The sequence below is a fragment of the Oncorhynchus gorbuscha genome, linkage group LG07 (assembly GCF_021184085.1).
Source record: "Oncorhynchus gorbuscha isolate QuinsamMale2020 ecotype Even-year linkage group LG07, OgorEven_v1.0, whole genome shotgun sequence".
In the NCBI taxonomy this organism is placed as follows: Eukaryota; Metazoa; Chordata; class Actinopteri; order Salmoniformes; family Salmonidae; genus Oncorhynchus; species Oncorhynchus gorbuscha.
In genome coordinates, this window is record NC_060179.1 from 73995066 (window position 1) to 74128112 (window position 133047).

Consider the following 133047-nt stretch of genomic DNA (forward strand, 5'->3'; position numbering starts at 1 on the left):
GAAGTTTGACAAAATGCACCTAAAGACTCTCAGGCCATGAGAAACAAGATACTCTGATCTGATGAAACCAAGATTAAACTCTTTGGCCTGAATGCCAAAAGTCACATCTGGAGGAGACCTGGCACCATCCCCTACAGTGAAGCATGGTGGTGGCAGCATCATGCCTTGGTGATGTTTTTCAGTGGCAGAGACTGGGAGACTAGTCAGGATTGAGGCAAAGATTAACAGAGCAATGTACAGAGAGATCCTTGATTTGATGAAAACCTGCTCCAGAGCGCTCAGGACTTCAGTGTGGGGCGAGCAGGACAATGACCCTAAGCACACAGCCAAGACAATGCACGAATGGCTTCGGGACAAGTCTTTGGGAATGTCCTTGAGTGGCCCAGCCAGAGCCCGGACTTGAACATCTCTGAAGAGACCTGAAAATGGCTGTGCAGCAACGCTCCCCAACCAACCTGACAGAGCTTGAGAGAATCTGCAGAGAAGAATGGGAGAAAATCCCCAAATGCAGGTGTGCCAAGCTTGTAGCATCATACCCAAGAAGACTCAAGGCTATAATCGCTGCCTAAGATAATACAACAAAGTACTGAGTAATACTTACAGTATGTAAATGTGATATTTACTTACGTCATTTTTTTTACATTTGCAAAAATGTCAAAAATCTATTTCTGCTTTGTCATTATGGAGTGTTAAACAATGTAATCTGTTTTAGAAGAATGCTGAAACATAACAAATGTGGGAAAAGTCAAGCGGTCAGAATACTTTTTGAATGCACTATATACATATATTCAAAAGTATGTGGACACCACTTCAAATTAGTGCATTTGGCTATTTCAGCCACACAAGTTGCTGACAGGTGTATAAAATCGGAATAACTGAGTGCTGAAGCGTGTAGCGCATAAAAATAGTCTGCAATCCATTGCAACAATATTCCAAAATGCCTCTGGAAGCAACGTCAGCACAAGAACAGTTAGCCTGGAGCTTCATGAAATGGGTTTCCATGGCCGAGCAGCCGCCCACAAGCCTAAGATCACGATGAACAATTCCAAGCGTCAGGTGGAGTGGAGTAAAGCTCGCTGCTTTTGAATTCTGGAGCAGTGGAAACAAGTTCTCTGGAGTGATGAATCACACTTCACTATCTGGAAGTCCGATGAACTAATCTGGGTTTGGTGAATGCCTGGAGAACGGTACTTGCCCCAATGCATAGTGCCAACTGTAAAGTTTGGTGGATGAGGAATGATGGTCTGGGGATATTTTTCATGGCTTGGGCTAGGCGTTTGTGGCAACAGTTTGGGGAAGGCCCTTGCCTGTGTCAGCATGACAATTCCTGTGCACAAAGCTAGGTCCATATGCAGAAATGGTTTGACGAGATCGGTGTGGAAGAACTTGACTGGCCTTCACAGAGCACTGAAATAAACAACATCGAACACCTTAGGGATGAATTGGAACGCCGACTTCAAGCCAGGCCTAATCGCCCAACATCAGTGCCGACCTCACTAATGCTCTTGGGGCTGAATGGATGCAAGTCCCCCCAGCAATTTTAAAATATCTAGTGGAAAGCCTTCCCAGAGTGTGGAGGTTGTTATAGCAGCAAAGGGGGGACCAACTCTATATTAATGGCCATGATTTTGGAATGAGATTTTTTTCAACGAGCAGTTGTCACATACTTTTGGTCATGTAGTGTACAAGATAAATATATGCACTACAGTTCAAAAGTTTGGGGTCACTTAGAAATGTTCTTATTTTGAAAGAAAAGTACATTTTTTGTCCTTTAAAATAACGTCACAGGCAGCTTCATTAAATATTACCCGCAAAACACCATTCTCAATGTCAACAGCGAAGATTTGAAAAGAATATGCAGTATCTCAGACTGGCCAATAAAAATGAAAGATTAAGATGGGCAAAAGAACACAGACACTGAACAGAGGAACTCTGCCTAGAAGGCCAGCATCCCGGAGTCGCCTCTTCACTGTTGTTGTTGAGACTGGTGGTTTTTGTGGGTACTATTTAATGAAGTTGCCAGTTGAAGACTTGTTAGGCGTCTGTTTCTCAAACTAGACACGGTAATGTGTCCTCTTAATCAGTTGTGCACCGGGGCCTCCCACTTCTCTTTCTATTCTGGTTAGAGCCAGTTTGCACTGTTCTGTGAAGGGAGTAGTACACAGCGTTGTACGAGATCTTCAGTTTCTTAGAAATTTCTCGCATGGAATAGCCTCAATGTCTCAGAACAAGAATAAACTGATGAGTTTCAGAAGAAAGTTCTTTGTTATTTGGTTCACCATTTTGAGCCTGTAATCAAACCCACTAATACTGACATTCCAGATACTCAACTAGTCTAAAGAAGGCCAGTTTTATTGCTTCTTTATCAGAACAACAGTTTTCAGCTGTGCTAACATAATTGCAAAAGGGTTTTCTAAGGATCAATTAGCCTTTTAAAATGATTAACTTGGATTAGCTAACACGACGTGCCATTGAAACACAGGAGTGATGGTTGCGGATAATGGGCCTCTGTAGATATTCCATAAAAAATCTGCCGTTTCTAGCTACAATAGTCATTTACAACATTAACAATGTCTACACTGTCTTTCTGATCAATGTGATGTTATTTTAATGGACAAATATTTTGCTTTCTTTCAAAAACAAGGACATTTCTAAGTGACCCCAAACTTTTGAACGGTAGTGTATATTTTTAAGGAACTCAGTCCAGCTTTCAGTTAACTCTTGAAAGTTGTAATATTAGAATGCCCAAGGTGCAATTTCGAAATTGGGTAGTGCATCATTAGTTTTCCTTCGTCATTGCAAACCTTAGAGAGCTATTTAGAACTTGTCAGAAATGTCAGGTAACATTTTTTATTCAGGTTTTTTTAGCCCATATTTTGTTGTAGTGTTTGTGTTACTCACACTTTAGATATGGATAAATGTATAGAATTATAGATCTGGCATGGGTCCTGAGATCCTCAAAAGGTTCTACAGCTATAACATCGAGAGCATCCTGACCGGTTGCACCACTGCCTGGTACGGCAATTGCTCGGCCTCTGACCGCAAGGCACTTCAGAGGGTAGTGCGTACGGCCCAGTACATCACTGGGGCAAAGCTGCCTGCCATCCAGGACCTCTACACCAGGCGGTGTCAGAGGAAGGCCCTGAAAATTGTCAAAGACCCCAGCCACCCCAGTCATAGACTGTTCTCTCTACTACCGCATGGCAAGCGGTGCTGGAGTGCCAAGTCTAGGACAAAAAGGCTTCTCAACAGTTTTTACCCCCAAGCCATAAGACTCCTGAACAGGTAACCAAATGGCTACCCGGACTATTTGCATTGTGTGCACCTCCCCCAACCCCTCTTTTACACTGCTGCTATTCTCTGTTTATCTTATATGCAAAGTCACTTTAACTATACATTCATGTACATACTACATCAATTGGCCCGACCAACCAGTGCTCTCGCACATTGGGTAACCGAGCTATCTGCATTGTGTCCCACCACCCACCAACCCCTCTTTTACGCTACTGCTACTCTCTGTTCATCATATATGCATAGTCACTTTAACCATATCCACATGTACATACTACCTCAATAAGCCTGACTAACCGGTGTCTGTATATAGCCTTGCTACTTTTATTTTCACATGTCTTTTTACTGTTGTTTTATTTCTTAACTTACACACACACACACACACACACACACACACACACACACACACACACACACACACACACACACACACACACACACACACACACACACACACACACACACACACACACACACACACACACACACACACACACACACACATACTTTTTTCTCTGCACTATTGGTTAGAGCCTGTAAGTAAGCATTTCACTGTTGTATTCGGTGCATAACAAATAAACTTTGATTTGATTTGATTTGAATTGCAAGACAATTTGCTTCAAAACTGCTCAAATGTCTCTCTGCCAACAAGAGCGGTGTGAACAGTTTGTGCCATGAACAATGCTTTTTCCCATAGATATAGATGTGGTGCGCACGCAGGGTGGGAGGGTGGGGGGCTGAATGTTCCCCAATGCAATAAGGGGGCCCAGAGTGAAACAGTTTGGGAACCGCTGTGTTACAGCACTCTGGCAGACATGGTTCAATGGATCAGTGAATTAATGCTGCATTTTAAAGGTCCTATTTCAATGACTAGCTCAAATATGTAGAGGCACAATATTTTTGAATTAATGAATTAGCCTAATTAGCCTAATTGAATAGGCAAAAATGTATAGCAGTCGTTAATTATTTTAATGGTTTCAATGGTGTTCTAATTGACAAGCCTTACAATAGTACAGTTATTGCATGTTATTTCAAAAGGCAAAGGCTACTTATTATTCTGTAGTCCACAGCTAAATGAATCTTAGAAAGCAAAGTAAGGCTTTAGTGGTTAGAGCGTTGGGCCAGTAACCGGAAGGTTGCTGGATTGAATCCCCGAGCTGACAAGGTAAAAATCTGTCGTGCTGCCCCTGAGCAAGGCAGTTAACCCACTACACTCCGGGCCCCGAAGATGTGGTTGTCAATTATGGCAGCCCCCCACACCTTTCTGATTCAGAGGGGTTGGGTTAAATGTGGAAGACACATGTCAGTTGAATGCATTCAGTTGGAGAACAGACTAGGTATCCCAATTTTTCATTTATATTCAAGATAAAAAAATTATTAATGTTATTATCTGAGGCTTCCGTGCGGCGTAGCGATCTAAGGCACTACAGACCCTGGTTCGATTCCAGGCGGTATCACAACCGGGTTAGGGTTAGGGTTTGGCCAGGGTAGGCCATCATTGTAAATAGTAATTTTTAACTGACTTGCCTAGTTAAATAAAGGTTAAATATATATTTTTTTAAATAGATGTGAACTTGTACGGTGCGACAGCGCAAATGAGCTTTGACAGCAGTTTCGTGCGCACTCGGTAGAGCGCCTATTCTTCATTGCGTGCGCGCTCATCTTAATGTTAGCGCTTCCTCTCTGCCAACGCGCGCGTTCCCGAGAGTGCTCGGTAGAAAATGGCGAGTCTGTGCAAGAGGCAGCAATGTACGATCGAGAGGCGAGGCTTTCGGCAGGATCTTGATTCGTGGCGGCATAAACTCATTCATTGTGTAGGTAAGGATGTTCACAAATGCACGCCGAAGCGACAGGCGGGTTTTCAGGTACCAAGTTCTGTAATAGTTCATTTCTTCGCTATTTACGTTGCGCAAATTCGGGCTGTGACCATCAGGGGCAACACAGAGCGACTTTTTGTTTTGTCTTCAACTGTTCTATTTCCTCTCGACAGTCACTGTTGAGCGCAATGTAATATTGTTTACATCGGAATGTAATTACACGGCTCTCTGTATTATACGTTTACTATTTATTAATTCATTTGTATCTATCTGTTATCTGTGTATTTGTGGTTTTATCTGTAGTTTATAATTTGTTTAAAGGGCACTGTTAGTTGTAGAGGGAGTGTCAAACCGAGCAGGAATGAATCCTCGACCAATGAGCGCAGATTCCGTTTCATTGAGATGCGCGCTCCCGCGTTATTTTACTGTATTTTGGTTGGGGGAGGGCGATGCTCGGGGGTCAACGAGCTTTCTTCCAAATCAGCTTTCGGTAGCGCGCATTGCTACAATGAGGAAGTAAGGTTCGACCCTCTGATAGGTTGGAATTTGCTCCTTGGAAACAAAGCCAGTCAGGCAGCACTTTTTGGCTCTACTAAATTATCATTTCCTGCATTGTTTGTCAACATTATGTGCATTCTACTCCGCTAGTCTGAAACTGACTTGCAACACCTCTTGATCAGTGTGTTCATGCTCCAATAAGTGGGATTAGTTGTTTTGGCATTGAATCAACCTTACCTGTAATTACCTACTAATCTGGGGTGTATTCATTATGCGGATTCTATTGCAAAACGTTTCTTTAACATTAGCAAACGGAAGGAAACTGGGAGGGGCCTGCATTTGTCCAAAATAAACTTGTTTTACTTGTTTGGACTAATGATTATACCTCGGGTTACTATTAGAATTCCCTAAACTTTGTGTGTTCATTCTGTGGAAATAACCAGGCCCAATTTATCAGTGACACTCACCTACTTACAGAAGGAGTTAAACATACTGGCCAAGGAATTGCAACAATTTGTACCTCTACTTGGGAAGTGGGTCAAATGTTTGTTTTTGTTTTGTTTCACTCTGCTGTTCTTGTACAGTGCATTTAGCCAAGCTGGAGTTATGCACGAAACGGGCTAAAATATTTAGAACATAATAACATGTGTATCTTTTAGTATGTAATGCTTTGGGGGGGAAATGCAGGTAGGTTACCTCTTCTGTTTAAAACAACAACATTTATCCTTGTTTATACACATGCTTACTGAAGACCACCCAGATCTCCGTTGTCTACTTAAAGCTTCAATATATAACTTTTTGGGCGACCTTTCCAAATTCATATAGAAATATTAGTTATAGATCTGTCATTCTCATTCAAATGAAGTCTAAGAAGCGGTTGGTCTGTTTTTATGTTTACTAGTTCTATGCTTCCTGTTAAGTTTAGTTTGTGTTTTTCTGTACACAACCAAAAATGTTGTATTTTCAGCTGATGGAAAATGTATTTCACAGCAGTTTAGATGGTACAATGATTCTCTTCACTGTACTTGCTTGTTTTGTCACACAAACTGAAATTAGGTGACCTATTCTAATTTTAGCAACCATAAAATGGTGGACCGATTTCTGTGTAGTGCATCTTTAATGCAGTGAAAAGGAAAGAGGAGGAGGGGGTGAAAGAGAAACCTAAACAAAGGTAAATCTCTCTGTCCATTGCTCCAGGCCAAGTCAGCCCCTATGGTCAGCCTTCCATCCTTGACTCACAACGTTCCTGTTGTTCCCCTGCTGCTATGCTACAGTATGGAGGCCTGGGGAGCAGACATCATAACATCCCCTATTATTACCTGAAGTCAAGACAACACAATGTTTTTGGTGGAGGAACAAGAGTAGCACCACCGCCCTGCTCAAACTGAAATGTACATTTTGTTCCTTGTTGTGTGTTTTCATGTGAAAACTAAAGTAATGCAGAGGAGAGTGATTGTCCAATAGAACAGCAGAACTATTATGTCTCTGTGTCCACCAGCCTCCGTATGCAAAGTGTGTCTTCACTGTACATGAATCCTCTGTCTTGTTTTGGCAATGTTTTGTATTCCAAATGGTTTGGAATAGCCTGACAAGAACCATGAATGCCAGTGAAACATGGAAGTCCAAAACAGATTCTATGGTGGAGAAAAAGTCAATTGGAGGGGGGGGTCATACCAATTTCAGATGGGAACTGAACTGACTTATTTTACTGCTGGGAGCGGGGTAACACATTGCTGTGAATTAGGCTAGATGTGGCACTCACTTAGGCTAGATGAAATCACTCTTCACTGCACCGCCCCAACCCAGAGCTGTAGTGGTCGAGGCAGGTAGCCTAGCTCTAAAATCCCACCAGTATTGGGTTGTAGCCTAGTTCTCTATCTCTGTGTTAATTTTGAGGGTTCTGGGTTATAGTGCAGTGCTTATTTTGTCTCTCCTTGTCACAGACCGGGTCAAAAGTTTTCCTCAAAGCAACAGTCTCGAAGTACCAACATGTAGCTTTCAGCTGAAGCCATGGCTAGTCCTAATTCTTTAGGATTCCCTTTTTGAAGAGGAGTGTATTATGGCTAGGGGCTTCAGGGCTAGGTGGAGAACCCCACCCTCCCTAAATAATAGTAGGGGAAACACTGTTGTGGCGTCTCCAAACAAAGTCATGGCTGGCGGTTAGAAACCTTTAGTGGATGTGCTTCTCTGAGCCTGTTCTGAGAGGTAGAGTAGCGTAGCTCCTACATCCTAATGACATTGGTTATTTTCTACAGGATCCCTTGGTGTGGCCCGGGCCTGTTATTACACATGGATTTGCTTAGACAAACAGTGCACAGGCTCTACATATTTACATGAGTGAAAATGTGTTCCATTTGACAGTAGATTATAGTTGACAACAGGGTTGAAAACCGTATAGCCGTTGTGTTTATCTTTGTCTTTAATACACACTGCTTATATCAGTACTTCATCCATAGTTATGTAGCCAAGTGCAATTGGCAGAATTCTTTCAGAATTCCATTTCTGGAACAGACAAAGCCTTCAGCACACATCCCTGCTAAAGCATTTTCTTAATGGAAGGCAGAATCCCCCTTTACCCACCAATCATTCTTATTAGAACAATTCTATTTCAAAGGAAAGGGAATGATGCACTTTGCATCTCTTTACAGGTAGCCTACATTGTATGTTGGGCTGTTTTGTATCATTTAGCACCGGGGGATTCAACCGGGGGTCCTCTAGGGATCTGCAAAAATCTATTTCCCCCAAAAAGTTACTCACTGGAGTATCTGACAGAGGCTTTGAAAAAGCAAATGTGAATTAGCTATCAGTTTGGCAAGTGCCTCTGTCTGCTGGTAAGCTTTTCTTGACTTGAACATTTTAGTTTTTGCCAACACATGGCTGACCTTTTGTTTAACTGCTCTGTTCTTAGTGAAAATGTGTTTGCCGTTTTCTAGCTAATAGGCGATATTAGAGTTTACACTTCCTCTTCCAATTTATAATGTGGGGAGTTTCATTATTTTGACCAAATTATTATCTCCCAAATGGATTCACTGGAATATTATTCAAATACATTTCATGAAAATAAATACAATTTAAAAAGACTCAGTGTAGGTTGTATGCATATTGGATACAGCCTCATGTCAGCATTGGTTTGGACATGAGGGAGGCGGCAGAACATGTAGCCAAACTTTGAGGAGACTTAATTACATAAATATAGGCTAAATGCCAGTCATGTTTGACAAATTATAATGAAGGGTAATTAATTTCCAAAGGCTTGATTCTGTCGACATACTAATACATGGCTTGTTTAGGTTAAATGGTTACAAGAAGGACAGTGCCTGTTGTCCGCCGCACATCACCCACCTTGAATCTGAGCAGGGGCCCTCAAGATTTTTGAAATTATTTAACCATGAACTTAATTGTTTAAAACATGGACATTTTGTCATTTTTATGAAGCATGTCTTACCTAGCCAAAAGTAGCCTAGCCAAAATACAACTAAATGTTGAGGGAATTATTTTTAGAAACACATAATGTCATTGAAACCAGCATTTTTCTCATTCTATTGGCTTTCAAACTAATATTATTGCATTGTCCAGCAGCCAAAGGTGTAATCCTAGTCATAATTAGTAACCCATGCTATAGGTGATGCATCTTTTTCTTCATTTTTAATGAATATGCGGGGCACTTTTTGAGAACTGTCTTTTCATACTTTATTGCATTATGGAACATTTGCATTAACAGGCATTTGCGCATTGTTGAGCTTATAATATGAAGAAATCCAACGTTATCAGCACTTGAAGGTAAGCGGGACAGTCCCAGAACTGACCCAGTCTGTTTTGAACCGTAGACAAAATAAAAGTCATCTTCCCAGGGAAGAAGAGACAACGGAAAACGCTCATTTTGAGCCCTGGAGGGAATTACTTTAGTATTTGGTTGTAATTGTAATGTTGCACTATTTTATAGGCTAGGAAGGGTGGCCAACCATCCTCCAGGAGAGCCTTGAAGGGGCAGTGGTGTATTTTGAGACAGGCTTTTATTTTGTAAAGTGGTTCCTTGCATCAGCCAACAATGATGTACATATCTTTAAAAAACATTTTTTGTATATACACACAAGTGAGTTGAGCATTTGTCAAAGAATCTGACCTACTTGTCCAAAGGACAAGTGGCCCCAAAAAAGGAAGTCAAGCCTTGATGTGAAAGCTATTTTCTAATGTACGTTGTTGGTCGCCGGTCTTCCAGGGAGGGGTCCCTGGGCAAAAAATGGTTGAAGACCCCTTTTATTTAGCACATCTATGTTTGGGATTACATTAATTATTTTTTTTCCTAGCATAGATTAAACCATGTCTTCTAATTGGTAGACTAATAATCTTGATTTGGTGCATAGCCTCATTGTAACGACCGTAGGCTATGCCATAGGTCAGGTAGTCTTTACAGAGCGATGCACCAAAATACCAACATACTTTATCACATGGCCTTTTAATTGGTTTTACATAGAGACGTACATATGCGCATAGGCTTTAGTCTCTGTAGGTTATTTTAAGAGCAGCATTACACTATTGGACTGTTAGGTCACATTAGGTTTAGGATGGATTAGTTGAGCGTGTATTTGTTTCCCCTCCCAGAATGCTGTAACCCTTGCCATTTTCAATACTAAGATATGTTGAATGTCCTGTAGAATTTGGCTGACCCCATTTAGTCGACTGGTCAATGGTTTGGTCGACTGGGATTTCTTTAGTCGAGCAATCACACATTTATTTTTCTTTGGCGCACAAGACACCTGTCTGATTGGCGTCTGTTTTAGCGGTGTAATCCATTGTAGAGGCCATGGGGATGGAACAGTCCACTGTAGGACGTGATACTTAAATTGTATATGATTATATTATGTAAAAATAATGCTGCAACAGTAATAAATCGTTATTTTATAACATGCGCTTTCTCCCACTTTGGATTCTGTTCGCTGTCCGCGGTTCTGAAATAGTATTCAGTACGCTGTAGAATTGACGACTTTCCATATGTTGCTATGTGCATAATAGCAAAGTTAAGCAGCATATTGGGATTGAGAACAATGCGGCGGAGACAGCAGAAACAGCCCTTGCCTTGCCTTAGCCTAATTGTCTAACAAAATTGACGAGAGCGGAAACCCCAACTTAATTGGGTCTAATCTGCAGAAATAAGACATCCTGCTTCTGTTGCCTGTTTGTTTTAATAGCCTACTGATTTTGTGTAATCTAACAGCACCTGTTTGTCACAAATAAAATGCACACAACTCTCGCTCCTATATCCTTTTTCTTGATCTCATTTTGATGAAATTATGATCATCACTATAAGAATAAGTAATGTCATTAGTAGGCTTAGTATAGAAGCCTTGTGTAACCACCGTCGAGCTGTAGGACTAAGAGAACATCCTGTTTAGTCTTAATACCCTAATTTAGGCCTATATTTCTATATTGAGATATATCTACATTGATTTCATTCATTCATGCTGTCACATAGCATACAAGACATTCACGATTTGAAATGCAATCAAGCATTTTAGTTTTAAAATTAAATAACCAAGGGAACTTTTAATATTTAGCCTAAACAGTAAATGAACCAGATTTCACAAATGCATGTGACTGTTTTTAATCTAATTTTTATTCTCATTGGAGCAGAGTACACTTATTTATTGAGAGTTCTTTACTGTTCCAAATGGTCAGAAAAAATAATATTGTAATCTTATAGTAACTGTTTGGCCCACATAATACTCATACAATGCTTGCTCCGATAAACCACCTTTTTCTTGATCTCTAGTAGTTTCTACAACTAAGTCAAATTTCTTCCACAGATCTATCTTTCCCTTTCCCTCCTGAGCAACCAGTAAACATTTGCCTGTTTTCAAGTTTTTTTTTCATGTCCTCTGCATCCATTTTGCTGTCGACATTGCTGTGATCGTAGTTTGTTATAACCAATTTGTTGATGTGATAGGCCGTATTGATCATATGCATGCAATGCTTATGTTTCCCGTAAAGAGAGCAAGGTTTGAGGGGAATATTTGTCCTAAACACATTTGGGATTTCTGGTAACAGAACTTTTCAGTCAAACAAGAAATAAACTATATGACTGAAATTAAGTTGCAGCTTTAGCACAGACAGCGGAACAAATACTTGCTTCACTATGGTGCTTTTTTGCTGCAGTAGGGTGGAGAGCGAGACAACGTGCGCTTGTCACACAGGAACTCCCAATCATTTATTTTGTGACCATCGGGCTCATTGACTATGTCTTAATTAGGGTTGCACATTTTGGGGAATATTCAGAGGTGGAAACTTTACGTGGGAATATATCCGAATTAACGGAAATATATGCAAATTAATATGAATGCAATTTAAATGTAGATATTTACTATATCAAATGGAGACAAAACATTAAACCTTTTTAACGTATCATAAGTAGACATAATTGCAAATTGATTAAATCCTTCCAATCGAAAAAAACAAACAATTCACTTACGAATTGAACTTTAATTGAGTTGGCTCGTCACATGGGATGATTTCATTGAACATCAAAAGAAAGGGAATATTGAATGATCCATCACATCTCCCAAAAACATTTTCAACATAGTTTCTAGACTATCATTTTACAGATGTACGGCTGTGGTTGTCTTCCTCTCAGGCTTCCATGTCTTCTCCCTGGACCTCAATGTCCACCTCTTAAACATCAGACTCTGAGGCCTCATCTTCACTGTCACTTTCCAACCATGATGAGGATGGCTCATTGTCAGGCTCAAAAAGCCTCAAATTTGCCCAGATGGCCACACATTTTTCAACCCTTGTATTGGTCAGCCTGTGTGCTTTGGTGTGTGTTCCCAAACATGGACCAGTTGCGCTCTGAGGTGGCTGATGTTGGTGGGGTTTGGAGGATGATGGAGGCAACAGGGGAAAGACTCTCAGATCCACAAAGTCTCTTCCACCAGGTGGCTGATGAGATATCTTGGCATGACTGCCATAATGCGTCGACATCCCAAATTCCTTGCTTGGAAGTGTACTTCGCCAGACTGCCAAGAACCTTGCCCTCATCCAGGCCAAGGTGCGAGACACGATAGTGATAACACCATAGGCCTTGTTGATCTCTGCACCAGACAGGATGCTCTTGCCAGCATACTTGGGGTCCAACATGTTCGCTGCGGCATGTTTGGGCTTCAGGCACAAGTCTTCATGCTTTTTATTTATTTCAGAACTGCAGTCTCCACTGCTTGGAGCGACAGTGAAGTGTGCAGGGCAGTATGGATTTCTTCTCTTACATCTGCAAGCAGTCTGAACATCAGACAGGATGGCATTGTCTCCATCAATCTGTGCAATGGCTACTGCTATAGGTTTCAGGCTGCTTACCACTCTCTCCCAAAATGCATCATCCAGGAGGATCCCCTTGACGGGGCTGTCCATATCGGCAGACTGTGATATGGCAATTTCTTGGAGAGACTCCTTCCCCTCCAGAAGACTGTCAAACATGATGACAACCACCCCAAGGGTTGTTGCTGGGCAGCTTCAATGTGGTGCTCTTTTTCTTTTCACTTTTCCTGATGAGGTAAATTGTTGCTGTAACTTGATCACCCTTCACATACCTTACCATTTCCTTGGCTCTCTTGTAGAGTGTATCCATTGTTTTCAGTGCCATGATGTCCTTGAGGAGCAGATTCAATGCATGAGCATCACAGCCAATGGGTGTGAGAGTAGGACACCTCCACTTTACTCTAAGCAGCCTTCATGTTCGCAGCATTGTCTGTCACCAGTGCAAATACCTTCTGTGGTCCAAGGTCATTGATGACTGCCTTCAGCCCATCTGCAATGTAGAGTCCGGTGTGTCTGTTGTCCCTTGTCTGTGTTCTTGCAGAATAATGGTTGAGGGGTGGAGATGATGTAGTTAGTTCCTTGCATACGAACAATTGACCACCATCAGAGATGATTGCAATACAGTCTGCTTTCTCTATGATTTGCTTGACCTTCACTTGAACTCTGAACTCTGCATCCAGAAAATTAGTAGACAAAGCATGTCTGGTTGGAGGGGTGTATGCTGGGTGAAGAACATTCAGAAATCTCTTCCAATACACATTTCCTGTGAGCATCAGAGGTGAACCAGTTGCATACACCGCTCGAGCAAGACATTCATCAGCATTTCTCTGACTACGTTCCTCCATTGAGTCAAAACAACTTCTGATTCCAGGAGGACCATGAGCTGTTGCTATTGATAAAGTGTCTGATTCATCTTTTTCACCTCGAATAGAAGTAGAGTGACCTTTGTCAGAGGTTGCTTGTTGGGAACGCTGAGGGAACTTTATGCACATGGCCAGAGGATTCTGCATCTTTGTTGCATTTTTCACATGATTTGGCTCAATATTTGCAAATATAGACATCTTTTCCTTCTCCATTAGCTGCAGTGAAACGTCTCTACACATCAGATAGTGCCCGTGCCATATTCCTGTAAATATTAGACAAGAATACAGCCCAAATACAATTCCATATACAGAAAAATAGTTAAGCAGTTAGATTGAACAACTCCTTTGTAAGAAGTGTTTTTGAAATGTATTTAATGTATGGAAATGAGTGAATTAGCACTCCTCAGTTAGCAGGCTCAAGCAAGCTGAAACTCATATGGTAGCAAAAACGAACTAGCAGAAATTATTTTCACACACTTAGGCTGCTATTTACTAGTTAATCATGAATGTCATATATTCACCCCACCCAGTATTGTAATCAAAACTTACCATAAAGCATGTAGTCCTTGGCTCAGACAGTGTAATGGTGTGGGCTCAATAGCATCTCATTAGTGTGCAAGATCTTGAGAATCAGCTGTACATGTGATGGAATAATGCACTCTACATGCAGAGGGTTGCAATTCCATTGAATTGGGGAAAGTTTAACCAAAATATGCCACAAGACCTAGAATTGCCTTACGTGTATCCCAGAAAAAAATTAACTGTTATAAGCTAACTTTTTTTGATGACTTTAAGCAATATTCCTGGGCTTAACTTCCCATGGAAAAGTTCCTGAAAAAAATCAGGACATTTACAGAAACGTTTCCGACCCTTTGCAACCCTAGTCTTTATTATTTTATCAAATAGTGTGCTTAAAGCATCAGACAAGCTCAGTGCATGTGCAGTGGATTTTATTCAAACACATAGGGTGTGTTTGTCTGTATATAGAAAAATACTGTCAACCAATTTTGTCTGACATCCCTAATAAATATGAATGTTTAGGCTAATACATGTGTATTAGCTACATGATTAGGCTGTTTTCGGGTCAGAGAAATATATCATAGGCTAGCCCTGTGTACTTGGCTATAGTCTGCTCTGATTCTGATGCATTTACCCTTGCTCTAGCATTTCCTTTGACTGTGCAGTGGAGGCTCCTCAGAGGAAGGTGAGGGCCATCCTCCTCAGTGAATTTCTTAATTAAAATAGTAAAACATTTAAAAAAGGGATCCTATTTAGATAAAAAAAACTATACTAAATATAATCACGTCACCAAATTACTGATTAAAACACACTTTTGCACAGAATCTCTACAGTAGCCTCAACAGCACTCTGTAGGGTAGCACCATGGTGTCGTCAGAGGACAGCTAGCATCCGTCGTCCTCTGGGGTACATTGACTTCAAAACAAAACATAAAAGGCTCATGTTTCTCACCCCCTTCCATAGACTTGCACAGTAATTATGACAACTTCCAGAGGACGTCCTCCAGCCTCTTGCCGCATGGACTGACATGTTGTCACCCAATTAAAGGATCAGGTAATCTAGTACTGAAAGCATAAACTACAGCTAGCTAACTAGCTAGCACTGCAGTGCACAACATGGTGAGTAGTTGCCTCAAAGAGAGAGAGAGAAACAATAATTTTGAACAAATTAATTTCTTCCAAAATGAAGAAGAAAGAGAATTTGTATTTCTTTCAGTTTCATTTACTTAGCTAGAAAATGCAGCTAGCTAGTTTGTCCTATTTAAACACTCTGCTCAAACACAGATTGCAATGTTAGTTTGCTGGCCATGACTTTCCAACACGGCACTGTAACTCTTCCAAGTCAGAGTAAGCTTTTGTTACTACTAATTTATTGCCACCAGGCCCGTCGGTGTAACTTCTTACTGACTGTACACTAACGTTACTGCATGATTGTAGCGGGTTTACTTAAGCAATAAGGCCCGATGAGATGAAATGTATGTCCAATATACAACAGCTGATGTTATGCGCGACGCCACGCCGAGTGCCTGGATACGGGACCTTGGCCGTGGTATATTCGCCATATACCACAAACCCCAAAGGTGACTTATTGATGTTATAAACTGGTTACCAATGTAATTAGAGCAGTAAAACTAAATGTTTTGTCATACCTGTGGTATACCGTCTGATATACCATGACTTTCAGCCAATCAGAATTCAGGGCTCAAACCACCCAGGTTATAATAATGCATTAGTTCTATTAGCTATGTTCACTATGACGTTACTTTAGCTGATATGGTGACACCGATGTAGGCTGTGTGTAGCAGTGATATGGTTTAGCTTGGAAAGTTTTTTTCAGCTTGTCACATACAGCTGATGTATTGTGTCTTGAAGTACACAATCGAAGGGAAGAGAAGGAATACAATGTGGCTGTTATTGAATGTCAATGTCTGTCACCTCATCATTTGATTTTCGACCTGTGTGCACCTACGCTGTAAAACTTTCATTCATAGGCTAGGTCGTAGCAACCTCATGAAAGTTTGAGTATCGTAGTAGCTTAAACCTATTGACGTTACAATGAACTGGGTGAATGGAATATGAATGACTGTCTTCCAACATGCTGTAATAGAAATAAGACAATGCTCATGAAGGGAAGCGACACTGACCACTGGTGGTGTGTGTGTGTGTGTGTGTGTGTGTGTGTGTGTGTGTGTGTGTGTGTGTGTGTGTGTGTGTGTGTGTGTGTGTGTGTGTGTGTGTGTGTGTGTGTGCAAGATCAGCCTCACTGCTACATGTGATCATATGATGACGCTTACATCATATTATAAACATGCACTTCTGTTTAAGCCTTAAAATACCTTTAAACTGATTTATTGTTGTGATGACCGGCCTCAGACCCTAACTTGTGTTTTAGTTATGCTGATTCCTTTCTGTGGATCTAGGCTGAAGGAGAGACACTCCCCGATTAGGGGAGATCACCGCTGTGATGCTCCCTGTGAAGGCTGCTTAGAGGAGACTAAATGTCAGCCATAACCCTATACTGTCTGGAGTAGAGAACAGTGATTGGGAGAGAGGGAGCATGGCCCCTAACAGGGAGGAGAGGAAGTACCTTGATGATGAAATGTTTGCATACTATTAACATTTGGAGAGAGAGAGAGACGTAACAACGTCATGCACTGAGGCACATTTTTTTCCAGCTCAAACTGGGGTGTAAGAAGGTCTTAGAACCTTAATATCACTGCTTCGAAATTGAGTTTTGAAGTAGGCTAGGGAGCGTGCCCTCAAAGTCCCTTATTTGTCTTTAATGAATAGGATTTTGATTCACATAGGCTACTGAATCAATTGACTTAAAATAGAAGTGACTCTAGTCCTGCTATAGCTGCTATTGTGTCAGATATGTAGGCTGTTTTCTTTTGATGAGTCCGTCATCTCTATTCACTCTTCCCCCCCATCATAAACGTCAGAGCTGACCCGGTGCATGTGCTCACACTCACAGGAATATAACGGTCCAGTATCATCAGTCGGATTTGATTTTCCTGTCAACTCAGCAAGAAGCTCTCAAACGTCCTTATCTACATACATACATACATACATACATACATACATACATACATACATACATGCTCATCATGCAACATGCATGCCATGCATATCTACATACATACATACATACATACATACATACATACATACATACATACATACATACATACATACATACATACATACATACATACATACATACATACATACATACATACATACATACATACATACATACATACATACATACATACATACATACATACATACATACATACATACATACATACATACATACATACATACATACATACATACAGTTGAAGTCGGAATTTTACATACACTTAGTCATTAACTCGTTTTTCAATCACTCCACAAATTTCTTGTTGGCAAACTATAGTTTTGACAAGTCGGTTAGGACATCTATTTTGTGCATGACAAGTAATTTTTCCAACAATTGTTTACAGACAGATTATTTCACTTCTAATTCACTGTATCACAATTCCACTGGGTCAGAAGTGTACATACACTAAGTGGACTGTGCCTTTTACACAGCTTGGAAAATTCCAGAAAATGATGTCATGGCTTTAGAAGCTTCTGATAGGCTAATTGACATAATTTGAGTCATAATTTGAGTGAATCTGTAGACCGCCACAAGTCTGGTTTATCCTTGGGCGCAATTTCCAAATGCCTGAAGGTACCACGTTCATTGGTACAAACAATAGTACGCAAGTATAAACACCATGGGACCACGTAGCTGTCAGATCCCCGGGACCACCCATACGTAGAATGTATGCACACATGACTGTAAGTCGCTTTGGATAAAAGCGTCTGCTAAATGGCATATATTATTATTATTATTATACCGCTCAGGAAGGAGACGTGTTCTGTCTCCTAGAGATGAACGTACTTGGGTGGGAAAAGTGCACATCAATCTCAGAACAACAGCAAAGGACCTTGTGAAGATGCTTAAGGAAACCGGTATAAAAGTATCTATATCCACAGGAAAACGAGTCCTATATCGACAACCTGAAAGGGCTCGGTAAGGAAGAAGCCACTGCTCCAAAACCACCATTAAAAAAAAGTCAGACTACGGTTTGCAACTGCACATGGGGACAAATATCGTTCTTTTTGAAGAAATGTCCTCTGGTCTGATGAAACAAAAATAGAACTGTTTGGCCATAATGACCATTGTTATATTTGGAGGAAAAGCGGGAGGCTTGCAAGCTGAAGAACACCATCCCATCCACGAAGCACGAGGGTGGCAGCATCATGTTGTGGGGGTGTTTTGCTGCAGGAGGGACTGGTGCACTTGTTCTTATAGGCACTTTAGTTTTGTCAGTGTAACAGTATAGCTTCTGTCCCTCTCCTCGCTCCTCCCTGGGCTCGAACCAGAAACACAACAACGACAGCCACCCCCGAAGCAGCGTTACCCATGCAGAGCAAGGGAAACAACCACAGGCTCCGAGCGAGTGACTTTTGAAAAGTTATTAGCGCGCTCTAACTAGCCAGCCATTTCACTTCGGTTACACCAGCCTCATCTCGGGAGTTGATAGACTTGAAGTCATAAACAGCGCAATGCTCGACTCACAACGAAGAGCTGCTGGCAAAACGCACGAAAGTGCTGTTTGAATGAATGTTTCCGCGCCTGCTTCTGCCTACCACCGCTCAGTCAGATACTTGTATGCTCAGTCAGATTATATGCAACACAGGACACGCTAGATAATATGTAGTAATATCATCAACCATGTGTAGTTGACTAGTGATTATGATTGTTTTTTTATAAGATAAGTTTAATGCTGGCTAGCAACTTACCTTGGCTTACTGCATTCGCATAACAGGCAGTCTCCTAGTGGAGTGCAACAAGAGGCAGGTCGTTATTGCGTTGGACTAGTTAACTGTAAGGTTGCAAGATTGGATCCCCTGTGCTGACAAGGTGAAAATCTGTCGTTCTGCCTCTGAAAGAGGCAGTTAACCCACCGTTCCTAGGCCGTCATCGAAAATAAGAATGTGTTCTTAACTGACTTGCCTAGTTAAATAAAGGTGTAAAAAATAAAATTAAAAAACTGCAAAGTCGGCGTCCAGAAATACCGATTTCCGATTGTTATGAAAACTTGAAATCGACCCTAATTAATCGGCCATTCCGATTTAATCGGTCGACCTCTTCTTTCACTACTTATCTGATGAATATGTAACTGTAGGCATAATGTTCAGAACCCTAGTCTTATCAACACTGTATGTCTTTCATTAGGCTTCATGCCCAAAGTAGTTGATAGCATGCTATACCGTGACAGCCTGTATATCTTGTCCATTTTAAGATCACTTAACCAGTATTATACTTTCTGTATTAGTAGTTAGCTCACAGTAGTGGTCCAGTCATTTAGATTAGGATCAAGTTGCTCCCATGACACTCATCCAAGGTCAGATTCTAGGTTTCCCTTAAATAGTTAAGATTAAGATTTGGGGATGTTAAACTGATCCTAGAGCTGTACCTAAGGGGAATTACTACCCAGAGCTTTACTAAAATGGGATTTCAGGAGTTAAGTGCTTCTGGGAGGGGAGAGGGTGTTGCTCCAAATCTCTTCTTCATCCTCAGCCCTGATTGGTTGGAGATATAGGTAGGAGAATGGAGATTGAGTGGTGAACTCAGTGTAGCTGCATGGTAACAACAGACAGTTGTACTGCAGCTGGTTCCTCATAGTAGAAAGAAGCTTAACTGTTTTCATACAGTCCTACAGTATAGCTTATATGAGGAGCTCATATAACATTTAGTTCGACTACGTGGTCTTTTACACATAACCGCCTTTTGGGATGTAGGAGAGGTGGTCTCAGTTCAGATGCTCTTGAAGGAAAGCTCCACCCAAAAACTATTTTGCTCTTTGTTTCATCAGTCCATTGTTGATATAGTCGCAGCATGTTTTGCACGTCAACAATCCTGTTTTCAAGCTGTATGACTTTCTAGATACAGGCGGTATGATGTGATGTATTTTGCATCATATCGGCTGTGTTTTTGAAAGTTCTATATCTTGAAAACTTGAACACTGACATGCAAAACATGTTGTGACTATATCAACAATGGACTGATGAAACAGAGTAAAATAGTTTTGGGGTGTAAATGTGCTGTAGTTTGCACGATACTACATGTAGAGTCTGTTTGTGACAGCAGTCTGACATCCCCCAGCGGGGTGGTCCCCAAAACGCATTACCCCGAATGAATGGCAGATCACCATTTTTTGTGTGTGTGTGTGTGTGGTCCGTTACGAAACACGACACTGGAGACGGGGCACAAAGCCAATGGAAATGGAAGGTTCCAGTGTTTTTGTTTGTTTAAAAAAAAAATGTAATGGTAGGGCAACTTTCTTTGTTATACTCTGATACTAGCCTGAATCTTTTCACGATTGGCCTTAATAGATTTTTCTCTCTCATTAGTTTAGTAGTGTAGCCAAGCCTAATGGTTATTGAATCATTAAGTCTTTGTTCCACACTTCTTTACCTTGCACCTTGTTACTGCCATGGCTATAGGCTAGCGCCAGAAGCATATCTCTACTCTGTAGGCCTATTCTTCTCTACATTCTGTCGGCCTATATACAGTGGGGCAAAAAAGTATTCAGTCAGCCACCAATTGTGCAAGTTTTCCCACTTAAAAAGACGAGAGGCCTGTAATTTTCATCATACACTTCAACTATGACAGACAAAATGAGAGAAAAAAAAAATCACATTGTAGGATTTTTTTATTAATTTATTTGCAAATTATGGTGGAAAATAAGTATTTGGTCACCTACAAACAAGCAAGATTTCTGGCTCTCACAGACCTGTAAACTTCTTCTTTAAGAGGCTCCTCTGTCCTCCACTCGTTACCTGTATTAACGGCACCTGTTTTGAACTTGTTATCAGTATAAAAGACACCTGTCCACAACCTCAAACAGTCACACTCCAAACTCTACTATGGCCAAGACCAAAGAGCTGTCAAAGGACACCAGAAACAAAATTGTAGACCTGCACCAGGCTGGGAAGACTGAATCTGCAATAGGTAAGCAGCTTGGTTTGAAGAAATCAACTGTGGGAGCAATTATTAGGAAATGGATGACGTACAAGACCACTGATAATCTCCCTCGATCTGGGGCTCCACGCAAGATCTCACCCCGTGTGGTCAAAATGATCACAAGAACGGTGAGCAAAAATCCCAGAACCACACGGGGGGACCTAGTGAATGATCAGAGAGCTGGGACCAAAGTAACAAAGCCTACCATCAGTAACACACTACACTGCCAGGGACCAAAATCCTGCAGTGCTAGATGTGTCCCCTTGCTTAAGCCAGTACATGTCCAGGCCCATCTGAAGTTTGCTAGAGAGCATTTGGATGACCCAGAAGAAGATTGGGAGAATGTCATATGGTCAGATGAAACCAAAATATAACTTTTTGGTAAAAACTCAACTCGTCGTATTTGGAGGACAACGAATGCTGAGTTGCATCCAAAGAACACCATACTTACTGTGAAGCATGGGGGTGGAAACATCATGCTTTGGGGCTGTTTTCTGCAAAGGGACCAGGATGACTGATCCGTGTAAAGGAAATAATGAATGGGGCCGTGTATCGTGAGATTTTGAGTGAAAACCACCTTCCATCAGCAAGAGCATTGAAGATGAACGTGGCAGGGTCTTTCAGCATGACAATGATCCCAAACACACCGCCCGGGCAACGAAGGAGTGGCTTTGTAAGAAACATTTCAAGGTCCTGCAGTGGCCTAGCCAGTCTCCAGATCTCAACCCCATAGAACATTTTTGGAGGGAGTTGAAGTCTGTGTTGCCCAGCAACAGCCCCAAAACATCACTGCTCTAGAGGAGATCTGCATGGAGGAATGGGCCAAAATACCAGCAACAGTGTGTGAAAACCTTGTTAAGACTTACAGAAAACGTTTGACCTCTGTCATTGCCAAAAAAGGGTATATAACAAAGTATTGAGAAACTTTTGTCTGTCATAGTTGAAGTGTACCTATGATAAATTACAGGCCTCATCTTTTTAAGTGGGAGAACTTGCACAATTGGTGGCTGACTAAATACTTTTTTGCCCCACTGTATCTGCTTATCCACAGCAGCCTCATTCATTTCTTCAATCATTGAATGGGTTAGGCCTAGAGGTTTCAGGTGGTCAAAGTCCCAACTCACATGTCACTGGTTTACTGCTTCCTTCCTATATTGGCTAGCATGCTTTTTGATAGCTCACTGCTAGTGGTGTGTTTTGATGGTGAGATAGTAGGCAATTTTTTTTCTCCACGTGTTTTTGTTGCATTCAGCACCACCACACCCACACCCAATACTGAATGTTCAATGAGTTAGTCTATTTTTGTGTAGAGTAGGAGAGTCAATCATTTTTGCCCTGGGAGCCGCACGAGGTCCCGAGGGCCGCACTGAAAACGTGTTATTTGCTTGCTGTCAAAATGAGCAAAAACTAGTCCTCTATCATTTTATTTTTCTATGTTCGATGCTCCCTGACTGTCTAGCTTTCATTTGGGTGATTTATTAGCGCGCAGGACACAGTAAAGAAACTGTATGAATGCAGGTCTATTATCATTTATACACTTTCCATTTGGTCTTAGTAATTAACAAATATGTTGAAGTTTATTTTTTTACCTTTACTACCACCTCACGGGCCAGGCTGTATGTTTGATTATTTGGTGGGGGGGTTGCATTGTAATTTCCGAAAATTGCCATATGTGGTGGAACACGGCAGTGTGGTGATATTCACCTATTGATTTTTTTTCCCACCACTGGAACAGCGTTTTGTTGTCAAACTAATGACGCTGATTACTGGTTGAAGAAGAGAATTGGGTTGGTGACTTGGATCGTTGGTTTGTTCTGCTCGTAGATACTTTAAGTAGGAGTTTTTTAAAAGGGAGTAACAACATGTTTTGTTAGTTTGTGTCCTGACAGTATTTTCTGGGAAAGTAACTTGTGCAAAGTGTTTAGCCCAAGTAACACTTCCTATGTAAATAAGCAAATTGTAACAACATTTAGATTTTAGTAGAGTGGACTACTACTTAGTAGTACTACTTACAACATTACAACAGGCTATGTCAATGGAACTACTCTGTCCTTGATTTTGCCATTGTACCAAAACAACAACGGTATCCTGCGTTTTAGGGTTTTGAAACTGTGGTGAGGTTGTGTGGTTGAGGACAAACTACTGTCAAGTGGAGGGATGTTGCCTTTGACCTCTTTACCGGATCAATGGGATTAACCATGTAGTTTAGGATGTAATGGATTGACCTGTTCATGGCTGCTTGGATACTTATCATATTATGTTTTGTAGTGAATGGTGCTCAGCCCAGTGAGACGAGTGAACGACCTCCAGCTGTGGCTTTGGCAGTTGAGAAGAGGGTCTTGTGTTCAGTATATAGCCTAGCATGCTAACTGTGTGTCTGTCAGGGCTGGCACAATAATTGTGTAACCAACAATTATGGATAAGAACCTTGAGCAATATTTTTGTTGTTGTCATAATTGTTAATATATTAATTTTAGGGGGTAACATTTTTTGTTATCACAGTACATCTTTTTTAATTTTTACACAGAGGGTAGGCTAAGGGAACGGCACGATCAGGAGGAAAAGGAAAATTTTCTAAAATTCCAAGCTTTCAAAACCAGTACTTTTTGAGATCAAAGCTGTGTTGTATTCATTAGGCTAAGTATGACATTCATTCAAGCTTTTGGAAGCTTCGTTGCCAGCTCAAAAAAAATGTTCACCAAAAATGTCAGTTATGACAATCGTTTCCCAATATTACACACTTGTCACAGCCCGTGTGTGTGGCAGCTTCATTAAATAGTACCCGCAAAACACCAGTCTCAACGTCAACAGTGAAGAGGCAGTGTTTTAAGTGATGGCTAGGCTAAGTGTCTATTCTTTTGCCCATCTTAATCTTTTCTTTTTGTTGGCCAGTCTGAGATATGGCTTTTACTTTGCAACTCTTCCTAGAAATCCAGCATCCCGGAGTCGCCTCTTCACTGTTGACGTTGACTGGTGTTTTGCGGGTACTATTTAATGAAGCTGCCAGTTGAGGACTTGTGAGGTGTCTGTTTCTCAAACTAGACACTAATGTACTTGTCTTCTTGCTCAGTTGTGCACCGGGGCCTCTCACTTCTCTTTCTATTCTGGTTAGAGCCCGTTTGCACTATTCTGTGAAGGGAGTAGTACGCAGCGCTGTACGAGATCTTCGGTTTCTTGGCAGTTTCTCGCATGGAATAGCCTTAGTTTCTCAGAACAAGAATAGACTGGTGAGTTTCTGAAGAAAGTGCTTTGTTTCTGGCCATCATGAGCCCGTAATCAAACCCACACATGCTGATACTCCAGTTTTATTTCTTCTTTAATCAGAACAACAGTTTTCAGCTGTTCCAACATAATGGCAAAAGGGTTTTCTGATGTTCAATTAGCCTTTTAAAATGATAAACTTGGATTAGCTCACAAAACAGGCCATTGGAACACAGGAGTGATGGTTGCTGGTATGATGCTGGCCTCTGTACGCCAATGTAGATATTCCATTACAAACCTGCCGTTTCCAGCTACAATAGTAATTTACAACATTAACAATGTCTACACTGTATTTCTGATCAATTTGATGTTATTTAAATGGACCAAAAATGTAGCTGTTCAAAAACAAGGACGTTTGAACGGTAGGGTATGTGCATGTTTTTGTATTTTTTTTCTAGGAAATTTGATGAGGGGGGGCTTCAAGATAAAATTGGAAGTCTGTGGCGTTGTGGAGAAATAGGTTAGCTAGGCCTATATAGGAAGGATTGGTGTTTGATCACTGAGAATGTCAAAGATTCCCAGGAATTGCCATTTTGGAGAAAAGCTACATTTTTTTTAATGACCCTTCAAATCCGAAATAATACTTTTGTTACATTTTGTTAGCTCAGCTGGTTAGCTAGCGCTGTCTCGTTGACCTCGAAGCATTGCTAATGCTAGCTAGCCACTTAATTTGAGAAAACATTTTATATTAACCTGTTACTCCTACCCCCTACTTTTTTGAACATTCTGTTAAAAATCGCGCAACATTTCAGCGCCCTGCTACTCATGCCATAGTATATGCATATGATTAGTATGTGTGGATAGAAAACACTCAGACGTTTATAAAACTGGTTAAATCACGGCTGTGACTATAACAGATCGTGCGTTTCATCGAAAAGTGCAGGAAAATCTGGTCACTGAAAATGGAAAAATATATATCCCTGCGCGACTTTAACCCATTGATAAAGGTAATAGGGCTGAGGTTGCAATACCTACAGCTTCCACACGTTGTCTAGAGTCTTGTCATTTGCCTAGGCTTTGTTTCTTGGTCAAACAGATGCAAGGCAGCGCAGTTCTTCAGGTCTCGGACCGGATATTTTGGTTGAGATTCTACCCGGACATTTTTTCCAGACGGACAGCTATAGAATATACTTTGTCTTGTGATTAATTTGATCAAATCAAATCAAATTTATTTATATAGCCCTTCGTACATCAGCTGATATCTCAAAGTGCTGTACAGAAACCCAGCCTAAAACCCCAAACAGCAAACAATGCAGGTGTAAAAGCACGGTGGCTAGGAAAAACTCCCTAGAAAGGCCAAAACCTAGGAAGAAACCTAGAGAGGAACCGGGCTATGTGGGGTGGCCAGTCCTCTTCTGGCTGTGCCGGGTAGAGATTATAACAGAACATGACCAAGATGTTCAAATGTTCATAAATGACCAGCATGGTCAAATAATAATAAGGCAGAACAGTTGAAACTGGAGCAGCAGCACAGTCAGGTGGACTGGGGACAGCAAGGAGCCATCATGTCAGGTAGTCCTGGGGCACGGTCCTAGGGCTCAGGTCCTCCGAGAGAGAGAAAGAAAGAGAGAATTAGAGAGAGCATATGTGGGGTGGCCAGTCCTCTTCTGGCTGTGCCGGGTGGAGATTATAACAGAACGTGGCCAAGATGTTCAAATGTTCATAAATGACCAGCATGGTTGAATAATAGTAAGGCAGAACAGTTGAAACTGGAGCAGGAGCATGGCCAGGTGGACTGGGGACAGCAAGGAGTCCTCATGTCAGGTAGTCCTGGGACATGGTCCTAGGGCCCAGGCCAGTTGAAACTGGAGCAGCAGCATGGCCAGGTGGACTGGGGACAGCAAGGAGTCATCATGTCAGGTAGTCCTGGGGCATGGTCCTAGGGCTCAGGTCCTCCGAGAGAGAGAAAGAAAGAGAGAAGGAGAGAATTAGAGAACGCACACTTAGATTTACACAGGACACCGAATAGGACAGGAGAAGTACTCCAGATAAACAAACTGACCCTAGCCCCCCGACACATAAACTACTGCAGCATAAATACTGGAGGCTGAGACAGGAGGGGTCAGGAGACACTGTGGCCCCATCCGAGGACACCCCGGACAGGGCCAAACAGGAAGGATATAACCCCACCCACTTTGCCAAAGCACAGCCCCCACACCACTAGAGGGAAATCTTCAACCACCAACTTACCATCCTGAGACAAGGCCGAGTATAGCCCACAAAGATCTCCGACACGGTACAACCCAAGGGGGGACCCAGACAGGCCGACCACAACAGTGAATCAACCCACCCAGGTGACGCACCCCCAGGGACGGCACGAGAGAGCCCCAGCAAGCCAGTGACTCAGCCCCGTAACAGGGTTAGAGGCAGAGAATCCCAGTGGAAAAAGGGGAACCGGCCAGGCAGAGACAGCAAGGGCGGTTCGTTGCTCCAGAGCCTTTCCGTTCACCTTCCCACTCCTGGGCCAGACTACACTCAATCATATGACCCACTGAAGAGATGAGTCTTCAGTAAAGAATTAAAGGTTGAGACCGAGTTTGCGTCTCTGACATGGGTAGGCAGACCGTTCCATAAAAATGGAGCTCTATAGGAGAAAGCCCTGCCTCCAGCTGTTTGCTTAGAAATTCTAGGGACAATTAGGAGGCCTGCGTCTTGTGACCGTAGCGTACGTGTAGGTATGTACGGCAGGACCAAATCAGAGAGGTAGGTAGGAGCAAGCCCATGTAATGCTTATTAACATTAATGATCGCTTATTAACATTTACTAATACCTAAAGTTGCATTACAAATGTATTTCGAAGTGTTTTGTGAAAGTTTATCGTCAACTTTTTTAATTAAAAAAAATGACGTTACGTTATAAGACGCTATTTTTTCCCTGTTTATCACAGTCTTCATAGATCGATATCTAGGCTATATATGGACCGATTTAAATCGAAAAAAAGACCCAATAGTGATTATGGGACATCTAGGAGTGCCAACAAAGAAGATGGTCAAAGGTAATGAATGTTTTATATTTTATTGTGCGGTTTGTGTAGCGCCGACTATGCTAATTATTTTGTTTACGTCCCCTGCGGGTCTTTTGGGGTGTTACATGCTATCAGATAATAGCTTCTCATGCTTTCGCCGAAAAGCATTTTAAAAATCTGACTTGTTGCCTGGATTCACAACGAGTGTAGCTTTAATTCAATACCCTGCTTGTGTATTTTAATGAACGTTTGAGTTTTAACTAGTACTATTAGCATTTAGCGTAGTGCATTTGCATTTCCAGATCTCTAGATGGGGCGCCTGCGTGCCAGGTAGGAGCAAGAGGTTAATTAAGTTAACAAGTTTGAGTATGACTCCCATCTGCTGTCGACATCATCAGGATACGATTTGAGAGCACTCGTTAGCACCAAAACGTGGTTATATAGCTTTGACTGTATGCTGACAGGGAATTCGGAGCCATTCAGAGGCTAGCTACACCAGCTTCCTGTGAAGCAATTGTAATGACAGTCCACCACAACATGCCCAAGAGTGTCCTGTTTAGCAAGGGGTAGTCTGTTTTAATTTCATTGCGTATTAGAAACACAGTTTGGGATCATTGTGAAGGGAATTTGCCAGTGGTTGAGTGGTTGAATGGGGAATTGGGCTTCCCAGGAGAATATTGTCTGCGGTTGCAACAGTAACCAAGGGGGCGGGGCTTAGCAAAGGGTCAATTGTGTCATTTGGCAGAAGACTAGGGCCTATGTACGTACATTTCCAGTGAATGCAACGGGATGCATAGGCTTACATCTTCAGAGAAACTGTAGGCTACATGTTTTTGGGCCTCCAATGGATACAAATTCCACAACACTTCTGGAATGTTCTGTATATTCATGGAATGCGTTGTTCTGTTTCCACAGGCATTGAGAGCATTCTAGAAGGGTTGTTTGGGTCGAGGTTGGTGGAGGACCTAACGCTATTTAAAGGTGAGTCCGTATGTTGCACTGACACACCAACCAACATAATTTAGGTTTTAATTAGCGGAAGTTATGTCCCTCCCATTCATAACCACAAATCATTGATCCAGGACTCCTGAACTGAAGCCTGCGTTGATTTTGTTAACAAAATCAAACATATCAAGAGGTGCAGGGAAGTCTGAGTTTGGAGCCGATGTAAAAGCATGTACGGTTCTTTTAGGCATTATTTGGGGATTTGACAACTTCTTTTTGAGAGCTGTAAACAACTAAACGGGACTACGATACCATTTGTTTTGGTTTTAAGGAAAAGTACAATGGGATCCATACCAAGAAAATAATGGAAGTCAGTGGGGTTACAATATAAACATGTGAGTTCAGCTAAAACTAAAGCTAGAACCCTCAGGGCTCCATTCAATTTGTCATAATCACACCAGCAGACCAATTCAGATTTCCATTCCACTAATTGGTCTTCTGACCAGGCAGACCATCTACTTTTGGGAAAAATAGTACTAGTACTGCAAGAATGCTCAACAAACCATATAACTCAAACATGTTACCAATTTGAATTAAATTAAGGACCTATTCTTAATTTCTAGATTTTTTTTGTTTGTTTTTTGTTGTTAAATTTTACCCCTTTTCCTCCCCAATTTCGTGGTGTCCAATTGTTAGTAGCTACTATCTTGTCTCATCGCTACAACTCTCGTACGGCTCGGGAGAGACGAAGGTTGAAAGTCATGCATCCTCCGATACACAACCCAACCAAGCCGCAATGCTTCTTAACACAGCCCTTAATTTCTATACTTGATGAAGAGAGGAATTAATTTATTTAAAAAAGACCTGGAAAAAAAATATACTGGATTTTAAGTTAGTGTAACACATTACTTATAGAACATAGAATACAATATGAACTTAGTGTTTAACGATGAACTGGCCATGAAAGCCTATTCCATCAGACGTTCTTCATTTAGATTGTTTAATAGGCCCTGTAGACCTAGTTCAATAGTGAATCAATATGAACATGTCCAACACCTCTGACTAGGTATATTATTATGCTCTTTGCTGAAGGTTAGTAGGACTCAAAGCAAATGGATTTCCATGGCAACTGACAAACCAGGCACCAATTCGCGCTCACTGACACCATTTGGTAATTTTCTTTGTGTTGATGGTCTGAGATGAACTCCTTGTGTCTGTTCATGTTTATTTTTTCTAAATTCCCCCTCCCCATGACTCTTAAATGAATTTGCCTTGACACTGCACCACTGATTTCAAATGATCAAAGCTCAATGATTAGTTGATTATGTGAATCCTCTGTGTAGTGCCAGGGCACGCGAGGACCGAGTTAGGGAAACACTGCTCTAATCTCATTTTAGATATTCATGTAAGTAAAAAACAAAACAATCAGTTGTGAATGTAGTGCATAATACAACCTTAGAAACCACATTCACTGGAAAATACTTTAAAAAATAAATAATTACCAATCAATTGTCAATGTCTACTCATGTTTTGATTTGTACAATAAGTGGTTGACTCTGACATCTGTGATCCTTAAGTCTAGGGGACTGTGTCAGTGTAGCCAAGGTTTCTTAAGGGTTTCTTTTGTTACCGTGTTCTTCACCACCATCTTAGATGTATTTTGTCGTACTATACCCTGTCCTTTCTAAAATGTATCTTCTCGTGGATCCACAGGCAGTGAGCCCGAAGGCGGTACAGACTGGTCATTTGACGAGAACTGCACGTTCTGCTGCGTAAGACGAGACAAAGTCAAGGTAACTTATTTTCTTTTCACGTCTTTCTCTTGCTCTATTGTGTTCTGCTGTTCCACCCCTAGATGAGTGTACCTTCTGTATTACCACACTACAAAAGCAGCAACATTGTCCTTTAGAAGCACCTTGTTTCTGATTGAATAATTCAACAGTCTCTCTCTCGCGCAACTGTTGTACATGTACCTATCTGCTGTGAAGTGGTAATATTTTCAAAGACCATAGGATACAAAGAAAGCACATTCAGAACTGAATGTGGAACGGCTAGGTTGTATGAATAGGTGTTATTCTGAAAGAGACCTAGAGGAAGTAGCTATAGCCTAATTTATTCTGAAAGAGAAAGCTTCAGAGCTTGAGGAACTAGACTATGAATTGTTAGTATTCTGAAACATGGAACTGACCAAGGCCAGATGTGAATTTGAAGGCCATACAGACTGTATAGAATCTAATAGAGGCGTATTGGAGGGGAGTTTGCTCAAACTTCACCCACCCACCATTTGGGGCGGCAGGGTAGCCTAGTTGTTAGAGCGTTGGGCTAGTAAACGGAAGGTTGCAAGTTCAAAACCCCGAGCTGACAAGGTACAAATCTGTCGTTCTGCCCCTGAACAGGCAGTTAACCCACTGTTCCTAGCCCATCATTGAAAATAATAGTTTGTTCTTGCCTAGTTAATAAGGGGGAAAAAAAAGTTTTTAAAAAATCAACTGGACCTTAGCCTGTAGAGAAGCAGAGCTGTGCCCATGAAAGCAGATCTGCACTTGAAGAGAAATAAAAAGAACAAGCTGTTCATCCTCCCATTCCACCTGGCTACTGTACTGATCTAGGACCGTGGTTCCCAAACCTAGTCCAGCTTTCAGCTAACTCTTGAAAGTTGTAATAGTAAAATGCACAAGGTGCCATTTTTTGTAATTGAGTAGTGCATTATCAGTTTTCCTCAGTAATTGCAAACCTTCGAGCTAACTTGTCAGAAGTGTCTGGATCAACTAGCCCATTTCAGCTATCATTTTTTAGCTAGTTGTTTTTAGCTTATACATTTAGTTGTAATGTTTGAATCACTCAAATCACATGCATACACATTAGATGTGGCGTAATCTATAGAATTGCATGGAAATTTGCTTTAAAATGGATTAAAAAAAAATCTTTGCCCCACGACAAAATGTGTAGAATTGCAGGTAACTGCCAGCAAGAGGTGTGTGTGAAGCATTTGTCATGAACAGTGCTTCTGCCCATAGAAATAGATGTGACCCGCGGGATGTTCCCCAATGCTGGATCGGGGTCCCGAGTGAAAAGGTTTGGGACCCGCTGATCTAGGAAAACAACAAACATTGCCCCTACCAGATACAGTCCAGGGTCAAATATTGATATCTCCCTAATGGATAAAGCCCCAATGTAGTATTTTGTAATCACCACTGTCTAATAAATATGTTTTCATTTTACAGTGATTTATCATTTATTTCCCTGAGCCTCCTTTGGCCCTTGAAATGCTCAGTCTAATCGTGTGGGTGTTTGAAGATATTTACATGCACAGCCCTGATGCGGGATGGGCTCTAGACCATCCTTACCTAGATGAACAGTCTGGACTATACTAATCAGATAACATTGTGGTGTCATGATGTGGGCCATAAATTCCATTCCACCTGAACAGGCTGAAATTCTAGGTTTTTTTTTTCTTCTCCAAAAGCTCTTATGCACTTCGTGTGTATCATAATTTTCACAATTTCAGAGTTATATTTGTACAAAAAAACAAGGAAATCATGTGTTCAACGGCACTGCACCTTTACCCCCAACTAGGGTTGCACATTTTGGGGAATATTCAGAGGTGGAAACTTTCTGTGGGAATTAACGGGAATATATGGGTATTAACAGAAATGTATGCAAATTAATATTAATACCATTTAAATGTAGATGCTTTTTTGTATTGGATATATTTACCATATCATAAGGAGACCAACACAAATTTTACCTTATCATAAGTAGACATAATTGCAAATTGATTAAATCCTTCCAATCGATAAATAAATGTTACGAATTGAACTTTAATTAAATGACTTGACTCTTCACATGGCCCTCTTGAACTTGAACCTCTTGAACTTCAGACTCTGAGGCCTCATCTTCACTGTCACTTTCCAACCTTGTTGAGGATGGCTCGTTGTCAGGCTCAAAAAGCTTCAAATTTGCCCGGATGGCTACACATTTTTCAACCCTTGTACTGGTCAGCCTGCTGCGTGCTTTGGTGTGTGTGTGTGTTCCCAAACAAGGACCAGTTGCGCTCTGATGCAGCTGATGTTGGTGGGATTTGGAGGATGATTGAGGCAACAGGGGAAATTTCCTCAGATCTACAAAGTCCCTTCCAACCAGGTGGCTGATGAGATATGTTAGCATGACCGCCATAATGCATCACCATCCCAAAGCCCTTGCTTGGAAGTGTACTCCGCCAGACTGCCAAGAACCTTGCCCTCATCCAGGCCAAGGTGGCGAGACACAGTAGTGATAACACCATAGGCCTTGTTGATCTCTGCACCAGACAGGATGCTCTTGCCAGCAGACTTGGGGTCCAACATGTACGTTGCAGTGTGTTTGGGCTTCAGGCAGAAGTCTTCACGCTTTTTGATGCATTTCAGAACTGTAGTTCCCTCTGCTTGGCACAACAGTGAAGTGGGCAGGGTAGTATGGATTTATTATAGTACATCTGCAAGCTTGAGTCTGAACATCAGACAGGATGGCATTGTCTTCCCTCTGCTTACCATTCTCTCCCAAAATACATCATCCAGTAGGATCCTCGTGGTGGGGCTGTCCATATCGGCAGACTGTGATATTTCTGTGGCCATTTCTTGGAGAGACTCCTTCCTCTCCAGGAGACTGTCAAACATGATGACAACACCACCCCAACGGGTTGTTGCTGGGCAGCTTCAATGTGGTGCTCTTATTCTTCTCACTTTGCTTTGAGGTAGATTGCTGCTATAACTTGATGACCCTTCACATATCTAACCCATTTCCTTGACTCTCTTGTAGAGTGTTTTCAGTGCCATGATGTCCTTAAGGAGCAGATTCAATGCATGAGCATCATAGCCAATGGGTGTGATGTGAGGGTAGGACTCCTCCACTTTAGACCAACCAGCCTTCATGTTCGCAGCATTGTATATCACCAGTGCAAATACCTTCTGTGGTCCAAGGTCAATGATGACTGCCTTCAGCACATCTGAAATGTAGAGACCAGTGTGTCTGTCCCTTGTGTCTGTGCTCTTGTAGATTATTGGTTGAGGGGTGGAGATGATGTAGTTAATTATTCCTTGCCCAAGACCGTTCGACCACCCATCAGATGACATAGTCTGCTTTCTCTGGTTTGCTTGCCCATCACTTGAACTCTGTAACCCATAAATGAGTAGATAAAGCATGTCTTGTTTCGGGGGGGGGTGGTGTATGCTGGGTGAAGAACATTCAGAAATCTCTTCCAATACACATTGCCTGTGAGCATCAGAGGCGAATCCGTTGCAGACACTGCTCGAGCAAGACATTCATCAGCATTTCTCTGACTACGTTCCTTCATTGAGTCAAAAAAAACTTCTGATTCCAGGAGGATCATGAGTTGTTGCCAACAATAAGGTGTCTGATTCATCATTTTCACCTCGAATAGAAGTAGAGGGACTCTTGTCAGGTTGCTTGTTGTGTGCGCTGAGGGAACTTTATGCACTTGGCCAGAGGATTCTGCATTTTCGTTGCCTTCTTCACACATGATTTGGCACAGTATTTACAAATGTACACATCTATTCCTTCTACATTAGCTGCAGTGAAATGTCTCTGGAAATCTTGGCATTTTCCTGTTAAAAAAGTTAAAAAATAAAATAAAATAAAAACTCAATTTCATGTACAGATAAATAGTTAAGCAGTTAGATTGAACAACTCCTTTATGAAGTTTTGAAATTAAACATGTATGCAACAGGTGAATTAACACTCCTCAGTTAGCAGGCTCAAGCAAGTTAAAACCCACATGGTAGCAAAAACTAAGTTAGAAATGATTTAAACACAATTTGCTGTAGTCTACTCTTTACTAGTTAACAAAAAATAATTTATAATTCACCCCACCATGTATTTTAATCAAAACGTACCATAAAGCATGTAGTCCTTGTCTCAGACAGTGTAGTAGTGTGGGCTCAATAGCATCTCATTAGTGTGCAAGATCTTGAGAATCAGCTGCACATGTGATGGAAGAGGGCACTGCACATGTGCCTCAATGGTTTATAGAAGCAGGTATCCGCGTGCCATCTCATTGGTTATAACCACGTGGGTGATTGGAAGATGAACTGTTTTGCCAGTAGTTGTGGTAATACTATGAAAGTTTAGATGCCAATCACCATATAAGTTCAACGATGAAAAAGCCTGGAAGGAGGAGAGATGACTAGAAACGATTCGGTTGGCTGTTTTATGTGTGGATTAATTGGCGGAGTAGAGTACCTTGTGCATTTCAGGTAAAATAACAACTCAATGTTTCTATCCCAGGACAAATTAGCTAGCAACAGCAAGCTAGTTAAAAAGGACAAATTAGCCAGCAAGTGCAAGCGAACTAGCTAAATTGCAATACATGTTTAATTATTTTCTACCTGTCCCCAAATTAATGTAATTGGTTGAGTTTGTTTTGCTATTTTAACCTGCGTGTCGTGATCGCATTTGGTGTAGGGGGACAAAATACATTTATGCACGATAGCGCATGCACACAGCCGGTTTGGGTTCCATGTAAAGGGCTTATATCCAGACACACTGTTGTCGTGCATAAGAACACCCCTTAACAGTGGTATATTGCCCATATACCACACCCCCTTGTGCCTTATTGCTTAACCTCTCTGGGATATTCGGGATGGTAGCGTCCCACCCCACCAACGGCCAGTGAAAGTGCAGGGCGCCAAATTCAAAACAACAAAAATCTCCTTATTAATACAAGCATACAAGTATTTTACACCATTGTAAAGATACAATTCTCGTTAATCCAGCCACAGTGTCTGATTTCAAAAAACCCTTTATAGCGAAAGCACCACAAATGATTGTTTGGTCACCACCAAGTCACAGAAAAACACAGCCATTTTTCCAGCCAAAGAGAGGAGTCACAAAAAGCAGGAATATAGATAAAATGAATCACTAACCTTTGATCTTCATCAGATGACACTCATAGGACTTCATGTTACACAATACATGTATGTTTTGTTCGATAAAGTGCATATTTATATCCAAAAATGTCATTTTACTTTGGCGTGTTATGTTCAGAAGTTCCAAAACATGCGGTGATTTTGCAGAGAGCCCCATCAATTTACATAAATACTCATAATAAACATTGATGAAAGATACAACTATTATACATGGAACTTTAGATAAATGTCTCCTTAATGCTGTGTCAGATTTTTTTTTAAAGCACACCATGCAATAATCTCAGTACGGCGCTCAGAGACCAAAACAGCCAAAGAGATATACACTGCTCAAAAAAATAAAGGGAACACTAAAATAACACATTCTAAATCTGAATGAATGAAATATTCTTATTAAGTACTTTTTTCTTTACATAGTTGAATGTGCTGACAACAAAATCACACATTATCAATGGAAATCAAATTTATCAACCCATGGATGTCTGGATTTGAAGTCTCACTCAAAATGAAAGTGGAAAACCACACTACAGGCGGCTCCAACTTTGATGTAATGTCCTTAAAACAAGTCAAAATGAGGCATCCGCCAACTCCTGGACAGTATGTGGTGCAACGTGGCGTTGGTGGATGGAGCGAGACATTATGTCCCAGATGTGCTCAATTGGATTCAGGTCTGGGGAACAGGCGGGCCAGTCCATAGCATCAATGCCTTCCTCTTGCAGGAACTGCTACACTCCAGCCACATGAGGTCTAGCATTGTCTTTCATTAGGAGGAACCCAGGGCCAACCGCACCAGCATATGGTCTCACAAGGGTTCTGAGGATCTCATCTCGGTACCTAATGGCAGTCAGGCTACCTCTGGCGAGCACATGGAGGGCTGTGGAGCCCCCCAAAGAAATGCCACACCACACCATGACTGACCCACCACCAAACCGGTCATGCTGGAGGATGTTGCAGGCAGCGGAACGTTCTCCACGGCGTCTCCAGACTGTCACATCTGTCTCATGTGCTCAGTGTGAACCTGCTTTCATCTGTGAAGAGCACAGGGCGCCAGTGGCGAATTTGCCAATCTTGGTGTTCTCTGGCAAATGAAAAACGTCCTGCACGGTGTTTGGCTGTAAGCACTACCACCACCTGTGGACGTCGGGCCCTCATACCACCCTCATGGAGTCTGTTTCTGACCGTTTGAGCAGACACATGTACATTTGTGGCCTGCTGTAGGTCATTTTGCAGGGCTCTGGCAGTGCTCCTCCCTCGCTTCCTTGCACAAAGGCAGAGGTAGCGGTCCTGCTGCTGGGCTGTTGCCCTCCTACGGCCTCCTCCACGTCTCCTGATGTACTGGCCTGTCTCCTGGTAGTGCCTCCATGCTCTGGACACTACGCTGACAGACACAGCAAACCTTATTGCCACAGCTCGCATTGATGTGCCATCCTGGATGAGCTGCACTACCTGAGCCACTTGTGTGGGTTGTAGACTCATGCTACCACTAGAGTGATAGCACCGCCAGCATTCAAAAGTGATCAAAACATCAGCCAGGAAGCATAGGAACTGAGAAGTGGTCTGTGGTTATCACCTGCAGAACCACTCCTTTATTGGGGGTGTCTTGCTAATTGCCTATAATTTCCACCTGTTGTCTATTCCATTTGCACAACAGCATGTGAAATGTATTGTCAGTCAGTGTTGCTTCCTAAGTGGACAGTTTGATTTCACAGAGGTGTGATTGACTTGGCGTTACATTGTGTTGTTTACATGTTCCCTTTATTTTTTGAGGTGTGTGTGTGTGTGTGTGTGTGTGTGTGTGTGTGTGTGTGTGTGTGTGTGTGTGTGTGTGTGTGTGTGTGTGTTCGATAAAGTTCATAATTTAAATACCTTCTTTTGTTAGGGCGTTTGGTAAACAAATGCAAGCGCGCGTGCAAGTCCAGTGGAAAGGTCGGACTAAAGGTCCAAGAAGTTATATTGCAGGTCGTAGAAACATGTCAAAAGAAGTATAGAATAAATCTTTAGGATGTTTTTATCATAAATCTTCAATAATGTTCCAACTGGAGAATTCCTTTGTCTGTAGAAAAGCGTCGTAACGCAAGCTAACTTTGCCACGAGCTCGTGTCACGCGGTCATGTGAATCTGCCAGACACCTGGCTCAATCCCCTCTCATTTGCCCCCACTTCACAGTAGAAGCCTCAAACAAGGACTGTTAACATCTAGTGGAAGCCTTAGGAAGTGCAAAATGACCCCACAGACACGGTATATTGGAATGGCAATGAGTTGAAAAACTACAAACCTCAGATTTCCCACTTCCTGGTTGGATTTTTCTCAGGTTTTCGCCTGCCATATGAGTTGTTTATACTCAGACATCATTCAAACAGTTTTAGAAACTTGAGTATTTTCTTTCCAAATGTTCTAATTATATGCATATTCTAGCTTTTATGGCTGAGTAGCAGACTCTTTACTCTGGGCACCTTTACTCATCCAAGCTACTCAATTCTGTCACCAAGAAGTTAAGTACGTGTCTACCATATGCCACAGCATGTCACTTCTGCTGCTAAGACTCTAATCCATTTGTTTCTGGTTTCTCTCTTCTCCAAGGAGCACTTAGTTGGCCTGAGCAACCAGGGGTTGGAGAGTGGGGCTGAACCCCTGCTGGTCAAAGACCAGACCAAGATCAACAGACTTGAGAAACAAGCAGAGGAATTTTTTAATGCAGTCCTCTACAAAAAAGGTAGGTCTTTACTTACGAAGAACTATATTAGTTACAGCAATTTCTGTAAGATTGTGTATCGACAGGAATATCTAACAGGACCATGTGTGCTCTTAGTTACATTTGAGAAACTGTTGCTATGGTTGAGATGGCTTTCGCTCACGGGCTTAGGGTCAACCGTCTCTACAGATGTCTTTATAATGTTATTTTCCCCTGTCCCTCCCTCAGATGTGCCCAGCTTCTCAGACCCGCACATTCCAGGAGTGGCTCTGGACATAATGCAGAGGATGATCCGCCAGTTTGCTGCAGAATATACCTCAAAAAGTAGTTCCTCTACCCCGGCCTTCGGCTCCACTCCCAGGCCTGGTCCCCACGCAGACCAAAGCCTGCCTCCTCCTCCCCCCTCGCTGCCCACGGTGCCCCCAGCTGCCAGCCCTGGTGGTACTGCTATCCCCTCCGTACCCAGCCAGAACCCCGTCCTCTCCAAGCTGCTGATGGCCGACCAGGACTTGCCTCTCGACCTCACTGTCAAGAAGCCTCTGCCACAGCCTGTAGAACAAGGTAGCAGCAGATGCACTAGTGCTGGTAGTAGAGTGACCGAGCAGACACACTTGTACTGGTAATATATTTGATGTAAAGTAACCTCTTCCTACCTTTCAAGAGGTTCCCGCCACAGCCTGCAGAACAAGGTACCAGCAGATTCACTACACTACTGTACTGCACACTAGGGTTGAATGATTGGAACCTGGTTACTGAGATTTATTGGAATTTACCACTCAAAACCACTCCTTTTTCCCAGGATAAATAACTGCCAGATCCTGGTAAATTATAATAAATTATTTTTATGAACAGTATGGCATGAAATGAAACTGCTAAATTATATGAGATGTCTAAATCTGTCTTCTCTATAACCTCTGATGATGAATCAACCCTCAGGGTGGGGACAGACAGCCCATCTCAGTATGGAGCACAGTTCACAATGCATGTAGACTTATCATCTCACCATGCTAACTTTTATTCCCTTCTGACAGGTGCATTTGCTGCAGCATAGCCTATGATACAGTAACATATAGAATGAATGTGCATCTAATTTACCATCTCCATCTGGCTTTCGAGGGTCACCTTGTTTTTTTCATTGTAAAGATTATTTTTTAATTGCAGAGTTTTTAAACAGACTCACTCTAATATTGTTGTTTAAATCAGTGCACTTGCAAACACTGTCTTTCTCTCTCTCCAACTCTATTCAAATTGCATCCAAAATAGATAACCCTGTTCTAGATTTGTATGTATAGCCCTATATATTGATGTCCTAGCCTACCTCTTTCATATTTACATTCACTGCTGTATTAGCCTTGTATTTAGCTAATTAATGATGGGGTATGCTTATAGATTGTCTCTTGCTCAATACACAAGGACCTGTTCTCCGCTGGCCTCTCCTTAAAAAACACTCCTTAGCTCTTGGAGTCCCAAGCAGGAAAAGCTAGACTGGAATAGCTTGCTGGACATAATTTATTTTAGCGTTATACCAATAGACTATTCGAAGAGGGACGCAAGCTCTTTTTTTTTGCTGATTTTTAAATTCAGCAGCCAAGAGAACTCTCGGGTACTTTAACAGAAGAGTGAACACGTGATGGCGGTAGGCTATAGCAGTTATTCATTCAGAACCAGAACCATTCAATCTTCTTGAAGAGAAGTGAAAGCCTTCTGCATCTAATTCTAGTCCTATTTTATTCAAGGATGACATTAGCATGATGAAGATTAATTAAATAAGTTTTGTTGTCCTTAACTGTTAACTTAGCGAGGAAGGAATTAAGCGAATGAGGTAGACTAATAACATTAGCGGAAATATTATGAAAGCTACATATGCCTCAGCATACTGGATATAGAAATGGGCCACATTTTTATATTTCAAAATGTGCTAGCCTACAGGCTACATTTTGTAGGCAGCATGTACTGCACCAGAATCACATGTTCTCATGGTTTGAATGATGTGCGTAATTCCAGTCCATGTAATACAGTTCACACTCAAAAAGATTAGCTTAATGGAGCTAGTTTCATTTATTTACCCAAGAGAGCACATACAGCTGAAGTCGGACGTTTACATACACCTTAGCCAAATACATTTCAACTCAGTTTAATTCAACTCAGTTTAATACATTTAATTCTAGTAAAAATTCCCTGTCTTAGGTCAATTAGGATCACCACTTTATTTTAAGAATGTGACATGTCAGTAGAATAGTAGAGTTATTTATTTCAGCTTTTTTCTTTCATCACATTCCCAGTGGGTCAGATTTTCACATACACTCAATTAGTATTTGGTAGCATTGCCTTTAAATTGTTTAACTTTGGTCAAATGTTTCGGGTAGCCTTCCAGAAGCTTCCCACAATAATTTGGGTGAATTTTGGCCCATTCCTCCTGACAGAGCTGGTGTAACTGAGTCAAGTTTGTAGGCCTCCTTGCTCGCACAGGCTTTTTCAGTTCTGCCTACACATTTTCAATAGAATTGAGGTCAGGGCTTTGCGATGGCCACTCCAATACCTTAACTTGGTTGTTCTTAAGTCATTTTGCCACAACTTTGGAAGTATGCTTGGGATCCTTCTTCATTTGCAAGACCCATTTGCGGCCAAGCTTTAACTTGATGTTTAAACTGATGTCTTGAGATGTTGCTTCAATATATCTACATATATCCATCCCCACAACATGATGCTGCCACCGCCGTGCTTCACGGTTGGGATGGTGTTCTTCAGCTTGCAAGCCTCCCCCTTTTTCCTTCAAACATATTGATGGTCATTATGGCCAAACAGTTCTATTTTTCTTTCATCAGGCCAGAGAACATTTCTCCAAAAAGTACGATCTTTGTCCCCATGTGCATTTGCAAACTGTAGTCTGGCTTTTTTATGGCTGTTTTGGAGCAGTGGCTTCTTCCTTGCTGAGCGGCCTTTCAGATTATGTCGATACAGGACTCATTTTACTGTGGATATAGATACTTTTATACTGGTTTCATCAAGCATCTTCACAAGGTCCTTTGCTGTTGTTCTGGGTTTGATTTAGCTCTTTTTGCACCAAAGTACGCTCATCTCTAGGTGACAGAACGTGCCTCCTTTCTGAGCGGTATGACGGCTGCATGGTCCCATGGGGTTTATACTTGCATACCATTGTTTGTACAGATGACCGTGGTACCTTTAGGCATTTGGAAATTGCTCTCAAGACAGAACCAGACTTGTGGAGGTCTACAATTTTTTTTCTTGGCTGATTTCTTTTGATTTACCCACAATGTCAAGCAAAGAGGCGTGGAGTTTGAAGGTAGACCTTGAAATGCATACACAGATACACCTCAATGATTGACTCAATGATGTCAATTAGCCTATCAGAAGCTTCTAAAGCCATGGCACAGTCAACTTAGTGTATGTAAACTTCTGACCCACTGGAATTGTGATACAGTAAGTGAAATAATCTGTCTGTTATCAATTGTTGGAAATATAACTTGCACAAAGTAGATGTCGTAACCTACTTGCCAAAACACTAGTTTGTTTACAAGAAATTTGTGGAATGGTTGAAAAACGAGTTTTAATGACTCCAACCTCTGTGTATGTTACCTTCCAACTTCAACTGTAGCTAGCTACATCTATGGGTTTTTAATGTTTTCCTGTCGTGCGTAATGTGCAGTAGCCTGTATCATATATTTATTCGTGAACAGCACAAACATTTGGCCTTTTTTGGGCTTGGGCTCATTAAATGTCGTTAATGTACGGCTCGTAAAATATATGACATATTTGGCTTATCATGCTGAGGTAGCATCAGGTTTGAATTTTCATGCGGACAAAGTATATTTCAATGCTTTATAATGCTTTTGAAAGACCCTTCCGGTTTTGGCGGGAAATACTGGGTTACCCGGGAGAAAGGGATTTATTCTTGGAATGGAACGTTTTGTAAAATACTGGGAATATATTAAACCCTTTTGCTCATGTACTGCACTAATCCTTGTGTCCTGTACCTAGATGGAGTCCTGGACCTGTCACTCAAAAAGGGACGGGCCAAAAGCAGCACACCATCGCTCCGCAGCCCACATCTTTCCCAGACGTCCACTCTTAAAGGGTAAGACTAACTTTCTGTTTCTACTTCCTGTAGGGCTTTACCATAGCTCACTCCCCAACCTGTTCAAACAACAGTTTATAATAACCTCTAGGAGCTCATGAAGCGATGGTCACCAACTCTGGTCCTGGGGAGATGCATGGTGTGCCTGTTCATTTGACTGTGTGACATTAGTGGTTTCACATGTGCATCTTCAAGAAGGACATCTTGAAGGAAATGCTTTGGTATCAGGAGACATTATATTATTATTATTATTGTATTCCTTTTAAATACACAATAAGATGTAGTTAATATTCCAATGGATTTTTAGAAATCATCCAAATAAACCCCTAACCAGTAGAGCTTCCGTTCTACTAATTACACTACATGGTGTTCAATGGTTTACATTGACTTTCATTTCAATGTCAAAAATAATGTAAAATCTTTAATCCAGTAAAGTCTTGTGTTTTGCCCTAGGGCAATGCCTCATATCATCACACCGCGGTATGGATGTTAGTACATTTGAAGGGGAACACAGCGGAATTCATTTTTAATTTGGATTAATTAAGCAACAGTTTCTCCGCTCTCTAGCTACACTCCTCTCTTTAGAGGGACGTGAGGGTGAGGGAGGGACGTGAGGGTGAGGGAGGGACGTGAGGGTGAGGGAGGGACGTGAGGGTGAGGGAGGGACGTGAGGGTGAGGGAGGGACGTGAGGGTGAGGGAGGGACGTGAGGGTGAGGGAGGGACGTGAGGGTGAGGGAGGGACGTGAGGGGGAGGGAGGGACGTGAGGGGGAGGGAGGGAAGGGAGGGAGGGAGGGAGGGAAGGGAGCCAACTGCTTGTGGTAAAGCTGTTCAGAATGTACAGCTCTGTATGCAGAGATCCACAGATGTATAGGTCCATATATCTAGTATCTACCAATCTCTCTCCTCTCTCTCTCTTTCTCCCCCCTTTTCTCTCTTTTCTCTCTCTGAAATGATATTTCAAAGCTGAGGTGAGATGGAGAACTGATTTGAAGGTGGAGGGAATATTTAGAAGTGCAAAAAAAAAGCAGACACCTGTCAAGTCATAATATATTGGTTTATGCCTGCTAGTGCATTAGCAACAGTAAAGCACATGCTTATTTTATTTACCTCTGTGTCCGTCATTATTTCCTTGTCATTATTATCACAAATCAATCATTCACCCATCAATTTAATGTAATCATGTTCACTCAATAAGACCTGATGATTTGCTATGTTCTGTCACACATTCTGTGTGTGCCTTGAGTGCTGACCTGGCAGACAAGTATTTCAGATGTTTTCCTTAGTAACAGTATTTGTCAGGTTGATATTGTGAGTGTTTATGTACAGTAAGAAGCCCTATAACTTCCCATACTGATGGCTTACTCTTTTATTGCTGTGCTTGTTCAGTGGTAACGTCACTCGCTAAGGGCTATCGCTACGTTAGCATTAGTCATTAACAACACTATCATCGTGCCCTGCTCTGTTATTAAATACCTGACTGCCTTGCTGCAATGACCAACATGTCCCCCCCTCCCCCTGAGCTATGTGGACAGGACTAATGACCAACATGCCCCCCCTCCTCCCTCCTGAGGTATATGGACAGGACTAATGACCAACATGCCCCCCCTCCTCCCTCCCTCCTGAGCTATATGGACAGGACTAATGACCAACATGCCCTCCTCCCTCCCTCCTGAGCTATATGGACAGGACTAATGACCAACATGCCCTCCTCCCTCCCTCCTGAGCTATATGGACAGGACTAATGACCAACATGCCCTCCTCCCTCCCTCCTGAGCTATATGGACAGGACTAATGACCAACATGCCCTCCTCCCTCCCTCCTGAGCTATATGGACAGGACTAATGACCAACATGCCCTCCCTCCCTCCTGACCTATATGGACAGGACTAATGACCAACATGCCCTCCTCCCTCCCTCCTGAGCTATATGGACAGGACTAATGACCAACATGCCCTCCTCCCTCCCTCCTGAGCTATATGGACAGGACTAATGACCAACATGCCCTCCTCCCTCCCTCCTGAGCTATATGGACAGGACTAATGACCAACATGCCCTTCTCCCTCCCCCTGAGCTATATGGACAGAACTAATGACCAACATGCCCTTCTCCCTCCCCCTGAGCTATATGGACAGGACTAATGACCAACATGCCCCCCCTCCTGCCTCCTGAGCTATATGGACAGGACTAATGACCAACATGCCCCCCCCAGGACTAATGACCAACTGCCCCCCCCCCCTCCCCCTGAGCTATATGGACAGGACTAATGACCAACATGCCCTCCTCCCTCCCTCCCTCCTGAGCTATATGGACAGGACTAATGACCAACATGCCCCCTCCTGCCTCCTGAGCTATATGGACAGGACTAATGACAACAAGCATGGACAGGACTAATGACCAACATGCCCTCCTCCCCCTGAGCTATATGGACAGGACTAATGACCAACATGCCCCCCCCTCCCTCCCCCTGAGCTATATGGACAGGACTAATGACCAACATGCCCCCTCCTCCCTCCTGAGCTATATGGACAGGACTAATGACCAACATGCCCCCCTCCTCCCCCCCTGAGCTATATGGACAGGACTAATGACCAACATGCCCCCTCCCTCCCTCCCCCTGAGCTATATGGACAGGACTAATGACCAACATGCCCCCCTCCTCCCTCCCCCCTGAGCTATATGGACAGGACTAATGACCAACATGCCCCCCCTCCCCCTGAGCTATATGGACAGGACTAATGACCAACATGCCCCCCCTGAGCTATATGGACAGGACTAATGACCAACATGCCCCCCCCTCCCCCTGAGCTATATGGACAGGACTAATGACCAACATGCCCTTCTCCCTCCCCCTGAGCTATATGGACAGGACTAATGACCAACATGCCCTTCTCCCCCTGAGCTATATGGACAGGACTAATGACCAACATGCCCTCCTCCCTCCCCCTGAGCTATATGGACAGGACTAATGACCAACATGCCCTTCTCCCTCCCCCTGAGCTATATGGACAGGACTAATGACCAACATGCCCTCCCCCTCCCTCCTGAGCTATATGGACAGGACTAATGACCAACATGCCCTCTCCCTCCCTCCTGAGCTATATGGACAGGACTAATGACCAACATGCCCCCTCCCCCCTGAGCTATATGGACAGGACTAATGACCAACATGCCCTCCTCCCTCCCCTGAGCTATATGGACAGGACTAATGACCAACATGCCCCCCTCCTCCCTCCTGAGGTATATGGACAGGACTAATGACCAACATGCCCCCCCTCCCCCCTCCTGAGGTATATGGACAGAACTAATGACCAACATGCCCCCCTCCTCCCTCCCCTGAGCTATATGGACAGAACTAATGACCAACATGCCCCCCTCCTCCCTCCTGAGGTATATGGACAGGACTAATGACCAACATGCCCTCCCTCCTGAGCTATATGGACAGAACTAATGACCAACATCTCCCCCTCCTCCCTCCCCCTGAGCTATATGGACAGGACTAATGACCAACATGCCCCCTCCTGCCTCCCTCCCTCCTGAGCTATATGGACAGGACTAATGACCAACATGCCCCCCCTCTGAGCTATATGGACAGGACTAATGACCAACATGCCCTTCTCCCTCCTGAGCTATATGGACAGGACTAATGACCAACATGCCCTCCTCCCCCTGAGCTATATGGACAGGACTAATGACCAACATGCCCCCCTCCTCCCTCCCCTGAGCTATATGGACAGGACTAATGACCAACATGCCCCCCTCCTCCCTCCTGAGGTATATGGACAGGACTAATGACCAACATGCCCCCCTCCTCCCTCCCCCTGAGCTATATGGACAGGACTAATGACCAACATGCCCCCCTCCTCCCTCCCCCTGAGCTATATGGACAGGACTAATGACCAACATGCCCTCCTCCCTCCCCCTGAGCTATATGGACAGGACTAATGACCAACATGCCCTTCTCCCTCCCCTGAGCTATATGGACAGGACTAATGACCAACATGCCCCCCTCCCCCCTGAGCTATATGGACAGGACTAATGACCAACATGCCCTTCTCCCCCCTGAGCTATATGGACAGGACTAATGACCAACATGCCCCCCTCCCCCCCTGAGCTATATGGACAGGACTAATGACCAACATGCCCTTCTCCCTCTCCCTGAGCTATATGGACAGGACTAATGACCAACATGCCCTTCTCCCCCCTGAGCTATATGGACAGGACTAATGACCAACATGCCCTTCTCCCTCCCCCTGAGCTATATGGACAGGACTAATGACCAACATGCCCTTCTCCCTCCCCTGAGCTATATGGACAGGACTAATGACCAACATGCCCCTCCCTCCCCCTGAGCTATATGGACAGGACTAATGACCAACATGCCCTTCTCCCTCCCCCTGAGCTATATGGACAGGACTAATGACCAACATGCCCCCCCCTCCTGCCTCCTGAGCTATATGGACAGGACTAATGACCAACATGCCCCCCTCCTGCCTCCTGAGCTATATGGACAGGACTAATGACCAACATGCCCCCCTTCTCCCTCCCCCTGAGCTATATGGACAGGACTAATGACCAACATGCCCCCCTCCTGCCTCCTGAGCTATATGGACAGGACTAATGACCAACATGCCCCCCTCCTCCCCCCTGAGCTATATGGACAGGACTAATGACCAACATGCCCCCCTCCCCCTGAGCTATATGGACAGGACTAATGACCAACATGCCCTCCTTCCTCCCCCTGAGCTATATGGACAGGACTAATGACCAACATGCCCCCCCCTCCCTCCTGAGCTATATGGACAGGACTAATGACCAACATGCCCTTCCCTCCCTCCTGAGCTATATGGACAGGACTAATGACCAACATGCCCCCTCCTCCCCCCCTGAGCTATATGGACAGGACTAATGACCAACATGCCCTCCTCCCTCCCCCTGAGCTATATGGACAGGACTAATGACCAACATGCCCCCCTCCTCCCTCCTGAGCTATATGGACAGGACTAATGACCAACATGCCCCCCTCCCCTCCTGTAGCTATATGGACAGAACTAATGACCAACATGCCCCCCTCCTCCCTGACCAACATGCCCCCCCTCCTCCCTCCTGAGCTATATGGACAGAACTAATGACCAACATGCCCCCCTCCTGCCTCCCCCCTGAGCTATATGGACAGAACTAATGACCAACATGCCCCCCCTCCTCCCTCCTGAGCTATATGGACAGAACTAATGACCAACATGCCCCCCTCCTGCCTCCTGAGCTATATGGACAGAACTAATGACCAACATGCCCCCCTCCTCCCTCCTGAGCTATATGGACAGAACTAATGACCAACATGCCCCCTCCTCCCTCCTGAGCTATATGGACAGAACTAATGACCAACATGCCCCCCTCCTGCCTCCTGAGCTATATGGACAGAACTAATGACCAACATGCCCCCCTCCTGCCTCCTGAGCTATATGGACAGAACTAATGACCAACATGCCCCCCTCCTCCCTCCTGAGCTATATGGACAGAACTAATGACCAACATGCCCCCTCCTGCCTCCTGAGCTATATGGACAGAACTAATGACCAACATGCCCCCCTCCTCCCTCCCCCTGAGCTATATGGACAGAACTAATGACCAACATGCCCCCCTCCTCCCTCCCCCCCTGAGCTATAAGAACAGGACTAATGACCAACATGCCCTCCTCACTCTCCTGCCCTATCTGAACAGAGCTGGACATTAACTTTTTTTTAGATTTCATATTTTTCTTTTGATTTTCTTTTTCCTGCATATCCTTTTTTTTTGTTTTCTTATTGTTATGTTGACTGACGCATAATTTGTAATAAAATGCGAAGCCAAAATAAACAAATTCCCAAACCTTGAGCCTTTTTTGTTCTTAAAAGTATCACACACTCACAGACGTGTATATATTTTATAATATGATGTTACCTAAGCAAGATCAACCAATAAAGGAGTGGCCTCATCTTCCCTCCCCCAACCCATCCTCCCCTAGAGAGAGAAACATTAAAGCACTGTGCAAGCTCTGCTTACACCCAATTTCCTTCCATCCAATCAGGCGTTCCCTGAGTGCTGACGGACAGGCCGGGCTGCCTATGTGGAGCCTGCAGGATGGGAGGAGGGAGAATTTCAGCCACTCTGTCCCTTTAAAGCCCCCCTCGCCTCTCTGTCATGCCCTGCACATCAAACAGGAAGTGAACCTATTTTCCAGCCCAGAGTTGTCTCCCAACCAGAACCAGATGTCCAGAACCTTCGACCACCTCTCTCTCCTTTCCAGGTACGGCTCTCCGTCCTGGGCCTCCAAGACCCACTTCGGAGCCCTCCTGAAGCTCCGGGCCAACAGCAGAGCTGGAGACCACCTCAAAGATCTACCCAGCTTGCTGGAGGCTGCAGGGCTCTTCACCAAGTCGCCCTCCTGTGGGAAGGCAATCATCCAGGAGGCCCCCAGAGACCCGGGCCTCTCTCTTTACCATTCCCCGACCGTTGACCTCAAAATCCCCCAGGTGAGAGGCCTTGGAGGCCTGGGGATGGACTTCTGCTTGGGCTCCCTGAGCTCTGATCCCTACAGGCTCCCCAGCCACCACTGTGAGAACAGCCTGGGGAAGAGGCAGAGGTCCATCCTGCCCAAACACAGCCGCCTGGGAAGCAGTGGAGGAGAGAGGGAGTACTGGGCTTCATCCGATGCCGAGCGCCCTGCCTCTGGGGGGCAGTATCCTACCTTTGACCCCGAGGCAGACCTCAGCAACATGCATCTGAGGAAAAAGAGGGGACGATACCGTCAGTACAACGCAGAGCTGCTAGAGGAAGCTATCGGAGTGGTGATGGAGGGGAAGATGAGCGTGTCCAAGGCTCAGACCGTCTACGGGATCCCTCACAGCACGCTGGAGTATAAAGTCAAGGAGCGCCTTGGCACCCTGAAACATCCACCCAAGAAGAAGCTGAAGTTGATGAGCCATATGGATGAACCGGAGGCCCCAGAGAGCCAAGAAGTTCTGTATGCGACCATGGACTTTCAGTCTGTGTCAGCATCCGGAGAGAACGGCAGGCAGCTGCTCAGTACACGCCTCTCCCCAGACGAATAAAGTCACGATTGAAAGAGATTCAGTACTTGATGATATGTGATGTTTTTTCCCAGAACAGGTAATCGTTTGCATTTGCCAGGCAGTGGCAATGACCGAGGAGTCTATCAGGGGAGGACGGCTCATAATAATGTTTGGAACAGAGCAAATGAAATGGCATCAAACCATGTGTTTGATACCATTCCGCTCCAGCCATTACCACAAGCCTGTCCTCCCCAATTAGGGTGCCACCAACCTCCTGTGGAGTCTATATAGCTAGTACACAATTGATCAGTTAGGTATGTTGATTTATTCCAAATGCACTTCTACTTACTGTGATCTACCCCGTGAATCAATCTGATCTATTCATCTTAGCTCTTTAATTGTTTCAATATGTTTGGTAAGCCTATAAGTAGCTGTTGTCTAAATCAATCAAACAATTGTCTCTGCCCCTCGACGTTGTCCTAGACATTGTTGAAACACTCCATATTTGAAATATGTTTTGGCAGTGTTTTATGAAGCTTGTCTGTGCTGTATAAGGATATCAAACAATATTTTAACGGTTCATCCTGAAACTGCTTTAGATACGGTGCTAACATAATCTAATATTTTTACTATTTGACTAATATAAAGTGTGATGTGTTGGCAAAATTGCAATTGGACCAAGCCCAATTGTCTTCAGAGTTCTATATTGATCAGTGGCGCCCCTTACTGTCTTCTAGGAGTACTCTAGTTATTGCAGCACTTCGGGTTGAACCAACAGCTTGCAACCCAGGTCCTGTAGAACTACAGGAAATGTATGGTCTTATTGGAGGCCAGCTGAATTAAAAGCCTGCAGACCTTGTAGCACCAAGGTTGGAGACATTTGGGTTGGATTCACCAACCTCATTTCTTTGTTTGGGTCATAATGATGACTCATTCTCAGCCCTCGACATGTAGAATCAAGGCTTATTTCTATTTGAAACTCTATTCATATTTGACCACCTAAATGGGGGTTTTATAATGTTTATTTTACTTTGTCAACCAGTGTTTTGACTTTAAGCTCACAATCTCTTTCCCTGTCACTGTTCAGCAAATGCACACCTGAGATTGAATAGACCAAACTACAGCAGAAAGAATGTGGTTGCAAGGATGCCTGCAACTACTGAAAATCCTAATGTGAGGTTGTATGTTTTTGTTTGTTGGGAGAACAGATTCCTCTGTCTGCAATTTCACCACCTCCTTAGTTACCAACCAAACCTCAGATATAGACGTGTTGGCTGTTGAGCTACAAAATCACTAGAGAAACTGGTTTGGCCTAGATTGTTGACACGTAAACTATATTTTGTCTCAAATGTGTATTGAAACGTACATTTGCACAATGAGCACTTTTCTCTGAAATACATGTCAGTTGTTGGTGAGCTAGTGAATTTTGGCTTTATTAGCATAGATGTGACATCAGTCAAAACACCTCAAAACAAGACATTGTCTTAAAGAGAACAAACTAGCTAAAACACGCCACCCACAATTCCCCAGGTGGCAGTTTCTTGTCATTGTTGCTAGCAGTCTGGCCATCCAGAATCACACGACTTCTGCCTCATTGAAGCCTGCACATTGTTTTTGTGACGCAAGCTAACCGTTTATACTCTCCAAAAGCACGGCAGAGTTACAACCACTCAATGTCTCTCCGCTGTGTGACTGGGACATTTCTTTACCTGTGTTTACCTGTAGCCTTCACCACAACTCAGGGTAATGTTTGTGTGTGGCTGCAGTACTTGTGTGAATGTGTATATTTCTATCTTTATCAGAAATGTATATACTATGTTAGATATCTATACACAAACATACCTCACTCAGATGTATATCTCCTACTTATTTCCATGCCTCTTGTATCTTACTCAGAATCATCTGAAAAGGGGTAAATTTTCATTTTGTTGTTGTCTGTGAACAGACACTTTCGGGATGTCTTACCATTGACTGATAAATATATGACTCTTATCAGATGTTCTCACAACTTACCTTAACCGAGCATTTGTTTACCGGTTTGAGCCTCCTGGACAGTTGAAATCTGTGCGGCGCTGCAGTTAGCACAACAAACTTCAGGTGTGAAGTCTGGTAGTTTCGTTACGTCCACTGATGTCTGTCCCTGCTTAACAGAAGAAGACCAGGACAAGGGACAGGTGGAAATGTTTGTTCTTAAAACATTTTAAAAATATATTGTATTTATGTATTTAAGGATTGGTTTTATTCACGTGTTCGCTTGCAGCTTTATGCTGCAGTAAATTGATGAGTCTCAACGGTTTCAAAGGTTTCGCCATGTGGCGCATAGCACTAAGGAAATGATTTGGAGAAGTGTAGAAAATGATGAAGCCCATTGCAGTTTAAACATCGTGATGTTTTTAGAAAACATCACATTCAATGGATGCCGTATTTGCTCCTCCTTGGTAATACCGACCAATGACAATTTATGGAAATCTCAGAATTGTACACAATGTTTACTTATCTAATTCTACAATCAGAACTAGAATCCAAATACTCATCGTGACTTGAACGCTCTGAAGCAGCAACATGGCGTCCCGCTGTGAATTTGGCAAAACTGCTGTGAGTACTACTTACCCTATCGACAGTTATACCTCAGGACATTTCCAAATATTAGACCAAGCCCCTATTCTCCTTGTATAAGGTTTCTATTACAGTCCTGGTTTTAATACTGTCATCAGACAGGTTGTATTACTACAGTTCTGGGGAAATATTTATAGTTAACAAGAGTGTAAGATGTTTATTTCTTACTCTTGACCCAGTAAGTTCTTATGCATCATTTTTGAGACTCATGTAAATTAAATATTTAGACAGTTAAAAGTTTGATATTGGCCCACCGTGAACACACAGCTACAAACTCTTAGACAATTGGTCAAACTTAACTGATATCACATGAAATGCAAAAAAACAAGAACTTTCCTTAAGCAAGGCTGGTCCTATGGTCTCCTTTTCAGTTTTTATTTCTTTTATTTGGACATTTCATTTCAGAATCTCTGACATACACCTGAAAGACTAAAGGAAATATAAGTATAGTGAAAATAAATATAGTTGACTACTAGGTTAACTAATTATTATGAATCTACTGTAATTGTTACTTTTTAAATGTGCAATGTATGTCAGTCAAAAGCTTGTACACACCTACTCATTCAAGGGGTTTTCTTTATTTTTTAAACTATTATTGTACAATGTAGAAAATAGTAAAGACGTCAACTATGAAATATCACATGTCAAAAAATGCAGTAACCAAAAAAGCTATTTTATATTTGAGATTCTTCAAAGTAGCCACCCTTTGCCTTGCTGATACCTTTGCAAACGCTTGGCATTCTCTCAACCAGCTTCAGGAGGAAGTCACCTGGAATGCATTTCAATTAACAGGGATGCCTTTTTAAAAGTTAATTTGTGGAATTTCTTTCTTAATGCATTCAATCATTTGTGTTGTGACAAGGTAGGGTGGGTATACAGGGAGAGCCCTATTTGATAAAAGACCAAGTCCATATTATGGCAAAAACAGTTCAAATAAGCAAAGAGAAATGACAGTCCATCATTACTTTAAGACATGAAGGCCAGTCAATCTGGAAAATTTTAAAGAACTTTTCTGCTGCAGAGGATACATTTATTAGAGTTACCAGCCTTAGATAATCAGGCCTTCATGGCCAAATTACTGCTACTAAAGGACACCAATAAGAAGTGGAGACTTGCTTGGGCCAAGAAACGCAAGCAATGGACATTAGATCGGTGGAAATCCGCCTTTGGTCTCAGTCCAAATTTGAGATTTTTGTTTCCAACTACCGTGTCTTTGTGAGACGCAGAGTAAGTGAACGGATGATCTCCGCGTGTGTTTGTCCCACCGTGAACCATGGAGGTGTGGGGGAGCTTTGCTGGTGACACTGTCTGTGATTTGCTGGTGACACCTGTGATTGATTTAGAATTTAAGGCACACTTAACCAGCATGGCTACCACAGCATTCTGCAGCGATACGCCATCCCATCTGTTGATTTTCAGCAGGACAATGACCCAAAACACCTCCAGGCTGTGTAATGGCTATTTGACCAAGGAGAGTGATGGAGTGCTGCATCAGATGACCTGGCCTCCACAATCACCCGACCTCAACCAATTTGAGGTGGTTTGGGATGAGTTGGACCATAGAGTGAAGGAAAAGTAGCCAACAAGTGTTCAGCATACATTGCAACTCCTTCAAGACTGTTGGAAAAGCATTCCTCATGAAGCTGGTTGAGAGAATGCAAAGTGTGCAAGCTGTTGTCAAGGCAAAGGTTTGCTTCTTTGAAGAATCTCAAATATAGAAAATATATACTTTTTAAAATTTTACTACATGATTCCATATGGGTTTTGATGTCTTTGCTATTATTCTACAATTTAGATGATAGTAAAAATAAAGAAAAACCCTTGAATGAGGTGTCAACATTTTTGACTGGTACTGTATATGTAGAAATCTTTTGAACTTGCAAACCAACTGTGATAACCCTCAAGTCGAGACATGCTTCACTGTAGTTGCAATAGATTTGGGTTATGATTTCATTTTGTAATTGGTCATCGGAAACCAATCAAGATTACGTCTTTGTTTTGAGGATGAGTCTGTTTTATTAGTGGATTCGATGGGATTGACAACAAAAAGGTCAACAAATCCAAGTGAGTTACTTTTTAATCAAATTAAACAGTTGCAAGGCTTCTCTGTGTTACCATGACAACCACGGAGCCTTGCTCCTAAGTAGAGTCTGGACATTTAGAAATCCAGATACTGAGACAAGATTAGACTATTTGGAGAGAAATTCAAGGCTTTGTTTTTTTTTTATTAGACTTTTTCATGCGGTCCGTTCTTCCACAATACACACACAGTTTCCGTGTTAACACAACCCTTGTGGAACTTGTTTTGATGTTAAAATGACAGAAATCCATAGCAGCCACTCTGTTGGTTTCTGCTACCTCATCTGTATAAAAGGACTGAACCTGCATCAAATACATCTTACTTCTTGAGGCAGTATGGCGCAATTTCCCATAAACACAAGCGAAGGATATGGGCCAACGCTTTTTTGCAGTACGTGTTGAACTCCGCTAGCTGTTTGTTGACTCGCTGCTTTAGATGTATGCCCTAATCTTGTTGTCAACAGCTTTGCGATTTGCTGTCCATGGCCCATCAGGTTAATTACGCTACAAAATGATTTATGTATGAAGTTGTGAATACCACTTGGCAAAGGTTGATATTAGCAAATATTTTCTTGGTTGAGATCTATTATACAAGACTACTGGAAATTGAAGGATGTGGTTGGTCCACTTTTTTGTAAATATTTCAAGGTTCTGTAAAAGTTAAATGCATCCTAATTGACTCTTTCATATTTTAAAGGTGAGGGTGTTACTGTTTTTCAATCTTTACACACAATATCCCATAATGAAAAGCAAAAACATGTTTTTATACATTTTTGCAAATGTATCAAAAAAACACTGAAATATCACGTTTACATAAGTATTTAGACCATTTAATCAGTACTTTCTTGAAGCACCTTTGGCAGTGATTACAGCCTCAAGTCTTCTTGGGTATGACGCTCTCATTCTTCTCTGTAGATCCTCTCAGGCTCTGTCCGGTTGGTTGGGGAGCGTCACTGCACAGCTATTTTCAGGTCTCTACAGAGATGTTCGATCGGGTTCAAGTCCAGGCTCTGGCTGGGCCCACTCAAGGACATTCAAAGACTTGTCCTGAAGCCACTTCTCCATTGTCTTGGCTGTGTGCGTAGTGTCATTGTCCTGTTGGAAGGTTGATAATGGCACCAGAGGGGCGGGCTGCCGTTTTACAGGCTCATGGACATCAGAACAGTGCTTACTCACCTCGAACTGGATGAGCATTATTTTTTCTTTAATGAGTCCGACGCGAAGCATATACTGCTATGTCAAGACACGGCCCAAATCCCCGTCATCCTCGTGGGGAACAAAATGGAGATAAAGGGGGAGGAGGGCGGGGTGCCTTGTAAGAATTCACCGACGAGTAGATAAACCATCACTACCCTCTGTATTATTGGCCACCGTGTCATCATTAGAAAACAAACTGGACCATCTACGATTTTCACCAGTGACACGCTCAATATGGAAGATGTCAGATGACATGGATGCTGCACTACAGGACTGTTTTGCTAGCTGTGGAATATGTTCTGGGATTTATCCAATTGCATTGAGGAGTACACCACCTCGGTCACCGGCTTCATCAATAAGTGCATCAACGATGCCGTCCCCACAGTGAACGTACATGCATATCCCAACCAGAAGCCATGGATTATTGGCAACATCCTCATCGAGCTAAAGACTAGAGCTGCTGCTGTTGTCCAGTACGTACGCTCCTAAGAAATCCCGCTATGACCTCAGACAAACCACCAAACAAGCAAAGCGTCAATACAGGACTAAGATTGAATCCTAGTACACTGGTTCAGACGCTTGTCGAATGTGGCAGGGCTTGAAAACTATAATGGACAACAAAGGGAAACCCAACCACAAGCTGCCCAGTGACGTGATTCAACCAGGTGAGCTAAATGCCTTTTATGCTCGCTTCGAGGCAAGCAACACTGAAGAATGCTTGAGAGCACCAGCTGTTCTGGACAACTGTGTGATCATGCTCTTCGTAGCCAATGTGAGGAAGACCTTTTTAAACTGGTCAACATTCACAAAGCCGCGGGCCAGATGGATTACCAGCAAGTGTACTCAAAGCATGCACAGACCAACTGGGAAGTGTCTTCACTGACATTTTCAACCTCTCCCTGACCAAGTCTGTAATAACCAATGGAGTCAAGTACTTTAGTACTTTTAAAGTATCTGTACTCTACTTTATATTTGAACTTTTACTTCACTACATTCCTTTTTACTCCATACATTTTTCCTGACGCCCAAAATACTTTTTACACGGTGAATGCTTAGAAGGACAGGAAAATGATCCAATTCACACACTTATTTCTCCCTCAATGTGAGAAAGACAAAGGAGCTGATTCTGGACTATAGGAAAAGGAGGGCCGATCAGGCCCCAATTAACATAAACTGGGCTGAAGTGAAGCGGGTCAACAAACTATCATGGTCCAGACACACCAAGACAGTTGTGAAGGGGACATGACAACACCTTTTCTCTCAGGAGACTGAAAAGATTTGTCATGGGTCCCCAGATCCTCAAGGTTCTTTAAATGCATCATCAAGAACATCCTGACAGGTTGCATCACTGCCTGGTATGGCAACAGCTTGGCATCTGACCGTAAGGAACTACAGAGGGTAGTGTGTACGGCCAAGCACATCACTGGGGCTTCCTGACATCCAGGACCTATACTAGGCAGTGTCCGATAAAGAGGCCAAAAATTGTCAGACTCCAGTCACCTAAGTCCATAGACCGTTCTGTCTGCTACCGCACGGCATGCGGTACCGGAGCACCAAGTCTAGGACCAAAAGGCCCCTTAACAGCTTCTACCCCCCAAGCCATACCCCCCCCTTTTCTTTATACACTGCTGTTACTCGCATTTATCTGTGCATAGTCACTTTACAAATTACCTCGACAAACCTGCACCCCCGCACATTGACTCTGTACCGGTACCGCCTGTACATAGCCTCTTTATTGTTATGTATTTAAAAAAATGTTATTTAACTTTTTTTATTTTCTTAACATTGCAGTTCAAGAAATTATTATTATTAAGGGCTTGCAAGGTTGTATTCGGTGCATGTGACAAATACAATTAGATTTGAATCTTGGACCCAGTCTGAGGTCCTGAGCACTCTGGAGCAGGTTTTCATCTAGGATCGCTCTGTACTTTGCTCCGTTCATCTTTCCCTCGATCCTGACTAGTCTCCCAGTCCCTGCCACTGGAAAACTCTCCACAACATGCTGCCACCACCATGCTTCACCATAGGGGTGGTGCCAGGTTTCCTCCAGACGTGTCGCTTGGCATTCAGGCAAATGAGCTCAATCTTGGTATTCATCAGACCAGAGATTCTTGTTTCTCATGGTCTGCATATATATATTATTATATTATTATTATATTATATTATTATATTATTATTATATTAGATTCTTGTATTTTAGGTGCCTTTCGGTAAACTCCAAGCGGCCTGTCTTTCCTTTTTATCCGAGTGGCTTCTCTCTGGCTACTACATAAAGGCCTGATTGGTAGAGTGCTGCAGAGATGGTTGTCGTTCTGGAAGGTTCTCCCATCTCCACAGTTACTCTGCAAAAACCAAGCCTGGAGCTCTGTCAGAGTGACCATCGGGTTCTTGGTCACCTGCCTGACCAAGGCCCTTCTCCCCCAATTGCTCAGTTTGGCTGGGTGGCAAGATCTAGGAAGAGTCTTGGTTGTTCCTAACTTATTCTATTTAAGAATGATGGAGGACACTGTGTTCTTGGCGACCATCAATGCTGCAGATTTTTTTTGGGTCTCCTTCCACAGATCTGTGTTAAGACACAATCCTGTCTGAGGCTTGGTTTTTGCACTGTCAACTGTGGGACTTCATATATACAGGTGTGTGCCTTTTTATAAATCATGTCCAGTCAATTTAATTTACCACAGGTGGACTCCCAAGTTGTAGAAACATCTCAAGGATGATCAATGGAAACAGGATGCACCTGAGCTCAATGTTGAGTCTCATAGCAAAGGGTCTGAATTCTTATGTAAATAGAGTATTTCTGTTTTAAAATGTTAAATTTGCAAACAATTCTAAAAATGTGTTTTCGCTTTGTCATTATGGGTTATTGTGTGTAGATTTAAGACATTTTGGAATAAGGCTGTAACGTGGAAAAAGGGAAGGGGTCTGAATATTTCCAGAATGTACTGTATACTAAAACCTCATGCACTACTATTAAAGTTTGGGGTCACTTAGAAATGTCCTTGTTTTTGAAAGAAAAACACTTTTTGACCATTTCAAATTGATCAGAAATACGGTGTATACATTGTTAATGTTGTAAATGACTATTGTAGCTGGAAACTGGAATAAAATGTAATAACTACATAGGCTTTCAGAGGCCCATTATCAGCAGTCACTCTTGTGTTTCAATGCCACGTTGTGTTAGCCTTTTTAAAATGATAAACTTGGACTAGCTAACGCAACGTGGCATTTGAACACAGGAGTGATGGTTGCTGATAATGTCTGTAAACTTATGTACAGTGGCTTGCGTAAATAGCCCCGTGGCATTTTTCCTATTTTGTTGCCTTCCAATTACAACCTGGCATTCAAGTGTATTTTTTGGGTGGTTTGTAATCATTTGATTTACACAACATGCCGACCATTTTGAATATGAAAAAATATTTTTTTTATTGTGAAATGAGACAAACAACTTGAGCTTGCATAACTATTCAACCCCCCCCCCCCAAAGTCAATACTTTGTAGAGCCATCTTTTGCAGCATTCACAGCTGCAAGTCTCTTTAGGGATGTCTCTATAAGCTTGGCACATCTAGTCACTGGGATTTTTGCCCATTCTTCAAGGCAAATCTTCTCCAGCTCCTTCAGGTTGGATGGGTTCCCGCTGGTGTACAACAATCTTTAAGTCATAGCACAGATTCACATTGGATTGATGGCTTTGACTAGACCATTCCAAGACATATGTTCCATCTTAAACCACCTAAGTGTTGTATTAGCAGTATACTTAGGGTCATTGTCCTGCTGGAAGGTGAACCTCCATCCCAGTCTCAAATCTCTGGAAGACTGAAACAGGATTCCCTCAAGAATTTTCCTGTATTTAGCGCCATCCATCTTTCCTTCAATTCTGACCAGTTTCCCAGTCCCTGCTGATGGAAAAACATGGGACAGCATGATGCTACCACTAACATACTTCACTGTGGGGATGGTGTTCTCGGTGTGATTAGGTGTTGGGCTTGCGCCAGACAAAGCATTTTCCTTGATGGCCAAAAAGCTACATTTTAGTCTCATCTGACCAGAGTACCTTCTTCCATATGTTTGGGGAGTCTCCCACATGCCTTTTGGTGAACACCATATGTGTTTGCTTATTTTTGGCTTTTTTCTGGCCACTTCCAGAAAGTCCAGCTCTGTGAAGTGTATGGCTTAAAGTGGTCCCATGAACAGATACTCAAATCTCCGCTGTGGAGCTTTGCAGCTCCTTCAGGGTTATCTTTGTTGCCTCTATTATTAATTCCCTCCTTGTCTGGTCCGTGAGTTTTGGTGGGAAGCACTCTCTTGGCAGGTTTGTTGTGGTGCCATATTCTTTCCATTTTTAAAATAATAGATTTAATGGTGATTTGTGGGATGTTCAAAGTTTCTGTTTTTTTTATAACCCAATCCTGTTCTCTACTTCTCCACAACATTTTCTCTGACCTGTTTGGAGAGCTCCTTGGTCTTCATGGTGTCGCTTGCTTAGTGGTGTTGCAGACTCTGGGGTCTTTCAGAACAGTTGTATATATACTGAGATCATGTGACACATCATGTGACACTTAGATTGCACACAGGTGGACTTTATTTAACTAGGTGACTTCTGATGGTAATTGGTTGCACCAGATCTTATTTAGGGGCTTCATAGCAAAGGGGGTGAATACATACATACACACACCACTTTTCAGTTTTTTATTTTTTATTTCACCAATTTGGACTATTGTGTTTATGTCCATTACATGAAATCCAAATGAAAATCTATTTTTAAATTGCAGGTTGTAATGGAACAATGCCAAGGGGGATGAAGGCTTTTGCAAGGCACTGTAGATATTCTGCCGTTTCCAGCTACAATACTCATTTACGACATTAACAATGTCTACACTGTATTTCTTATCGATTTCATGATATTTTAGTGGACAAAAAAATTGCTTTTCTTTTCAAAATCAAGGAATTGTCTAAGTGACCCCAAACTTTTGAACGTGTGTGTTACTTGATACATAGTTATATTTAGCTCCTATCACAGATCCAGGGAGGTAGAAAACAGCTGATGTCAAAACTGCTTTTCTAATTTCCATTCCTCTGTTTTGAGTGGATGCTTTACGATGGTATGATTCCGTATGAAAGCGGTCTTCATAAAGGCCTTTGATTAAAGACTTTAAGCTGATGTGTACATACACTTTGGGTTGTTGTACATACACTTTGGGTTGTTGTACATACACTTTGGGTTGTTGTACATACACTTTGGGTTGTTGTACATACACTTTGTCTACTTATTTAAAGTACTTGTGTATTCATTTCTGAAGACTAACTTCAATATACTTTTTACTTTGAAATACCTTTTATGTTTTGGGCAATGTATGAAGGACTGAGATTTTGAATTATTGGCGGTGTGGATTCAAGATACTGTTCTATATGTGAAGTGGAATTAGTTTGATCCTGTAGGTGAAGGATTGGTTGAAAACACTGGTGTATGGAAGGCAAATTATTGTCACAGACAACCTTTGAGACTTGAATTCTTAGTCATCCCGGCCATGATCTATACAATGACCTACTTAAGATTTGTGTAATGAACTCATAGTAGTATATGTATATAGTATATGCCATTTAGCAGACGCTTTTATCCAAAGCGACTTACAGTCATGTGTGCATACATTCTACGTATGGGTGGTCCCGGGGATCGAACCCACTATCCTGGCGTTACAAGCGCCATGCTCTACCAACTGAGCTACAGAAGGACCATACCATGTGTTCAAATTATTTTTACTCTATGTATTATACGGTTTAAAAGGTGTATTTCCATCTTTTTTGTGCGTTTGTGAAATATCTTCCCCTTCTGTTATTCTTGCTGCTGTTGTCTCTTGCTCTATTTCTGCTCGTCTCTGCCGTCCACTCTCTTTTGTTGAGAACACAAATGTGTGAATTGTCATGTACACATATTCAGATTATTGTGGTCAGATCTTAACTTACAATGTTGAAAGAAAAGTGGAGAGAGCGAGACATAGAAACCCTCAGGGACAACACACCCCTCACTCCTTCAGGTACGGTCTACACATTTAGACATAGCAGCAACTTAAAGTTCTGTAAAATAAAAAACACCCCTCACTCCTTCAGTTACTGTCTACACATTTAGACATAGCAGCAACTTAAAGTTCTGTAAAATAAAAAACAATCACCAAAAAACAGGTCAGATACTAATTGATGCTTAACAGTGTCTGTTTCAGTTTATCTTTTTATTTGCATGTGGATTTGGGGGGGCGTGGGGGTTTCTTTGACTGAAGCTGATCCCACAAGTGAGTTAAAAAAAACATCCAATTGAACCTCTGCGTTTTTTTTCTTCGTTTTTATATATTTTTTATTTAAACACAATGAATGTCAATGTAAACTCCGTTCAGGTAAGATATTAGCCAAACCACATTAATCTCTCCTGCTCATAGTGCCTCAGACACCATAGTTATCACACTCCGTTGATAATTAACTACTGTTTAACAGAATATGTTTGAACCTACTCTCTGAGCATCTGTGAACAATGTGAATCCTGAAGAAAAAAAAATAGTGCATTTTGGTCTAATTTCTAAACTGATGTAGCTGGACAACTCGTTAGTTGAACCTTCTGAGTGCAAGGTATCGTTAAAGAAAAGATTCAAAGTGGTCTTTCTGCATATGTATTGATTGAACAGAAGAAGAGATTCTGACTTGCGATTCCTTTTGTTGGCAGATTGATTTTGTTAATGTCCTCTTTGAGCAGTCCCTTCTATTCCCTCGCTCTAAACCCACTGGATTTAGAGCTGGTTTTGGTAGTCTACATGGTGCTGCTTGTCTCTACGGCTTGTAGATTAAGACTGTTCCATAGGAAGTCTGCCATAGCAAGTTATTCCTTTTAAAACGTTTGAAAGCAGCTCTTTTCAACCCTATACGGTGGACTAATTGTGATGACTTGCAATGCGTGGAACAATACACGTCAAACAAAGGACTGGGAGGCTTTTCAAAAATAATTAAATACAAAATATTTCATACGTTTTATTTCCAGCTTAAGTGGGCTATAAGCAATTCAGTTTCATATGTAATGCCTCGGATTCGTTAGTCTCAATGGCTAATGTATTCAGATGCTCAGATAACAACAGGTACACACAAACCTAACAACCTCATTTCAATAATTGCCATTTGCACAGTTTGGCAGATTTTTTTTGTTTTCTATTGTAATTTATTTCTGAATGTTTTTTGGGGGGTTACTATGTTATTAGAACTTGGCTATGGTCCAAGTGTCTTTGTAGTAGAGAACTTAATGATCACTAAGTTAATTTGGTTGCACTGGTCAATTTTCATTTTTGTGAATGCAATTTTGGTTTGACAACTTTACTAATAAAATATGACTGCTTCTTATATGCCCCTTTATAATATTTGAACTGAAGTGGTTGATATGATCTCCATTTTGTGTGTGTTGCATTGAACCCGGGGCACCAATGATTGTCTTTGTGTGAATTTACTCAATGTATCCTTTAAGGAAAAACATGCCATTTTGAAAAAGATGAATTCTAACAATGTAACAGGTCAAATTCACTGGACGAAATATTCACTTATTAAAATCACCTATTCTTCTAATAAATTTTGTGAAAATGTAATGTTCTCTGTTGTCTTTTTCAAACAAACACTTAGCATTGGATTTTTCAAAATTTTGTAATGGCCTTGATTTTTGTTTCATAAAATGACTAGATTAAATGTATTTAAATACTAAATACTGTGTATCTAATTATACACTGCTACTCATTGCTTTCAAATGTCTCATTAGGCCAACTCTGTGAATACTTGTATTTTGCTAAAGACATATTTAACAATGCTCATGAGCGTCTCATTCCTCCCACACAGTTAGAAACCGTGGCTGGTAATAAAGGTCATATTGTAATAATAATAATAATAATATATGCCATTTAGCAGACGCTTTTATCCAAAGCGACTTACAGTCATGTGTGCATACATTCTACGTATGGGTGGTCCCGGGGATCGAACCCACTATCCTGGCATTACAAGCGCCATGCTCTACCAACTGAGCTACAGAAGGACCATTGTCTGACTCAGTCATTAATTGGGTTGATATTAAGTTATATTTTTATGCAACTCGAACAATATTTCGGCCTTAACTCTTGTTAAACTCTGGTGTGTCAATAGTATCAACATGTGAACATTTTCCACCAGCAGTGTGGATGATAAGCCTCATGGTTCTGTCTATGAAATAATTACCTGGGAATGGTGTCAGCAAGATGGACCAACAGACGGGCTTTGATGATGACCACTGCTTCTTTGTTGTCATGGATCCATGTTCATTCTATAGATTTGATTGAATGTGAGGATATCCTGGACTGATGGAAATTCTGACATGGACAAAGTGAAATCAATACATTTGGTTTAGGGTTTACAAAAACCGAACGTGATTGAATTGTGGGTCAGTTACTGTTCCCCATGTTTATTCTGGCAGTTTGTATCCCTTCACATTTATATCCATATCATTTTTCTCTTAGCATGTAACCCAGCCCTGTATGTTGCATTTTCATGATAGCATTTCTTTCTGAACTATAGAAAAATAATTCATTTAGATGGGTGCTGTGAATACTTTAATCATCTTCATAGGGAAAGGGATTTAAGAAGCTGCCATCCAGCAGGATAAATGCATTAAGTACCTACAGCTAGTGTTGGGCGTTATTCACATTTTCATACCTTCATAGCATGCCTGTGCCATCCTTGGTTACACCGTATTACCGGTGGTAAATACAAGGGGCGACATTTAAAAAAATAAAATAAAATAAATAAAATAAAAAAAGAAGCCCCCAAAACATAATTTAATTAATACTAAGGAATTCCCATAGCGGATGCTAGGTAAATGCTAACGAGCGCATGCAAACTAATTGCAAGGACAGACAACCCAGCTCATGAAGTTATGCATGTTTTTCAAAGGGCTACTCAGTTTGCTGCACACACAAAACTATTAGACAGCAGGGATCTTAATCTAGGAGGGGAATGTCTCTTCAGTTACCAAGATTCAAGAAGCTTGATGTTGCAAGCGAGTCACTTGGCTAGCAAATTAGCAAACCGAATACACCGCTGGAGAGAATTTATCTTTAGTTAGAACTATTAAGTAACTAAGATGTGTTGCTGACAAACATGAGCAGTGAATTTGTAACTTGATCACCTCTCTAAATTGCGCTGCAGAGGTATCACTCGCCTCATGAAGCTTCTGTTTGCTGGTTGTGCTTCATTGTAAACAAACACATGACTCACTCAATCAGCTGTTTTGGTGAACTACCGGTAAGCTTCATCATGGAAACATGATCTAACTGGCTGAAATAAAGAATACAATCTGTAAACTAGTGAACTACTCCCCTCTGGGCACAGATATAGGGTACCCCTCGGCAGGAAAAACATCTACACAATCATTTGTGCCAGGTGTGATATCCTTCCTAAATAGCTTGGGCTAATCTTCCTATCGTATTTAAACGGAACTTTAAACGTGTACATGACACTGCAACAAAATGTCCCCATGGGGACAATAAAGTCAGTAAGTAAGTTGACTGCAGGTATTTATTGGAAAAAGTAGAAATATCCACATTTAAAAAAAAATATATTCTACAGTATTGAAATCATACTGTGGGTATTTCAAAATACCCCGGTATACAAGACATACCGCCTCACCCTACCTATCGCTACAACTCTCATAATCCATGTGGGCTTCATATGTTTTAACCTTGAGTTTGACTTCTCTTTATCCTTCTAATAACCTTTGATTGAAAATGAATTCATATGCTTTTGGACATTTTTTGTAAGCGTACGTGTATATTCATGACAACGATATAAACATCCTTGTCCTGTTTGTCTTGCAGTGAATGTCTGGAGCTGACGACAGAAAAGGCCCGGGACCTGCAGTCCACCTCCACGCTGGAGGAGTTCATGACCAAGCTCTGTCTGCACCACCAGAGGCAGATTGTCGACGCTCTGGGCTTCCTACAGACAGAGGTCTGTATAGGCATTACTCTCATTGTGCATTTTCAATTCGGTAAAATTTTACAGAAAGTTATTTTCCCTGTAAGTAAATCGCAAATCACACACAACAGAGGATGCATACATACGTAAGTCGCTCTGGATAAGAGCGTCTGCTAAATGACTTAAATGTAAATGTAATACGTAAACAAGAAGATACCGCACAGCAGAGGAGGTAAATAAGACAGAGGTACTGTCGAGTGATTGTTTTGTCCAGAGCCATGTATATAGAGAGTTGGGTCAACTTTTTGAATACTGTTCTAGTACATAGTATTATTGAAATGTTCCCCATGTAATGTTGAGGCGCTAACATGGCAGCCATAGACTGTTGTAGTCATAGCCTCTAGTAATTTAATAGGATCTCTGACATAAACCCTCAGTTCCAAGTTCCAAGTCCAAACCAGTGTAATTTGAATGAATGGCTATAGAGGCTTAGGTGATGCATTTCCTGCTTTTTACTTATACAGGAAATTAAAGGCATTTAATGTTTCAGAAATTGTCACCTGAAAATATTGTTCTATAATTATAAATACAGTTTATACAGGTTTTATGACAATTATGCACCAATATTTTGTTTGTCTAAATAGCCTCTAAAACTGCCAATTGGCAGTGATTTTATTTTTCTCCCTAAGTTTTCTGAACATTTTATTTATTTTATTTTGTGTTATCGCTGGACTATAAAAACACTGGCGAATCAGCTCCAAGGAATTTTCATTTAGGAAATCTGTTCTACAGTATGCCTACGCATCGTAGAGAGATATTTGATTGTATACAAATGCAAGCAAGGTTTGAAATGATCATGTTTTAGTCAAATATTATATATGTTTGGGCTTCTTGCGGACAATTTGCAGTCTGCAAATTATTTGTAATTATGTTCCGGTCCCTTGACCATGCGCTCAAGAAAATATCGTCCCACGGCTGAATCTAGTTGATGATCCCTGCACTAAAATATATGTAAACAGACAATAAATGTCTGGATGTTTGTTTTCTTGGAATGATGTGTCTCATTATAAGATACAATATCAGTACTTGTCGGATTTACAACTTGTCTAAGTCCTGTCATCAACTGATTTCAGCCGATTGACTGCATTGTTTGAATGGAATGTTGGCATATTGGCTGTTAATTTGAAAACATTTGGAATCATTCCACTAAAACTGTCTGGCTAGCAAGCAAAGGTAATGTGCAAATAATATTTTACACCATTGTATCACAGCACTGGCTGACCATGGTTGACCAGCTTCCTTACCAAAATGGATGCCATTTTATACTGTCATAAGGTTAATGTTCATTCTAATATTCTAATTCCTAAATCTATAGTTGTAGTGTAAATTCAACAATTCCATAAACCTCAATGGCAAAACTCTATACAGTGCTCTGGATTTGTCTATGTAAAAACTAAACTGAGGTATTGAATAACCCCATGGTGGTTCTTGTTCTAGGTTAAGGCTATATCCTCCTCCAGTACTTCGCTAGCTTCTGCCTCCAAACCCTCTTGCTCAGTGGAGCACGGAGCCCTCCAGGGTCCTAGCCCTGCACCTTGCCTGCAGACCCCAGAGAGGGTGAGGACTGGTCACAAACTTCCCCTGGCTTCCACTCCAAAAGGATCGACGGAGGGGCAAGAAAGGTTGGTAGCCCCAGAGCAGACTGCTGTGTTAAGAAATGTTTCTGGGGCCGCTGGACCGGTCTTGGATCTCCGTAAACCTGGCCCAGGGGAGTCTAAGACTTTGGCAACACTGTTCAGGAGCGCAGATAACAGTGTGAGTAAACGTCTTAGTGACCATGCTCCGCTAAAGATCAAAATCATGAAGTCCAGCAGCCTGGCTGATGGTAAAAAGCTATCCTGTGTGCTCACCACCTCTCTTCCTGCTGGCGCCGGTACTTTGGAAGAAACGCAGGGCATTTCTGACTCCTCAACCAGAGCAGATACTTACAGTGCTGGACAAGGCTCCTCTGTGAAAAGGCACGATCATGCTGATCGCTCAACAAGACAAAGAGGCTCCATTGAACATACCAAAGACACGCTGGTCAAACAAAGTCCACCTGAAAAGACCCCCAACAACATACCCCCAGTTTCCCCCGGGACAGCAAGGAAGACCATAAAGGGTTCTTCCTACCATCGGCCTAGGGCCACTTCCTCAGTGTGTCGGTTTGTAACCGACCCTGATCTCGGCCACTGCGACATCGTCTACATCGACAAACCAATCACAGAGTGTTTCCGGGAACGGCAGCACCGTCTGCTCCCTCGACGCAACGCCAGGAAAAGCACCCGAGGTCACATGTATGTGGAAGAAATGTGGGAGCTGAAGACTGTCCGTACATTAGCTAAGACGTCTGCCCGCAATGATAGTGGCAACTGTCCCGCTCCAATGCCAGAGCCCATCACTCTGGTCACACCTAAACAGGTGCTTGGCAAGCCTGAGGGACTACCTCTTGTGGATATGCCTTTTGTTGAAGGTTTTGTGGAGACGGTCAGTCAGAAAACTCCTTCTGAGCTTCCAGCTGAAAGTGAGGTGTCGGGGGATGTGGAGGCTGCAGCAGCATCAGCCAGTGAGATGGCACTGATTGTTGAGACTAGTCAGACAGACCAGAGTCAGTGCAAAGAGCAGACTGCCCCTCCACCTCCTTCACAGAGTCCCCCAGTGGATAACGAGCAGAGTACAGGGAAGAACTCGGAGCAGCCAAGGCGGAGCGTAGCACCAGAGGATAATCTAGCTCAGACTGTGGTCGAGACACCAGATCAGGATTTAAACAGTATACACAATTACATCGTTTTAAGTGAAAACCCAGAGCAGGTGGTGATGGGGAAAGATGTAAACTTATTACAGGACAAGACATCAGAAGAAGCTGAGCTTGGCCAGGATATGCTGCAGAGTGTGCCAGAGGGCCAGAAAGTTGTCTCTGAAACCCAACAGGAATCTGCATCACTGACCCCTTCCCTGGAGAGCAATGAAGACAAGGAGGTAGTGAGTGCAATTGACAAAGAGGTAGTGGGTGCAGGTGCAGTTGACAAAGAGGTAGTGGGTGCAGGTGCAGTTGACAAAGAGGTAGTGGGTGCAGGTGAAGTTGTCAAAGAGGTAGTGGGTGCAGGTGCAGTTGACAAAGAGGTAGTGGGTGCAGGTGCAGTTGACAAAGAGGTAGTGGGTGCAGGTGCAGTTGACAAAGAGCAGGCCATGCCTCTGGAACCTCAAATTTCAATTGACCAGAAACTGTCTGAGGGCTCTGGAGGAGAAGGAAATGCTGGCATGGAGGTTCCCGCGGAGAGTGAAAGGATAGACGTGCAGGAAACGGGCGAGGTTGAACCAGACTTGGCTCCAGGCGATGGCGACAATGTGCCTGAAGAGGAAAAGACACATGTTGATTCGTCCTCTAAAATGGTCAGTAAGGCAATTGAGAGAGAATTGCCTCTCAGGCGTTCTGAAAAACAGGGTATTCCAGCACGAGTGATTCCTTCAAGGGTGAAGGAAGCTGCAGTGATTGATACAGAGAGTATGATTATATGTGGATATGTGAATGGTAGACCTATTGGACATTCTGACAGATGTTTGCGTGAACGGCCAGCCAGAACCACCCCAGAGTCTACTCCAACTAAGACTAAACGCCCCACTAAGGCGTCTCTGAAACAGACTGAGAACCCTTCTGAGAACACGGCTGAGATTCCACAAGTCTCACCTGAGACTCCTCTCACCCCGATCCCTGCTGGGGAAAGCGTCAAAAGCCCTTCGTCGAAGCGCCTCACCAAGGCCTCCCTGAAACAATCTGAGAAATATTCTGAGAACATGCCAGAGGTTCCTCAAGTCTCACTCTCTTCAGCTGAAGTGATCAAAAGCCCTGTGTCCATACGGCCCAAAAGAACCCCTAAAGCTAAAATCACTCAGAACCTGCCTGACACACAGACCCCTGCTGAAACAAGCCAGAACATGTCTGACACAAGGACCCCTATTGCCCCTATAACAGCAAGCCAGAGCATTCCTGACACTCCTCAAGTCCTAGACACACCAATCAACTCCTCCAGGAGACCTGAGTCCAGACAACCCCTCAGATCTGCCAGACTGCAACAGGCAGCAGCTGTTGCCTCCCCTCTCGTCCCTGACGCCTCATCTCTCATCCCTGACGCCTCACCTCTCATCCCTGACGCCTCATCTCTCATCCCTGACGCCTCATCTCTCGTCCCTGACGCCTCCCCTCTCGTCCCTGACGCCTCCCCTCTCGTCCCTGACGCCTCCCCTCTCGTCCCTGACGCCTCCCCTCTCGTCCCTGACGCCTCCCCTCTCGTCCCTGACGCCTCCCCTCTCGTCCCTGACGCCTCCCCTCTCGTCCCTGACGCCTCCCCTCTCGTCCCTGTCCCCTCCCCTCTCGCCCCTGACGCCTCCCCTCTCGTCCCTGACGCCTCCCCTCTCGTCCCTGTCGCCTCCCCTCTCGTCCCTGTCGCCTCCCTCTCGTCCCTGTCGCCTCCCCTCTCGTCCCTGTCGCCCCCCTCCCCCCTGTCGCCTCCCTGTCCCTGTCGCCTCCCCCTCGTCCCTGTCGCCCCCTCTCGTCCCTTTCGCCTCCCCTCTCGCCCCTGTCGCCTCCCCTCTAGTCCCTGTCGCCCCCCCTCTCGTCCCTGTTGCCGTCCCTGACGCCTCCCCTCTCGTCCCTGTCGCCTCCCCTTCTGTTGAAGGGGCTGTTACTTTTATTGTTGCCCCAGAACCGTCTACCTCCCTCCCACTCCCCTCCACTGAGCTCAACCCTTCCCTCCCCATTGCCTATCCTCTTCTTCCTATTGTCTCCCATCTCTTCCCTTCATCTCATCAAAACAGTGCAGTCACCCAGAGCTCTGCAGAGCTGAAAGTTCAAAAAGCTCAGCCAGCTCCAAATGCCAAACCCAGCGAGACAGAGAAAACAGCAGAGGAAACTAGGGTGCAAACTAGACCGAAGCTCAGGTCGTCAATGATGGTAGCAAAGGAAGTTGAAATTGTTGAGAGTCAGCAAGTTAGCAGTGAGGATTCTGCTCTCACAGAGGGTACAACCATTAAAAAGAGTGAGGCCCACACACAAAGTAGTCCACTAAGAAGCAAAAGAACTCTCAAAAAGGATGGAGAATCAAGAAAATTGACTTTGCTGAAAAACTCAGAGGAACCTACTTTGCAAAAGAAGACAGAGGCACCAACTTTAATGGATAACAAAACTTCATCTGAATGTTCCAGTAGGTCTTCCGTCAGCAGTGCTTCAGACAAACCTGGGCGAATGCCATTGAGGAGTGAGAGTAGTAAAACGGACGTGGCCAGCCAGTCCATTACCCTGGCAACCCCACCGACCCCAGTGGAGAACAGAAAGTCAGCTTTGAGGGCCCAGAGGTCGCCCACACCCTCGACCAGTGCTCCAATCACAGCTGAGAAATGGAGTGAAGTGGCATCTCCCATTAGGCTGAAATCCCCAGTGAGACTCCCATCACCAATCAGGTTCAAATCAGAGAGGATCATCAAGTCTCCATTGAGGGAATCACCTTTGCTGGACAGTTCCCCTCTGCCCTCCAGCTCAGTCACTCCTCTCCTCCTGCCCAAGCTGGAGCTTCCAGTACAGACTCGACACAAGTTCCTGGAGTTACTGGATGTAGTGGAAAACCAACAGAAAATCTCCTCTTTGAACACCAGGTTCGATAAGATGCAAAGAGGCTGGGTCCAGATGGACAAAGAGGGACATCCAACGCCAAGACACAAAAATAAGGCAGACAGACAGGCAGCGATATGGAAGAGTAAGCGCAGGGTTCGCAAGCCCAAGTCTTCGGATCATCAGAGGTACTCGCTAGTTCAAATGCTTTTCAAGAACGATTTGGACCTAGCCAGCATTTGCCACTGGTACATGGAGTCAACAGAAACCCAATCGCTGGTCATCGTAAAGAAGGTGAACACGCGTCTTCCCTCTGAGACCCAGCTGCTCTTCCCCGGTATGTCCCAAAGGCCATCTCAAGGGGTCTTCCCTAGCCTTCAAGCTGAGCGCTTGAAGAAACACTTGAAGAAGTTTGCCATGGCTTCCCCTGTGAAGAGCAACCCCAAGAGTCAGAAGCTGATTGCTAAAGCCCTGGAGCAGGAGGTCAGTACAAGTATGCCCAAAGGGAAGGAAAAGAGAGAGCTGACTACAGCTACCCGGATCTCCACCAAAGCCTATGTTTCCTCTGCAGAGGCACAGGTACAACCAGCCGATGGCCAGAAGGCCTCAGTGAAGGCCAAGAACCCAGCCAGCGCCCGGATCCTAAGGAAGTACTCCAATATAAGGGAGAAGATGCAAGGTCAACAGAGCTCCAAGAATCCGAAAGGGGCCCCAAGAAAAGAGCTTGAAGTTTCCAAAGTCAAACCCTCTAAACCCCCAAAGAAAAAATTGGCAAAACCGTCAAAATTGAAACCGGCCATTTCCCAGAGGCAGAAATCATCCGTTTCTGGTGATAAATGTGTAAAGGAGACAAGTGTAGTAAAAACAGAGCGAGCACAGCCATCTCCTAGTAGAAAGCCTCCAGTAAAAGCTGCTGTCCTGGAGAGATCAGTCAAGATCAGCAGAAGCAGTAGAACCTTAAGAGATCTCAGTAGGAAAGAGAGTGCATCACCACAGAGGTCTCCCCAAAGAGTAATGACTCCAAAAGCACAGAAAAACACCCCTTCTCCTGCCACCGTCCTGAAGACAGGCTTTAACAAGCAGCAGGTTGGAGCAGAGAAGGCAGTGGTGGATAAGACTATGGCAACAAAAGGTCAAACAAAGAGACCCTCTCAGAGTAGAGTCTTTGAGACTAAAGTCACTGAAAGTAAAGGTACTGAGCGCAATGGCGCTGAAAGTGCTGCAGAGACTCCTCAACAGAACATGGACGTCAAAGCACCAGGTTCTCCTGACCAGGTTCTCACTAGGTCACAGAGGAAGATGGAGGCCACTCCACCCCCCTCCGTCCCTCAGAGTGCAAGCCCTAAGCCTGCCACTAAGAAAGCAAATGAACATGCTCAGAGTGGAACTCCTAAGGGTGCCACAAAGAGAGCTCTGGAGCCTACACATACTGTTAGTACAAGCCCTAAGCCTGCCATAAAGAGAGCCAGTGAACCTGCTCAGAGCGGAACTCCTAAAGGTGCCACAAAGAGAAGCCAGGAGAGCCCACAGACTCCAGCCAAGCGCACCAGGACATCCCTACAGAAATAAAGCTTGTGTGCAGACATGGACTGTAACAGCCAATCTGATGACATTTAGTTGTTTTGTTTTTTTCTGGAATATAATAGAAAGGACTGGTAGTATCTATTTTTGTGTGTACTTCCCAAGCGGTGTTGGTAAATGATCGTTTGGAAGGAGATCGACATGCTGAAGAAAGAGGAAAAATAGTGCTTTTGTCTTGTTTAGTGTTGTCTAACTGGCCTGGAGATGTATCTTATTATAAGGGTATATCTGCATTGTAAACATGTAAGCCATTTTATTTTGGGGTTTGATGCAGAGCTGATTAGTTATTCAGACTACAGCATGCCAGGTCCTCCACCTTTGTTTGTCCAAGTTTTTTATATCATAGTGTCTATTCCACGGTTTGAAAAATAGGGAGGTTTACTGGCATGACAACATCAGCACCATGTTGCTACGAAATAAATGATGATGTTCTCTGACTGTAGCACAGCTCAGGTTTCACTGAACATTCTCTTGGAACTATAGCCTATATTCATCAATGTCTCCCGCCCATCTCGCAATCAAGGAGTTTGTGACTTTGTGATCAGGTGCCTTATTTATCAGATGTGCGTTGACAACAGGTGAAGACTAAGTTTTCTGGCCATTGACAGACACATGTACTGTAGGAAGAGTGAGAAAGGGAGCTTTCTAGATATGGATTTGGTGCAGGTCAGCGCACGTTGTCATGTTGGGGTCCTTCACAGGTTAAACTCTTCTCCGGTTATCTTGTAGATCTGGTCATTTGTTCAAGACCTGCACCATATTTGTGGATTTGTGCGTCTTAATGCACAACTTCCCTCCATGTTCCCGAGTCTCCTCCGTCTTCCTACTATATAAACCACCATCATGGGTTGTTATTCCCATGAGTTCTCTTTTTAATGTCTTTTTGTTTTTAGATCCTGGGGATATTTCTTTTCAGAGATGTAGCCTTATAACTGATGTTATGCTAGCTTTGTTTAACTTACAAATACTGTCTGAGTTAACAAAGGAGGTGTTTTTTTCCGTTGCAATGCGTGTGAGATATTTACACCTGCCTTGTTATGTTGTAACTCTGATCCAGTCCTTCTCGTCTTATTTGATTCCCGTTAAAGTTGAATGGTCTGGTGTGGTCATTACCTGCTTATTGCATGCTGTAGCTGCCTGTAGCATTTACATTTAGCAAAATTCTTGTTGAGCCTTTTCACCTTGTTTTTTTTCTGAACTAGCATTTGTTTCCGAAACTTCTCTAACTAAGACTATGCATGCACGTTACCGTGGCATTCTGTGTGCTGAACTGTATGAGCATTAACAACTGAAGATATGGACCCTTGGAAAACGTGTCATTGGTCAGCTATTTTGGAAGGGGGTTTGCTGTTTGAGAGCAGATACCAGGGATGACGCTACATGGAGCCACATGTTGTATCTAATGTTGGCTGTATATGTTTTTCCTGTGCTATATGGTAGTTTGCCTTTTATTTGTACAATATTGCCGTATACTGACCCCTGTTGGCCATATGGGAACTGTTGAAGAAAATGCTTCAACTTTTCATATCTTTGTATGGTCAGTAAGTATTATACTGAACAAGAATATAAACGCAACATGCAACCATTTCACAGATTTTACTGAGTTTACAGTTCATAAGGACATTTAAATAAATACATTGAAAACAAATTTGTGCACAAAATTTGAGAAATATGCTTTTAGTGCATATGGAAACATTCTGGGATCTTTTATTTCAGTTCATGAAACATGGGACCAACTCTTTACATATTGCGTTCATATTTTTTTCAGTATATACTACCGGTCAAAAGCTTTAGAACACCTACTCATTCAAGGGTTTTTCTTTATTTGTACTATTTTCTACATTGTAAAATAATAGTGAAGACATCAAAACTATGAAATAACACATGGAATCATGTAGTAACCAAAAGTGTTAAACAAATCAAAATATATTTTATATTCTTCATATAGCTACCCTTTGCACACTCTTGGCATTCTCTCAACCAACATCACCTGGAATGTTTTTCCAACAGCCTTGAAGGAGTTCCCACACTTGTTGGCTGCTTTTCTTTCACTCTGCGGTCCAACTAATCACAAACCATCTCAATTGGGGTGAGGTCAGGTGATTCTGGAGGCCAGGTCATCTGATGCAGCGCACCATCACTCTCCTTCTTGGTAAAATAGGCCTTACACAGCCTGTAGGTGTGTTGGGTCATTGTCCTGTTGAAAAACAAATGATAGTCCCACTAAGCCCAAACCAGATGGGATGGCGTATTGCTGCAGAATGCTGTGGTAGCTATGCTGGTTAAGTGTGCCTTGAGTTCTAAATAAATCACAGACCGTGTCACCAGCAGAGCACCATCTCACCACCTCCTCCATGATTCATGGTGGGAAATACACATTCTGAGATCATCTGTTCACTCACAAAGATACAGCGGTTGGAACCAAAAATCTCCAATGGACAAATTTCCACCGGTCTAATGTCCATTGCTCGTGTTTCTTGGCCCAAGCAAGTCTTCTTATTATTGGTGTCCTTTTAGTAGTAGTTTCTTTGCAGCAATTTGACCATGAATGCCTGATACACACAGTCTCCTCTGAACAGTTGGTGTTGAGATGTGTCTGTTACTTGAGCTCTGTGAAGCATTTATTTGGGCTGCAATTTCTGAGGCTGGTAACTCTGGGTCTTCCATTCCTGTGGCGGTCCTCATGAGAGCCAGTTTCATCATAGCGCTTGATTGTTTTTGCGACTGCATTTGAAGAAACTTTCAAAGTCCTTGCAATTTTCCGTTTTTGTCTGACCTTCATATCTTAAAGTAATGATGGACTGTCATTTCTCTTTTCTTATTTGAGCTGTTCTTGCCATAATATGGACTCTTTTACCAAATAGGGCTATCTTCTGTATACCCACCCTACCTTTTCACAACACTACTCACACGCATTAAGAAGGAAAGAAAATCCACAAATGAACCTTTAAGAAGACACACCTGTTAATTTAGGTGCATTCCAGGTGACTATCTCATGAAGCTGGTTGAGAGAATGCCTAAATTGTGCAAAGCTGTCGTCAAGGCAAATGTTGGCTATTTGAAGAATCTCAAATATAAAATATATTTTGATTTCTTTAACACTTTTTTTGGTTACTACATGATTCCATATGTGTTATTTCACATGATGTCTTCACTATTATTCTACAATGTAGAACATAGTAAAAATTAAGAAAAACCCTTGAAATGAGTAGGTGTTCTAAAACATTTGACTGATAGTGTTTATCCCACTGTTATAGAAATGGCTTGTCTGCCATGTATTATTTGTAGTTGTCAGATTGTGTTGATATTTTGCTTCAGGAAGATGTTCTCTTGGTGTGACGCTTCTGTACTCCAGCAATAGTTTGACCTCCATTTGTCTACGTCAATAGAAAGACACATTTTAGCACAGTGTTATTTTTATCATGGTTATTTCACCTATTCATCATTTGTAAATGCAAAAAGGTATCATTCATGTTTTATATTGTTATTTAAGAAATCCCTATAGGTAAATACATACAGTAGACCTAAATTAAGCAACCCACCAAATATCAAACTTGAACATGTTTTATTCTTCTTTACTGTGGATATTTATAGTTTTTGATTTTGTATATTGGAAAATAAATAACTGATTTATGTGTTAATCCCAATAATGAGACGTCTTAAGGTGATGACGCTGTATTTTTGCTGGACTCGATAAAAAGGTGTTTGAGTTGTATATTTGGTTTCATGCTTCGTTTGTCCATCTCCAGTGGTTAGCTTTCACTAATCTACTGTCAAGCATTTTGAGGTAGAACTAAAACAACTGTATTCCTCACTTTGATCTTATAAAATATCATTCTCATATGTTCATACCGTCCTGGAATTACAAGTCAAATTGCACTCTACTCATCCTCATTGTGCCTTCAGAAAGTATTCACACCCCTTGACTTTTTACCACATTGTTTCAAGTTGAATTAAAAATGGATTACAATTTGATTTTTGTGTCATTGGCCTGAACATAATATCCTATAATGTCAGTGGAATTGTTTTTAGAGTTATTCATCTGTATGAATTAGAAATGAAAATCTTATGTCTCAAGTCAATAAGTATTCGACCTCTTTGTTATGGCAAGCCTAAATAAGTTCAGGAGTACAAAACTGTGTGCAATAGTGTTCAATCTGATTGTTTTTAAGGACGACCTTTTCTCTGTACCCCACACATACATTATCTGCTAGGTCCCACAGTCGAGCACTGAATTTCAAACACAAAGACCAGGGAGGTTTTTCAATGCCTCACAAAGGGCACCTATTGGTAGACGGGTATTTTATTTATGCAGACGTTGAATACGTCTGCATTTGATGGTGAAGTTATCAATTACACTTTGGACGGTGTATTATACCAACCTAAATGACAGAGTGAAAAGGACGCATGTACAGAATAAAAACATTCAGAATCATGCATCCTGATTGCAATAAGACACTAAAGTAAAACTGCAATATGTGGGAGAGAAATTAACTTCATGTCCACATCACTGAGTACCGCTCTTCATATTTTCAAGCATGGTGGTGGCTGCATCATGTTATGGATATTCTTGTCATCGGCAAGGACTAGGGAGTTTTTTTGTATAAAAATAAACAGAATAGCGAAGCAAAATCCCGGAGGAGTAGCTGATTGTCTGATTTCCAACAGACACTGGGAGACATTCACCGTTCAGCAGGACAATAAACTAAAACGTATGACCAAATCTACACGGGTTGATTACCAAGACAACATTTAATCTTCCTAAATGGCCCAGTTAACAGTTTTTAGTTAAAACTGTACTTGAAACTTTACAGAGCTTGAAGAATTTAATTATGTGCAAATATTGTCCAATGCAGCTTTGCAAAGCTCTTAGACTTACCTAGAAAGACTCACAGCTGTAATCGCTGCCAAAGGTGATTCTAACATGTATTGACTCAGGGGCGTGAATACTTATGTAAATGAGATACTGTACATTTGCAAAGGTTTCTAAAAACATTCAGAAAGTATTCAGACCCCTTCAACATTTTGTTACAGCCTGAATTGAAACTGGATACCTCTTCAATCTACACACAATACCCCATAATGACAAAGCAAAAACAGGTCTTTTAGAACATTTTGCTAATTTATTTAAAAAGAAAATTGGGGCAAAATATCATATTTACTTAAGTATTCAGACCCTTTACTTAGTACTTTGTTGAAGCACCTTTGGCAGCGATTACAGTCTCAAGTCTTTTTGGTTATGACGCTACATGCTTGGCACACCTGTATTTGGGGAGTTCTCCCATGCTTCTCTGCAGATCATCTCAACCTGTATTTGGGGGGAGTTCTCCCATGCTTCTCAGAGATGGGTTGCAGATCATCTCAAGCTCTGTCAGGTTGGATGGGGTTCAAGTCCAGTTCAGGTCTCTCCAGAGATGGGTTCAAGTCCAGTTCAGGTCTCTCCAGAGATGGGTTCAAGTCCAGTTCAGGTCTCTCCAGAGATGGGTTCAAGTCCAGGCTCTGGCTGGGCCACTCAAGGACATTCAGAGACTGCATTGTCTTGGCTGTGTGCTTAGGGTCATTGTCCTGTTGGAAGGTGAACCTTCAACCCAGTCTGAGGTCCTGAACGCTCTGGAGCAGGTTTTCATCAAGGATCTCTGTACTTTGCTCCGTTCATCTTTGATTTGATCCCCACTAGCCTCCCAGTCCCTGCCGCTGAAAAACTCCCCACAGCATGATGCTGCTACTACCGTGCTTCACCGTAGGGATGGTGCCAGGTTTCCTCCAGACGTGATGCTTGGCATTCAGGCCAAGGAGTTAAATCTTGGTTTCATCAGATCAGAGAATCGGGTTTCTCATGGTCTGAGAGTCCCTGATTACTCAGTTTGGCCTGGAGGCCAGCTCTAGAAATAGTCTTGGTGGTTCCAAACTTCTTCAATTTAAGAATGATGGAGGCCACTGTGTTCTTGGAGATCTTCAGTGCTGCAGAAAATGTTTTATACCCTTCCCTAAATCGGTGCTTCGAAACAATCCTGTCTCAGAGCTCTATGGACAATTCTTTCGACCTCATGGCTTGACTTTTGCACTGCCAACTATGGGACCTTCATATAGACCGGTGTGTGCATTTCCAAATCATATCCAATCAATTGAATTGACCACAAGGACTCAAATCAAGTTGATGTCAAGGGATCTGAACACTTCCTGAAAGGCACTGTACATGCTTTAAAATACAAATGTTAAACATATTCCAGCTCAGGTCACTCAAACTGATTTTGAACTCTGTCGACCCCCCCCTCCCCTCAACCTTATCACACGCACAAGATCCATTCAAACCAATGAAGGAACACGTTAGAGTCCATGTTAAAAGTACACACATTCAAGTTTAATGAATGAAAAGTGGCAATAGATAAGATAGATTCTACATACATTCATTCAGCATCACTGGGACTTCCAGTTAAATCCCACCATCACACCTGCGATGGAACACAACTAAAGTACCACATCTGTAGGAAATACACTGCTCCAAAAAATAAAGGGAACACTTAAACAACACAATGTAACGCCAAGTCAATCACACTTCTGTGAAATCAAACTGTCCACTTAGGAAGCAACACTGATTGACAATAAATTGCACATGCTGTTGTGCAAATGGAATAGACAACAGGTGGAAATTATAGGGAATTAGCAAGACACCCCCAATAAAGGAGTGGTTCTGCAGGTGGTGACCACAGACCACTTCTCAGTTCCTATGCTTCCTGGCTGATGTTTTGGTCACTTTTGAATGCTGGTGGTGCTTTCACTCTAGTGGTAGCATGAGACGGAGTCTACAACCCACACAAGTTGCTCAGGTAGTGCAGCTCATCCAGGATGGCACATCAATGCGAGCTGTGGCAAGAAGGTTTGCTGTGTCTGTCAGCGTAGTGTCCAGAGCATGGAGCCGCTACCAGGAGACAGGCCAGTACATCAGGAGATCTGGAGGAGGCCGTAGGAGGGCAACAACCCAGCAGCAGGACCGCTACCTCTGCCTTTGTGCAAGGAGGAGCAAGAGGAGCACTGCCAGAGCCCTGCAAAATGACCTCCAGCAGGCCACAAATGTGCATGTGTCTGCTCAAACGGTCAGAAACAGCCTCCTTGAGGGTGGTATGAGGGCCCGACGTCCACAGGTGGGCATTGGGCTTACAGCCCAACACCGTGCAGGACGTTTGGCATTTGCCAGAGAACACCAAGATTGGCAAATTCGCCACTGGCGCCCTGTGCTCTTCACAGATGAAAGCAGGTTCACACTGAGCACATGTGACAGTCTGGAGACTCTGTGGAGAACATTCTGCTGCCTGCAACATCCTCCAGCATGACCGGTTTGGGAGGTGGGTCAGTCATGGTGTGGGGTGGCATTTCTTTGAGGGGCCGCAGAGGTAGCCTGACTGCCATTAGGTACCGAGATGAGATCCTCAGACCCCTTGTGAGACCATATGCTGGTGTGGTTGGCCCTGGGTTCCTCCTAATTCAAGACAATGCTAGACCTCATGTGGCTGGAGTTTGTCAGCAGTTCCTGCAAGAGGAAGGCATTGATGCTATGGACTGGCCCGCCTGTTCCCCAGACCTGATTCCAATTGAGCACATCTGGGACATCATGTCCATCCACCAACGCCACGTTGCACCACAGACTGTCCAGGAGTTGGCGGATGCTTTAGTCCAGGTCTGGGAGGAGATCCCTCAGGAGACCATCCGCCACCTCATCAGGACCATGCCCAGGCATTGTAGGGAGGTTATACAGGCACGTGGAGGCCACACACACTCCCGAGCCTCATTTTGACTTGTTTTAAGGACATTACATCAGAGTTGGATCAGCCTGTAGTGTGGTTTTCCACTTTAATTTTGAGTGTGACTTCAAATCCAGACCTCCATGGGTTGATAAATTTGATTTCCATTGATCATTTTTGTGTTATTTTGTTGTCAGCACATTCAACTATGTAAAAAAAAAAGTATTTAATAAGACTATTTCATTCATTCAGATCTAGGATGTGTTATTTTAGTGTTCCCTTTATTTTTTTGAGCAGTGTAGTTTTTGTGATTGTTGTATTGAACTTGTGCAACAACAAAAATAGTCTTTCCAAATGAAATAATACTGAGAACAGTTCTCTGTCCATGTATGGTGGTTGAGTCTTTAAGGGTTTCACACTAGACCAAAAGGATCGGGCTGAATTTCAACGATCCATATCCATATTTGTGAAAGTCCTTTTTCTGTGAAGTGTGATGAACTGATGTTGAAACCTAGGAGGAATAGAGCTAAACGTTAAGCCAAAGGATGAGATGACACTTCATCAATATCATACAATGTGGACACGTTAGGAAAACCTCAGGGGTAAACAAGACTAAGGGCTCTATTCAATCAGATCTGCTTTAGCTGACATTGAAGAACGGTTGTTTTGGTGGTGTCGGAGGTGGAATTGCATTAGAGCTGTCAAATCCACAAGCAGCTCCTGGCGTGTTACCTAAAGTGGACATTGTCATAGAGTACCACAGTATGAGTCTTAATACCCATAAATCCTAGCGGTCAAACAAGGAAGTGGTTCCAATCGTTTTCCCACCATTCATTTTTCCCATAGGGGAGTTTAGAAACACTTCAAATAAGGGCTGTGTTTTGTGTAAACTTCCCCTGTACATCTCTGTAGGTCATGGTGACTTTTATCAATATATTCAGCTGTATTTACACCCCCCCCAAAAAAAAAAAAAAAACTTTAAAAACAATGAAATGCTAATGTGGCTATCATAAGGAACTACAAATGCCATGATCTGGATAAGCCTGCCAAGTCGAGGCAAAGGTAAGGATCTGTGGATTTACTGTCTATTGTTAGCTAAATCGAGTAATTAATGAATGGGCTACATTTCTTTAAAATTAGAATTCTGTGAACTGTCTTGTGCAAGTTTTAAATTGACTCAATGCCTGTTAGTAAAGGTGTCAAACAGAGATTACGTGCAGGAGCTTGCAGGAGCATTTAGCAGGCTTTTATTTACAGTCATGTGTGTCATTTGCATGATGTCTAGCGCCATGCTCTACCAACTGAGCTACTTTGATGCTAATTAGCATTTTGATCTTGAGAGTAAATAGAGACTAATATATTGATAAAAGGAACCTTGTCCTAGAGAGATGAACATGGTTGTCAAAACGTCACTCCATGGTACTGTATGCCTACACGAAATACAGACCTTATTTTAAGTGCTTTGAAAATTCCCTATGCGAAAAACGATTGGAACCATTTCCCTGTTTGACGGCTAGGTTTTATAGGTATTATGAAACCTCCACTGTAGGGCTCTATTGGCTGCACAGAGTCGCATTAAGAGAAATCCCATGCAGCCTTGTTTACAAGTTCGAACATTGGAATGTGATATATAATCTACACCTCGATTAGGCTGAGAGAAATTCTAACTTAGTTGAATGATTTTCAATTATTTCTATTAATCCTACACTACTCCACAGTCCTGTAGGTCTCTATCCTACTCCACAGTCCTGTAGGTCTCTATCCTACTCCACAGTCCTGTAGGTCTCTTTATCCTACTCCACAGTCCTGTAGGTCTCTATCCTACTCCACAGTCCTGTAGGTCTCTATCCTACTCCACAGTCCTGTAGGTCTCTATCCTACACCACAGTCCTGTTGGTCTCTATCCTACTCCACAGTCCTGTGGGTCTTTATCCTACTCCACAGTCCTGTAGGTCTCTATCCTACTCCACAGTCCTGTAGGTCTCTATCCTACTCCACAGTCCTGTGGGTCTCTATCCTACTCCACAGTCCTGTAGGTCTCCCACTTGTAAAACAGAGGATGTGATGTACCTTTTATAATGGGAACTAAACAGGATAATGGCTGAACCTCTTCAGGAGTGAGCTCAGTTCATATTTATCTATAAACATTCAGGTTGGACTGTTCTACACTACGACTGGCACCTTCTTTCATCTCTGTAGCTTGTTCTATAGCCTGTCATAGTAGAGAGATTTAACTGTACATGTAAAAATGGACAAAACACTCATAGGTGGATCGAATTGTAGATGTACAGAAAGATGGCAGGTCTACAGTTTGCTGTCATTCAACCCATGCCCCCATTACAGTACAATGGTAAGATGGCAGGTCTACAGTTTGCTGTCATTCAACCCATGCCTCCACCACAGTACAATGGTAAGATGGCAGATGTACAGAAAGATGGTAGGTCTACAGTTTGCTGTCATTCAACCCATGCCTCCACCACAGTACAATGGTAAGATGGCAGCATCAATAGTGTTTAATGCAGGTAAAATGTAGACTCCATCTTTGTGCACATCCACAATAAGTAAGTTTCCTACAGCAGATAAGTTTCAGTCAACTGGGACTGTTTCACTTGAATCTTACTCGCTGTTGGCTGGGCTCCCTGCCTGTGCCATTAAACCCCTTCAACTCATCCAGAACGCCGCAGCCCGTCTGGTGTTCAACCTTCCCAAGTTCTCTAAGCTCGCATCCGCTACAAGACCATGGTGCTTGCCTACGGAGCTGTGAGGGGAACGGCACCTCATAAGGCTCTGATCAGGCCCTGGGACTGTTTACCACTGAGGAAGAATCTTATAATGGTGGAACAAACTCCCTCACGACGCCAGGACAGCGGAGTCAATCACCACCTTCGGAGACACCTGAAACCCCACCTCTTTAAGGAATAAATGTCCCCAAGTTTTAGATTAAAATGACTGGATGAAAGGTGAATGCACCAACTCTGGATAAACTAAATGACTTAAATGTAAATGTAAATGTTATAATTACTTCACGACGGAAAATGTCCCCAATTTAAAATGACAGAAATTCAACCGAACACTTTAACAAAATCAGCACGATGATCAAAACCCTTTCACTATATTTCAGAGTATGGCAAATACAGGACAAATGTATTTCAGAGCAGGAGGGGCATCTCTCTCATTCGCATTTTAACTCCACCCACTCGGGCCCAACAGACCATGAGGAATCTGTCTGAGCAAGAGGGTTCAAGCTCTGTCACAAATACCTTCCAGCTTTTCTTTTTGTTACACTAGTTTTTATTGTAACTTTGTATCCCTTTTTTTCCAATAATCTTTGAAAATCCGCAACAATTATTATGCCTTTTATACTCTACAGGAAAAAGTCTTAAGAGAAAATAAATAAAACAAAACAGCAGACAGACTTTTAAATGAATGACTTGTCATATTCACATGGAAGACAACGCATACAATATTAAACATGTTTTTACATAAACACTGCCTCCTATTAAACAAGGCCAACCATTCGCTACCTTGTTTTGGACAATTACAAACGAGCTTGTTTGAGCAATTGAAATAAACAAATGAAAACAGCTATGGAACCAATCAAATGCCGTCCTGCCCGTTCCATTGGAAGCTTCCAGAAAACACAGATTTACTCTTTAACATATAAAAATACTATACCAAAATGAAATACAAATATATATATATTAGAATCTGTTAGGCATTTTTGTATAAAGAGAGGGCAAAAGGAGTTAGGTTACATCAGAAAACAACATATAATGCAAAACAAATCATTGAAATTAGACATAACAAAACCAACAAAAAATTATACTCTGCACCTTTGTTCTGTAATAATATACATCATGATAAGAAAAAGCTCTACATAATCATTTGCAAACTTCTTGCATGCAACAGTTTGCACACGTTTAATACTGAAGGCATTGAGGGGCCTAATCATCCTGCTCAAAGGGGGGAGGGCTTATGCAAATCATCCAGAGGCAATGCATGCTGGGAGATGGGTCTCCAACGGGCACTACATGCTCCAGATGGGGTTATAGCTTATAGCCTACAGTAGGGAAATGGAGAGTCAACCTGCATCACAATGTGTATTGCTTGTAATGAAATGACCTTTCTGCTCAGACAGAAAATGTGTGTTTGTGTGTGTTTCTTTCTGCTCAGACAAGGCCTTTCTCTACTGTGTGGGTGGGTGTATGTGTATGTATGTGCACTGTGAAGGGCACTGATTTTCAGTGCAGTAGTGTTATAAATAAGGAAAATAATGGACATATCTTGTTCTAAAGACTCCAGGAGTCAAATAAGCTTCGGACTAGACCAGCTATAGTCCGACCTAGCCCTAGCTCTGCTCAGCCCAGCACAGCTCAACTGCAATTCGGCCCAGCCCAGCTAAGCCTGACTTTATTTGGCTCAACTCAGCCCAGGCAAGCTTATACCAGCCCTGCCCAGCTTCTGCTCAGCTCCAGCCCAACTCCAGCCCAGCTTCTGCTCAGCTCCAGCCCAACTCCAGCCCAGCTTCTGCTCAGCTCCAGCTCCAGCCCAAGCTCCAGCCCAACTCCCAGCTTCTGCTCAGCCCCAGCTCCAGCCCAGCTTCTGCTCAGCTCCAGCCCAGCTTCTCTGCTCCAGCTCCAGCCCAGCTTCTGCTCAGCTCCAGCCCAACTCCAGCCCAGCTTCTGCTCCAGCCCAGCTTCTGCTCAGCTCCAGCCCAACCCAGCCCACTCAGCTCCAGCCCAACTCCAGCCCAGCTTCTGCTCAGCTCCAGCCCAACTCCAGCCCAGCTTCTGCTCAGCTCCAGCCCAACTCCAGCCCAACTCCAGCCCAGCTTCTGCTCAGCTCCAGCCCAACTCCAGCCCAGCTTCTGCTCAGCTCCAGCCCAACTCCAGCCCAACTCCAGCCCAGTTTCTGCTCAGCTCCAGCCCAACTCCAGCCCAGCTTCTGCTCAGCTCCAGCCCAACTCCAGCCCTTGCCTAACCAAACTCAACTCCAGCCCAACCCCAGTCTCCTCCCTCTCTTTCAATATCTCTGTACCTCTTCCCTCCTGCCATCCTGACCAGGCCAGATGCTACATTACACACACTGCCATCAGGAAGAAAAGATGAGAGATGGTGCTGAGGCTATCTGGGACCTAATGGATGATGTCCAAGAGGCCAGAGGTTGAGACCATGTGTGTATGAGGGCTTGGTTGAGTCCTTGCTCTGAATGCAACACCTTTCACATCTTTAGAACCCTTTCGAAACAATGTTGCAGATACAATGGTTTGGTTGTTGTGTTTCCTCTGTTTCTGTACGTCACACACCCAAAGAAAGAGGAGGTCATGTCCTATTTTATAAACATTGTTGTCCATAATACATAGCGGTTTTTATATACATTTCTTTATACTATTTCTCTTATTTCTTCTTCTTCTCTCTCTCTCTGTGGTGCGTTCGGCTGCGGTGGCAATAGCAGGTTTGTGTGAAGCGTGCTACATACAGCCCACGCAGCCACACTTGATGGTCTTCTCCACTTCCTCGCTGAATGATCTTCCGTCGCTGCACTCAAAGGTGTATTTCCGACGTTTCATTCGCTGGCTGGCGCAGCAGGCACCCGCGTCGCAGGCGCCGGAGCACTCTACCCAGGAGACCATGCGTGTGGTCTGGCAGATGGTGTATCCACGCTGCACCTGGTAGAAGTCCCTCACAGGCTCCCCTCGACACTCTGACTCTGTAGGGGAGGAAAGACAGAGACTCTGACTCTGTAGGGGAGGAAAGACAGAGACACTGACTCTGTAGGGGAGGAAAGACAGAGACACTGACTCTGTAGGGGAGGAAAGACAGAGACACTGACTCTGTAGGGGAGGAAAGACAGAGACACTGACTCTGTAGGGGAGGAAAGACAGAGACTCTGACTCTGTAGGGGAGGAAAGACAGAGACTCTGACTCTGTAGGGGAGGAAAGACAGAGACTCTGACTCTGTAGGGGAGGAAAGACAGAGACACTGACTCTGTAGGGGAGGAAAGACAGAGACACTGACTCTGTAGGGGGAGGAAAGACAGAGACACTGACTCTGTAGGGGAGGAAAGACAGAGACACTGACTCTGTAGGGGAGGAAAGACAGAGACACTGACTCTGTAGGGGAGGAAAGACAGAGACACTGACTCTGTAGGGGAGGAAAGACAGAGACACTGACTCTGTAGGGGAGGAAAGACAGAGACACTGACTCTGTAGGGGAGGAAAGACAGAGACACTGACTCTGTAGGGGAGGAAAGATAGAGACACTGACTCTGTAGGGGAGGAAAGACAGAGACACTGACTCTGTAGGGGAGGAAAGACAGAGACACTGACTCTGTAGGGGAGGAAAGAGAGACACTAACTCTGTAGGGGAGGAAAGATAGAGACACTGACTCTGTAGGGGAGGAAATATATAGTCACAGACTGTAGGGGAGGAAATATATAGTCACAGACTCTGTAGGGGAGGAAATATATAGTCACAGACTGTAGGAGGAGCCCACATTAAGATACATTTCAAGAAAGTTTAATTAGCACAACATTTTAAATGTTTCTGACACAAAATCACTCAGCCTTCTTGGGAACCTTTAGTTGGTTTGGGCTGGATTAGCTCTTGGTCCGTTTTTATCAAAGACAGCAGAGACAAGTTAAGTAAACTAGGATGACAGACAGTCCATAATGAGAGAGATAAACTCTCACTCTCCCTCCCATCTGCATCACAGAGTTCTCTGTGTTACACTTATTACTACTGTGGAATGTGTGTGTGTCTCCTACCTGCGTCACAGAGCTCTCCGCTGTATCCACAGTAGTAATAAGTGGATGTGTGTGTGTGTGTGTCTCCTACCTGCGTCACAGAGCTCTCCGCTGTATCCAGCCTCACAGTGACAGTAGGCGTCTCCTGAATCAGACGTCTGACAGTGTCCATGTTTACAGTTGTGGCTGCGGCAGGGGTTAAACAGCTCCCCCTGCTGGTTACACAGGGCACCACGGTAACCCTCCACACACTCACAGCGGTAGGACTGCAGGTCCAGGGGAATACACTTCCCATGCACACACCTAGGTAGAGGGAATATAAATTAATCAATCAATCAATATTACAAAATCATGGGCATTAATATGGAGTTGGTCCTCCCTTTGCTGTTATAACAGCCTCCACTCTTCTGGGAAGACTTTCCACTAGATGTTGGAACATTGTTGCAGGGACTTGCTTCCATTCAGCCACAAGAGCATTAGTGAGGTCGGGCACTGATGTTGGGTGATTAGGCCTGGCTCACAGAGAATGCCAAGAGTGCAAAGCTCTCATCAAGGCAAAGGATGGCTACCAAAATATATTTTGATTTGTTTAACTATTTTTTTGGTTACTACATGATTCCATATGTGTTATTTCATAGTTTTGATGTCTTCACTATTATTCTACAATGTAGAACATAGTAAAAATAAGGAAAAACCCTTGAATGAGTAGATGTGTCCAAACTTTTGACTGGTGCTGTATGTAATGATTTGTCTCAAACTGTTCATATGAATTTCAGTTTGACACTTGGTGAAAACCAAGTGAAATGTAATGCATTATCATCATAACCCCAGTGGTCTGTTCCTACTTGCTGCCCTGGCATGGGTTGTCGGCAGGCTGGTCACAGTGTGGTCCGCTCCAGCCTGGCTGGCAGTGGCAGACTGGTCCCTGTGGCCCGTCCGGCTGGCAGATACCATGCAGGCAGTAGATCTTCCTACAGGGCTCACAGCCTGGCACCACACCCGGCTTCATCTGGGTCTTAGTGAAGTCCTGCAGCTCGTTGTTGATATACAGGTTCTGGATGCAGCCGTGGAAACTGGAGCCGTTCTGGATCTGCCAGAGCCGGAAGGCTGCCGAGTGGACGTCCACGGGCATACCTGAGAGACGGAGGAGAAGGAGATAGAGGAGGAAGAAGGGTTAGAGTTGTATGGGAGGGGGGAGCAGACAAACAGCTAACACAGGACTGATATGGAGGTAATGAAGGAACAGGAAGAGCCATGTGCAAGTGAATATACTGCGAAGTTAGGACAACTAAGAGCCGAATCATCCAAAACTTTCACTATCATCAACATCTGATTTATAGGACATGTTGGTTCAGAATGAATAAATATGCTACTGAGCCAGTAGGGAGGGAAAGTATAGAACCAGGTCCATTTCACAATATTTTGAATGAAAGTTTGATCAAAGAATTCAATTAAATAAATAACATTTGACTATGTTTTTAATTCAACAGTTGATTTGACACTAATTGAATTCCCGAAACAGCATCTTTGAAACAGAGGACAGTGAAAAGGAGACGGGGTATTGGGTGATGTGTAGCATACTCTTTCATACAGTGGCCAACAGTCACAAATATACATAACAGTGCATTACACCACAGTACAGTACACCACAGTCCAGTACACCACAGTACAGTACACCACAGTACACCACAGTACAGTACAGTACACCACAGTACATTACAGTACACCACAGTACAGTACACCACAGTACAGTACACCACTGTATAGTACAGTACACCACTGTATAGTACAGTACACCACAGTACAGTACACCACAGTACAGTACACCACAGTACGCCACAGTACAGTACACCACAGTACAGTACAGTACAGTACACCACAGTACAGTACACCACAGTACAGTACACCGCAGTAAAGTACACCACAGTACAGTACAGTACACCACAGTACAGTACACCACAGTACAGTACAGCCACAGTACAGTACGCCACAGTACAGTACAGTACAGTACGCCACAGTACAGTACAGTACACCACAGTACAGTACAGTACACCACAGTACAGTACACCACAGTACAGTACACCACAGTACGCCACAGTACAGTACACCACAGTACAGTACAGTACACCACAGTACAGTACAGTACAGTACACCACAGTACAGTACACCACAGTACAGGACACCACAGTACAGGACACCACAGTACAGTACACCACCATACAGTACAGTACACCACAGTACACCACAGTACAGTACACCACAGTACAGTACACCACAGTACAGTACACCACAGTACAGTACACCACAGTACACCACAGTACAGCACCAAAACATAATATCACAAACTCTGGACACAGCCATTTCTGATATCAGATCAGTTCAATTTCAACTCTCAACGCTTTAATATCAAGAATGTCTAGTCGGGTTACAGAGCATTACTTACACGTTTGGGGTGGCAGGTAGCCTAGTGTTTAGAGCATTGGGCCAGTAACTGAAAGGTTGCTAGATGGAATCCCCGAGCTGGCAAGGTAAAACTCTGTCTTTCTGCCTCTGAATGAGGCAGTTAACCCACTGTTCCTAGACCAGTTAACCCACTGTTCCTAGACCAGTTAACCCACTATTCCTAGACCAGTTAACCCACTGTTCCTAGACCAGTTAACCCACTGTTCCTAGACAAGTTAACCCACTGTTCCTAGACCAGTTAACCCACTGTTCCTAGACCAGTTAACCCACTGTTCCTAGACCAGTTAACCCACTGTTCCTAGGCCAGTTAACCCACTGTTCCTAGGCCAGTTAACCCACTGTTCCTAGACCAGTTAACCCACTGTTCCTAGACCAGTTAACCCACTGTTCCTAGACCAGTTAACCCACTGTTCCTAGACCAGTTAACCCACTGTTCCTAGACCAGTTAACCCACTGTTCCTAGGCCAGTTAACCCACTGTTCCTAGACCAGTTAACCCACTGTTCCTAGGCCAGTTAACCCACTGTTCCTAGACCAGTTAACCCACTGTTCCTAGACCAGTTAACCCACTGTTCCTAGACCAGTTAACCCACTGTTCCTAGACCAGTTAACCCACTGTTCCTAGACCAGTTAACCCACTGTTCCTAGACCAGTTAACCCACTGTTCCTAGGCCATTTAACCCACTGTTCCTAGACCAGTTAACCCACTGTTCCTAGACCAGTTAACCCACTGTTCCTAGACCAGTTAACCCACTGTTCCTAGACCAGTTAACCCACTGTTCCTAGACCAGTTAACCCACTGTTCCTAGACCAGTTAACCCACTGTTCCTAGGCCAGTTAACCCACTGTTCCTAGGCCAGTTAACCCACTGTTCCTAGGCCAGTTAACCCACTGTTCCTAGGCCAGTTAACCCACTGTTCCTAGGCCAGTTAACCCACTGTTCCTAGGCCGTTATTGTAATTAAGAATCTGTTCTTATCTGACTTGCCGAGTTAAATAAATAAAAAAACGTTTAAAAAGTTTTAAAAATAAACAAGGAAATCATAACCTATGCCAATATACCACATCACATATCCAGAGTGAAGACTGTGTCTGGTAGGACATAGATCTATAGCAATGTGTTGAATAGGGATGAATGAAAACTGGAAATAGTAGGAATCACAGAAATAGAAGACTATACAGTATGTATTATATGGTAGGAATACTGTATGTATTCTGAACACTGTGGGCCTTGAGAGGTGACGCTCATAGGGCCAAGGGTTTAATGTTGTGCACTATATTAGACACCAGTGTTGCTGAGTGTTTGTATACGTGTGTATAGGGTTTATATTGTAGGCAGGAGTATGTAGCTTTATCAGTGTGTTTTCTTTTATGTGTGTTCATAAATGTGTGTGTGCGCTGTGTGTGATGTGTGTATGCTGGACGTTCTCTAACCAACAGTGGTTATGTGGGATGGACTGGGTGAATTGAGGTTTGGAGTTGGGTAGGTTGCAGGATTGGGTCAGGATATGGCTCGCTTGAGGTAGTTGGGGTTTTGGGATGGGCTGGGTTGCAGTGAGGGGTGACATTGACAGTAGTGTAGTAGTTGTAGTGCCTGCAGCAGAGGAGGAGGAAGTGGGTGTGTTCTGGAGAGGGCCCCTACCCCCCACGTATAGCGGAGCCTCCGCGTTAAGGGGACGGACCCCCCCCAGGCTGTCCATGGTGGTGGGGAGACCCCCGTCGATGGTCAGGTTCACCATCTGGTCAAAGGTCACCAGCTCTACCGTGTGGAACTGACCATCGTTGATTGTCTCAGTACTGCAGACAGAGAGAGAGGGAGGGATGGAGAAAGAAATAACCAGGAGAGAATGGAAGAAAGAGACAGACAATGTTGCTGTTGTGCTTGTGTGTGTGTTTGTTTGTCTGTGTGTGTGTGTGTGTGTGTGTGCAGTCTGTGTGATTATGTGTGCATGTGTGTGTGTGTTTGCGTGTTTACCTGTAGATAGCATGTCCAGGCTGGCTGCCAGGATCGTAGCTGACCTTAACGTGACCTTGATACATCTCTACAGCGATGTGATCATTGTCTCCATTATACAGCAAGATACCGTTCTCCTCCGCTGTCGACACCTGGGGACACACATCACAATAGAATAAAAGGTATGTACATGTCCCTTTGACAGCACTGTCACAATCCAAATGTCCAAGTTACTGTACATGATCTCAAACACATGCCTGTTGAATTGATCGTTCAGTACCTGCAGTGTATAAGCTTTGTGTGTGTGTGTTACAGTACCTGTAGTGAGATGTTAGATACCTGCAGTGTGATGTTAGCCTGGGGCCAGTTCTTGAGGTCAGAGAGCAGCAGGTAGGAGTCTCTGTCTACAAAGTTAACGCTGACCAGCTTCTCACAGCGAGGCCCTCCGAACCCAGGGAGACACTGGCACAGTGCCCGGCCTGCCCGCTCCACACACAGGGCACCGTTCTGGCAGTCTGCCAGGTCACACAGAGACCGCGGGGAGGGGGGCACCTCACACAACTGACCACTACGGCAGGATGAGGGAGGGGATGTTTTGAAGAGAGGAGAGAGAGAGAGAGGAGAGGAGAGGAGAGGAGAGGAGAGGAGAGGAGAGGAGAGAGAGAGGAGAGAGAGAGAGGAGAGAGAGAGAGAGAGAGAGAGAGAGAGAGAGAGAGAGAGAGAGAGAGAGAGAGAGAGATGGGTGAGTAAGTCAAAATGATAGATTCCGAAGTAGAAGAAATCTTCGCACAGATGGCTTGATATTGTTCTAAGTTGTGTGTGAGTTCTATGGTTTGTGTGTGAGTTCTATGGTTTGTGTGTGAGTTCTATGGTTTGTGTGTGAGTTCTATGGTTTGTGTGTGAGTTCTAAGGCTTGTGTGTGAGTTCTAAGGCTTGTGTGTGAGTTCTAAGGCTTATGTGTGAGTTCTAAGGTTTGTGTGTGAGTTCTAAGGTTTGTGTGTGAGTTCTAAGGTTTGTGTGTGAGTTCGAAGGTTTGTGTGTGTGTGCGTGTGCTTCACCTATAGCCATCAGGGCAGGAGCAGGAGTATGCATTGAGTTGGTCGACACACTGAGCTCTGTTCGGACAGCGATTCTCCTCACAGTCATCGTAGTCCACACTGCAGTCATCACCCACGTAGCCCGGAGAACACACACATCTGCAACACACACAAACGTGTGTGAGCTTGAGCCAGGGCATTAGGTCTGGGTGACAACGCAAATCTTTAAGTCTCCCACACGTTGATATGGTGTACTCACTGGGGCCCAGTAGAGGTGATGAGACAGGTAGATTGGTGTTGACACGGACTGACCCCTGGAGCACACACATCCTCCATCTCCTCACACATCTCCCCTGGAGAGGGAGGGAGAGAGGGGGAGAGGGAGAGATTACATTGATGGATGAAGAATTGCAACCGAATAGGTCAACCCAACAGCGATAGAGAGAAGGCTGGTCTATAGTGTAATGTGTGTTACCTGTGTAGTACAGTGGACAGAGGCAGGTATAGTGGTTGACTCCATCTATACAGACAGCTCCGTTCCCACAGTCATTATCTTCACAGTCATCTATGTTGGTCAGGCAGGTAGGACCGTCAAAGCCAAGGGCACAGGCACAGCTGTATGCTGCCTCTTCCTCCTCATCAAGTTGGCAGGTGCCCCCGTTGACACAGGGGTTACTGACACACGCGTTCAAAGACGTCTCACAGTTTCTACCCTGCAGACACAAAGAAAAGTTCAGTGGTCACCAATCGACCCTGTTCCTGGAGAGCTACAGTGTCTTGAACAAATTGATTACACTCATTAACTCATGACTGAATTTCAAATGAATGCATTTTCATTAGTGGAATCAGGTGTGCTAAAGCTGGGCTGGTAGAAAAGCCCGCTGAACAACAGGCTTCATAATGTCAGAAGTGGAGCGGTCTTGTCACAAACTCAACAGCCACAAAGACTCAATTCAATCTATATCGCCGAAGTTCAGAGCTATAGTGCGCTTGACATTTAAAGGTAATTTACGATTGAGCCAACATATGCAGCGTTCACCGTCAATGCAGTCTCCGCGCGAACGCAGGAACATTGCCTTTAAATTTCAATCACTTCACCGATACAGATTGAATCAAGATCTAATTTTAGTCTAAGTATGTGTTAGAGCTGGACTGGACCAAAAGCATGCACGACATGGCAAGAAGAACACTGCAGGTAAATGGTGAGATCTCACCTTGAATTGAGGAGGACAGCTACACCTGTAGATCTCTGCCAGATCACTGTGACAGATCCCTTGGTTGACACACGGGCTGGACAGACATGGGTTACACTTGGCCAGGACGCTGCTGTCCACCTCACCTAACACACACACACATTTGATCATTTTACATGATGCCTATCTTTCCTGTTCATTTGGTTTTCAACTATTGGTATTTGGTATTTTATTAGGATCCCCATTGGCTGTTGCGATAGCAGCAGTTACTCTTCCTGGGGTCGACTCAAAACATGAAACATGACTTAATACAGAACGTTAATAGACAACAACAGCTCACGGACAGAACTATATCAGTGTAAAATGGCATCTATATCTAGATCAAATAGGGGAGAGGCGTTGTGCCGTGCTGTGTTGCTTTATCTGGTTTTTAAAACCAGGGTTGAGGTTCATTTGAACAATATGAGATGGAAGGGAGTTCCATGCAATCATGATTCTCTATATAATACTGTATGCTTTCTTGAATTTGTTCTGGATATGGGGATTTTACGTTTAGCCAAGAGAGACTGGCCTGCATAGTATTGATGTTAGCCCTCTGATTACAGTGACGAGCAAGACGTGCCACTCTGTTCTGGGCCAGCTGAGGTTCTTCTATGTCCTTCCTAGCAGCACCTGACTATCTGACTGGGCAACAATCAAGATAAGATAAAACTACAGCCTGCACGACTTGATTTGTAGAGTGTGGTGTCATGAAAGCAGAGCATCTCTTTATCACGACCAGATCTCTTCCCATCTTAGTTTCACAACCATTGAATAAATATGTTTTGACCGTGACAGTTTACAATCAAATTATTTAGTCTCCTCAACTTGCCCAACAGACATATTATTCATTATCAGATTGAGCTGAAGTCTAGAATTTAGGGAATGATTTGTACCAAATACAAATCTTAGTTTCTGAGATGTTCAGGACTATGTTCATTTTATTACTAGCCACCCATTCTAAATCTGACTGCAACTCTCTGTTTAGGGTTGCAGTGCTATTTTCACTAGCTGTGGTTGCTGACACGTATAGTTTTGAATCATCAGCAAACATAGACACACAGGCTCTGTTTAATGCCAGTGGCAGGTCATTGGTAAAAATAGAAAAGAATAGAGGGCCGAGAGAGCTGCCCTGCGGTACACCACACTTTACATATACAGTGCCTTCAGAAAATTATTCATACCCCTTTACTTATTCCACATGTTGTTGTCTTACAGCCTGAATTCAACATGGATTACATATTTTTAAATTCTCACACATCTACACACAATACCACATAATGACAAGTGAAAACATGTTTTAAGAAATTTGTGCAAATGTATTGAAAATGAAATACAGAAAAATCGAATTTACACAACTATTCACACCCCTTTGCTATGACACTCTGATATAGAATTGTGGTGAGGCATATATCTGGGGATGGGTATAAAACATGCTCTAGTGTTGAAAGCATATATCTGAGGATGGGTATAAAACATGCTCTAGTGTTGAAAGCATATATCTGGGGATGGGTATAAAACATGCTCTAGTGTTGAAAGCATATATCTGGGGATGGGTATAAAACATGCTCTAGTGTTGAAAGCATATATCTGGGGATGGGTATAAAACATGCTCTAGTGTTGAAAGCATATATCTGGGGATGGGTATAAAACATGCTCTAGTGTTGAAAGCATATATCTGGGGATGGGTATAAAACATGCTCTAGTGTTGAAAGCATATATCTGGGGATGGGTATAAAACATGCTCTAGTGTTGAAAGTTTCCAAGAGCACAGTGGTCTCCATCATAGGGAAATTGAAAAAAAAAACCAGGCACAGTTCAACACCCATCCAACACCATCCCTACCCTGAAGCATGATGGTGGCAGCATCATGCTATCGGGATGCTTTTCAGTGGCAAGGACTGGGAGACTGGCAAGGATAGAGGTAACAATGAATGGAGCCAAATACAGGCAAATCCTTGATGAGAACCTGCTTCAGAGTGCAATAGATTGTAGGTTGGGATAAAGATTTGCTCTCTAACAGGACAATGACTCCCAAGTATACAACCAAAGCAACGCTGGTAGGGCTTCAGAGCAAGAATGTGAAAGTCTTTGAGTGGCCCAGACTGGAATCCCATTGAAAATATGTGGAAAGATTGCTGTTCACCCCAGGTCCCCAAAACCAGATGCAGAAAGCTGATACAGGCATACCCAAGTTGACTCAAAGCTGTAATCAAAGTATTGACTCAGGGGTGTGAATGTACCCATCTCACCGTGGCACTCAAACTTCTTGGCAGGGGTAGTGAGCAGCAGCTTGCCCTCCATGCCCGTCGGTCCGGCACAGCGGGCGATGCCTGGCTCCTTGTAGCCCGTCTTCACCCAGTCAGACAGCCAGAGCAGACGGCAGTCACAGTACAGGGGGTTGGCACCAATAGCCCTGAGGGTGAAGGGTCAGAGGTTAAGGGTCAGGGACAGGCAATTGTGGAAAACTGTCGTTTGTTATTAAAAAAAAGTATATTGTCATACATGAGTAAAAGTAAAGATACCTTAATAGAAAAGGAATCAAGTAAAAGTGAAAGTCGCCTGAGTAACATACTACTTGAGTAAAGTACAAAAGTATCTGGTTTTATACTGAACAAAAATATAAACACAACATGCAGCCATTTCAAAGATTTTGCTGAGTTACAATTCATATTAGGAAATCAGTCAATTGAAATATATTCAATAGGACCTAATCTATGTATTTCACAGCTAATGGTAGAGAAATTCATATTAAATGATCTGGCAACAGCTCCGGTCGACATTCCTGCAGTCAGCATGCCACTTGCACGCTCCCTCAATGCTTGAGACATCTGTAGTATTGTGTAGTGTGACAAAACTGCACATTATAGAGTGGCCTTTAATTGTCCCCAGCACAAGGTGCACCTGTGTAATGGTCATACTGTTTAATCAGATTCTTGATATGCCACACCTGTCAGGTGGATGGATTATCGTGACAAAGGATAAAATGCTCACTAACAGGGATGTAATCAAATTTGTGCACAACATTACAGAGAAATAAGCTGAAGTAAAAGTATAAATAATTTACAAAAATATATATTTTTTACGAATAGCCAGGGGCACACTCCAACACTCAGACATAATTTACCAATGAAATGTGTTTAGTGAGTCCACCAGATCAGAGGCAGTAGTGATTACCAGGGATGTTCTCTTGATAAGGAATGTAGTGGAGTAAAAGTGAATATTAATGCACAGATATCCCCCAAAAACTACTTCAGTAGTACTTTAAAGTATTTTTACTTAAGTACTTTACACCACTGGGGACAGGTTAAGGTCAGTCAGAGGATTGGCACCAATCACCTTGAGGAATCATCAATCAATCAATTAATCAAGGCAAAAAGAAGGATGCATTTTCAGAGACTCATGAGGGCTGACGTTCACTAGATGTATTTCTCTATTTGACCAGCAGGTGTCTCTCTCGTCCTTCAGATAACACAGAGCTTCACTCAACTGTTACAGTTCAGTACTTCCAGAAAGGGAACTAATATTTAACATTAGGTTAAGGGAAGGGTTATTGTTAAGGTTAGTGGTTTGGTTAAGGTTAGTGTTAAGGTTGGGTCAGTTACATATTTTGGCTATCCGTGCTGTCAATGGGATGCTGGACAGAATATTTCCCCTAGTCTTTTCTTTCTAAAAAAGGACCAGCAAGCTTTACCTCCTTGAAAAGTTTATTTGATGAAAAATATCTCTAATAATATGACTGTTGGATAACTTTTTTGACCAACTGGGGGTTTGAAAACGCTGCCCTCAATCATCATTTTACATTGTTCCTGCATGAATCGATGTAGGCACAGTTATGCACAATCAGTCACACACAAACACACAAAACTGTGCCATTACTCAGAGTAACAGGCTCATGTTTTAGGTCAGTCCAACATGAAAGCCACTTGACTGTGAATCAATGATTTCCAAAGAGAAGCAACCCCCCCCAACTTCTCTAGAGCTTTCTCTTTATCTCATCCCCACTGACTTCTCTAGAGCTTTCTCTTTATCTCATCCCCCACTGACTTCTCTAGAGCTTTCTCTTTATCTCATCCCCCACTGACTTCTCTAGAGCTTTATCTTTATCTCATCCCCCACTGACTTCTCTAGAGCTTTCTCTTTATCTCATCCCCCACTGACTTGTCTAGAGCTTTCTCTTTATCTCATCCCCCACTGACTTGTCTAGAGCTTTCTCTTTATCTCATCCCCCACTGATTTCTCTAGAGCTTTCTCTTTATCTCATCCCCCACTGACTTCTCTAGAGCTTTCTCTTTATCTCATCCCCCTGACTTCTTTAGAGCTTTCTCTTTATCTCATCCCCCACTGACTTCTCTAGAGCTTTCTCTTTATCTCATCCCCCACTGACTTCTCTAGAGATTTCTCTTTATCTCATCCCCCACTGACTTGTCTAGAGATTTCTCTTTATCTCATCCCCCACTGACTTCTCTAGATTTTTCTCTATCTCATCCCCCACTGACTTCTCTAGAGCTTTCTCTATCTCATCCCCCCCAACTTCTCTAGATCTTTCTCTGTACCTCATCCCCCAGTACCATATTTTACTCTCTACCTCATCCCCCAGTACCATATTTTACTCTCTACCTCATCCCCAGTACCATATTTTACTCTCTACCTCATCCCCCAGTACCATATTTTACTCTCTACCTCATTCCCCAGTACCATATTTTACTCTACCTCATCCCCCAGTACCATATTTTACTCTCTACCTCATCCCCAGTACCATATTTTACTCTTTACCTCATCCCCCAGTACCATATTTTACTCTCTACCTCATCCCATAGTACCATATTTTACTCTCTACCTCATCCCATAGTACCATATTTTACTCTCTACCTCATCCCCCAGTATCATATTTTATATTAATGTTCTTTACCTCCCTGTAATATCTCTCCTCTCTGCTCCTTCCTCTATATTCCCTGCTTTCTTCTTCTTATCCTCCCTTATATAACCCTCACATTGCTCTCTCCTTCTTCTCTTCACTGCACTCTTCTCCCATTTCCTCTTCTCTCACAACTCTCTCTCATTCTCCATCCCTCTCTCTCCCTCCCTTGCCCTCTGTTCTCCTGAGATGGATAGGCCTATTGATTTACAGACAATGGCTTTGACATGACAGACCACCTGGACCCCACTGGGAGTAAAGCCTTACTTCAACCTCCCAGAGTCTCACACACACACACACACACACACACACACACACACACACACACACACACACACACACACACACACACACACACACACACACACACACACACACACACACACACACACACACACACACACACACACACATATATATATTTCCAAACACTCCCTTCACAGACCACAGACCGCAAGGAATGTTAGTAAACCTACATGGTGTGTGGAGATGAGACAGTGGAGGGGTCTGTGTGTAACATTAACCACAGCTCTGTGACTGACTAGGGGAGTTCGGTGGTTGTGAAGCCCACCAAACAGCTCTACAGATGGGGCTACTGTTAGCCACCCTCCCCCTGGCACACACACTAGCAGACCAGACCACCTCTGTGTGTGAGGCTAGACTTCAGAAAGTGCGTGGTACAGTAAAGGAAGGACAACAAACAAGATGTTTATGTGTCTGAGGAATAGTTGCTTGTGTTCACTTCTTTGCGTGTGTGAAAGGTGTATTCATGTGTGGATTGGTATTAATGTACCCATGTGTGTCTGTTTGTGTTTATTGAGCAAGCTCCTGTGTGTGTGTTTGTGTGTGTCCGTGCGTGCGTGTGCGTGCGTGCGAGTGTGCGTGTGTGTACTCACAGGTGAGACAGAGAGGCCACATCACTGAAGATGCCATCAGGAAGCTCGGAGATCTCGTTGCCATGGAGAGACCTTTGAGATGACAGACAGAGTGGGAGGTGAACACAGAAATACCTCAACTAGATCTGCTCCCATCATTCTGTTCCAACGTCCTAAATGTTGGGAATTTTTTTTTATAAAGTCGATTGTTTCGATCTCACTGAAGCATATCCACTAGATCTGTTCATATGTTTCTGTAGTCAGACAATGCCAGGTCCTTATGTTGCACGTAGTGGCCCTGAGGTCTACAGGGGAAGAGGAGGGCATGGAGAGAGCTCCCCTCTGAATCAGCTTGCTACAGTTGTCTCTAGTGACTGCTGCAGTTTTACTGTCTGTCTGTCTCTCTGCAGCAGGTCTGGGCAGGGGAAAGGTTGGCTCTATGTCTGTTATCTCGGGCTCAGGGCTGGATGGAAGAGACAGGCACAGGGCTGCAGTGGAATCCAGAGTGGCTGGTGTTAAGTTACTGAACTGAGCAGAGTACCTAGGCTGTGATTCCCAGACAGGGTGGTAGGGCTCTGTGAGCTAAAGGGGTATAGAGTATAGAGGAGGAGGGTCTTTGAGTATGGGAAGGGGGAGTTTGAGCTCTGCTGTCTGTTGTGGGGGTGTGAGAGGGGCTCTTTGAGTATGGGAAGGGGGAGTTTGAGCTCTGCTGTCTGTTGTGGGGGTGTGATGGGGGCTCTTTGAGTATGGGAAGGGGGAGTTTGAGCTCTGCTGTCTGTTGTGGGGGTGTGATGGGATAACCATTAGACCATAACAGGACCTCTTTGAGTATGGGAAGGGGGAGTTTGAGCTCTACTGTCTGTTGTGGAGGTGTGAGAGGGGGCTCTTTGAGTATGGGAAGGGGGAGATTGAGCTCTGCTGTCTGTTGTGGGGGTGTGAGAGGGGGTCTTTGAGTGTGGGAAGGGGGAGTTTGAGCTCTGCTGTCTGTTGTGGAGGTGTGAGAGGGGGCTCTTTGAGTATGGGAAGGGGGAGTTTGAGCTCTGCTGTCTGTTGTGGGGGTGTGAAAGGGGGTCTTTGAGTGTGGGAAGGGGGAGTTTGAGCTCTGCTGTCTGTTGTGGGGGTGTGAGAGGGGGCTCTTTGAGTATGGGCAGGGGAGTTTGAGCTCTGCTGTCTGTTGTGGGGGTGTGATGGGGGCTCTTTGAGTATGGGAAGGGGGAGTTTGAGCTCTGCTGTCTGTTGTGGGGGTGTGATGGGGGCTCTTTGAGTATGGGAAGGGGGAGTTTGAGCTCTGCTGTCTGTTGTGGGTGTGTGATGGGGGCTCTTTGAGTATGGGAAGGGGGAGTTTGAGCTCTGCTGTCTGTTGTGGGGGTGTGAGAGGGGGCTCTTTGAGTATGGGAAGGGGGAGTTTGAGCTCTGCTGTCTGTTGTGGGGGTGTGATTGGGGCTCTTTGAGTATGGGAAGGGGGAGTTTGAGCTCTGCTGTCTGTTGTGGGGGTGTGAGAGGGGGGTCTTTGAGTGTGGGAAGGGGGAGTTTGAGTTCTGCTGTCTGTTGTGTGGGTGTGATGGGGGGGGGTATGTCAGAGTGCAGAGCTGCTTCCTTCCTCGTCTTTCATCGAGGTGATTGGGTGATGAGCCGCTGGGCTTACCGATGCACACACATGCGCATGCTGGCACACACACACACACACACACACACACACACACACACACACACACACACACACACACACACACACACACACACACACACACACACACACACACACACACACACACACACACACACACACACACACACACACACACACACACACACACACACACACAGGGCTTGATGGCAGTAAAGAAAAGGATTTAATGGCAGAAACATAATCTGTCTTTCCTAATCTGTCTTTCCATTACCAACTGTCTCTGTGTCTTCGGATGAACACCAGATACTTACTTCTAAACCCATTGGACCCCTGGTCCTGCTTGGCTACTGGCCAAACTAATACTATGCTTCCTGTTCACTATCCCCTAGCTTGCTCTGTATCCATTCTAACCTTCATACGCTACAGCCCCTGCTGACTGAACACCCCTTAATGTATCCATTCTAACCTTCATATGCTACAGCCCCTGCTGACTGGACACCCCTTAATGTATCCATTCTAACCTTCATACGCTACAGCCCCTGCTGACTGGACACCCCTTAATGTATCCATTCTAACCTTCATACGCTACAGCCCCTGCTGACTGAACACCCCTTAATGTATCCATTCTAACCTTCATACGCTACAGCCCCTGCTGACTGGACACCACTTAATGTATCCATTCTAACCTTCATATGCTACAGCCCCTGCTGACTGAACACTCCTTAATGTATCCTGTCTATGCTCTATGCTCCTGCTCTATGCTCCTGCCATTCGAGATGACACGGACATGCCTGTCCTTCCTGCTGCTAAGATCGTGGCTCCGATCTCGTGGCAAGTTGAGGATACACAGTGAGACGAGCTCAAGCTATTGAACCGGACCCGAAAGGAGGTCCTGCCAATCGGTTGTTTGTCCCCAAGGCAGTGAGGACTCAGGTCCTTCTGTGGGGGCACTCCTCTCGCCTCACCTGTCACCCGGGCGTAGGTCGCACCTTGGAGTTCATCCAGCGTAAGTTCTGGTGGCCTACCATAAGAGAAGACGTTGCCACTTTCGTCAATGCCTGCCCCGTGTGCTGCCAGGGCAAATCTTCTCACCTCCGCCCGCAAGGACTCCTTCACCCTTTACCTGTTCCCCACAGACCCTGGTCCCATATCTCGTTGGACTTCATTACTGGCCTTCCTCCATCCCATGGCAATACTACTAAAGGGGTCTATCCTAGTCATAATCGACAGGTTTTCAAAGGCGGCCAGGTTCGTCCCTCTGACTAAGTTACCTTCTGCCAAGGAAACGGCTGAGTTGGTAATTAATCATGTGTTCGAGTCTTCGGCATTCCTCAAGATATGGTTTCTGACAGAGGTCCCCAGTTCGCCTCTAGGTTTTGGAAGGCCTTCTGCCAACTCATGGGGGCTTCTGCCAGTCTATCTTCAGGGTACCATCCGGAGTCAACGGCCAAACAGAGAGGATGAATCAAGAGCTGGAAACCACCCTCCGATGTATGACTCGTAACAACCCGTCCACATGGTCGTCCTTCATTGTTTGGGCCGAATACGCGCACAACACCTTGCGCTCCTCCTCCACTGGTATGTCCCTGTTGAGTGTCAGTTTGGCTATGCCCCTCCATTGTTCCCGGACCAGGAGGCAGAAGTCAGAATGCCTTCAGCCTTGAAGTTCGTCAGACGCTGTCGGCTTATGTGGAGGAAGACCGTCTGTTGTGGGGGGTGAGAGGGGGCTCTTTGAGTATGGGCAGGGGGGCTCTGCTTAATCTTATGCTTTCCTCACAGAGGTACCAACAACAAGCCAACAGACGTCGCCGTCCCGGGCCTACCCTGCGCCCCGGCCAGAGAGTCTGGCTCTCCACAAGAGACTTACCACTACGGGTGCAAGCTGTCCCAAAAATACATCGGTCCCTTTAAGGTTGCCAGGAGAGTTAACCCAGTTTCTTATTGCCTACACTTACACAGATCCCTTAAGATTAATCCCACGTTTCACATTTCCTTATTAAAACCTGTTGTTTTTTCTCCCCTTGTCCCGGCAGACAGACCTCCCCCTCCGCCTCGTGTCATTGGAGGCCAGCCGGCTTATACCGTCCATCGGATACTGGATTCCCGCCGGGTGCAGCGGTCCTGGCAGTATCTGGTGGACTGGGAAGGCTACGGTCCCAAGGAGCGCTCCTGAGTTCCTGCCAAAGACATACTGGACCCTGACCTCATTCGTCAGTTCAGGGCCCTCCACCCTGAGAGAGCTGGTAGGAACGTCAGGAGCCGTTCCTAGGGGGGGATTCTGTCAGGATTTGGCCAGGGTTGTTCCGGTTTTTGGTCACTAGATGCCCCCATTGTGCCTTTTGACCTTTTGTTTTCCCTTGATCCCCATTATTATTTGCACCTGTGCCTCGTTTCCCCTGATTGTATTTAAACCCTTTGTTTTACTCAGTTCTTTGCTCTGTGTTTGTATGTTAGCACCCAGCCCTAGTACTCTGTGAGCTATTGTTGATCCCGGTGGACTCTCTTGTGGAGTTCTGTTTTTTGTTCTTGTTTGTTTGTTTTTGAATATCTTTTGAGGCTTTTTGTGCTGTGCCTTCCACCTTGTGGATTTGCCTTTTTGTCTTGGAGGATTGCCTTTGTTCTTGTGGAATTCCTTTTGAGGTTGTGGAGTTACATGTTTTCCTGAAGAACTTCACTTTTTACTTCATTAAATACACCGTCTCAAGTACTGCTGTGTCTGCCTCATCTTCTGGGTTCTGCTGACTATTCGTGGCTCAGTTGGTTTAGTGACTGTTTCTCACTCCGGAGACCCGGGTTCATAACCAGGTCCTGACAGTATCCATTCTAACCTTCATACGCTACAGCCCCTGCTGACTGGACACCCCTTAATGTATCCATTCTAACCTTCATACGCTACAGGCCCTGCTGACTGGACACCACTTACCAAGGCAGGGGGTCAGGGCTCAGGCAGGAGAAGATTTTACAGTGGGCAGTTGGCCAGTAGCAATGACTCAGAGAGAGAGCTAGAAGAAGGGAGGAGCCAGGGAGTCTCTGTTAGAGAAATGTTATGGTTAGTAACACACTGCTCTCACAGCCCTCTCCTTTCTCTATCTCCCCTTTGACTCTCTCACTCTATTTCTAAACCCTTTGTTGACCAGGCCACAGTAACTCTCCTCATCCTTTCTTTCTTTTTCTTTCTTGTTTTTTAAACTTTCTCACCCCCCACGTTTTTGGCCAAACCCTGGTGCTGTCTCGACACACTCCCTTTACGCACACACTCACACACACACACCTAATACCCAGCAGGAGGCTTACCTCAAACAAAACCACAATAATCATCATACATGGACACGCAAACAGACACACACACACAGACACACACACACACAGACACAGACACACACACAGACACCACATACATGACAGACCCCTAGTCTGTTTGATGATTCCGTTAATGATTCTTCCATTTTTTGCTAGACTGTAATGTCGAAGGGGTGTGTGTGTGTGTGTGTGTGTGTGTGTGTGTGTGTGTGTGTGTGTGTGTGTGTGTGTGTGTGTGTGTGTGTGTGTGTGTGTGTGTGTGTGTGTGTGTGTGTGTGTGTGTGTGTGTGTGTGTGTGTGTGTGTGTGTGTGTTGAAACTTTTTGCACCTCAGTGTGCTTTCTGTGAAGGGGAGACAAAAAACAACTTTGAACTCTGAAACCCTTTTAGAGTCTAACAGTTAGAAATATTAAACGTCTTGCCTGAGACACTTTCTGTCTACACCCCTCGATCCCTCCTCCCGTTAAAAAACAAAGAACGAGGTTACAGGGGACATTATATAGCAGGGATTTGAGTGATCAGACCAGCAGTAAAGACAGTTTTCTGTTTCCTTTCTGACTCCTGTTCATCTGAGACAGCAGGGTCCTAGACAGAGGGGGTCTGTGTGTGTTCATGTCTGTGTGAGTGGGCTTCGGCATACTAACATAATTACAAATGAAGCAGACTTATATGGCATGTGAGTGAAAGACTGCCTGGTAAAACACATGGAAGTCTGACAAGTCTGTTGCTGAACCGCACTCGCATTATAAGTATCCTGGCTTGAGGCTTGATGACTGAGTTAACTTCCTGATAAGTAACCTTGGCTTGGAGACTGCATTAGCTCCCTGATAAGTAACCTTGGCTTGGAGACTGCATTAGCTCCCTGATAAGTAACCTTGGCTTGGAGACTGCATTAGCTCCCTGATAAGTAACCTTGGCTTGGAGACTGCATTGGCTCCCTGATAAGTAACCTTGGCTTGGAGACTGCATTAGCTCCCTGATAAGTAACCTTGGCTTGGAGACTGCATTAGCTCCCTGATAAGTAACCTTGGCTTGGAGACTGCATTAGCTCCCTGATAAGTAACCTTGGCTTGGAGACTGCATTAGCTCCCTGATAAGTAACCTTGGCTTGGAGACTGCATTAGTTCCCTGATAAGTAACCTTGGCTTGGAGACTGCATTAGCTCCTTGATAAGTAACCTTGGCTTGGAGACTGCATTAGCTCCCTGATAAGTAACCTTGGCTTGGAGACTGCATTAGCTCCTTGATAAGTAACCTTGGCTTGAGACTTGAAGACCTGTGTTAGCTTCCTGAGAAGTAACCTTGGCTTGAGACTTCACACACACACACACACACACACACACACACACACACACACACACACACACACACACACACACACACACACACACACACACACACACACACACACACACACACACACACACACACACACACACACACACACACACACACACACACACAGATAGGATAGGAGAATGTACTCACAGTAGTCGAAGGGAGCGCAGTCCACCAAAGGCCAGACTGGGAATGCAGCGCAGAGAGTTATAACTCAGGATCCTAGAATGATAAGAAACAGGCAGTACACCTTAACATATATCCCTTCTGTTATAACTCAGGATCCTAGAATGAGTAACAAACAGGCAGTACACCTTAACATATATCCCTTCTGTTATAACTCAGGATCCTAGAATGAGTAAGAAACAGGCAGTACACCTTAACATATATCCCTTCTGTTATAACTCAGGATCCTAGAATTATAAGAAACAGGCAGTACACCTTAACATATATCCCTTCTGTTATAACTCAGGATCCTAGAATGAGTAAGAAACAGGCAGTACACCTTAACATATATCCCTCCTGTTATAACTCAGGATCCTAGAATGAGTAAGAAACAGGCAGTACACCTTAACATATATCCCTCCTGTTATAACTCAGGATCCTAGAATGAGTAAGAAACAGGCAGTACACCTTAACACATATCCCTTCTGTTATAACTCAGGATCCTAGAATGAGTAAGAAACAGGCAGTACACCTTAACATATATCCCTCCTGTTATAACTCAGGATCCTAGAATGAGTAAGAAACAGGCAGTACACCTTAACATATATCCCTCCTGTTATAACTCAGGATCCTAGAATGAGTAACAAACAGGCAGTACACCTTAACACATATCCCTCCTGTTATAACTCAGGATCCTAGAATGAGTAAGAAACAGGCAGTACACCTTAAAATATATCCCTCCTGTTATAACTCAGGATCCTAGAATGAGTAAGAAACAGGCAGTACACCTTAACACATATCCCTTCTGTTATAACACATCCTAGAAAACTACAGAGTTGTTTTGTTGTGTTCAATGCGCTCATAGTGGACAGGTGGACAGGTAGACAGGTGGACAGGAAGACAGGTAGACTGGTGGACAGGTAGACAGGTGGACAGGTGGACAGGTGGACAGGTAGACAGGTAGACAGGTGGACAGGTGCCCAGGTGGCCAGGTGGACAGGTGGACAGGTGGACAGGTGGACAGGTGGCCAGGTAGACAGGTGGACAGGTGGACAGGTGGACAGGTGGACAGGTGGACAGGAGGACAGGTAGACATGTAGACAGGTGGACAGGTAGACAGGTGGCCAGGTGGCCAGGTGGGCAGGTGGACAGGAGGACAGGTAGACAGGTAGACAGATAGACAGGTGGACAGGTGGACAGGTGGACAGGTAGACAGGTAGACAGGTAGACAGGTAGACAGGTGGCCAGGTAGACAGGTGGACAGGTGGCCAGGTGGACAGGTGGACAGGAGGACAGGTAAACAGGTAGACAGGTAGACAGGTAGACAGGTGGACAGGTGGACAGGTAAACGGATCAGTGCTTACAGTGTCGTGAGCTGACTCATGTTGGAGAATGAAGAGATGGTGAGAGAGTTGATCTTGTTGTTACTAAGGTCTCTAAAAGGACACAGAACACACTGTTAAATCACACACTGTAGGGCATCCACCCATGAAGTGTCATTCCTTATGTTATAAAATAAATTCCACCAAAACAAATATGATTGTTCATGATATGAACTGTTCAGTGGGGTCTTTCTCTATCATATCATTAACATTATATCTAACAAGTTGGATTTTGTAACATCGGATAGTAAGCACCGAGCTCTGTTGAGAGCTGAATGGAAAATAAAAAGCTTGTTTAATGTCCTCCGGATTGGAGAAGAAACAAGTTCAACAGTGTACCTGTCAGTTACCTGTCAGTTACCTGTCAGTTACCTGTCAGTTACCTGTCAGTTACCTGTCAGTTACCTGTCAGTTACCTGCCAGTTAGCCACAGTTCTCCTACAGTATCCAGCCTAACTGACGCAATTATATTACCCAGAGTTTCTACCTCTTTCTTTCTCTGGCCTCCATTGAATTAGTCCCCCTAATTCAGGCCATCCTACAAGGGTAAAAACTTTTGAAGTGATTACGATGGAAACACAAGGGGTGGACCACTGTTTTTTTAGAGTAACATGTAACATATTATTTTACCCAACGGTCAAAAGATGCTTTTTGATTGGACACGGTACACACTGCCAAATAACACCAGGTAAACATCAAGGTTGGCCAGGTCGACACACTCACACTAACTGGAGGTATTTAAAGGTAGAAAGCTCTTTTGGCACCATGCCAAACTGGTTCCCATCTAGATATCTGTGGAGAGACAGACAGATATTCAGAGTTTAATACTTGTGTGAAATGGCAGCATTCAGATCCTGGGTCTTTCTAAAGCCACAGAGAGGGAAAGGCCAGACCACGAACCCTACAACTCCCTCTCAGATAGTAACACTGCCCCCCCCCACCCTCTCTCTCTCTCTCTCTCTCTCTCTCTATCTATCTATCTATCTATCTATCTATCTATCTATCTATCTATCTATCTATCTATCTATCTATCTATCTATCTATCTATCTATCTATCTATCTATCTATCTATCTATCTATCTATCTATCTCACTCCCCCATCCCTCCCTCCCCTCCCTATCTAGCTCCCGTTTCCCTCCCCTCCCCCCACACACCCCTCTCTTTCTATCTCCCCCTTCCCTCCCCTACCTCCCCCAACACTCTATCTATCTCCAGACCCATCCCAACAAAACCTGCTCATTAAAATGTTCTCTTGCTGCTGTGGATCTCTCTCTAACACACACACACACACACACACACACACACACACACACACACACACACACACACACACACACACACACACACACACACACACACACACACACACACACACACACACACACACACACACACACACACACACACACACACACACACACACACAGTTCTTGGCCATCGTAGTTGGAGTGACATCAGTATTAGGCCTGGAGGCCTCTGGGAGTAGATCTGCTCATGTCCATAAAATTCCACCTGATTGTATCATAAAACATTCTTATGATTGAAATATTTGATGTACTGAGGAGGAACTCACAATTCAGTGACGTTTCTGGGGATGCCTTTGGGCAGCGCACGGAGGTGATTGTTACTGCAGCGTACCACAGTCTCCAGACATGTACACTCACTGGGACACTGAGGCCTGGGCACACAGCTCATCTCCTCCACTCCTGGACAGAGACAGAGGGAGAAGGCAGGTTTGATTATTCATCTAGCAAGAGAGATTGAATAGCGGAAACGAGGAAAAGAGAGGTTAGATAGAGAGAACAGAGAGGTTAAATAGAGAGAACAGAGAGGTTAGATAGAGAGAACATATTCAATGAGAGATTAGATAGAGATGACATTAAATGAGAGATTAGATAGAGAGGACATATTAAATGAGAGATTAGATAGAGATTACATTTTAAATGAAAGATTAGATAGAGATGACATATTAAATGAGAGATTACATAGAGATGACCCTCATTGTGTGGGAGGTATGTTAGTGATCTATTGTTGGCCCTCATTGTATGAGAGAACATACGTATGAGTGAAACCCGTAACTAGAGAGTGTGCTAGAGAGTGTGAGGCAGAACTGTGTGTGCTAGAGAGTGTGAGGCAGAACTGTGTGTGCTAGACAGTGTGTGTGTGTGTTTCGACCCAAACTCACCCTCTTCACAGCGGAAGTCAGGCAGGGCCACGTCCTGTAGTGGGATCTCTTTGAGGAAGGCGGGGTGCTGGCATCGAGGATTGCCCGTGACGATCTTTCTGCTTCTCAGCCAATCACCAAGCCAGGCCAGACGACAGTCACAGTTGAAGGAGTTAGCCAGGAGGTTACTGGTGGAAAGGGAGACTTAGACTTAACAATTACACCAATTAAGTGTGTGTGTGTGTCTGTGTGCGCGTGCGTGTGTGCGCGTGCGTGTGGGTGTGGGTGTGTTAGAGCCCTGCATCGAGTGAAAAATGAGCTGTTGTGTAGAATGAAACCATTATTTCAACCCGTGGTTCAGCTCACAGTTCAGAACAATTACACTGCGGGTCGGATACATTTGCAATCTATTTTTTTACAGGAGCTTGTTGTGTTGCGAATTCCATTCAGTGAGTGGCGAGGCAGACATAGGCTACCGGCCACGTAGAGACGCCATGTCCATACGGGACACAGGGGCACGTGCCTCCTCAGATTAATATATTGTATTTAAAAATATATATTTGTTGCTGTACTAGCCACCTAGCCATTTTCTGAAGTTGTCTTTAGCTAGCCCAGAGAGGTTCCCAATCTCCCAACCTCATAGCAAGCTACCAAGAAGCCATTTCACGCTATCAATCAAGTTAGAGTAGCTAGCTTGTTTATCTATCTTAGCTGGCATGCCTGCTGGCAAGGTTGGTAGACTTTAGAAAAACAATGAATTACTAAACGTACTGAATAAGACTCACATTCCGTTCAATCTTTTACCCAGATTTTAGCAGAGACACGGGGAAATGCAGTGCATTCAGAAAGTATTCAGACCCCTTGCCATTCAGAGACTGGTCCCGAAGCCACTCCTGCATTGTCTTGGCTGTGTGCTTAGGGTCGTTGTCCTGTTGGAAGGTAAATCTTAGCCCCAGTCTGAGGTCCTGAGTGCTCTGGAGCAGGTTTTCATCAAGGATCTCTCTGTACATCTTTCCCTTGATCCTGACCAGTCTCCTGGTCCCTGCCGCTGAAAAACATCCCCAAAGCATGATACTGCCATCCCCATGCTTCCCGGTAGGGATGGTGCCAGGTTTCCTCCAGTCATGATGTTAGGCATTCAGGCCTAAGAGTTGAATCTTTGTTTCATCAGACCAGATAACATTGTTTCTCATGGTCTGAGAGTCTTTAGGTGCATTTTGGAAAACTCCAAGGTGGCTTGTGCCTTTTACCGAGGAGTGGCTTCCGTCTGGCCACGCTATAATAAAGGCCTGTTTGGTGGAGTGCTGCAGAGATGGTTGTCCTTCTGGAAGGTTCTCCCATCCCCACAGAGGAACTTCCATTTAATAATGATGGAGGCCACTGTGTTATTGGGTATCTTCAATGCTGCAGACATTTTTTGGTACCCTTGCCCAGATCTGTGCCTCGACACAATCCTGTCTCGGAACTCTTCGGACAATTAATACGACCTCTTGTCCAATCAATTTAATTGACCACATGTGGACTCCAATCAAGTTGTAGAAACTTCTCATGGATAATCAATGGAAACAGGATGCACCTGAGCTCAATTTCGAGTCCCATAGAAAGGGTCTGAATACAGGTAAATTAGTTATTTCTGTCATGCAGGTGAAAGAGGACCCAAAAGCGACTTGGCGAAAACAGAGTCTTTAATCCAGTAAAGTAAATACAATCAAAAAACACAACTTTCACTCGAAATGACGAGGACAAACTGGAGACTCGATCTTGAACAGCAGGTGAACAGCAGGTTGCCTCGGGAAGGCACTTGAACCAAACAGACTCAGACACCTGCTCACCACGCAGCATCTGAGGAAAACACGACACGACAGGGCGATACACAAACACAGCACGGTGAATTCTAGACAAGGAACCGACGGGGCAGAAACGAATAACAAGGAGAGAAATAGGGACTCTAATCAGGGAAAAGGATCGGGAACAGGTGTGGGAAGACTAAATGATTGATTAGGGGAATAGGAACAGCTGGGAGCAGGAACGGAACGATAGAGAGAAGAGAGAGCGGGAGAGTGAGAGAGGGAGGGGGAGAGAGAGGGATAGAAAGAGGGAAAGAACCTAATAAGACCAGCAGAGGGAAACGAATAGAAGGAGAAGAACAGGGACAAGGCATGATAATCAATGACAAAACATGACAGTACCCCCCACTCACCGAGCGCCTCCTGGCGCACTCGAGGAGGAATCCTGGCGGCAACGGAGGAAATCATCAATGAGTGAACGGTCCAGCACGTCCCGAGACGGAACCCAACTCCTCTCCTCAGGACCGTAACCCTCCCAATCCACTAAGTATTGGTGACCCCGTCCCGAGAACGCATGTCCATGATCTTATGTACCTTGTAAATAGGTGCGCTCTCGACAAGGACGGGAGGGGGGAGGGAAGACGAACGGGAGTGCGAAGAAAGGGCTTGACACAGGAGACATGGAAGACAGGATGGACGCGACGAAGATGTCGCGGAAGAAGCAGTCGCACAGCGACAGGATTGACGACCTGGGAGACACGGAACGGACCAATGAACCGCGGAGTCAACTTACGAGAAGCTGTCGTAAGAGGAAGGTTGCGAGTGGAAAGCCACACTCTCTGGCCGCAACAATACCTTGGACTCTTAATCCTGCGTTTATTGGCGGCTCTCACAGTCTGTGCCCTGTAACGGCAAAGTGCAGACCTCACCCTCCTCCAGGTGCGCTCACAACGTTGGACAAACGCTTGAGCGGAGGGAACGCTGGACTCGGCAAGCTGGGATGAGAACAGAGGAGGCTGGTAACCCAGACTACTCTGAAACGGAGATAACCCGGTAGCAGACGAAGGAAGCGAATTGTGAGCGTATTCTGCCCAGGGGAGCTGTTCTGCCCAAGACGCAGGGTCTCTGAAAGAAAGGCTGCGTAGTATGCGACCAATCGTCTGATTGGCCCTCTCTGCTTGACCGTTAGACTGGGGATGAAACCCGGAAGAGAGACTGACGGACGCACCAATCAAACGACAGAACTCCCTCCAAAACTGTGACGTGAATTGCGGGCCTCTGTCTGAAACGGCGTCTAACGGGAGGCCATGAATTCTGAATACATTCTCGATAATGATTTGTGCCGTCTCCTTAGCGGAAGGAAGTTTAGCGAGGGGAATGAAATGTGCCGCCTTAGAGAACCTATCGACAACCGTAAGAATCACAGTCTTCCCCGCAGACAAAGGCAGACCGGTAATGAAGTCTAGGGCGATGTGAGACCATGGTCGAGAAGGAATGGGGAGCGGTCTGAGACGACCGGCAGGAGGAGAGTTACCCGACTTAGTCTGCGCGCAGTCCGAACAAGCAGCCACGAAACGGCGCGTGTCACGCTCCTGAGTCGGCCACCAAAAGCGCTGGCGAATAGACGCAAGAGTGCCTCGAACACCGGGATGACCAGCTAACTTGGCAGAGTGAACCCACTGAAGAACAGCCAGACGAGTGGAAACAGGAACGAAAAGGAGGTTACTAGGACAAGCGCGCGGCGACGCAGTGTGCGTGAGTGCTTGCTTAACCTGTCTTTCAATTCCCCAGACTGTTAACCCGACAACACGCCCATAAGGAAGAATCCCCTCGGGATCAGTAGAAGCCACAGAAGAACTAAACAGACGGGATAAGGCATCAGGCTTGGTGTTCTTGCTACCCGGACGGTAAGAAATCACAAACTCGAAACGAGCGAAAAACAACGCCCAACGAGCTTGACGGGCATTAAGTCGTTTGGCAGAACGGATGTACTCAAGGTTCTTATGGTCTGTCCAAACGACAAAAGGAACGGTCGCCCCCTCCAACCACTGTCGCCATTCGCCTAGGGCTAAGCGGATGGCGAGCAGTTCACGGTTACCCACATCATAGTTGCGCTCAGATGGCGACAGGCGATGAGAAAAATAAGCGCAAGGATGAACCTTATCGTCAGACTGGAAGCGCTGGGATAGAATGGCTCCCACGCCTACCTCTGAAGCGTCAACCTCGACAATGAATTGTCTAGTGACGTCAGGAGTAACGAGGATAGGAGCGGACGTAAAACGTTCTTTTAGAAGATCAAAAGCTCCCTGGGCGGAACCGGACCACTTAAAACACGTCTTGACAGAAGTAAGAGCTGTGAGAGGGGCAGCAACTTGACCGAAATTACGAATGAAACGCCGATAGAAATTAGCGAAACCTAAAAAGCGCTGCAACTCGACACGTGACCTTGGAACGGGCCAATCACTGACAGCTTGGACCTTAGCGGAATCCATCTGAATGCCTTCAGCGGAAATAACGGAACCGAGAAAAGTAACGGAGGAGACATGAAAAGAGCACTTCTCAGACTTTACGTAGAGACAATTCTCTAAAAGGCGCTGTAGAACACGTCGAACGTGCTGAACATGAATCTCGAGTGACGGAGAAAAAATCAGGATATCGTCAAGATAGACAAAAACAAAGATGTTCAGCATGTCTCTCAGAACATCATTAACTAATGCCTGAAAAACAGCTGGCGCATTGGCGAGACCGAACGGCAGAACCCGGTACTCAAAATGCCCTAACGGAGTGTTAAACGCCGTTTTCCACTCGTCCCCCTCTCTGATGCGCACGAGATGGTAAGCGTTACGAAGGTCCAACTTAGTAAAGCACCTGGCTCCCTGCAGAATCTCGAAGGCTGATGACATAAGGGGAAGCGGATAACGATTCTTAACCGTTACGTCATTCAGCCCTCGATAATCCACGCAGGGGCGCAGAGTACCGTCCTTCTTCTTAACAAAAAAGAACCCCGCCCCGGCCGGAGAGGAAGAAGGCACTATAGTACCGGCGTCAAGAGACACAGACAAATAATCCTCGAGAGCCTTACGTTCGGGAGCCGACAGAGAGTATAGTCTACCCCGAGGAGGAGTGGTCCCCGGAAGGAGATCAATACTACAATCATACGACCGGTGAGGAGGAAGGGAGTTGGCTCGGGACCGACTGAAGACCGTGCGCAGATCATGATATTCCTCCGGCACTCCTGTCAAATCGCCAGGTTCCTCCTGAGAAGTAGGGACAGAAGAAACGGGAGGGATGGCAGACATTAAACACTTCACATGACAAGAAACGTTCCAGGATAGGATAGAATTACTAGACCAATTAATAGAAGGATTATGACATACTAGCCAGGGATGACCCAAAACAACAGGTGTAAACGGTGAACGAAAAATCAAAAAAGAAATAGTCTCACTGTGGTTACCAGATACTGTGAGGGTTAAAGGTAGTGTCTCAAATCTGATACTGGGAAGATGACTACCATCTAAGGCGAACATGGGCGTAGGCTTCTCTAACTCTCTGAAAGGAATGTCATGTTTCCGAACCCATGCTTCGTCCATGAAACAACCCTCAGCCCCAGAGTCTATCAAGGCACTACATGTAGCACCCGAACCGGTCCAGCGTAGATGGACCGACAAAGTAGTACAGGATTTTGATGGAGAGACTTGAGTAGTTGCGCTCACCTGTAGCCCTCCGCTTACAGATGAGCTCTGGCTTTTACTGGACATGAATTAACAAAATGTCCAGCAACTCCGCAATAGAGGCACAGGCGGTTGGTGATCCTCCGTTCCCTCTCCTTAGTCGAGATGCGAATCCCTCCCAGCTGCATGGGCTCAGTCTCTGAGCCAGAGGAGGGAGATGGTTGCGATGCGGAGCAGGGAAACACCGTTGATGCGAGCTCTCTTCCACGAGCCCGGTGACGAAGATCTACCCGTCGTTCTATGCGGATGGCGAGAGCAATCAAAGAGTCCACATCTGAAGGAACCTCCCGGGAGAGAATCTCATCCTTAACCACTGCGTGGAGTCCCTCCAGAAAACGAGCGAGCAGCGCCGGCTCGTTCCACTCACTAGAGGCAGCAAGAGTGCGAAACTCAATAGAATAATCCGTTATGGACCGTTCACCTTGGCATAGGGAAGCCAGGGCCCTAGAAGCCTCCCTACCAAAAACTGAACGGTTCAAAAACCCGAATCATCTCCTCTTTAAAGTTCTGGTACTTGTTAGAGCAATCAGCCCTTGCCTCCCAGATAGCTGTGCCCCATTCTCGAGCCCGGCCAGTAAGGAGTGAAATGACGTAAGCAACCCGAGCTCTCTCTCTAGAGTATGTGTTGGGTTGGAGAGAGAACACAATCTCACACTGCGTGAGAAAGGAGCGGCACTCAGTGGGCTGCCCGGAGTAGCAAGGTGGGTTATTAACCCTAGGTTCTGGAGGCTCGGCAGGCCAGGAAGTAACAGGTGGCACGAGACGAAGACTCTGGAACTGTCCAGAGAGGTCGGAAACCTGAGCGGCCAGGTTCTCCACGGCATGGCGAGCAGCAGACAATTCCTGCTCGTGTCTGCCGAGCATGGCTCCTTGGATCTCGACGGCAGTGTAACGAGCGTCTGAAGTCGCTGGGTCCATTCCTTGGTCGGTTCCTTCTGTCATGCAGGTGAAAGAGGACCCAAAAGCGACTTGGCGAAAACAGAGTCTTTAATCCAGTAAAGTAAATACAATCAAAAAACACAACTTTCACTCGAAATGACGAGGACAAACTGGAGACTCGATCTTGAACAGCAGGTGAACAGCAGGTTGCCTCGGGAAGGCACTTGAACCAAACAGACTCAGACACCTGCTCACCACGCAGCATCTGAGGAAAACACGACACGACAGGGCGATACACAAACACAGCACGGTGAATTCTAGACAAGGAACCGACGGGGCAGAAACGAATAACAAGGAGAGAAATAGGGACTCTAATCAGGGAAAAGGATCGGGAACAGGTGTGGGAAGACTAAATGATTGATTAGGGGAATAGGAACAGCTGGGAGCAGGAACGGAACGATAGAGAGAAGAGAGAGCGGGAGAGTGAGAGAGGGAGGGGGAGAGAGAGGGATAGAAAGAGGGAAAGAACCTAATAAGACCAGCAGAGGGAAACAAATAGAAGGAGAAGAACAGGGACAAGGCATGATAATCAATGACAAAACATGACAATTTCTGTTTTTTTTATTTTTATACTTTTGCAAAAATGTCTAAAAACCTGTTTTCACTTTGCCGTTATGGGATATTGTGTGTAGATTGACGAGGATAAACAATGATTTAATCCATTTTAGAATAAGGCTGTAACGTAACAAAATGTGGACATATTCAAGGGATCCGAAAACGTCCAGTCAGGAGGATACAGACAGCTCATGAGGTGTGCTTAGACATGCAGAAAAAATAACATTTTTCACATAAAATGTCATGTAAAGATTATGGCTCTAGATTGCATTAAAAAGGGTTTCAAGTGTCTGAAAAATGGATGGGGAGCCTTAAGTTGGGGATTCTACTAAATAAATGTATCCTATGTTTGCAACCTGTATTCAATTCTGGGAATGGTTAATTTAAGTTTTAATTAGGCCTGAAATATTTGATTATCTTAACACTATTTCACGTAAAGGTATTTTTTTGGTATGTCGGCTACAGGCTTTTATTAGGTAAGAAGGGTGATTAGAAGACTATTTTTCTCAAAGCGATTTGAGTAATGCATCACATTGTGAAAATAAAAATATATTTTTCTTAAAATTCATGGCATTCATTTTCTCCAAATGATGAATAGACATGCAATATGACGAGTAGGGCTCTGAGAACGGACCTGTGCAGGACTTAGTGTGTGAGTGTGTCTTACAGTGTAGACAGTGTCTGCAGGGTGTCGAAGGCTCCAGGGGTGATGGTAGTTAGCTGGTTGTCATAGAGAGACAACAGGCGAACGTTGTGCAGGCCGGTGAAGCTGTTGTTATGGATACATCTGATCTTGTTGTTCCTCAACATTCTGGAATAGAGAAAACTGCTTAAATGGCAGATATCCCATGTGAATTGACAAGAAGTGTATTGAAATGTTCCTAATATGAAATATTAGGAGGAAGATACAGTGTTGGAAAAGGAGGATTTGGAGGATGTATTGTGGGTGTTAATACATGACTAGTCTCTTCCCACAGCCGCTGTGTGGACTTCCACAATTCTGCCAAGCAAGAATAATACATTAAGCATCAGTGCATGATGGTTCTCATCCATGTATACATGAGTGTGTGTGCCTACTTGTGCTCATGTGTGCGTCTGTGTCTGTTTGGGTCACCGCGTGTGTGTGTGTGTGTGTGTCTCTGCATGTGTGTGTGACTCACAGCATGCGTAGTCCCTCCAGTCCCTTGAACATTCCACTGCGGACAGAATCCAGCTGATTGGCTGAAAGATGGAGCTCGTTGACAGACCCCGCCCCCTCAAACGCCCCATCCTCGATCTCTGTGATCTTATTGTTGCTAAGGTTACTGGGAATAAATAAATAATGGTGATTAAAGAAAGATGAAAAAATACTTTAGTGAACTTCTTAACTTTTTTTTGGTAGCAGCAGTGAGACATTAGCCTTGGTACCAGTCTGTTAGCTAACACTGCACTCCTTGTATTCCACTCCTTGTATTCCACTTCTTGTATTCCACTCCTTGTATTCCACTCCTTGTATTCCACTCCTTGTACTTGTGGCTAAACAGACTGGTACCTAGACTAGTGAGACATTTCTGTCTACTTCATTCATAACTTAAACCACAACGTACATGTTGTTGAGCTGGGAGAGGGCCTTGAAGACTCCTGTAGCCTCCAGTGTAGTGATCTCATTGTTGTTCAGACGACTGGGAAGAGAGAGAGGAGGAAACAGACCATGGTTAGAATGAAGCGTTACATAAACAGCCACGCATCCTGAAGAAGATTCAAACGTGTGTGTGTGTGTGTGTGTGTGTGTGTGTGTGTGTGTGTGTGTGTGTGTGTGTGTGTGTGTGTGTGTGTGTGTGTGTGTGTGTGTGTGTGTGTGTGTGTGTGTGTGTGTGTGTGTGTGTGTGTGTGTGTGTGTGTGTGTGTGTGTGTGTGTGTGTGTGTGTGTGTGTGTGTGTGTGTGTGTGTGTGTGTGTGTACTCTTACAGTTCAGTGGTAGAGGCAGGGATGTGTTCTGGTATCTTTTTGATTCGGAGGTTGGAGCAGTCCACCACGTTGGACTCACAGCGACATTTAGGAGGACAGACTGGATCACCGTTACACTCATTATTCAGACGGGTGTCCTCGGTGCCTGAGGGCACATAACACACAAACACACACAACCTTTAAAAAAAAACTGTACCTGATACACAACTAACACAACACACAGTTTTTAACAAACCTAAATGTACCTGAAACACAAAACACACACGCACAATTGGTATAAACACGTCACACACACAACATATAGAGGTGTCTTTACAACGACTTCATAACTACTAAATGACTGTCGCCGCATAGCACTCACTTCTGTCATTTGAGAGACTAGTCAAGGACCATATCACCTCTACCTTATCTGTCACCCTAGACCCACACTGCCCTATCCCATCTGGAGAACAGAAATGCCTATACTACCCCTCTCCTCTCCTCTCCTCTCCTCTCCTCTCCTCTCCTCTCCTCTCCTCTCCTCTCCTCTCCTCTCCTCTCCTCTCCTCTCCTCTCCTCTCCTCTCCTCTCCTCTCCTCTTCTCTTCTCTTCTCTTCTCTTCTCTTCCCTCCCTCCCATCTCTCCCATCTCTCTCCTCTCCCTCTCTGTCTATGAAAAGAGGTGTACATACCAGAAAGCCTGGAGCAGGTTACATCAATAATGGATACACACTAGCAGCCACCTAATGTATGTGTTTGTCTGTGTGTGTTTCTGTGTCTATGTGTGTGTCTGTGTGTGTGTGTGTGTGTGTGTGTGTGTGTGTGTGTGTGTGTGTGTGTGTGTGTGTGTGTGTGTGTGTGTGTGTGTGTGTGTGTGTGTGTGTGTGTGTGTGTGTGTGTGTGTGTGTGTGTGTGTGTGTGTGTGTGTGTGTGTGTGTGTGTGTGTTTCACTCAGTGAGGATAGCCCAGTGTTCCTTTGTTAGTTAGTCATCTGTGTCCCGTGTTCCGTAGCGCTCGCACACTCCGCTCTACCCCTAAGTGAAGTTTAGGGATGATGTCATCATGCCCCTGTAAAGAGTAGAGCCCCCAGAGCCACAGACAGAGCTTCAACTCAATATGTGGAAAGTGGAGAAGTCGTAGAATGTTAAAAGGTTAAAAGGTCAAAATTGCTGGAGACACCTTGCCGGTTTGGTGACACCTTTGTGCCTGCTAGGAAAGAGATTTGAGATGGCTAATTGGTGGTAAATAAGTGAATTGTTTCACCTCACAGTTAGCCAATTCAAACTGTTTACAGTCAGTTGGCAATCACTTCTTCACTATTTTGCTAGCTACAGTAGTACTGCCGTGTCAATAATAACCTGACTCCAAAAATGACAGGTGTCTCAAGCTGTGTTTGTATTTGACCATTGTGACGAGCATCCAATCATACCCACTTCCTATGGGTATAGACAAATATTTCTCTCCTCATCTCCTTTCCTTCATCTCAATAGATTAACCTAGCTTCCTCTCCTCATCTCCTTTCCTTCATCTCAATAGATTAACCTAGCTTCCTCTCCTCATCTCCTTTCCTTCATCTCAATAGACTAACATAGCTTCCTCTCCTCATCTCCTTTCCTTTATCTCAATAGATTAACCTAGCTTCCTCTCCTCATCTCCCGAGGTGTCTCAGTGAGAACAGTTGTGACTGAGACATGTTGTTCCATGTGTTCTACTTCTACAATACAGCCTTATTGGTCTCTTTTGGACTCTGAGACAAACAGCTCAGACAGACAGGAAGTTCTGTACTGATGATGACTGAAGTCTAATGACGCTCATTACACTGTGCTGTGGACGACACACACACACACACACACACACACACACACACACACACACACACACACACACACACACACACACACACACACACACACACACACACACACACACACACACACACACACACACACACACACACACACACACACACACACACACACACACACAGGCGATGAGTGAAGTCTAATAATGCTTATTACAGAGCGAAGTGGATGAACGGAAGTAAATGTCATTTCCTGCTATACAGGAAGCAATGAAAGTTTCAGGATGTTCTTTGATCTAGCAGAGTGACTTGTCTTTCACTGAGACACGAGGACTGATAGATAGTGGGGGAGGGAGAGAGAAAGCGAGGGAGAGGGAATGAGAGAGAATGAGAGAGAGGGAAAGAGAAAGGTAGGTAGGGAGATAGCGAGGTGGAGTTTGTTGGGAAGAGAGTTGTCTGCCAGTACAGAGACTGAATGTTAGTAGTCTACAGTATATTCCACAGTCCAATTATTCACAGAATATAACATGCCATTCCAGGGTTTTTGTGAGTATTTGTCATACATTTTTTGAAGAGGACAGATTTAGTATTAAGCATTCATATTGTTTTTCCATTCATGTCACCTGCCAATGATAGCCCAGTGTCTTTCTCAAAAATGTGCGCGCACACACACACACACACATGCACACACACACACGCGCGCGCACGCGCTGAGCTGAGGCAGAGGGCCAGACAAGGAAGCACACATGACTTACGGTAAAACACAAACCACAAGAGTTAACCCATTCCAGTTAGACGGAGAAAGAGATAGAGAAGAGGAGAACTACAGAATGAATGGAGGGCTGGAGAGGTGAAAGGCGAGGGAGAAGATGTGTAAAAGCGTGAACACAAGCTACTCACCAGGGATGAAGTATTGTTCCTTGGCTGTGATGGAAACAAGAGAGAAGCAATGATGTCAGTCAACACAGATATACATTCTCACATACACTACATGGGCAAAAGTATGTGGACATACGTCATATTAGTGGATTCGGGTATATTACCCACACCCGTTACTGACACGTGTATAACATCAAGCACACAGCCATGCAATCTCCATAGACAAACACGGGAAGTAGAATGGCCGTATTAAAACAGCATACAATGACATTCGAGACGATTCTGTGCTTCCAACTTTGTGTTTAACAGTTTGGGGAAGGCCCTTTCCTGTTTCAGCATGGCAATGCCACAATGGAGGGGGGAAGAGAGAGAGAGAGAGAGAGAGAGAGAGAGAGAGAGAGAGAGAGAGAGAGAGAGAGAGAGAGAGAGAGAGAGAGAGAGAGAGAGAGAGAGAGAGAAAATTATGATTCACCATGCCGGAGGGGGATCAGGGAGGTGAGGAGTGAATATAGTAACGGGTGGGAATGGAGAATGGGCAGGGGAAGTGAGGGATATCAGGGAGGTGAGGAGTGAATATAGTAAAGGGTGGGAATGGAGAATGGGCAGGGGAAGGGAGGGGGATCAGGGAGGTGAGGAGTGAATATAGTAAAGGGTGGGAATGGAGAATGGGCAGGGGAAGGGAGGGATATCAGGGAGGTGAGGAGTGAATATAGTAAAGGGTGGGAATGGAGAATGGGCAGGGGAAGGGAGGGGGATCAGGGAGGTGAGGAGTGAATATAGTAAAGGGTGGGAATGGAGAATGGGCAGGGGAAGGGAGGGGGATCAGGGAGGTGAGGAGTGAATATAGTAAAGGGTGGGTGGGAATGGAGAATGGGCGGGTGGGAATGGAGAATGGGCAGGGGAAGGGAGGGGGATCAGGGAGGTGAGGAGTGAATATAGTAACGGGTGGGAATGGAGAATGGGCAGGGGAAGGGAGGGGGATCAGGGAGGTGAGGAGTGAATATAGTAACGGGTGGGAATGGAGAATGGGCAGGGGAAGGGAGGGGGATAGTAGGCAGAGGGCTTGAGGAATTGGACACGGGCAGAAACCCTAGCTACAGCGCCAGCCCTACCCAGCGACGCCAGCTCTCTGTGGTGTACTGTGAAACCAGACTCACTGTGTGTTAATGTGCTATAAAACCTGCTAGAGGAGAGACGGAGGGAGGGAGGGATAAAGGATCAACAACTAAATTAAAACCCTCGGCTAGGGATAAAGGATCAACAACTAAATTAAAACCCTCGGCTAGGGATAAAGGATCAACAACTAAATTAAAACCCTCGGCTAGGGATAAAGGATCAACAACTAAATTAAAACCCTCGGCTAGGGATAAAGGATCAACAACTAAATTAGAGAGAGAGAGAGAGAGAGAGAGAGAGAGAGAGAGAGAGAGAGAGAGAGAGAGAGAGAGAGAGAGAGAGAGAGAGAGAGAGAGAGAGAAAGAAAGATATTTAAGTAAGGGTCAAACGTTTTTAGAACACCTACTCCTTCAAGGATTTTTCTTTATTTTTTACTATTTTCTACATTGTAGAATAATAGTGAAGACATCAAAACTATGAAATAACTCATATGGAATCATGAAGTAACCAAAAAAGTGTTAAACTAATTAAAATACGGGCCATGGAACATGGGCAATAGACATTAGACCTGTGGAAATGTGTCCTTTTGTCCGGAGTCCAAATTGGAGATTTTTGGTTGCAACTGCCGTTTCTTTGTGAGACGCCGTCTGGGTGAACGGATGATCTATTTCCCATCGTGAAGCATGGAGGAGGAGGTGCTATGGTGTGGGGGAGCTTTTCTGGTGACACTGTCTATTATTTATTTAGAATTCCAGGCACACTTAACCAGCATGGCTACCATGGCATTCTGTAGCGATACGCCATCCCATCTGGTTTGGCTTAGTGGGACTATCATTTGTTTTTCAACAGGACAAAGACCCAACACACCTCCAGGCTGTGTAAGGGCTATTTTACCAAGAAGGAGAGTGATGGAGTGCTGCATCAGATGACCAAATTGAGATGGTTTGGGATAAGTCGGAGAGTGAAGGAAAAGCAGCCAACAAGTGCTCAGCATATGTGGAAATTCCTTCAAGACTGTTGGAAAAGCATTCCAGCTGAAGCTGGTTGAGAGAATGCCAAGAGTGTGCAAAGCTGTCATCAAGGCAAAGGATAGTTATTTGAAGAATCTCAAATATAAAATATATTCTGATTTGTTTGACACTTTTTTGATTATACATGATTCCATATGTGTTATTTCATAGTTTTGATGTCTTCACTGTTATTCTACAATATTGAAAATAGTTTTTAAAAAATACATATAAAAACCCTTGAATGAGTAGGTGTTCTAAAACTTTTGACCGGTAATATATAAATATATATATAAATATAAATAAGAGAGAGAGAGATGGAGAGACAGCCTTAGAGAGAGAGGTTCACTACAGACAGATGCCAGTCCTCCTACCAGAGCAGCGGAACTTCTTGCTCTTGATCTGCCCGATGCGTTTGTTGGCCAGTCGTCTGGGGCTGGTACAACGGGCACCACTGGTCTCTATGGGGTTGGAGCGCAGGTAGTCTGCCAGCCACCTCATATTACAGTCACAGATAAACGGGTTCTGGGCCAGGTGACTGAAGAGAGAGAGGGTGGAGGGAGGGTGAATGGGTGGGGGAGATACGGGGGAGAGAGGAGGGAGGAAATTTCAAGCCAGGAATTTAGGGAGGGTAGCAAAGTCCATCCCAATATAATCTTTGTAAACATTAAATGTTACTGTGTGACATTTTAAAGATGTACATCTGTGTGATTGTGTGTGGCATGCGATCTATGTGGTGGTCATCAAGGCCTAGGGTATGGAGATAATGGGATCTATGTGGTGGTCATCAAGGCCTAGGGTATGGAGATGATGGGATCTATGTGGTGGTCATCAAGGCCTAGGGTATGGAGATAATGGGATCTATGTGGTGGTCATCAAGGCCTAGGGTATGGAGATGATGGGATCTATGTGGTGGTCATCAAGGCCTAGGGTATGGAGATAATGGGATCTATGTGGTGGTCATCAAGGCCTAGGGTATGGAGATGATGGGATCTATGTGGTGGTCATCAAGGCCTAGGGTATGGAGATAATGGGATCTATGTGGTGGTCATCAAGGCCTAGGGTATGGAGATAATGGGATCTATGTGGTGGTCATCAAGGCCTAGGGTATGGAGATAATGGGATCTATGTGGTGGTCATCAAGGCCTAGGGTATGGAGATAATGGGATCTATGTGGTGGTCATCAAGGCCTAGGGTATGGAGATAATGGGATCTATGTGGTGGTCATCAAGGCCTAGGGTATGGAGATAATGGGATCTATGTGGTGGTCATCAAGGCCTAGGGTATGGAGATAATGGGATCTATGTGGTGGTCATCAAGGCCTAGGGTGGACAGTATAAATAGCAGGGACAGGGTAGAGGATATTTGTACTTCTTTTCTCAGGATCCAGGTTCAACAAGAGGCTAGTTATAGACTGGATCTCAGACACCATGATTTGGTCCTGGTCATACCAACGTACGCTACGGTAGCAGGCCTCCTAATTGTCCCTAGAATTTCTAAGCAAACAGCTGGAGGCAGGGCTTTCTCTATAGAGCTCCATTTTTATGGAACGGTCTGCCTACCCATGTCAGAGACGCAAACTCGGTCTCAACCTTTAGTCTTTACTGAAGACTCATCTCTTCAGTGGGTCATATGATTGAGTGTAGTCTGGCCCAGGAGTGGGAAGGTGAACGGAAAGGCTCTGGAGCAACGAACCGCCCTTGCTGTCTCTGCCTGGCCGGTTCCCCGTTTTCCACTGGGATTCTCTGCCTCTAACCCTGTTACGGGGCTGAGTCACTGGCTTGGGGGCTCTCTCGTGCCGTCCCTGGGGGGATGTCACCTGGGTGGGTTGATTCACTGTTGTGGTCGGCCTGTCTGGGTTCCCCAACCCCTTGGGGCCTCGGAGATCTTTGTGGGTATGCCTTGTCTCAGGATGGTAATAGTGGTGTGGGGGCTGTGCTTTGGCAAAGTGGGTGGGGTTATATCCTTCCTGTTTGGCCCTGTGTGTCCTCGGATGGGGCCACAGTGTCTCCTGACCCCTCCTGTCTCAGCCTCCAGTATTTATGCTGCAGTAGTTTATGTGTCGGGGGCTAGGGTCAGTTTGTTTATCTGGAGTACTTCTCCTGTCCTATTCGGTGTCCTGTGTAAATCTAAGTGTGCGTTCTCTAATTCTCTCCTTCTCTCTTTCTTTCTCTCTCTCGGAGGACCTGAGCCCTAGAACCATGCCCCAGGACTACCTGACATGATGACTCCTTGCTGTCCCCAGTCCACCTGGCCATGCTGCTGCTCCAGTTTCAACTGTTCTGCCTTACTATTATTCAACCATGCTGGTCATTTATGAACATTTGAACATCTTGGCCACGTTCTGTTATAATCTCCACCTGGCACAGCCAGAAGAGGACTGGCCACCCCACATATGCTCTTCTAATTCTCTCTTTCTTTCTCTCTCTCGGAGGACCTGAGCCCTAGGACCGTGCCCCAGGACTACCTGACATGATGGCTCCTTGCTGTCCCCAGTCCATCTGACTGTGCTGCTGCTCCAGTTTCAACTGTTCTGCCTTATTATTATTGACCATGCTGGTCATTTATGAACATTTGAACATCTTGGTCATGTTCTGTTATAATCTCTACCCGGCACAGCCAGAAGAGGACTGGCCACCCCACATAGCCCGGTTCCTCTCTAGGTTTCTTCCTAGGTTTTGGCCTTTCTAGGGAGTTTTTCCTAGCCACCGTGCTTTTACACCTGCATTGTTTGCTGTTTGGGTTTTAGGCTGGGTTTCTGTACAGCACTTTGAGATATCAGCTGATGTACGAAGGGCTATATAAATAAATTTGATTTGATTTGATTTGATTTGTGTGGCGTGTGTGTGTGTGTGTGTGTGTGTGTGTGTGTGTGTGTGTGTGTGTGTGTGTGTGTGTGTGTGTGTGTGTGTGTGTGTGTGTGTGTGTGTGTGTGTGTGTTTGTGTGTGTGTGTATGTGTGTGTGGGTGTGTGTGTGTGTGTGTGTATGCTCGTGTGTGTGAACCGTCTACCCTGTTGTCTATTGGGCTCTTGGTGAGAAATGTGTTGTCAGGTGAGCCAAGGGACAACATTATCAATCAACTTCACAGGTGTGTGTGTGTATGTGTGTGTCTGAGTGTTTGTGTGTGCCTATACTTGTTTATATGTGTTATACAACATAACACAATTGTCCTTGCCAAATATAAACTGCTCAAGTCATTCAGTCAAAACCCTACTGCAGTTTGCTGTCAGCTTTGATAAGTGTTTCTTAATTAAGGCAGCACTGGCACATGCTTGATTGGAGGGTGTATTGACTTGATTTTGAATTACCTGAAGGTGTGTGTGTGTTTGAATTTCCTGAGTGTGTGTGTGTTTGAATTTCCTGAATGTGTGTAATTGTCACGATGATGGATTTACATCTTTCCATTCCTGTGTTATTACGGAGTAAACAGCTGTTTGGCTCATGTTTTATGGTGACAGAGAAGAATGTGTGTGTGTGTGTGTGTGTGTGTGTGTGTGTGTGTGTGTGTGTGTGTGTGTGTGTGTGTGTGTGTGTGTGTGTGTGTGTGTGTGTGTGTGTGTGTGTGTGTGTGTGTGTGTGTGTGTGTGTGTGTCCACATTCGTGCGTGCATGATTGTGTGTGCACACGTGTGTGTGTGCACGCGCCCGTGTGTGTGTGTGTGTGTGTGTGTGTGTGTGTGTGTGTGTGTGTGTGTGTGTGTGTGTGTGTGTGTGTGTGTGTGTGTGTGTGTGTGTGTGTGTGTGTGTGTGTGTGTGTGTGTGTAACTTACAGCGTCTGTATAGCTCTGAGAGAAGCGAAGGTGCCCTTGGCCACAGTCTGTATCTTGTTGTCATACAGAGACAGAAGAGAGAGGTTCTTCAGGTCTGTGAAGGCATTGGCCCGAACACAGTGGATCTTATTGGCATTCAACAACCTGGGACAGGAAGGTAGAGAAAGAGACAGAGAGAGAGAAGCGGGGTGGGGGGGGAAGAGAGAGAGAGAGGGGTGGGGGGGGAGAGAGAGAGACAGAGAGAGGGGGGGGTGAGGGGGAGAAAGAGAGAGAAAGTGAGAAATAGACATAGAGAGAGAGGGGTGGGGGAGAGAGAGCGAGAGAGAGAGACAGAGAGAGGGGGGGTGAGGGGGGAAAGAAAGAGAGAGAGAAAGTTAGAAAGAGACATAGAGATAGAGGGGGTGTGGGGAGAGAGAGAGAAGAGAGAGAGAGAGAGAGAGAGAGAGAGAGAGAGAGAGAGAGAGAGAGAGAGAGAGAGAGAGAGAGAGAGAGAGAGAGAGAGAGAGAGAGAGAGAGGGGGGAGAGAGGGGGAGAAAGAGAGAGAGACAGAGAGAGAGGGGGTGGGGGAGAGAGAGCGAGAGAGAGGGGGAGAAAGAGAGTTTTTTTTTTATTGAAAAGGGAAATATGTTATTTACAATCATCAATGTAAGCTGAATATTATCAAGGAGTAGCCACTGTGAACTTACAGTAGTTGCAGGGCATATAGTCCATCAAACACTCCTTTGGGAAGCTCCGTAATCTTATTCCCATACAGGACTCTGGAAAAGATCAATTGATAAATTAATTAATTGATCAGTGACTCAATCAATCAACAATAAATCAGAAATGCACTTATCCATCAATGGTTATAGTGACTCACAGTGAGTTGAGAGACCTCAGGCCTTGGAAGGCATCAGGAGCTATTTCAGATATCTGGTTATTACTCAGGTCTCTGAAGGGGGGGGGGGTGAAAGGGGGGGGGGTTAAAGAGGCATTCAATGTGGAAGGTCTTGTCTTCAGCCAGGCCCAACTTTCATACTGTAGCTCTAACCCTTAACCCCTAGGTCTCAACTAAGTCCTTATAGTACCATAACTTATTATTCAAGCTTCCATTCTAGAACTTCCTGACGCAGCCATTGATATTCGGACAGAAGTGAGTTGACGGATACTGCTAGCCAATCAAAACCCAGAATAGTGTGGTGTGTGTGTGTGGTGAATTAATGGCATCCGGGGCTATGGTCCATATGGAACAGGCTGTTTCTGTAAATGCCTGTCGTTAATAGGATCCACAGATCTCTGGCCACGAGCTAACCACAACGTTTGTTTGTGTGTGTGTGTGTGTGTGTGTGTGTGTGTGTGTGTGTGTGTGTGTGTGTGTGTGTGTGTGTGTGTGTGTGTGTGTGTGTGTGTGTGTGTGTGTGTGTGTGTGTGTGTGTGTGTGTGTGTGTGTGTGTGTGTGTGTAGTGAACTCCAGTCAACTGCATGTCTTTAAAGGGAAATCATCATGTGGTCTTTAAGATGTGAAATGATCCCATTTGAGGCTAATGTTAAACTAAGTGCTAAATAAGTGTCTAGTGCAAAAGCCTGACGTTTCCTGGAAAATAGAGCTCTGGATTAGGAGGAGGTTACAGCATCTGATCTCAGACACACTCCTGTCATGTGGAAATAGAGTCCTGGATAAGCATCTGATCTCAGACACACTCCTGTCATGTGAAAACAGAGCGCCAGACTAGTAGGAGGTTACATCATCTGATCTCAGACACACCTGTCATGTTCCAGGTTAACAACACAGTTCATATGTAGGGTCATACAAACTGGGCCAAAGTGAGAACGTGTGTTAGTGTGTTTCCACAGTGGGTCCCTCTGTCACCTATTTTGATCAATAGGGATTTGTAGTAGAGGCTCCCCAGAGGCGGAAGGGGACGACCATCCTTCTCAGTGAATTATGCGAGGGAAACAAATAGTGAAACATTTTTAAAAAGTTATCCTTTTTAGATAAAGCTATAATTAATATATTCACATCTCCAAATAATCAAGTAAAACACACAGTTTTGCAATGAAGGTCTACAGTAGCCTCAACGGCACCCTGTAGGGTAGCACCACGGTGTAACCGGAGGACAGCGGAAGGGGGCTCATGCTTCTCACCCCCTTCCGTAGACATACACAGTAATTATGACATTATGACAATTATGATGTCCTCCAACCTATCAGGGCTCTTGCAGCGTGCACTGACATGTTGTCCACCCAATCAAAGGATCAGAGAATATGGTACTGAAAGCATAAGGTACAGCTAGCTAGAACTGCAGTGCATAACATGTGGTGAGTAGTTGCCTCAAAGAGAGAGAGAGAGCTAGCTATATTTCAAATTAAATGTTCACTTCAATTTACTTAGCTAGCCAATGCAGCTAGCTAGTTTAGCCTACTCAAACACCCTACTTGAACAGAGGGGGATGCTATGTTAGCTAGCTGGCAAGGGCTATCCAACACGGGAACCCTTCCAAGTCAAGGTAAGCTTTTGGTTTTATAAATGTATTGCCACCAGGGCCTACGGGTGTAACTGCTAAACTGCTAGCTGTACACTGTACTGCATGATTGTAGCGGGTTTACTAATGCGTTAGTTCTAGTAGCTATGTTGACTTGACGTTAGCTCATATGGTGACACTGATGTAGGCTTGGAATGGTTTGGCTTGTGACATGAAAATAAGAAGGTAAGATTTACTAATTATGTTTTGATTGGACCCCTGTGCCCTCTGGCCCGACAACAAAGTACATTGTCAACATTTCACCAGTTCTTTTTTTAGGTGCAGTAGGCTGGGTTGTGAAATGAGTCTAAGTGGATTGCACTCAGTTATGTTATTTTAGTCCTAAACCTGCTGTATTTACAGTACATCTGTTCTTCAGCAACAAAGGAAGTGTACTTAGTGTACTTCAGCCCTCAAGAGTATATACTTGCTTTAATACTTCAGCCCTACAGCTAGTGTACTTACATGTTTTCTTCTGCCCTAGAAGAAGTGTAGTTAGTGTACTTCAGCCCTAGAGGAAGTGTACGTAGTGTATGTCAGCCCTAGAGGAAGTGTACGAAGTGTATGTCAGCCCTAGAGGAAGTGTACGTAGTGTATGTCAGCCCTAGAGGAAGTGTACGTAGTGTATGTCAGCCCTAGAGGAAGTGTACGAAGTGTATGTCAGCCCTAGAGGAAGTGTACTTTGTGTATTTCAGCCCTGTAGGAAGTGTACGTAGTGTATGTCAGCCCTAGAGGAAGTGTACTTTGTGTATTTCAGCCCTATAGGAAGTGTACATAGTGTATGTCAGCCCTAGAGGAAGTGTACGAAGTGTATGTCAGCCCTAGAGGAAGTGTACGTAGTGTATTTCAGCCCTAGAGGAAGTGTACGTAGTGTATGTCAGCCCTAGAGGAAGTGTACAAAGTGTATGTCAGCCCTAGAGGAAGTGTACTTTGTGTATTTCAGCCCTATAGGAAGTGTACGTAGTGTATGTCAGCCCTAGAGGAAGTGTACTTTGTGTATTTCAGCCCTAGAGGAAGTGTACGTAGTGTATGTCAGCCCTAGAGGAAGTGTACGAAGTGTATTTCAACCCTAGAGGAAGTGTACGTAGTGTATGTCAGCCCTAGAGGAAGTGTACTTTGTGTATTTCAGCCCTAGAGGAAGTGTACGTAGTGTATGTCAGCCCTAGAGGAAGTGTATGAAGTGTATTTCAACCCTAGAGGAAGTGTACGTAGTGTATGTCAGCCCTAGAGGAAGTGTACGTAGTGTATGTCAGCCCTAGAGGAAGTGTACGTAGTGTATGTCAGCCCTAGAGGAAGTATACGTAGTGTATGTACGCCCTAGAGGAAGTGTACGTAGTGTATGTCAGCCCTAGAGGAAGTGTACGTAGTGTATGTCAGCCCTAGAGGAAGTGTACGAAGTGTATGTCAGCCCTAGAGGAAGTGTACTTTGTGTATTTCAGTAGGAAGTGTACGTAGTGTATGTCAGCCCTAGAGGAAGTGTACTTTGTGTATGTCAGCCCTAGAGGAAGTATACGTAGTGTATGTCAGCCCTAGAGGAAGTGTACTTTGTGTATTTCAGCCCTGTAGGAAGTGTACGTAGTGTATGTCAGCCCTAGAGGAAGTGTACTTTGTGTATGTCAGCCCTAGAGGAAGTGTACGTAGTGTATGTCAGCCCTAGAGGAAGTGTACGTAGTGTATGTCAGCCCTAGAGAGTATATACTTACATCCTGCGCAGCTTCTTGTAGGGAAAGAAGGCACCGGGAGGAACTGACTTGATCCCATTCTGCTCCAGGCGACTAGAGAGAGACAGAGATGGGGAGGAAAGAGAGGGATGGAGAGAAGGAGAGGACGAGACAGACAGATGGAGAGATTGAGACAAAGAGAGGAAGAGATGGAGACAGACAGAAGGAGAGAAAAAACAGAGAGAGAGAGAGAAGGAGAAAATCAAGAGGAAGAGAAGGAGACAGAGATATGGAGACAGGGATACAGAGCGATGGAGAAAAGAGAGTGAGAGAGAAGGGGACATGGAGAAAAGAGAGATGTAGATACTAGGTAGTAAACCAAAAGAGATCACTATAGAAACAAAGCAGAGTAGTCATACATTATCACAGACCCATGGTAATTGATCAGGTGCTGCCAACTTCCTTTAGAAATGGAGGTACAGGGAGAGACATGGAGGAGCACAGTGGAGGTACAGGGAGAGACATGGAGGAACACAGTGGAGGTGCAGGGAGAGACATGGAGGAGCACAGTGGAGGTACAGGGAGAGACATGGAGGAACACAGTGGAGGTACAGGGAGAGACATGGAGGAACACAGTGGAGGTACAGGGAGAGACATGGAGGAACACAGTGGAGGTACTGGGAGAGACATGGAGGAACACAGTGGAGGTACAGGGAGAGACATGGAGGAACACAGTGGAGGTACAGGGAGAGACATGGAGGAACACAGTGGAGGTACAGGGAGAGACATGGAGGAACACAGTGGAGGTGCAGGGAGAGACATGGAGGAACACAGTGGAGGTACAGGGAGAGACATGGAGGAACACAGTGGAGGTACAGGGAGAGACATGGAGGAACACAGTGGAGGTGCAGGGAGAGACATGGAGGAACACAGTGGAGGTCACAGGGAGAGACATGGAGGAACACAGTGGAGGTGCAGGGAGAGACATGGAGGAACACAGTGGAGGTACAGGGAGAGACATGGAGGAACACAGTGGAGGTACAGGGAGAGACATGGAGGAACACAGTGGAGGTACAGGGAGAGACATGGAGGAACACAGTGGAGGTACAGGGAGAGACATGGAGGAACACAGTGGAGGTACAGGGAGAGACATGGAGGAACACAGTGGAGGTACAGGGAGAAACATGGAGGAGCACAGTGGTCCTTCAGACAGAGACATGGAGAACAGGGAGAGACATGGAGGAACACAGTGGAGGTACAGGGAGAGACATGGAGGAGCACAGTGGAGAAACAGAGACATGGAGGAACTGGTGGAGACAGGGAGAGACATGGAGGAACACAGTGGAGGTCAGGGAGAGACATGGAGGAACACAGTGGAGGTCAGGGGAGACATGGAGGAACACAGTGGAGGTACAGGGAGAGACATGGAGGAACACAGTGGAGGTACAGGGAGAGACATGGAGGAACACAGTGGAGGTACAGGGAGAGACATGGAGGAACACAGTGGAGGTGCAGGGAGAGACATGGAGGAGCACATGGAGGCCAGGGAGAGACATGGAGGAACACAGTGGAGGTACAGGGGGCCATGGAGGATGTACAGTGTCAGGGATGAGACACATGTGGAGGTACAGGGAGAGACATGGAGGAACACAGTGGAGGTGGGAGAGACATGGAGGAACACAGTGGAGGTACAGGGAGAGACATGGAGGAACACAGTGGAGGTACAGGGAGAGACATGGAGGAACACAGTGGAGGTACAGGGAGAGACATGGAGGAACACAGTGGAGGTGTAGGGAGAGACATGGAGGAACACAGTGGAGGTACATGGGAGAGACATGGAGGAACACAGTGGAGGTACAGGGAGAGACATGGAGGAGCACAGTGGAGGTACAGGGAGAGACATGGAGGAACACAGTGGAGGTACAGGGAGAGACATGGAGGAACACAGTGGAGGTACAGGGAGAGACATGGAGGAACACAGTGGAGGTACAGGGAGAGACATGGAGGAACACAGTGGAGGTACAGGGAGAGACATGGAGGAACACAGTGGAGGTACAGGGAGAGACATGGA

At 44.3% G+C, this 133047-nt stretch overlaps 2 protein-coding genes across 2 annotated transcripts in view; one reads left to right on the top strand and one right to left on the bottom strand.

Annotated features, from left to right (window-relative positions):
• The first annotated feature begins 4987 nt into the window (after window positions 1-4987).
• Window positions 4988-72924, top strand: LOC124039044 (mediator of DNA damage checkpoint protein 1-like). Its single transcript, XM_046354925.1, has 10 exons — window positions 4988-5109; window positions 28497-28562; window positions 30240-30319; window positions 38027-38159; window positions 38367-38699; window positions 42138-42234; window positions 48300-49322; window positions 65041-65173; window positions 66638-69601; window positions 69690-72924. The coding sequence occupies exons 1-10, from the start codon at window positions 5013-5015 to the stop codon at window positions 72351-72353; spliced, it is 7590 nt and encodes a 2529-aa protein (XP_046210881.1). The 5' UTR covers window positions 4988-5012; the 3' UTR covers window positions 72354-72924.
• Window positions 72925-84848: 11924 nt separating this feature from the next.
• Window positions 84849-133047, bottom strand: part of LOC124040340 (slit homolog 1 protein-like) — a 221963-nt gene continuing 173764 nt past the window's right edge. The window contains exons 10-36 of the mRNA XM_046357454.1: window positions 131019-131090; window positions 127674-127745; window positions 127501-127572; window positions 126815-126958; window positions 123419-123582; window positions 120943-120966; window positions 118264-118408; window positions 117903-117977; window positions 117477-117620; window positions 116984-117127; window positions 109326-109492; window positions 108714-108846; window positions 107864-107932; window positions 107123-107194; window positions 105744-105815; window positions 99349-99420; window positions 95787-95950; window positions 93517-93641; window positions 92778-93015; window positions 92562-92655; window positions 92324-92461; window positions 91605-91833; window positions 91287-91417; window positions 90954-91108; window positions 87696-87984; window positions 86942-87153; window positions 84849-85813 (exon numbers count right to left, since the gene is read on the bottom strand). Of these exons, the coding sequence (XP_046213410.1) occupies window positions 85575-85813; window positions 86942-87153; window positions 87696-87984; window positions 90954-91108; window positions 91287-91417; window positions 91605-91833; window positions 92324-92461; window positions 92562-92655; window positions 92778-93015; window positions 93517-93641; window positions 95787-95950; window positions 99349-99420; window positions 105744-105815; window positions 107123-107194; window positions 107864-107932; window positions 108714-108846; window positions 109326-109492; window positions 116984-117127; window positions 117477-117620; window positions 117903-117977; window positions 118264-118408; window positions 120943-120966; window positions 123419-123582; window positions 126815-126958; window positions 127501-127572; window positions 127674-127745; window positions 131019-131090 (3655 nt within the window). The 3' untranslated portion in view covers window positions 84849-85574. The remainder of the gene's footprint in view (window positions 85814-86941; window positions 87154-87695; window positions 87985-90953; window positions 91109-91286; window positions 91418-91604; window positions 91834-92323; window positions 92462-92561; window positions 92656-92777; window positions 93016-93516; window positions 93642-95786; window positions 95951-99348; window positions 99421-105743; window positions 105816-107122; window positions 107195-107863; window positions 107933-108713; window positions 108847-109325; window positions 109493-116983; window positions 117128-117476; window positions 117621-117902; window positions 117978-118263; window positions 118409-120942; window positions 120967-123418; window positions 123583-126814; window positions 126959-127500; window positions 127573-127673; window positions 127746-131018; window positions 131091-133047) is intronic.

What these genes read in the sequence shown, in the direction of transcription:
- LOC124039044 (XM_046354925.1), top strand. Translation starts at nt 5,013, where the DNA reads ATGGCGAGTCTGTGCAAGAGGCAGCAATGTACGATCGAGAGGCGAGGC. An exon ending in TAAGACGAGACAAAGTCAAG is followed by an intron (nt 30,320 to 38,026) that starts GTAACTTATTTT and finishes CTCTTCTCCAAG; the next exon opens with GAGCACTTAGTTGGCCTGAG. An exon ending in TGCAGTCCTCTACAAAAAAG is followed by an intron (nt 38,160 to 38,366) that starts GTAGGTCTTTAC and finishes TCCCTCCCTCAG; the next exon opens with ATGTGCCCAGCTTCTCAGAC.